This window comes from Paramormyrops kingsleyae, chromosome 21 (assembly GCF_048594095.1).
Source record: "Paramormyrops kingsleyae isolate MSU_618 chromosome 21, PKINGS_0.4, whole genome shotgun sequence".
In the NCBI taxonomy this organism is placed as follows: domain Eukaryota; kingdom Metazoa; phylum Chordata; class Actinopteri; order Osteoglossiformes; family Mormyridae; genus Paramormyrops; species Paramormyrops kingsleyae.
Genome location: NC_132817.1, coordinates 16,309,800 through 16,453,978, shown reverse-complemented (window position 1 = coordinate 16,453,978; position 144,179 = coordinate 16,309,800). Strand labels below are relative to the sequence as shown.

Sequence of the window (144,179 nt, the reverse complement as noted above, 5' to 3'; positions counted from 1 at the left end):
GCAGAAAAAGCAGTAGCCAGCTTGTCTGACAGTCAGGGCAGCCCAGTGGGTCGGCGCTGCTCTCCCAGACCTTAACGGAGTGTTTTCTGATCACAGACATTTATTTATTCTTTTGAGGACTAAACGGCAATCTGACCTGGGCCTGGATTTACAGACAGCTGTCGGGAATGAACCCCCCCATTAGTGAGGACGGGACATTGCGGGGGTGGGGGGGGGGGGGTGATGTTAAGCTGCTTGGGTTGCACATGTGCCTGGCCCCCACATGGAATGAGACAAGTGCCCCTCATGTCAATTAATCTGCCTGAACATCTTACCGTTAGCTGATGGGACAGAGGATTAAGCTAAGAGTGATAATATGGGCCAGAAGTGTCACATGGTCCCTCATTCAATGTCACAATCAGACTTTATTTTAGGGGATTGGGCAGCATTTTGGGTCCCGACTTGGGTCCAGTGCTTGATCTGCACTGCTGTCTCTGCAGTCCGCTGCAATGTGCACGTCAGCTCTCCTCTTCGATTATGCGAAGTCCGATACAATGTGGAATCGCGTTTGTATGTGATTTTCAGTTGGAGAAAAAAGCACCATGCAAACTACAACACAATATGGTCTTAGCGAGAAACACTATACTTGCATGCAAAAACAGCTCTCCAAGTGAATGATAGTGATATCTAATTCGTGAACTAATCATTGTTTTGAACCGGTTCCTCTCAGTGAATCGGTCAAACAGTTTTCAAATCAAAGTTTGTGTACATCCACGCATTTATTAATGTATTATTATTTATTATTTAAAGTGCATATAATTACATTATTGGCCACTAGTAGCACTGTTTTTGGTAACACTTTATTCAAGGCCATGTTTTTAGTAGTTTATAAACACATTCATAACAAATAATAATGCATTCATAAAGCATTATAAACATGGATATAAATATTTATCAAAAGCCATAACATATTATAGCCATGTTTATTACGCATTATGAATGCTCTATGACGCTCTCATCTATAATGCACTATAGATAACTTTATAATGCATTATACAGGTCTGTATAAGCATCAAAGGTGTTTTGTACTGCATTATGGAGGTATCTACAGTGCATTATAGATGAGAGCTTCATAGAGCATTCATAATGAATAATAAACATGGATATAATGTGTCGTGCCTTTTTATAAATGTGTATAGTCATGTTTTACAATGTTTTATGAATGCATTATAAGGCATTATGAATGTGTTTATAAATGACTAAAAACATGGCCTGTTTTTCTTATTTAATTCATTTTCTTTCCCGTTTTGGAGTCATATTCCCCAAACCCTATTTTTTCCCCTGGATATGTAGTGGATGTGAGGCTTTTCAGGCAGCCGTTAGTAGCGTTTGCAGTGGCACTGACTGTATGTTAAAGCACCTTGATTAGTGGCACAGCAGTGCTGAATATATGCCATTAATAATGGGCAAAAATTTGTAGACACGCAGAGAAGAGCGACGGCCTTAATCCTTAATGCCACAGATTGAGAACGACCTTTTTTCACATAGCGATTAAAATTAACTGCTTAAAAACCTGCTGTTCATCCACCCCCCCCCCCCATTTTATCCTTTTTAGGGTCATGGAGGGGCTGCAGCACATCCCAGAGGCTATGGGTGCAAGACAGGGAACAACCCAGGATGGGGTGCAAACCCATAACAGGGCACACTTATGCTACAATTCACTCACACATGGGCACCTATAGGCAATTTGGTAACTGCAATTAACCTCAGCATGTTTTAACTTGTGGCATAGCTTATTTTGTAAGGCTTTTCTGGATAGTGCCTCCATCATTGAAGACATGCCCACATAGATTCTGAGGGAGGATGATAGAATGAGTTCAGGATGGGTGCACAATCATTATTAAATAACCCTCCCCACTACGGTCACCCCCCAACCCTGGGCAATGGGGGGGTGAGGGCAGATTGATGTTTATGCCACTGGTGACCACTTTTGTCCATTCATGCTTTTCCAGCCAGAGGACACATTGCTGCCTGACTGGCGATGCCACATGTCACTATGGCAACCGTAAAGCTCCAATCCACCTCCTCTCATCACTTATCTGTGCCCCCCCCCCCCCTCCAATTGTTGCCACTGAGCACCTACACTTCAATGTTGTTTTAGCAATAGTCAGCAGGACTAATTCAGCAGATACCAGCATGCTTTGTTCCACATTGCATGTTAAATGTTGCAAATTAATATGCATGTTTGTGTATTTCTGTTAATAGTGAATGTCACGACCATGTAATGTTAGCCGTGGAATGTGTGTGTTTCGTTAGTGTGTAACCGTGAGCGTTGTGTGAGTTGTTAGCTTCCCAGCCTATGCTGCTGCTAGTATTAATCCGATTAGAGTCGTTAATAAGGAGAGCAACTTCCAATTTTAAAGAGCGCTGTTATCTCCTTTATAAAAGTGACTCACACACCCGGCATAATATGTTTATTTGCGCTCTCTATGTGGGTCTGCTACGTGGAAAACATTTTGCGCCTTCTAGGGTAGTGGCATGACACAGAACGAACAAAGCGGCGATGTCATTTTTAGCACGCGGCGGATTGCTCTCGCCAACGTTTAGAGTTTCGTTTTGTCCGGATGTCATTTGCAGTGTGTGGCACCTTTATGGGTGTTTTGCATCAGAGGATGAGTTTGAAGTGTAGCGGTTAATGGTGATCCACCCCCCCCCCCCCCCAGACTAATCTGAGCATTTTCTTTTAGATTTAAAAAATAAAGGAGCGGTTGGCTTGGAATGTTGGCAGCTGAGCCTGAAACCAACTGTTTCCTTCGGGGGACGACAGCTTATTGCATTCAGGGGCTGGCTTTTGTGGGTCAATCCCATTAAAGTGCTCTGTCCTTCTCGCTCTGAATTATGCCATGTGCAGGAGATCCCGGGGGGAGGGGGGGGGGGGTCCATGTACTGCGAGTGTTTCCCTTCCGGAGAAGGACACCTTGGTTTTACCCGGTTTGTACTCTGTTTTCAGTGGACTCATCGAGAATGAAAAGGCAAACCGGAAAGGCTTTCAAAATCATCCCTTTGCAGCTTAGGAAAGGACATTTTGGGTGAAAAAGTTTAAGAGGAAAGGACCCTTTAAAAGATTATTTCAGAACCAAATCTCTGGGGGGGGGGCGGTGACTACAATGAACATCCCTGCACAGTTATCATGCACCAGTGCTGGAACGTAAGGTTGGGGGACTGGCACCGGGCCAAAGACTGAGCATATTCTAATGAAAGGAGCCTTCATACCCCGCTGTGAAACGGTCATGCAGCAGGAGGGCTGGTTGGGAAATAAGAAGATGAATTTTCAGGAAGTCTCAGGGAACAGAGCTAGCTGTGACGAACGGGAAGCTGACAGGTGAATATCTGTGAATATCATCCCAGAGGTGTGAAGTTGTGCTGCTATGCGCTGAGTCACTGTTCTGTCCTTCTAATGAACCAGTGACTGTAATTAACGTAATGTAATGGAAAAAAAAGTCGTTCTAATTTTATATAAAGAAGGAGAAAATTATCCCTCCTGATGCCACATAAACGGTGAGATGGCAAGAATGAAAAGCAGAGCAGAGGACTGTGACCGTTGCCGGGCCAGAACCGGATCGGATCAGGCACTGAGCCGGTGTCATTTACGGCACTTTCACTGTCAGAAAGGGCCACAATCAGGTTTGTCAGAGAAACCCCAAAGCACAGTGCTGAGAATGCCCCCCCCTGATAGCAGCAATGCCAGGGTGGACTGAGCGGGGGCACTGTGGTGCCTTCTAACAGACAACCCAGGAAGGTGCTGCATGCAACCAACCAAATGAAAAAAAATATTTGCATGGGTCTTAAACCCATCTCAACCTGGATAAATGTTGCTTGACAGGAGATCTATAGCGTCCCTCGATGGTGAAAACAGATGAGGGGATTTAGTGTGTTTAGTGTTTCAGTACTGAATCTATAAGTAAGAGATCATGCCCCAAACCAGGATCCTATCTGGTATCATAATGTAAATGACATGATTATAATTATGATTATGATATTTTTTAGGTGCTGTCACGTTGATGCTGACTCCTGAGGTTCATTAAAGATATCCAGGCATTTCCTAAGCCACACTATTTCTGTTTTGCTGCTCTTTTCCTGCCAGACTGAAAGCGTTCTAGTCCGTGCTGTTTAAGTTCGCTAATGCTTAAGATTTTAACTCGTAAGACCTCAGTTTCCATCTTTACCACATCCAGCTTTCCTTGGTTCGTACTCAGTACATTCCAGTACATTCCATTCTTCCTTAGCAGTTTCGGATCTCCTTTTCCGGTAAAAACAGCCGTTTAAAAGTCTAAAAGGCTTTGATCCGACAATGTCAAAAAACACCAACCCTCAGCTCATCCTCTGTACTCTATTTAGTGAGCTATGGGGCCAATCTTCTAGTACCATATGGTTGTTCTTTCTGATGTATCTGTCCATGACGCTTACTTGGTAAGTTAAGGAACTGCTTTGCCATCACCTCCTACTGCACAGTTTGATATTTTGTCATTGCCATTGTCACCCCTGTAATCATCTGCCACCTACACAATCCTATGTCTCTGCTGCCCAGTATAGCTGCCCCTGCTATGACCAGTTTGCCATCGGTGATTCTGCCAGGCGCTGAAGACCCTAGGTGACAGGGTGCCCTCAGCTTCCTTGACACACAGAACCCTCTTTGCCTTTGCCCTTCCTTGTTCTTCCAACAGTTGCTCAATATATAGATAGGCACATCATAAATAATACTTATGTAATTCTGATAGAAAGCTATTGGAACACACGTACGAGACAGGATTCTGATTGATCTTATTGTGCTGACATAATAGAACTTTGAGCCTGACACTGACACTGAATGTATTTTTCCCACCAATCATTAATGGTTTATTGTTTTGGAACGGACATTTTATTTTTTGTATGTTATGTGAAACTGGAATCTCCAGAGGATACAGTAACCTGAAACAGCGACGCTGCTCACATTTCCCTTATGCACTTCCTATTACAAAATTTTAATAATATTTAATAAATGAATCAGATGCAGCTTTAAAACTGATAAAAAGAGGTTGGTATCATTCTTATTGGAGATCCTTGTTAGGAGCGCTAATCAGCAGCCAATGGGATTTGACCCCTACCCCTGGCAGAGTTGTTACGGTATGAATGCTGTCATAAAGTAAATAAACTCAAGGACTGTGTTAAAGTAAGCTTTAATAGCAGCTTATTTTAAGGGTTTAGGGCTGGCAAAATATTAGTTGACAGTGGTATTTAGAAGATTACCGCACTGCGCACGTGACATAAATTTATACAAGCTGCATTCGCCAACTTCCAGTGGTTTAATTACTCCTACTGGGGGTACATGTGTAAACCACAGAGAGAACTGGATTCATGGGACTGCAGTTGCATTGTTATTCACAGTACTTCTGCGCGTCACAGTGTGTTGGGTTGCACTGGGTCAAATGTCACGGCACGTGTGCAAGCTGGCTGGGAGCAGTGGTGCAGTGGTGCAGTGGTGCATGACTCTGTGATGCACATGGCAAATCTGCTCTTTAAGGGGCTGAGACCTCACAAATCCCCTCCCCATAAAAATAACTCCGTCCTGTGGCTTTTTAGCCAATCCTGTGCCCCCTTTCCGGATCCATCGCGACGATCTGCCCCAACGGTCTGCCTGCAAGTGGTGTGTAACAGTGACGGCCTGTTTCCTTTTGTTTGGACCTCTCTGCCCATCTGCCAGGGCATGTGCACATGCAGATAAGACGATTAAGGGCCCAGTGCGTCCACTGTAACCGTCCAAAATGGCACAGGTGGCCGGGACTGTATGCCGCAGCCAGAGATAGAGCTGTACCCGTGTGGCGATTTGAGGGCACCGTATGTTTCCTTTCAGACTTCAGTTCTGCCAACACATTTTTCCTGTCACTAATGTTTTTTTCTGAGATTTTTTTAGGCAGATGCTATTTGTACCCAGGTATCAGTAGCCAACAATGTATTATTATTATTATTATTATTATTATTATTAGGGATCCAAGCACGTAGTGCTGGAACCTTATTATTTTTACTATTATCATTGTTGTTGTTGTTATTATTATGATTACATCTTTTATATCTGTATCCCACTTTGGCACCTTCAGTTATCGGAGCGACATGTGACCATGCATGCATGCCGCACAGTGTTTACATTTTTGTGGAGCCAGGGGGCGTGGAGTGGGGGGGCCGGGTGTGACTTGCCAAATAGATGGCCAGATGCTATTTGCACCCGGGTGCAAAAAGACAGTCTGTGTGTTTTTTTTTTTAATCCTGTCCTGCACCTCTCAGTATTTCCACTGGAAACAGAGAATCTGTGAATACAAAACAGTCAAACCAGGAACCAGCAATTTCTTGTTATAAAAGTAAGGCAAAGGAGGGACTCATATGGAAACAATAAATCTGTGTTATTTGTTGTATAACTGCACAATGGGCAGTAATGCATCCTCATTTTGCTACATTGTGGAGTGTAAATGTTAAATAAATGTGAACAACACCCCAACTGTAATATACAGGCATATAGCAAATATCCAAATGAACCTTAAAAGAAATGCTTTTGAGGAATTCAGGCTGAACTACGCATGCATGTCTCAGAAGTTTGTAAGCAATTACACAAACTGTGTGGCCACCTGTGGTTTGTTTTTGTGATGCAGTGAAGATACTTCACACGTCGCATTCGCCCAGAAAATGTCTGGCACTCAGTTTTCCTAGGAGACCTCGAATCTGTCCCCTTTTTGACACATTTATCCTGAACCAGCTCTTTGCCAACTGGCCTTGGGATAAGTGATCTGGCCTGATACAGCTCTATTTATTACCTGGCCATACTGTCATATTTATCAGGGCAAAAGCATAACCATTGCATTATTGGAACTCTTCAAACCTCAAAAGGTTAGCTTGATGTTTTAGTTACGCAGGACAAAGATCACGTGTCATATTGGCACAGAAGCTGCACACCGCTACTGCGAGCTGGGAAGTGCTGAGGCAGCAACCAGCAGAAGCGTCACAGTCCACAGTCCCCCCCCCCCCACAGGCCCTGCTCAATGTTTTAAAACGGACAAATCAGCTTAACAAACTTAGCATAGAACCAAAATGGCTACCAGTGGAGCTAACTGGGAAGCTGGGCATTAACAAAAATCTATAGACAGCAATCTATGAAGACTAGAAAAGTGACGGCAGACCCCTTTTTTTTTTGGCATGGGAGGATCAGTCTGGATGGCATCAGAAAAGAGAGAAACAGGAAGCTGCCCTTTTGCACAACTTCTTCTTCTTAGTTGACCTTTGTTAGAGAAGACAATCACCTCTGTGGAGGCAGAGAAACAAACGATACATTTAAAGTTGGCAAAAGTCGACTCCATTTACAACTAACAAATTAGACCAGTTGACAAGTCTACTGGTTATTCAAAAATAATGCTTCAACAAATTAAAAATAAGCTTCAACAAATAAATTAATATTTCTTTCAGTAAATTTTACTTAGCCATTATACAATCTATTGAATTGAACCACAGATTAACATGCATCTCAAAACTTCTCTAGTTTGCCGTTTCAAACTGGAAGTTGGTTTTCGACTCAGGGAAAAAGGGAATCGTAGTTATCTCTTGTATCTGGAGATCAGAATGACAAGACTGTAATCAAATGACATACATTGTACAGCCTGAAGATTCCACCAAGTTGGATTTTAAGCCAAAAGATCTTCTACCATTACATGTAAGCATCTGTCTGTATCAGATTAAACCCATTCTCGCTGTTTTCCTCTCCTACATCCAAATAGTAGTGACATAGTACACATCATCCTTTGATTATTTGATAGCATCAACAAAATGTAGTCATGAATAAAAACGCTGTGCTATCTATGGCCTTAATGACTGCGTCAATGCGTCACGGAAAACTCTCGACTAATTTCCGTTAAGGCCGCTGGTATTGTGTTCCACTGCTTAATAAGCCTGTACAGTGCGGCATGGGTGCGTGTTGCCCGTGGCCTAATTCTTTGTTCCAATACATCCCAACAATTATTTTATTTATTTATTTATTTTGTGTGGCTGTGGTCAGGGCTCCGCTTTGACCACTTCACTGTGTCCTCGGCTAAATATATCGGCCAGTTTTTGTGGCTAGCTTCCTGCAAAATAATTGTGTACACCAAGCAAACGCGGGGAAGTAGACAGACTTCGTATTTGTGAATTGGCATGAGGAAACTGGAATATGTTGAGGCCATGCAAAGTCATACAGAAAAGGCCAGAATCAGACCCACAACCCTGAAGGGGCAAAGCCAACCACAGATCTTGACAATCACTGTACTAATGCAAGCCCACCTGTGTGAGCAGATCACGCTAAAAACATGGCTCATTTTGAGAAGGCCAATTATATAAAAATGGACTATCATATTTGTTGTTGCAAACAATGTGGGAATCCAGTAGGTTCATTCTTTTCGAGTATGGGGCTATTGTTATAATTTTCCGCATTTTTACGTGCCTGTGCTGAAAAAAAATTAAATACGGAAAACACTTAATTGAATCTTCTGAACAAACTCAATCTGAACGTCAAAAGCAGTCCAGTGACACAAATACATGCCTGTAGATATTACAGAACAGACTGCAGTCTATTTTTTTTTAACTGTATCCTCATTTAAACTCTGCTCGCTGAATAGATGCCTTTCAGGGGGAGAAATTGAAGGTTCCACATATTTGGTTACCTCTCTGTTGATGCTTAGAGATCCAATGCTCCAATGGACATTTCCAGTAGGTCTGAATAGACTGCTAAGAAGCTTTATTTTGTTTTATGTACCTTGGGTGGGTGGGTGGGGGGTTAGTCTGTGTTTTGTAGAGCTGAACAGCTGCACGTTAAGCTCAGAGAGTTTCTTTATCTTCGGGGGATTTCCAAGGCTATAAGAGACTTTGGCAGAGATTATGCGTGACATTTCTTCACTGACGGTCATGTTACTTTTTCAAGAAGACTAGAAGTCCCACCTATTTATATTTTTCTCCACCAATCCCAAAAAAGACGTGCCGGCCAAGGATGTTTGTGCTGAAGCTTGGCTCTGTTGGAAATCAATGAAAGCTGTGTTCTACTGTCACGGGACAAGTCCATCAAAGCATGTCATTAGCGTGCTAGAGCAGCCCTTTGAAATGCCATTGTGGAAAAGCTTATGGTGGGTAATATGCAGACCAGACAGACTATTGCAACACTGCATTATTGCATTTGGAAGCATCCATTCTGTCTTTTTTTGTGCTGGTTATTAGCAGCAACAGTCTACACTAATTGGCTGGCTAGAGGTTTGGTTTTGGCAAAGAGAATGCTAACATGCGTTTCCGTCTTGTGTTTCTTCCTAAGGCAGGATTTGCAGCCAACCTGACAATAGCTTAGCGTGGATGGTTACATCAATGACACACTTTACCTGAGGGTTGTCATAGATACATTTCTCAATATAGCACAATGCAGACATTATTCTTTGAAATATACTTCTGCACTAATGAGTATGTAACGTGCATTACTCCTTATAACTGTAGCACAATCACACAAAGAAATATCGCTAACATTTTACTTAAGGCCATGTTTTTAGTAATTTATAAACACATTCATAATGCATTAAAACACATTCATAAAGCATTATAAACATGGCTACAAATATTTATAAAAAGACACAACACATTATAGCCATGTTTATTATGCATTATGACTGCCTTATGAAACTCTCATCTATAATGCACTAAAGATACCTTTATAATGCAGCACCAAGCATCCTTACTGCTTATACTGACCATTATAATGCATTATACCTTGTGACATCACATCACAGAATGGAAATATGAAGTCTGACAATCTTTCCAGCTTGTTAATCCTCACTTAAGGAAGATTGTCAGATATTCCTGGAGTTAAAAGTTTGGTTTAAGAAGAGATATTAACATTATTGTCTATTCTATTCCACACATGGAGCACGGAGCAAGTGATAACCTTGGTTTATTGTGGCACATTTCATTTTATCTCACAGTGTTGAGTAAAGTGATTTCAAGTATAGATTACAATATCACAAAATAGCCCAAAGTGAATTACGAAGAAGGGTCCATGGCTGCCAGTTGTGTAGTTTTCGATTCTAAAGGGGTCCTGACTGCATTTTGTGTGGTCTTGGTTAATCCCCATTGGACTGTGCCACGATCCAGACCTCCAAAACCACTCAAGTATTACTGCAACTTTTTTGCCGCATTTCCAAATCCACTTGTTCACCTTCTGCCATGATAATATGATTATACTTCTCCATGACATCCCTGCCCTTCTCTGTGTTTAGCCTATTGGTCGTTCTTCTATTATTTCATGCATTTTATGCATAGTCTACTCTGATTGGCCCAGGGCTTTTGCTTAGTTTTTTTTTTTTTTTGGTTCTTTATTAGCCTATTGGTCGGTCTTCTATTATTTCATGTATAGTCTACTCTGATTGGCTTTTGCTTTGTGTTTTTTGAGATTGTGTTTTTTGGTTCTACCATTGTGAGACCATAGCCCCTCCCTCCTCCCATCGAATCAGAGAATGAACTTTATGTTGAAACCAGAGCAGATATTGACTGCCACTGGACTCGTAGGACACCCTACCTCTCGGGGATGAATCACATGTTGTTGAGGACATATGACGGTGTAAAGGTTTTCTTTGGGATGCCTTCTCACTCGGGAGCATGCTGTCACCCTAAAAACCCGATCAGCCCAGAACACTGTCTCTCGTCATCATGCCCAAGCCCGGCCAGTTTCTCCTGAAAGGTTCCTTAACTTCAGCACCTTGAAAATTTCCAAAATAAACTACATACGAAGAATAAGTGTTGAAAAGATTCCAGAACACAATTTGCACCGGAGGATAATTTTCACACATAAACCCACTTGATAAATATATATGTATATGTCATATTTATGGGGGGGGGGGGCTGTGTGTGGCTCAGAAGGCTAAGCCACAGTGATCAGAAGGTTGCTGGTTTGAGCCCTCCTTTGACAGAATAGTCACATCTCTGTGGGCCCTCAAACAAGGCCCTTAACCCCCCCCCCCCAGCTCCCTGAGTGCTCCATATTGACTATACCTTCATTGTAACTCCCACGATTGCTCTCACCTGCATGAAGGGCAAGATGGGACAAAGAGAATTTTCCCATGGGGATTAATAAAGTATCTCTATCCTAACCAGACCAAGTTGATTTTTTTCTATGGAACTTTTAGTCTGGAAACAATGACCCCTGCACACACACACAGGTTTGTAATTAAATCTTTGTGGGGACTCTCCATTCGTTTCTATGGGGAAAACTCCAATCCCAACATGATAACCTTAACCCCTACCCAGCCGTAACCTTAACCAAACAAAATACAAGACTTTTAGCATTTTTACTTTTTTAATTGAATTCACAGATCTTTGTGGGGACTTGAAAAATGGTCCCCACAACATCAAAACAACAGGTTTTTGTTACATTGTGGGGGACATTTGGTCCCTACAATGTAATATAAACCTCATCCACACACACGGGCGCACACACACACACACACACACACACACACAAACACACGCCTAATCTGGTGATTAATAGCACTGATGTGTTTGGCCTGCGATAAACAAAGAGATATGTGTACGTGTGTGTGTGTGAATTCAAGTAAAATATGCAATTTGGGACACTGGCAGAGTTTAACTCTAGTGACACTCAAGGTTGTCTTGCTCCTGGGTTGGAGAGAGTTGTATGAAAATTGCTTCTGCGAAATCTTTATCTCTTTCTTCCCGGTAAGGTCAGAGTCGGGTGCGCTGTAAAAACTCAATAGCCTCTGTGTGTGTTCTCATATAGATAAAGTATGACTTCAAACATTTTATTATTTTTGCTGTGGCAGTTTCTAATTCCACTGTTAGTAGGCGGGGTAATGCCTCTACATATTCTCTGCTGCTGTGCAGTCCTGCTTCAGTGATTGATAGGTGATTTGATGTTAAATGCAAATATAGAATTTTTTATAGGCATCACCGCAAAAGCAGAGCTATATTAATGCACCTGCATAGAAATATTGTAGCAAATCTATGATTGGTCAGTCTTTGGACTGGACACTGGTGCAACAAGTTGGGATTCATGTTTATAATGATAATTATGAGCAGACTGTGTAGCAGCAGCTTATCCCAGGGTGAGACAGACATACAGTATCTAAAACCCACTAGGGGGACACCTAGATAATCCACATTTTTGCTACCAAGAACTGGCAGGAAGCAAAAATGTGGATTGTTTGGCTGGGAGCTGGGAGGGAGCAAAAACATAGGCTGTCTGGGGGACCTGAGGGCCAGCTTGAGAGACACTGTCCAAACCTAACCAGATACAAGAGCTTATTGCTGGTCATTACAGGTTTAATCGGACTGCAGTTGTGAAAAAAGGAACTGAAGTCACACCAAGAAAAAGCAAGCTGACCTTGTTACACCTAACAGAACAAGCGCTTTATATGACCAGCAGCTTAATCAAAATCAGCCAGGTTTCTTTACCTGCCACCATGGGGGCGCGACTCATTGATTTAAGCCCACCCCCTCGCCATTGTTCTGCCTTCTGCAGGTTCAAAATTTCTTTGACTGTATTTACATCCGATGTAGCACCTGCATATATATACAAGTAAACATGTTGTTGTTTAGTTGTTGTTTCGTTTTTGGGATCTCAGCCTTCTCATCGTTGTGGAGCTGTGTTTATTTCCCGAACACCCTCTGTGTCACAAGAGAATATACCTTCAAATACATAAAAAAAGAGAAACTTTGATACTTCAATGAGAAACAAAATTGTCAAGACAAAAAAACAAAACTTTTATGTTATGCTCAGTGAATGGCAGCTATTATTTCCCAGCAGATCAAACTATGTGGCCTATTTCTGTATTGCAACAGCGCACAAACAAAATTGCCAGCTTTCTGGAGTATTGTTTAGAGTATGAAGACAAAAGTAGCGTTAGAGTTATTCCCAGTAGAATGAATCACAATACTGAGGAACTGAAAGCTTTGAAATCAGAATGATATATTTCAAATGCCCAACCAACACCCCCAGGGACACTCTAACACAATCTCTCTGACCTTTTTGACTCAAAAAAATGTGTTTTTGTTTACCAGACATTTACACATAACTCAGTAATATCACATTGTCCTGCAGCATTCCATAAGGGATTGAATGACATTTAAGATGTTTCCTGATTCAAATCAAACGCACTAGGGTCTTGGGTCAAAAGTCATATGCACTGCTATTGTACTGAAGGACATGACTGGAGTGTCAAAAAAACAATTAGGAGAATGTCTCAGAGAAATGTCTTTAAACATCCCATTAGAAACTCATGACAACTTCCGAAGTTGTCTAATGGTGTCCTATGATGGACGGACATCTGGTTCAAGATGTCCCCTATCTGATGTCCCATGCGTCCTTACATCCAGTCTCTTCATGGCCCTATATTGAATATTTGGTTATAGATAACTGACAGACGGTCACGTTTGTTGATTTGGTTTAGTATCTGGATTACACTGCCAGTAGCTGAAACCAAGTGACAAATTTGTTCAAGCAGTGCAGATTTGTTCATACCAGTTTGCGATCAAGTGACAAGGTCATGTGGATTCAACTGGATTTTCCACCAGGGAAATCAACAAAGAAGAGGACGTTTATTGCACGACAGCTTATCAAGTTACTAGTACTGTATGTAAACTGTGACACAAATAAACAGCCCTACTAAAGTTCTCTCCAGGAAGCAATTATCAATAAGGAACAATATTAAATATAAAACCTGAATCTTACCAAGAAATGTTATGAAGCCAGGTGCTAGGAAATTAGCTGAATTGTAACGAAGATTACTGTCATAGGGTGTGATGATTGTAATGAAATGGTAATAAACAGCAGATATCACCTTGAGGAATGTGGATTCTCTTCTCAGCCTTGGCTGCATGTGTGGAATGTGCGTTTTGGGACAAGCCCCAAGCTCGGCACAACTGTTTGGGGCAATGGGTTTGCAAAGGTAGGTGGATGAGTTGAGCAAATTATTAACACCTACACAAGCATTCCGTAGTACACAATGTTCCAAATCGCAAAATCTCACCTGTTTTCACACTTTCAGGGTCGCATTAAACTAGAGAAAATGTTTGCAGAATTAATTTTTGCTATGAAGTAACATGAAGCTGTCAGTCCATCTATTGAGATGCATTCTAACACTTTCCAATCACATTCTTGTTAAGATATGATCCATTGAAGCTTCTGTAGATGTGTTCAGTAGATATGCCACAAAACGGATTCGTGCTGTTCTGCTTTTGCTTAAACTTATTATGGGAATGTCTCACCGATGGAACATTTCTGCTTTTATACTTCCTTTCTTTTGTTTCATTTTTCCTTTTCCTCTGAAGCCCACTACCCATCCGTTCAGTTTGAGGAAGGCTGGTTTAATGAATATAGTTGATATTCATCTATTCAGCCAGGCAGCTACAAAGTGTTTTGCCTTTCACGATAGCAGGACAGCTGGCAGGTAAGACCACACCTCCCTCTCTCCCTGGACGCAGACTCTAGCTCTTCTGTAGGATTCCGAGGCATATAATCCTTTGAGATTAAAATAAACACACTAAACACAGGAGTTATTAATTTTTGATTCTGGAGCACAATTCTGAATTCAAGCATGTTTTTCTGCATCCTGAATTTACCTTTTCTGAAATTGTTTAACCTCCTGAGACCCAAGGAAAAAAGTGTCCCTCAATTTAGGTTATTTGTCTTTGGAGGAAATAAGACATCTTACAATTTAGATTTTTTCAAATTTATTTTTCTTTTTAATTTCACAGCATGCCCTCTTTAGTGTACAACAGGAATAAATACGTTTCCTTACATCAGTGAAACGATAGATGCAAAAACAAAATATCCACTACAATGGACATAAATGAATGGGTGGGGTCTCAGGAGGTTAAAATTATTTTCTCAAGGCGTTGGACTGAAGTCATTTATGCCCTGGGGGTTTTATTGATGTGAATCTTGCTGCTGCTCTTTTCAGCTCTCTGAATGGCAACTGCGCAAACACGCCCCTTATTCTAATCGAGCCTGAGCGCAACGTGGACTCTGAATGTCTGAGAAATCACCATGGGCAGTTGCAGATTCCTCCATGCACACGCTCCTTCCAAATTGCGTAGCGCCTCATCAAGGCCTTTCAAGTCCGTTCTGCATGGATACACGGGCAGTCTCTTGAGTTACTGTGTTGCTGTGCCATGGCAACAGTTAGCATTAGCATGCATGCGTTTTTCGCAGCCTCCCTGGGGGTGCCCGGTATGCCGCATTTCTCTAGCCTCGCATATTTATGAGTGGCTTGCATTTTTAGCTTGGTGGCATTAAAGAGCTTCGCTCTCTCTGGGGGCGTCTGGCAGCAATGAACACAAAGAAGACAATCAGAAGAGGCTCCGCTTGTGGGTTTCTTTTGTGCCGTTGACTTGCATAGGTAGAGGTTGAGGGGGAAACAGGTTTGCAGCGCATGCGGCTAATGAGCAGCGTGGGAAATATGCTAATTCCTTTAAAGGTCTCCTCTCACTGTGCATGCAGATAAGCTGCCTCTTCCAGAAGTCCAGGATCACGACCCAGAACAATAGCTTTGAAAGGGGGTGCAAAGAACTTGCTTGCATCTCGCCGCATGTTAAGTGGGCAGAGAGAGGGAGCGAGATCCACCACTGAGATTCACCACCATTTCTTTGCTTCGTGAGGTGAAACGGAAGGTCCGTCTTCGAAGGTTAAAACAGATCTCTGCAGGGGAGAAAAAGCAAACATAAAAACCTTGCAATGCTTTCTTTATACAAGACATAAACATAGGCTGTGAAGTTCACATTAGTATGTGCAGCGTGTCTGGCTCCAAACGAAAAAAGTTCCTGGGTGTTGTACAATGGTCTGGGGTCTATACAACTATCCGAAACAGGCAGGCAGCCCCTGAGTTAAGAACGTCCAACTCACGGACAGCCCACGCTTACGAATGGACTGCCATAAAGCCTTTTATATTAAAGATTTGGGTTAAATTCAAGTTTGTAACAACAAATGCTCACACAACTTTAAGACGTTTATGAAAACATTGCAAGACTTCAGCAGTTCGTCGGCTCGAGGTACAGTGCAGTACTGTATGTGACTACTTTTATTATCATCGTATAATTATTGCTATTATTATGTACTGTATTATCATTATGCTTCCATTTACCTGCAAATTCGACTCATTCGTAACCTGGAGAATCCCTGTAGCTATGAGCTTCTGCCATTAGCTATCATCAGCGCGACAGAACGTGACCCTAAGGCCCATGTCTTACAGGAAAATCTCGACTAATCTAATCCTTCCGCTGATTTTATTTGTATAGCTTTTCAGATGTTGAGTTCCAAATAATGTTTGTATGGCTCTTGGCTTCTCAATTGTCTTGAACTTGCACTTCTCCTAGCAACACTGACTCCAAAAGCTGCCTGCAAGACAGCCGCGTGTTTGTTTTTTATTATATGCCTCACTTGGCAAGTAAATAAACAAACAAATAAAGAAAGAAATATGATCTGATGGTTAAAGACACTGTAATCTGAGTGTAATTTGTCATCTGGAGCTCTGTTTTGATTTGCTTTGTCAGGATACTTGACCTAGCGTGCTTCATTAAGCACAAAGTTTAAATAAAGAAGGAGCTGGTTTAAATGGCTATGTCACGTAAACAAAAAAATAAGGTTGTCCTTCACTGTTGGAGACACATAAGCTTTGGCGAATCACAAAACTCCTATTAGTTGCTCAACTGGTAGTTTGAAAAGATGAAGAATATAGATGCATATTACCCAAGATAGATAGAAAGAGAGAGGGAGAGAGAGAGAGAGAGAGAGAGAGAGAGGGAGGGAGAAAGATACTTTATTGATCACAAAGTAAATTTAGGCATCCAGTAGCTCAAATAAGAACAAAAACACACAATAGCACACATACTGTAGTAACACGCACGCAATAATAGAAAAATGCTCATGATTGCATCGGTGGCGACTATATCTTTGGATAACGTTGTTAGAAACAGATGTGACTTCCTCAGAGATCCGAGTGAAGGAGATGTACGAATGACTGAGCAGCTGAGGTTCAGGAAAGTCCATTTGCTCCCAAATTAATGATCTAAGAAACCTTTGGTGTGTGCTCCCATGTGAAACGTCTGTGCAATCTGACTCAATCCTTATCCAGCTTTCACACTGTTGTAAAACAGATTTAATATTTCATTTGTTACACCTGGTGTGCATTTTGCAGTTTTATGTTGTTTGCGGGAATCTTCAGTCTTTTTGAACTGCAGTTGAATGTAGATGTTTCAGATGATCTGTTTTGGATGCAAGTCCTTTGAAGTTTAAATTTGAGTAGGAGCCTGCAAAAGGAGATGAAAATACCCAAGAAGGGAAATAATGAGTCAAGCCAAGAGGGATTCAGTCTCACCAGGCTTTTCTGATGCAATTCAGCATCCTTTCTAAGCTTTTAAAGTTGCCCTTGCATTCCTTCTCCAAGAAGTGCACTATGGCTACATTTTAATGCTGCTATGTCTATTTCTCTTTTTTGTTTATTGAATATGTACTTTGATCTCTGTCTTTTTGCCATTTTCCATACTTCGTTCATTAGGATATTAACATTTGAACAAGGAATGTTTGGTTTTTTTAGTTAGAATGCAATAATCGCTCTGCTGTAGTCACATGACACATGTGCTGTGGCCTTGAACCATTAATGAGACGCGCGCCCTTCTCATTGGCTTTGCCGTACCACGGCCTTGAACCATTAATGAGATGCGCGCCCTTCTCATTGGCTTTGCCGTACCGCGGCCTTGAACCATTAATGAGATGTGTGCCTTTCTCATTGGCTCTGCCGTACCGCGGCCTTGAACCATTAATGAGACGCGCGCCTTTCTCATTGGCTTTGCCGTACCGCGGCCTTGAACCATTAATGAGATGTGTGCCTTTCCCATTGGCTCTGCCGTACCGCGGCCTTGAACCATTAATGAGATGTGTGCCTTTCTCATTGGCTCTGCCGTACCGCGGCCTTGAACCATTAATGAGATGTGTGCCTTTCTCATTGGCTCTGCCGTACCGCGGCCTTGAACGATTAATGAGATGTGTGCCTTTCTCATTGGCCGTACCGCAGCCTTGAACCATTAATGAGACGCGCGCCCTTCTCATTGGCTTTGCCTTACCGCGGCCTTGAACCATTAATGAGATGTGTGCCTTTCTCATTGGCTCTGCCGTACCGCGACCTTGCTGATCTGATCAGGAGAGAGGACATGACGTCATTTCATTGTTTCGGGGCGTTGTTCCTGAGAGCTCACACTGTGGTCACATGATTTCAGCTTCTCCACCAACCCATATCTCTAGCAACTGCTCTTTAGCAGCGATCCCCCCCCCCCCTCTCTCTCATATATGATATTTCATAAGCATCCAGAGGCTGTTTTGAGACACTTGTACTAGTACATTCAGTCCCCAGATCATAAAACCTGTTACATAAAACATCCGGGCTACATACAATGGTTCATAATAACAAACGCACTCACTACTTTGTGACGTTCATGAAAAGATCGCGCGGTTTCAGCAGGGCTCCGGGTACAGTACAGTACAGTACCACGTGTAGTTACTTTTATTATTACTTTAAAATAATAATTATTATTATGTTCTGCATTATTATTTTTCCGACTTACCTACAAATTTGACCTAAAGCGGATCTGGTTCGTAACTCATACTCTACTAGGGTTACATGCACGGTGTGACTTAGGTAATGGTTAAGTGTGAGTATTTAAATTTGTTTTCTTAGGTTTTAGGTTAGATTAGATAAGATTAAATTACATTCAACATTTTTGCCTTCGTGCTTAAGTACAGGTACAGAGCCAATGAAATGCAGTCAGCATCTAAGCAGGTGCAAATAAAATATTTACAAATACAGGTAATGTTTTACGTGAAGGTGCACAAGTGGTTTAGTAACTCAGTTACTATTCAAATACAAATACATGTATTTATGATTGAATAATGATGAACGATCATGGGATCAGTATGAAAATTATTTAATACACTAAGTATAAGAGTGTACTAATATTTATGTCCCCCTCAAGTGAATTGTTACTCAAAGAGGAATAGATACCATAACTTAAATATAAATATAAATTATGGTCATGTGCAATATCAGGCCTATTCATTGTTTATGGTGTAGATCCACAACAGGAACATTAGCACCTGACCTGAGCTGTACCCAGATGAGCTCAGTGTCCAATAGTCACACACCTATGTGGTTTCAAAATTGGGGAGGGATTAAAGAGGGTGGATAGGCACCATCTCCTGCTATTACCACCCCTCCCACCACAGCCCTTTGGTCCAGATGCCATATGATTGAAGTTTGCCTCTGATCTGTGAGACAATCAGGTGTAATAGACAGAGTGTTACTTCAAACTCCATGGCAATCAGATCTAAACCCTGAAGACTGGTATTTGCTGCAGCATTTAAATTGGACATTCCGAGGAGAATTTTTTTAAGCGAGACTCTACGCAAATCAAACACTGTCCTGGTCCCTATGCAAACCCAAATATTTATTATTTAATTCTTTTAAAGCTTTGAATTCAGAACATTGCATGCTCTTCAAATATTAAATTACTCCAACTGGCAATCTTTTTCGCCAGACAACTGAATCATCTTAATGCTCATTATAGAATAAAAAGTACATTATATTCCACTTTGTCCCTTAAAGGAAGTTTCTGTTCCAATAAGCATTGTGAGGGCATGACTTCTCATGAGATTTTAGCCCATTTCTGCTTACAGTCATCAAGTGTTGGATTATATGAAGCTCTCAGTTAAATTCTTGAGTAAATCACTTAAATCTTCCCTAACAAAGATAGTGAATTGGATTGAAGAGACCATATAAAAATTATTCTTTTATTTTTCTAAATTACATTTTGGCCATTTTTCACGATCTATTCTTCTCAGGCATTTTATAACCACAAATAAACATAAATATAATTTTTCTTCCCTTGGTTTTTGTGCCACGACCCCATGCAGAAACTTCCTTGAATGTGAAATATGGCTAACATTGCTGTCATATTTGCAGTTGATTGCAACAGAGTGCTGCATCTAACCATATAGTTTGTAATGGGACTATATTTGAATTGCACAACCTCTGGTTAACATAACATCGATTCCCGAATGTTCAAATTGTCAGTGGTTTCTTTTCCCTATTTTTTATTTTAAGATTAATGATTACTTGAGCCTTGTTATGATCAGAAAATGCGTAAAAATGTTCTCTCTTTGTCCATATTACCATATTACTGCTTTTGTATATTTATTGTTTAGCAGGAAAGAGTTGAAGGAAAACAGATCAGTGGAGATCTGTTTAAGTAAGACTATTAATATAGGATTGATAGGGGTGTCCAGTCACAGAGTGGCGTGTTCTTTTATAAAGCTTTATAAGCGATGTCCCGAATTCTCTTTACATTTATTGATTTAGCAGACACTTTTATCCAAGTTATGTACAGTTGAAAAGCCGCATCAGCCAGTCCCTGTAGTAATTGGGGTTAAGCTCAAGGGCCCAAAGGTGAAATCACTCCAGAAGCCACAGAATGCAAAGCAGTGACCTTTTGATCGCTGACACAGAGACCTAACCTGCAAAACTACACATCTCCTTGGCCTACAGTCAGTGGGCCACCCTGAATACCCACTAGTGTTCAGCACCTGGCCTAGTTCTGCAAAGGTCAGCTTCATTTGATTGAGTCATCAAAACCAGAGTAGAAACCAGACCTCCACTCTCTCCCTCTGTACGTCACGATCAGATGTTTTCCTTTCCAAGGGAGGTCAAACAGGCCCCCGGGGACTGACAGGCACAGGTCCCAGATTTTCATTTTTGCTTCGCCAGTGCTGTGCTGAGCCAAACCAAGATAAAAAAAGCGGAGACAAACGAAACAGATTTTATTAACTCCGAGGCCCTGTTCCATAATGTCAGTGGTAATCCGTAGCAACTAGGAGTGATGCCTCACTTGGGGGGAGTCTGGTAAAATGAACATGTGTTACAATGAGTCAGAGCAGGAGCACAACTGCATGAGTGTGAAAACAAATCGATCGGAGTGTTAAACTTCATGTTCCTCCTCATACGGTATTACGGTTTTAGCACAGGACACCGAATACAGTTGAAATGCGTGGCATTTTGCACACAGTATATGTATTTTCTCTTCTTTTGCATATTTAATCAATATCAATACAGAAGCTTCACAGCTGCATTTTCAGTGATGTTTCCTTTTGCATCATATCTGTCTCGGACCCGGGACTCTATATTTTGGTTGATCTTGCCCTTCTGTTGACCATCTTTCCTCTCTTGCCAACGTTCTATTGAGCAAGCTGGGAAGATTTTACACCTGCTCTAGCGATATCAGCAGTTTCCAATATCCGTTATATTTTATCAGCTGATCTCTCAGTGCTAGTGAATCAGCCAACCTCATGATATGTATGCGTATATGATTCATTACTGTAGTTCATTCACCGAATAACAAGCTTACATCACTTTCTTGCCTTATTTCAAACTTTTCTTCCAGCTTTTTAATAGCAAAAAATTCAGTCTTAGGTATAATGTTTACAAAAACAGCAACTTTTTGCATTCTATTGACAAAGAATGTACAATAATTACACCATTTACCACAATGCTGATCTAGTCACGGTGAGGCTGGATACTGTACTATGAAACACAAGGCACACGGTCACACTCTATGTAAACTTACAAACACCATTTGAAAACCAAATGCTTTTTAACCCAGAGTACCTGGAGGAACCCTGTAACAAACAAGGTTTCTCCAAAGTCCTACACCTACCATCAGTCTTAGTTCATTTCCTTATGCTGATAATTTGATAATTTGAAATTCAAGCCTGTTATTCAAGAAACTGTCTCAAGGCAGTATAGAGAGACCAAGCCACCTAACACCGTGTCTTTGCAGTATGGGAGGAAAATTGCAAACTGTACGCACATAAATATGGAGCCAGCAATTAAACTCCCAGGCCTGGAGGTGTGATGCTTCTGAGCTACCGAATGAGCCTCCATGCTGCTCAGATATAACAATAAATCGCTTAGTACACAGTTTTTTTTTTTTTTTTTGGGACAGAGGTCACGTCTGCTCTTAAAATGAGTTTTTGTTCTCCAAACAACTCTGTATTGCTGTGCCAGTTTTCATGCCACTGTATGCTGTGGATTGTATATAGATCGTATGACAGTAAAGCCCTAGTTGATAATGGGAGTGTTCTGTGTTCATATTATTCCCAGAAGCTGTTTGAGAAGCAGCCCCACAAAGTCATGCCATCTCTCCGCTACTGCTCTTCTTGGAATTCAGGAAGTTAAAACAATACGTTGACCTTTGAACTCTACCGACAGAGTGCTTATATTCAAAAGTGGCAGTATTGGAGCATTTTAAATCTAGAACTTATATTTGATTTGTCATATTTGGGATTAAATGCGTGTATGTGTGAAATCTTACTGGTACCGTAACCTGTTTACTGAAAGGAAAATACATAATAATAATTTTTCAGCACCTTTGGCGGTTTAAACTAAATCATCTATTTTATGACTTATTTAACATGTCTTAGCCTATTACTCTAACTTTATTGCTGAAAAGAAGCTGGACCAACAATGTCCGATCTTTCCCATCTTTTGAGAAATTCTCCTCAGTCTGCCTTTCGCATGGCCAGTCCTGACAGCCGTTGGTTGCTCGTGCTTGATCTCAGCCACGTCTGAAGTCCTTACATTGTAGAGAAGAACCTCACACAAGCACAGGTTGTGACAGGCGAAGTCAAAAATAGCTTGAGCATGCACCTCATGTCTGTCTGCAGAAGAGTGTCACTGGCTGCCATTGTAAGCGTCTGTCCAGGAGCCTGCATTTCCTTCCCAGGTTTCTTCTCCACCTGGCTTGCTAGCCAGCCCAGATTCTGAGCAAAACTCAGTGGTCTGAGTAGCTCGAAGTAGCACTTTCTACAAAAAAGAAACTCTACTTGTGAACACAGTTTTACCCAGAATGCTCTTATACATTATAAAAAGAGGGACTAACACTGTCTGTAAAGTTTATCATCAAATTATCATCAGTTACATTAGCTACACTTAACTCAATAACAGGATCAACAACACCCGAACCCCGGACAAGCGGCAGATAATGGATGGATGGATGGATGGATGTAAATGTTTGATACAATTCAAACTAACACATGGGTTCAAATATATTGCACAATATCTTCTGGGTACTTGCTGTTGAGGCCAATAAAAGCTGAATGTTTTGCAATTTTTGGGTTTGGTTTATGTTTTTGGAGAGTATATCAGGAAGCCCAGCGCATGAAGCAGGGCACCCTGGGCAGGATGCCAGTCTGTCACAGAACAATGCACCTAACCACATGCCTTTGGACCTGAGATACTCACAGAGCAAAAACCTGCAAACTCCAGAGAGGCAGCAGCAAAAACCAAATGTCTCACAGATACATTGCTTTGGAGCAAGGGTCCTGTTATAAATAAGTTACGTAAATATTAATGCCTCAGTACTAAGCACTAGGCCATCATAATGTCCTGACTCTTCATCAAGTTTAATTAATTTCTGCACGCTGGTGTTTTGTTCTGTGTGAGATGCAAGCCTCTTATTTGAGAAATGAAATGAGAGTGATTGAGAAACACTTGAGATAATGAGATCGAAGAAGGGCAACAGGATATGTTTGACTAATAAAGCAGGATGCTTCCTTCAGTGAGTGAGGAAGAAGTGTGAATAAAAGTTGAATATATCAAAAATACATTCATGTCTTCCTGTTTTGATATTTTCTGCCCACGGATGATTTGCTTTTCTTCCGTTTTCTCTGCGGAAATAAGTTACCGGCTTGGACATTGAAGAGGTGCGGGGCAGAAGGACTTTTCTCAGAAGTTCTTTCTAAACACGTGCCAATTATCTGGTAAGTGGGTTCACCATTTCTGTCACAATCACTCTCATCGTGTTCCTCGCAGGGGGTGTGTATGAAATCACGTAATTATATCCACATGGACTCCATTACCATACGTGAGCTTTTGTACATCTGGGTATTGGCAGAACCTTCTATTTCCCCACTGCACAGTAGCTCCCTCATCCAAAATAGCATAATTGCCAGTGATTTGTCTTATTATTCGGGCATGTTTTGGAGTTGATCACCCCCCCCCCCCCCAACATCACCCCTGCCTGAAAAGCGTCACACACATAAATCCATCACCCTCAGCGCTATGAAAAGCAGGAGGAATGACTCGCATGTGATGCGGGTAATCAGGATCTGAGCACGCTCCCGGGACAGAGAGCAGCATGTCGTTCGGCACGGCGGACACGTGGTGTTCCTGTAAACCTTCCGTTTGCGCTGTTTATTTCAGAAACTATAATAAAGCCTTTCATCTGAAACACATCTGCAGTCGATGTGGCCCTTCTCCATCCAATTTAACTCACAGCTCCTGGAAATATTGCTTAATACGTCAACTTCAGTCAGAAGCCAGGCGATAGCCATCGGCGTAATTAATGGGCTAAATTGACCCGTTCGCCCTCATTAGCCATCAGCCGTGAAAACTTTCCAAGCTAATTGACTCTGTGGTTGCCTCCCTTTGAAATGCCCCAGACCACGCCAGTTTATTATGCAACCTGTAACTGGAACATTGTGTTGCGGCGAAGGATCATACATGTGTTGAAATCCGTATCATGATACCGACTTTAATGGGCCATTAAACTGAAAGAGATCTGTATCTGAAAGACCAGCGTCTGTTGGGGTGGTGATTGGTCCCATGTGACATGGAAACTGTCTCACTCCGGGAACCACCCCCCATACGCAAACACACAGTATCCAATGGAAATCTAATCAATGTGGTATGACATCTGATCTATCTGTCCATTTGCTTATAAATATATGAACCACAAGATATGTGTAGAAATGTGTTTCCCCACCTGATAACGTTCCAACGTAACCTAGAACATCAGTCCATGTATGGCTTTGCTACTTCACTCTGTACTGTGTGCTCCACATCTCACTGTGGCTTGTGGCTGCTGTGTTTCTACCTCAGTTAGGGATTAGTGGCTGAGTGAGTCCACATGTCACTGAAACGGTCCCCCTCTGTCTTTTGCAGGTTGTCCCAGAATTACCCGATAACCCCACCCGTAGCACTGATCATTGGCCAAGGGTGGGCTTGTGCACTGGAAGGTACGGTTACACATTATATCACCATGGTGACAGCCAGCGGACTCAGCTACCATGGAAAGTATACACGCTGGTCACAGCGTTTCATAAGAAGCACACCAATTAGTGAGGAAAAAAAATCACACAGGTTGTGTAACTATTATGAAATATAGGTCTTTTTCATGAAAATATAACTTTAGTGCCATGTATACAGTACAGCTACTGTTTCAACTTTGCTTTACATTTTTGTTCTGTATTGCATAGAAAAGAAAAGACTTTTGACACTTTATCCATCTTTGTATCTCTACAAATCTCGTCTTTTTTGTCCCTGCTGTCCTCCGTAAAACAGCGTTTCTTGACATTCTGCACAGCAATGAAAGCCCTGCTGTAGATTGTTTTAGACATTTCATGGAGGACAGAGGAAGGGCACAAACTTGACCTGAATAAGAGTCACTGCGGTCATTATCTCTGCACGTGGAGCGTGGGGAGACACAGTGGTACCTGGCATGTGACACAGTTTGAAGTACTGATTTTGTCCAAGCATTGCGCTGGTCTGGTATCTCAAGTTCTTCTTGGGGCAGGTGCCACACTCTGCAATTCAGTGTCAATATCTCAGCACGGAAATGGAAGGCTCTTCAAGGACTTGTGAGGCGGATAGTTCAGGACCAGGAAGTAAAAAACCCAGACCAAGACTTTGTTTCAACCAACCGGTTGAGCCACAACTAAGTCACAGTCACTCAACTGGTTGGTTGAAACAAAATCTTGGTCTGGATTTCTGTTTTCTGGGCCTGATCTATCCAGTTCTGCTGATTACCTCCACTATTTCCCTTTGCTCATAAAGCCTTGATTCAAACAGAAGGTTGTCTTGATTCCATACATGAACAGGTTCCACAGATATAATAAAAAATGAACCTCATTAACATCCAAGGCTTATAATTATGTAACAACACAAATGTGTTTGCATAAACGCCCAACCTCAACGAACAGATGTGTGTTGGTATCATTTATCTGTCACCAAATTAAATGTATATTTTTATGCAAGTGTTGCTGTGCATTTTCTTGAGCTCAGTGGTTATGGTTAGGTGGCCGACTCTGATGGCAAATTAATCACCTCTCACTGCAAAAGCATCGTCCTTGCTGTGTAAATCTTGTTTTCTTAATTGCTTTTGACTTTTCGCATGGGTATCACGCTCGCCGTGTCCCGGAAAAGGATCAGGTGCACCTTTGCAGCTTGACTTGAATTGCACTGAAATGTTCCTGGAGGACTGATGTTAATTTACAGTCCTGTCATCAGGCATTATCACCTCTACGTGAAGCCCAGGGTGGAAAGGCTGGATCCCAGCTGCTTGAACTGACTCGCTCTCCTCCCTCAGCTTCCTGTTGTACTTAACTCGAGTGTCTCGAATTTCTCGGTTCTGTCATCTCACGGTCTCCTGATACTCCCACGCTTGTTTCCGTGACTTCTCCTGCCACTAAAAGAGAACATGTGTTCGAACGCCTTCATCTGCAAGAGAACATTCGCAGTTAAGGAGCCCGATTAACCTTGGTGGTGGATGGCTTATTCGAGCACCTAGACCCCTAACATTCCTGTCTTGTTGATTATTCAGTCCCCAAACAGGAAGTTAGTGGCACACTTCTTTATCTGTAACACCTTTGTGTGACTTACCACGTGTTTCTGTTCAAGATCCTTGAAAAATAATGTGGCTCTTCTATGCTGCCTCTATTTTTTTAGTCTTGGGAGCCATTGTATGTAGTGAGGAAATGTTCTTTTTCACCAGATCAGCGTGCTTCCTGTGAGCTAGGTGCTGTATTAAAAATAGAAAGGTGAGTCAGGAGGGAAGGCTTCCTGTGACCTAGGTGCTGTATTAAAAATAGAAAGGAGAGTCAGGAGGGAAGGCTACCTGTGAGCTAGGTGCTGTATTAAAAATAGAAAGGAGAGTCAGGAGAGAAGGCTTCCTGTGAGCTAGGTGCTGTATTAAAAATAGAAAGGAGAGTCAGGAGGGAAGGCTACCTGTGAGCTAGGTGCTGTATTAAAAATAGAAAGGAGAGTCAGGAGAGAAGGCTTCCTGTGAGCTAGGTGCTGTATTAAAAATAGAAAGGAGAGTCAGGAGGGAAGGCTACCTGTGAGCTAGGTGCTGTATTAAAAATAGAAAGGAGAGTCAGGAGGAAAGGCTACCTGTGAGCTAGGTGCTGTATTAAAAATAGAAAGGAGAGTCAGGAGGGAAGGCTACCTGTGAGCTAGGTGCTGCATTAAAAATAGAAAGGAGAGTCAGGAGAGAAGGCTACCTGTGAGCTAGGTGCTGTGTATTAAAAATAGAAAGGAGAGTCAGGAGGGAAGATCCTTCCTGGTGCAAGAATGGAATTATGTTTTCATCCAGGATTAGTATATAAACACAGTAATACTGCTGCTTTTCTGCCATCATGCAAGTGTGGAGTTCTCCTTTCACTTTTAATGAATGTTCAAAATGCTTGAGGGCCTTGAAAGGCTGAGTGTCTGAACTCGGGGCACTTTGAGGTTTAACTCCATCTGCCAGGACAGAAAGAAAATGAGACAGATCATATGTCGCCTAGCTACAATTCCATAACTGTACCCCCATATTTCCCGAGAACATAAAAAATTTGCATTTAACCAGCGGCAATCTTTAATTACAGTAGCACCCAATTAAGGAGCACTAAGTGAAAGCTGATCTGTGTCAGACAAATTTCTCTGTAGTCTTCACATAGAATCACTGTCAGTGATTTTCAATGGAAACACCTGGTAGAGGGATATGAAACAAGCTGAGCCACAAACCTTGGATTTACTAGATTCACTAGACAGATAAAACCATCATAAAACCACTCACCCATCCATCCACCTGTTTTCAATAAGCACTTAACACCATCCTGGAGTCTATCCCAGTAATCATTGGGCACAAGGTACCAGGGAGGGGGATGCCTGTCCATCGCCCAGTCGCACAGTCAACCACTAGGAGCAAGTCAAAGCCTCGCATCCTCCAAACCACATGTCAAATCACACGGACCGAGTGACCCCTCTCTCTCCCTATTGCAATTTTCCTAACATCCTGTGTTTTCTTAGCCTTGTCGCAGTGCTGTACTCCCAAGCAGATAGCAACACCATAAACAACTAAACATACCATGCAAATACATCAGTCATATCACAAAAGGAGGAAATAACAAGCATACAAAGAACTGTGCAAAAGTCAAAGGAAATCTTTAAGGCTAACTTGGCAGTAAGTGTATATTAGCTCAGAATTTATCATAAAAATATGCAAATTTACTGTAACACAATAAAAACAAACAAAAATTTCTTCTGTTCTCCAGAAAGATATGGTAAAACTTTACTTGAGGGGACACAAATAATGTAATATTATGCTATTTCTTATGTATTAATGAACCACAAACTAAGTATTAGTTACAAACTGATGTCATGTTTGTTTGTCATTAAGGAATTGTTACACATCTTTCATCCCAAGCAGTTACTATATTTGTTACTATATCTGTTAATTTTGCAAGCCTTTGTGAACGACTGAAGGAATCACTGAAGGAACAAGCCATGAATAACACAAGCAAAATACTGACGTCATGGTTGTTCATCCTTAATGAATCATGACAAACCTTTCATCTTAAGCAGTGACAAAATTTGTACATCAGTAGTAATGAAGTTACTATGAACCATTTGTCCCCTCAAGTAAAATGTTACTAAAGTTACTCATATCTTGATTATTGGATGGCTAGAAGAAAACTGTTTTAGTTGCCAAACCACTCATCAGGGGCACCTCAGTCATTCCTTGTAATTGTTTAATTTCACCACCAGCTCAATGAATTTGAGCTCAATATGGCATTGATCAGCCAAACTTGGTCTGGTAGTGGTCGAGTCAAAAATGCATGGGTGAACTGAGTGGTTGCTGCAAATACTGTGGGGACTTCAGGGGAGGTTTTAAAATGGCTAAGTTGACATACTTTGACAGACACAATATCATAGTTTTACACCAATATGTACATCATTTGAACCTAATTTTCTGCCTAAGGCACACTACCGTACATCTGAGCTGAAACGTGAAGCTGAAAAAGATTGTAACAGAATGTTACAGTTTTAAAGACTTTAAAGTCTAGAATCTTAAAACTGTTTTCTCGTCAGAAAGAGTCTTTTAATTCCTCTAAGGCCTCAACTGGGAATGTTGTCCAAGCAAAACCTTGTCAGGAGTTCTACGGTTTGAGTCTATATTTACTCTTAAAGGAGAAATTCAAAGAATAACTCTGAGGTAACTAATATAGCAAACTAAGTTGGAGCTTCTAAAGTTTTACCATTTCAGCAAACTAAAACTGGACGCTAACAGTTAGCCTAGCGTGCTGTACTCAAGGGCCACTGTACCAGGTCATGTGACAGTTAATAAGGGGAATATTAATGTGTCTGTCAGTGTTGGGCCGACTATGATGCCACCATAGATTCCAATTGTTCTTCAGTTGAATGTGCATGTTGGAAACAAACTTTTCCTGTGGTGGGATGGGGGGGATCCCCACAATTACTACTTAGTACAAACATTACATTTCCATTTTTCTGAGTCATGCTTTGAAATCTGAAGGCGCTCACAGGGTTTGAATAGAGAGTCAGACAGAACAATTACTCATTCTTATAAGGTCTCTCCTATTGTGCAACACATGGCACAGGATTCGTCTACAGCAATGTTTCCTAACCCAGACCTCGGGGACCCTCAGCCAGTTCATGTTTTTCCACGTTTTAGCAAAAATGTAGACTGTCTGGCAGGGAGCCTGGAAGGAGCAAAAACTTGGATCGTCTGGAAGTCCCTGAGGACCGGGATGGGAAACACTGATCTGCAGACTAATAAACAGATTAGCAGCAGCGTCGCACAGGGTTTGTACTCTACACCTTATATGGATTATGAAATTTTCTTTGACAGCCAAAAGGATAGGCAGAGTTTAATGTTTGCACCTGGCGGGGGGGAGGGAGGGGGTGGATGCATGATGAAAATAATTGCAGTTTCAACTCAGGCAACTGGGGTGGACGGGTGCTACCCCCCCCCAAACTGCACCTCCACCACAGCCCCTCATGCACGTTTACCTAAGCTGTTTGGTCAGTACATGGCTCTAACTTGGATGCCACTGACGGTACAGTGAGAGAGTTAACCAGACAACCTCACCATAAACAAACACTTACTAGGCGGAATTAAGAGGAGATATGTTCCCGGTTCAACTTGGGACATACGCTCTTGCATCTCCCAGCGTAAAGCATTTTGTTTACACTTCTTATTTCACCAGAGAAACAAATGTTCCAAGAGAATCACAACATTCCAGACCATTTCAGGGAAAAAAATGGTTTTCCATCATTCCTATCCATCCATCCGTAAACACCTGAAAAAGTAATCTTAGGGACTCACCCAGCTGTTTTTCAGAGGAGGCTGCCAATGACCTAAAGTCAGACTTCCTCGTCATACAGTATGTTACAGTTTTGGGAACCAAAAATTTACTTAGTCCTCATGTATTCCGACAAAGAACTATCATTAAATTTCCAAAGCTCATTAAGTTCACAGAAATTTTCTCAATGATGAATCCCATGGACCGAGTGATATCTGCAAATTACGAGTTAGCATGCACAGATCACCTTGCAGCCAATCTAGCCAAGTGGAAGCTTTTTTTTTTTTAATGATTTTCCCCCCCAAATTGTGGTGCCACATGGTGTGAGCGCCATCATCCTCTCTGCTATAAATACACATTTTCCATAACGTGCCAGGCAGTAGTAAATAAACTTCTATTGTCTGTAAACAGGCCTTCCTGATACGCACAGCAGTAGCACACTGTGCACATGCAGCCATGCCCTTAATCCCACATAACGAGGAAGGGATTCTCCCCAGGGATGTCAGCTGGTTCCGGTCACTCAGCCAAAAATAGAAGGGGGGCCGGCACGTGTGTCCCCGAGGTCTCTGTCACTCGCCTGATGCAGGGGTGGAACAGGGTTTCCATGATGACGCACCAGGAGGAGAGAGGAGCTGGCCGTGAAGCAGCAGGCCATGCTCTGAGATGGGAGCGGGAGTGCGTCATGGGAGTGTGTCATGGGAGTGCGTTATATGTGTGCGTTATGGGAGTGCGTTATGGGAGTGCGTTATGGGTGTGCGTTATGGGTGTGCGTTATGGGAGTGCATTATGGGTGTGCGTTATGGGAGTGCGTTATGGGTGTGTGTTATGGGAGTGCGTTATGGGTGTGTGTTATGGGTGTGCGTTATGGGACTAGTTAAAAAGCCAGTTCTTGATATCAGGAATTCAATTTTAACCCTCACCCAGCCCTAACTTAAACCATAAGTAACCAAAAAAATTAAGGTTAATATTGTGGAGACCTGAAAAATATCCCCAAAAGCTAACAGGTAACAGGTTTTATGACATTGTGGGAACATTTGGTCCCCACAATGTGGTAAATACAAACCACAACACGCAGAGTTCATGAGTATCTGAAGAGCAAAGCTGTTCAAATTAACATTATAGGGACAAGCATGCTGGTGCCCAGGAAAGCTGCCGTTTCCTACAATGTCAGTGTGTTATGGCCTTTTAGCTTTAATCTATTTCTAGAGAATATCATAACACAGGATATCATAACACAGGATATCACAAATTCAGTTCTACCTAGTCAGAATGCAAATTCTCGATAACAGAAATTCTTTTGTAACTAGACATAATGCCAATTCTTCATATTGGAAATTCTAGTTTAACTAGTGAGATTCAAAATGCTTTCTCATTCATTTCAAAGGGAGCTGGAATGTGAACTAACCAAAATACCAATTTATGATATCAGGAAGTCAATTATCTGTGATAAAAACTGTATTATGACTGTTTACAACTGAATTCCTGGTATCAGAATTTGGATTTGCAACTAGTTACATTTTTATTTCTGATATCAACGATTGGCATTTTGACTAGTTAGGGTGATCATAGCTGGGATTATAGAAATGAATGGAGAGACCACACAATGATAGAAATATAGGAACTGTGTTTATGTATGTATAAGTTTTACTAACCTTGAAGTGATGTTTTTGGAGGAAAGGTCTACAGGGATATGTTATGTGTTTGTGCTTGTGGTGGAGAGACTTTAACTACTGCTAATTAGGGTACAAAATATACGTACTGTAGCTCACCTATAAACTTCTTTTAATGTTGGTGTAGTGCTGTAGTACATATATAGGTATACAAGTCAAAAGATATGCAAAAATATGTTGTTACCTAAATCAGCCCCCTGCAATATAATTAAATAGTATTTTAGATTAAAATGACTAGTAATTAAATAAATGTGTAGATTTCTCACTTAAAAAGTAAGGGCTTTACCTTTAACACAAATAAAATGCTGGGTAAGGTAACAGGTAACAGAAATGTCATGCGGCTTTTAGGTAACTGACCGTATTTATGTAAGGAATGTTATGCGGGGTTACGGTTGTTATTTTTTTGGAATTCCTGTTTTTGTGTGAAGAAGATCCATCAAAAACTCTGAGGAAACCACAACTCCCGTTTCAGCGTGCTTTTTGTGTTCTGCTGCTTTTTCACTGAAGAAAAATGAGGTTGAACTTATGTCAGTGAACAAAGGGTTTTGCTTGAAGCTGTTGCAGGTATTACTTATGGTTGCAGGTATTACTTATGGTTGCATAACAACACGAGGGTCATTAATCACATTTCCAAGCTCCTTGTTGAATTTGGGGCTTGAGAAAGGGGTCAAATCTGCTCCTGCTTATATTAAACTGATTCTTGGGGTTTATAAGATGCGGTATGTCAACTGATTAGTCGGGGAAAGGTGACACTAATTGCCAATTTCCGGGATGATACCCCCACGCTTATATTAACAGATGTGTTATCTTTTTCTGCCCAAAAATATCTGAAAATTACCACAGACATACAAGCTCTTCTTTCTTCTTTACTTCCCTCAGTCAGACACAGCATAACTCAGATATGTGCATTATGAGTGGCGTATGGTCTATGTTTTTCACAGTTTTGTCCATTCCCACCTGGAGACAATGTATCAATACATAACTTTAAAGCTGATCATCTTTGTTTACCCATTTTATCCCTTGGATTCTTCAAATATATGTTTACAAAGGCGCTGTTTAACATTGTCACTGCCACATATTTGCATGATATGACTTTACCGTTCTTTGTTCTTTCCGCAGCAGTAGCAAGGAAACAGGTTTAATAGGCATATAAATTGTGTTAAATCCTGCATCCCTTCCTTGTGCTTATTTTTGCTTTATTGTGTTTTATTGCCTCAGTATTCCATTACAGGTCATAACCAGCTTAGGTGATACAATGTTCTTGGATCATTTACTCATTACCTTTCCCAAGAATTATGAAAACTTTTTTATTTGAAATTAATAGTTAAACTATGCGATTCACATCCAGAAGGGTATTCATTAAAGGGTGCAAGTCATTAGTAAACCTCTTGCTATGTTTTCCTACATATCCGGTATAATGGCTCATTGCTCTCAGCTGGTCTGAGAATATTGTCTTAATGGCTATTTCAACCTTTAAAATACCTGATTTTTTTTAAATATAGAGATATTCCTTTACAGTAATTTGTTACTTTACAGCAATTTTATACTAAAAAAAAACACTTAAACTTAAACCTAAATTTACAATTTGAAGTAATTGCTTAATTTAATTTTATGTCTAAATAATTTTAGAGCTTGTATTATACTACATGATTTAATTGCTTATGAGTTGAACATGAATGAACCAGGGAAATAATACAATGTTACATATTTTTTTTTTCAAATTAAGATCTGCATGGTCTTCATGGAAAATAACTCAGTCTTTGAAACCAGCAAATGCGTATCTTTGTAGTTCCTCTGAGTATCTACTGAATGCTGTCTGCGCTGCATCGGCCTTTTCCACCTGTCACTTAATGAAGGCCTGTGCTGTTGGTAGATGTCACAGTGATCGATACGTTCCAATTTCTCAGCCTTGCGTTCTGGTCTCTGTTGAACGTGGAGGAATTCAGTCCGGGAAAACACACCTAACAGGAGAATTACATTAGCGCGAGGAATGCCTGGGCGTTTTTTTTTTTTTTTTTCGTAGCTCCAACGAGTTGACCACTAAGGGAGGGGCTTCCCAAGGGCACCTGTGACGGAGAACGAGAAGCAAAGTGATACGTGGCAGAACGTGACTGGAAAGCGTGCGTCCGCGAAGCGATGCGGCCAGAAGATCACGGTCATTGTCATATCTTTCATCTGCTCGGCTAAAGTTAATTCTCCTATACTGAATATAAATCAAAATATTAAAAATATAAACAAAGTACATTAAAATGTCATAAAACAGTTGAGCCACAGGAGTTAGAGCTCCCATAAAATGCTATTAACCTCCGGCGAACACGGCCATAAATTCTTCTGTAGTAGTTCGGCCGTCACAACGCTCAATCTCTTTGTTTTATTATGTTTACCCTTCCGAATGCCACAGGACGTGCTCTGCAAAAAGGAGATAAAGGCAAAGGTGTTTCAGACATTTCTCCAAGCTGATAATGAATTTGTATACCAATGTCACCTTTTTACTGGCATAGATGCGGATAACCAGCAAAATAATACGTAAAGAATACAAATAATAATAAAAAAACACTAGTTTCAAAAACTGGTAGACATATATCAGAAAATGCCAAGAAATTATATGTATGCACCTAAACCGGAGGTTCACAACACACACACAGACACAGACACACAGACACACACGGGATTGTAATTATATCTTTGTGGGGACTCTCCATTCATGTATATGGGGAGAACTCTATTACCAACCTTATCCCTTACCCAGCCCTAACCTTAACCATAAGTAGCCAAACAAATTAAATTTTTAATTTTCTGATTGCGTTCACAGAGCTTTGTGGGGACCTGAAAAATGATCCACTTGGCGTCAAAATAACAGGTTTTTATTACACTTTGGGGAATATTTGTTCCAATAAAGCCTTGTATTTTTGACTATACCATTAGCATATCATGTTTGGCTAATCAATAACGTTTTTTTATCTAATTAATTCATTGAACTGGTTAAATGTAACGAATGCATGGAAGGGCTGAGGTGTCCCTAAGGAGAGGACTGGGACCTGAATCGATGCTTTTCTTTCCATCCAGCAAGATATCAGTAACTTTTTGGACAGCAGTAGAAATGCTTGTTAGTTTTTTATTGTTATATTCTCAATTTTCATACGTTGCAATGATAAATTGTGTTTCTTTTCTGAGCAAATACTCGGTACACTTACAACTCAGATAAATAGCCTTAAGCGTTTTCTTTGACTGCGTAAGACTATGTGTGTTATAATGCGTCGTGAGGGTTAATAAGGCTACTGTGACCAGACAGCCGGATGGCTGGTTATGTCATGGAAAGTAGCTACAGCAGCGTACTGTGCATCAGGCCAACAAAAGCAAGGTGACCTGGCATACAGATCATCCACCACACCTACAGAGTGGGCAGATGGGAGAGGAGCAACAGGTAATGTTTACGGGTCCTGGCATAAGTCATTGCCCCCCCCCAGAGCGAGTCACAGGGGAGCGGATATGCATGGAATCCCAAACATGCATTTTTGGGCACACAGAGTGACACTTTTTCACCGTGTGACTACGTAATGTGAAATGCAGAAATATTTCTACCATAAGAAAACACTCTCTTTCCATTTACTGACCACAGCCGTGCTTGTCATGGGGCGTGAAGATGGTTTCTAGTCCACTAAGAATTACTGTTGCAAAGAGATGTCAGCTGTTTTAATTAGTTTTTTGCAGTCTGTTCCCTTTAATCACTGTTCTACGTTTAACTGGCATCAGGAGCAGTAAGCATGAACGCCATGTTCAGGGTTTCGCAGTACTGGGTCATCATCAGCCAGACTGGCAGTTCTTAACTGCCACCAAAAACATACAGAGAACTAACAGTTTTCCGTTATGAAGTATGTGAGCCGTAACCGAGCCGTACCCGAATCGTAACCGAGCCGTACCCGAATCGTAACCGAGCCGTACCCGAATCGTAACCGAGCCGTAGCCGATCCATATCCGAGCTGTAACCGACCTGTACCCAAGCCATACCCATGTTGACATGGCCCTCCATATACGGAAAGTGTGACCAAACTGAGCTGGTTGCGTCACCACCATCTGATTGGTCGAAATGCATGGAAATACAAGCTGGAACCGTGCTATAACTGCACTGTAACTAGTGTCTCTCTGCGGCTCAGTTCATGTCTGCCACAAACCCCAGCTGTTGTCAAGTTAATATACGCTGGTGATGGGACTGGTGGCTCAGTGAGGTTTTGTTGTCTTTTAACATGTTTCGTGTCACCTGCAGGAACCCGCTGTTTGGTAACTGCCAGCAGTAACTTGTTCTGTCCAGTTCTGGCCATGATTTGTTTACTTGCTGTAATAGAAGCTTCTGAGTTCATTCGTTACTGCCAAGGGTGTGTGGTTTGATGGAGAAATATTGATTTTTTCCATATTGAATGTTTCATTTTGAGGAAACGATTGTAATGTTGATATTGATTTTTTTTTTCTGCCAGGTAGCTTAAATAGTTTGTATTATTTTAGGGAGAAGGACATGAACTGGTACCAGGCAGGGACCAAATATCGGGCTCAAGATCGGTATGGAAAAGAAATCAGTAGTATCCCCCCTCCCTCTGCCACAGAGTGAATATAACTTTCTCTCTCATTTTTAGTAGTGACACCATGACATTGACAGGACTTCCTTAGCAAATGCAGCTGGATGGTAGAAAACCGTATGTCATAAACAAGGTCAAAGCCCGTGGAAAAACAAACCGGCCACAGATGTGCGTGTGTGTCTGCATGAATGTGCCTTTCTCTGTCATCCATGCTTATTAGAATCAGTTTCCCTTGAGGGTTTGTGGGTCTCTGTACATGTATGTGACTGTGTGTCCGTGTGTGTGTGTCTTATGTGTGACAGTCTTGCTTGTCACATTTCCTTCTGCATGTATGTGTATCTGTCTAGTTTTCTCTATATATTTAGTTCTATGTTTGTGTGTCTACGTTTCTGAATGTGCACAGGTTTGTGTGTGTATGGGTCTGTGTATAAATCTCTGTGCTGTGTATGTATGTGGATGCATCTGTCCATTGTAACCGTGTATGCGTGGATGTTTGTGTGTCTGTCTGTGCGATTATCCGTTTGTGACTCTGCACGCCTGTGTGTTTGTGTTTATGTCGGTCCATCTGTCTGAATTTCTCGTATACCTGTCTGTTTGTCTGTCAGACCGTATGTGTGCTTCTCTGCCCGTGTCATGCTGGCCAGCTCTGCATAGTACCAGGGGACGGACACAAAGAAGCGGAAGGGAGGGTGGGGGGTGGTGGCGGGTCAGTTTTTCACACGCCCCAGCCTTCTCCCTCTTGCTCACTTACTCGCTGTTTTGAGGTCTGCTGGACACACATTCCAGTTTGTTTTGTATGTCGCGTTTCTGTTCTGAGCGACACACACACTATGTGTTGAACACACACATAAAAACACAAGGAAGCGCTTTTAGCCGTGACAGTTTCCACACAGAAAAAAAAGAAAATATTTACCTCGCACCCTCACTGTTACAGGAAATGGAAAATATTCACGAGGGTACTCCAGAAAAAAAGGCTTTCAAAACAGTCTGTACAACCACTTGTCATGTTGCAACGTAAAATAAATGCCAAGGTTGCATCGTGCATTTGAACAAATATCTATTGCTCAACTAATGCGTAAAAATTTTTGTCACCACTATTTCCCACAGATACTTGCTTGGTCTTTTGGACTAAAATATGCAAATTACCTGCATGCACATCAAACCAGCAGCTGTCTGGGTGCTTCACTGAGCGAGTAGTGTGAGTAGTGTGAGTAGTGTGCTCCGTGCATGTGAGCGCATCATGTGACGCAAAATGATGTCTCTGCTCAGGTCTGTTCTATTATTTGATACTGGTGACCTGTAATGCTTTCCACTGGGAAATCACGCAGAACTGCAGCCAGAAGTTTAGCACCATCTGTGCTGGATTGGGGCAGTACACATGGTAACTGCTGCCGGCCAACAGCGACATAAGAGGCCATCGACGGGCTCCGCGAGACACTAAGAGGGGCTTTTGGATTGGAGCTTGTCATTTTGGATGTGTGCTAAGGATTAGGCCTGTTTGGGTGTGGATGGGGGGGCAGCATTTCTTATGGGGACCAAGCTACAGTAGCAGCCTACAGCAGATTAGCTGAATTGCTCCCCCGTGAGTTATGGAAGGAAGGCACGTAGCAATATTTGACTTCCTGCCACCCCCCCCACAAAATAAATAAATAAATAAATCTCCATCACCGATTAGGCATGTACCCATGTAATTAAAATACAGATTTGAACCCCCCCTCAAATTTTGCTTCAGACCCCCAGTCGCTAAAATCTAAGCCTGCCCCCCCCCCAACCGCACACACACACACACACACACACACACAAACACACTTTCCTCCTTAGCCCCATAATATAAGATAACGCTTTATATTAAGTGCACCTTCATAGTGCATTCCTAATGCATTCATAATGCATTCATAGAACATTCATAAGCAGCATGCAAGTACACCTTAACATCCTAACATCCCTTAACAGCTTTAATATACATTAATAACAAGCATTACATGATTATACAATTATAATGTTTGTTATTGTTATATAATGTTTGTTATTAATGTATATTACAGCTGTTAAGGGATGTTAGGATGTTAAGGTGTACATGCATGATGTTCATGAATGTTTTAAGAATACTTAATGAATACATTTTGATGGTGTGCTGAACGTTTTATGAATGCAATATAAAAGCATTATGAAGGTGCAGTTAATTAGGTAATCGTTACCTAATATAATATAATAAATAATAATTGTATTCATTTATTATAAATATATAATATATATTTTTATATTGAAAAGAAATCTTCAATGGCCAGTATTCGTGTACTCAGAACAAACAAGGAAATCAAAGCACTCATTAGTCTGACCTTATGGCACATAATCTTCTTGAGGAACCAGTCATGACTCTCAACAGCAAGAGCAGTTCATTGCGATGGTAAAATAGTACGCCCTGATTGCAAAATTACAGCCCATAACGAGACGCCGGCCAGAAATAGTTCTGCGGAAATAGTCACTCTCTGTAGCCAAATCTTTTTCGCAATAAACTCCTCCTCTCTGCCGCTCCATCTCGTAGGTTCATGTGATCATGTAGCGTGTATGTCATCATTGCTGGGCTGCTGCAGGACACGCTAAGCCTGCCTATCTGCATGTGCTTCATAGGAAATCATTCATTGTTTTCATTGGCTTCCGCAGTCACAGGCAGACGCGCAAATGCTTTGATTGTGACTCGCACATAATTCAGGGGACGGTAAATAGATGAATGCCCTGTATATGGTATCGATGTATAATGAACATGAGGTTATATGCAGTAGTGATGCATTAACATAGAGATATTTAGGGTACTTTCAAAAAATGCTTAATTATTGCCATCCTTTAAGGCCATGGAAAGAAACTGCAGAAATGTTCAAGGAAATTCAAATATATGATATGGTTTGTATTTTAATGTTATTTGGTTACCAAGATTTACCCCCAAATCCCATCCCGCGTGTGGCTGCCAGTGGTTAGCCAATCAGATTATTTTGAGCTATGACGTAGACCAAGAAGAGAGTGTAGGTCTCTCCTACAGTCTGCGTGTTGCACTTTAAAGGGGTGCATGTGAAATCGCCTCGTGTCCGAATGCCTTGCGTGACATTTCAAGCCTGGTCCGCCTCACGCCGGCAGTCATTTTTCAGCGTCGTTACAACTCTCTGCAGTGTAATTACACAGGATGGCAGACGGAGGGCGTAGCCATGCTGTGATGGACAAGTGTTCCAGCGGACTTATTCCACCTACAAAGCAACTTCTCCTTCATTTTAGTGCTGGAGGCGGGGGGGGGGTGGATCATTTAAAATAATTGCCCTGTTTACAGCAGAAGTCCATCCTGTGGTTTCCATCTCAGTTATAGACAGGCTGCAAATATAGTAAAGTTTTGTGAAGCAGGTGTAGGTGTATCTTCTGTAGCAGTTACCGTCCATGAATCGGAGTGTGGAACCTGAATTACCGATGCCACCCTCTCCCTTTCTGTTCCATGCTGCTACAGACAAGGCCACATATAAGACCTTAGTGTCACGTCTGAATCACTAAGCTAGTTAGGGACATAGGCAACATTGCTGGGCTTTCTGCTTGGGGTGAAGGTTAGCAGGAACAGCCTTAGCACCAGTCAAACTGTGCAATCAGACTCCATCACTGACCACAGTGTTCATGCATGGCTGCATTATTGCAAATCGCTTGTCTCCTAGTAGCCCGAAAACCCTGAGGGCAGCTGCAGAGGCTGACGCCCTCTGATTGGTCAGTGGCATGTATGAAGTTTCCGGAACATGTCTGCCACTGCAAACTTGCTAAGTTCAAAAATGTTTTGAGCTGCAGCAAATTGACCACAGGTGAATAAACGCATTCTTGCCTGAAGGTTTATTCTCACAAGCTAGGGGATAAATACATTTTTTTTTTATCTTTTCAACTTTTGAAACTCTGAATTAAAAAATAATGCTTCTTTCTTGAATAAATATTTACTTGCCCTCAAACACTGAAAAAATAAATTTGCTTCTGTTTCCTCACAGTAGTAGAGCAACATGACAACTGCATACGGCAATATTGCAAATCATAACTGGCCTCTTTAATATCACAGTTCATTATGGGTACAAAAAAAATCTAAATATGGAAAGTCCACAGGAAATGAAGAATGCCACATAATTTACTAACAGGAAAAAGTTCTTTAGAATTGTAAAAGATTATTTTATTTTTTTTATTTGTCATTGGTCCAGAGAAAACATACACTTTATATAAAAAAACAAACATTTTATCATACATACAATCAATTAATATGTACATAATAATACTTTAGCGTATTTCCTTTTGCACAGCAAAGATAAAACATTTATTTTTGGAAAGAACATTTACCATGCCACGATGTGTTTAACGACGCAACACTCAAAGACAAAGTTCCACAACGGTACAGAAAGGGAAAACTCACAACAGTGAGTGATGCAGACGTCAATTTCTCACGGGTAAAGGTTGCAAATTAAAAATACAGTTATAAGTTAGGTTCTTCGGGGAAACGGTTTAACCCAGCATATCTTTAAGCGCAACAGGTCAAGGTAAACAGTGTTAAATTCCACTTTTTGGGCCGCCACTGCTTCGTGGCAGTAGTAGATTTTGCCAAAAACTGTAGTGCCATTGTGTATTAAAAAATAATAATAATTTAAAAGTCATCGTAACATAAGTTATTGTCTTTAGAGTTCATGTTTTCAAGTGATTTTTTTGTGGAGGCACGTAAAGGACTTTAAAATGGACAGTACAGATATCAGCGTGAGAGGAAAGACACGGTTTGCACGTAATCACGATGTGCGATTGCAGACCGAATGTTAAGCACAGTCAGCCAATTTCCTGCAATTTTCCTTCAACGTGGCCATTAGATAAAGGGATGGACTCCTGGCCGCTGTCTATGGACGACTCGCTGCCGGTGCTCTCCCCCGAGAGCAGCCGCGTAACCCGCAGGTCCGCTTTCAGCGTCCGCACGTCATTCCCGATGCACATCTCCCCGAGGTCGCTGATGATCTGCGACAGTTCTTGCTTCCCGTTGGTCAAGCAATCGCTGTCAAAAATGTCCTCGCATTCATAGTGCATGGCCTTTTCCTCTTCCTCTTCCCCAACTAAGTCCTCGGTGATGGAGCCAAGTTTTGGCGCGCTGCGACTGCGCTCCACGGGCGGCTTGTAATAACACTGGCCGTTGAGGAGCTTCCGAATAGGAACCAGAGGGATGGTTTGCTCTCCGATTAGCTGCTGCTGCTGATGCCTTGCATCGTCCCTTCGTTTTAACCTTTTAAACTCGGCCAAAGCGTTCGACGACGTCTGGTAGAGAAGCAGTGCCATGGCTTTTGCTTTCTCCGGCTTAGACACAAGCACCGCATGACACCTTAGCATTACGGCTTTATGCTTCATCTCATGCCTGTAGATCCAAGCGAAGATCTTGGGAAACCTCGGGTCGGCGACGCAGTAGGTTATCCGGTGCAGTAAATACAAATGTCCTGGTCTCCTCGCCTTGTCGTCGAGGTGCACCATCCGGATGCCCTGCGCGCTTATAGTCAGCCGCATCTTCGTGCCGTTCTTTCCCATTTCGCTTTTCTTCCATATCTTGCTGACAGCTACATCCGTGCAGCCGTCTCCTTTCGACTGAATGGTAGTGGCATTGCCCAAGTAAAGGACCGTATAAGTGGGGTCCTCGTTGGTGATCTTGACCTTTTTTCTCCTGGATTTGAACATACTTCCTACCCGGTTCAGTGCGCTCTCCGGGCAGGACTTGGCGAAGGAGGTCAGCGCAGAGTAGTTCAAACTCACGGCATATCCCTTCTGTTTAGCCTGTTTGTCTTCCTCTATAAGCTCGAATTTGTTCTTCTTCCACGGCAGCATTATCTAGTGTTCTGTAAACTATTATGCAAAAACACAACTTTCAGAGGATTTTCGTGCACTCCTCTTATTGTGTAATGCAGGAATATTATCTATAAAGTATCTAAAGTATTTCCGTATGAACTCTTGTTCCCCATTTCTTCCTTCTGTCTTGCACACTTCTCTACTGACAGTTCACGTTTATTCCAGGCAAACCCTCCTCAGCTCAAGATATATGCTGGGCTGAACCATTTCATCCAGACTGTAGGGGGACACGGTAAGCAGCAAGAGCGCTAATAGAAATCTAGTAGTTTAAGATTTTTTTTTTTCTCCAGAATTCACCGACTGTACTTGAATTTAATATTTATTTATTTTTTCTCTTAAACAATTTATATTTACACAATTTGTTGATCTGTTGATCAGTCGATCCTAGTTTTTTTTCGGAGTTTGGGTTTCCTTGTTTACAGCGGCATGTGTTTTTTTTAAGTGAAATCTATAAGGTGTAAAGAAAACCATTTTTATGAATTGATTTGAAATGTTTAATGAAAAAGCGACCTTTAAAGTGATGGAGAATATTGTGGGTTTACGCGTGATACAAATATTACAACGGCTGCTACTCATGTAGACATGCGATGTGTTAGTAACGAGCGACTTTTTGTACCAGCAGCGAAAGGTGTTTGATGTTGAAGACCTGTTCATTTCAGTTTTCAATTAGGCTGTATTGTCTTTTTGAAGAGTTTTTCCGCCATCTGTTGGTAAATAATGGGTACTGCATGAGAATTTGTATTTACAGTAGGACGCCTTTGTCCGTAGTGACGTACAAGCGAGGAAGGCGTGGGGTCAGATGGCCTTGGCGAAGGGTCTGAAGCCAATCCTGCTGACTACGGGATTCGAACATAGGACTTTCGAGGTTTTGGGGATGTGCCCTAATTAACTCAGATAGCTACACAGCGCCCTGCTACATGTTCTAAAATTAATCTAAAAAGTAAAGATTTATTGACATAATAAGGACGTATTATTCCTTTTCTCCTTTCGTACTCCTTACTCATACTGTATGTGACTAATATCACTCGAATTGCATTTTTTAGCTCGCTTGTTTGTCTCATGCCTGTTTAGACTGTTGAGTAAAGTTTATTACAAAAGAATTGACTGCAAAACAGGACGGTCCTCTTTGTTGCGATAATTGAGAAATGTTCTGTAGAACTATTTAAGGCCTAAATCTGTAGGTATATATTATCATTGTTGGCGTTGTTAACATAAAATTCTCTGACAGAGTGAAAAAGTTCAAATGTTGCCATCAGGTATTTACTATATCGGAGGACACAAGAATTCGACTGATCTGAACAACTGACTTTCAGACCTTTCGGCAAAATGTCAATGTCCGGAGACCGGAGCGCTGCTCAAAATGAAAGTTTGCACGATTTGTATCTTAATGTATTTGTGTTTATTTCGTAATTTTTGTAACAAAATTCTTCGACGCCATTGCCAAAAGCTTCTAAGTAACATTGCAAAAGAATAAATTGTGGTATCAATTCCGATCGTCTCCTATTACTTAGAATAACCTGAATAATCTATATTTGACACATAGAAAGTTAGTTATTTTGATACACTTCCTTACAGGCTTTGTTAAAGCCTTTCATCTATTTTAACCTGCTATGAAGATGAACGATTTATTTGATTTACGTATTTCATAGACGTAAATAAAGACGACACGCCTTTTATTCCCCAAACTAAAAGGGGTAAGATCATCAGGGAGTAAAATGTACAAAATCACTGAACGTTCCATTTATTTTCATCAGAAATATTTGTTTCTTCCTAGAAAGACGTACTTTGTGTTTCACACATGTTTTCCGTGATAGTTCAGTCCGTAAACAACTCTAACAAGATAATCGGGGGAGTACGGCGCGCACATTCGCACTGATAAGACAATGACGTAAGGGAGCTGAAGACAGGCTGTGATCAGATCACACACTGAGGGTTCATCTGCACAAAACACCAACAGAATAATGTTTTCACTTGTAGCAGTTAACAGAACATTAGTACATTTATTTATTGTGTTTGAACCATTGTATTAAGGAATTACTGTTTTTTTTCTACTTTGAAAACTATAGAATGTCTTTATTAGCCAATCTACAACAGTGTAGGGGAACCGTCCACTGGCCCAGTGGCGGAATCCAATTGGACAGCCGAAGGCTTGGAATGCGTGTGGATCCTTCCGAGCGCTCCTGTAAAGTTACCCATTTTAGGTAAAGACCGAATTATATCTGACTCCAATTTGATTAAAGATCTTTATGGCGATTTTAGTCATGACATTTCTGTTAATTAGATTACTCCAGGGCTGTGCCTTCTATTGCTGAACCCCCACTAATCCCGGACAGTGGGGCACACTGTAATACAGTGCCAGCCTAGATGCCCGTCAGGACCCGGCGACCCATAACGCCTCAGAGGCTCAGCTGACACTTGCCGAGTCTGAGATAATGAGGGCCACAGAGGTTAAGCAGATGTCTGCCGTAACCCAGCGTGTGCACGCCTCAGAGGCTGGGCCGGACTTTGCCGTAACCCAGCGTGTGCACGCCTCAGAGGCTGGGCCGGACTTTGCCGTAACCCAGCGTGTGCACGCCTCAGAGGCTGGGCCGGACTTTGCCGTAACCCAGCGTGTGCACGCCTCAGAGGCTGGGCCGGACTTTGCCGTAACCCAGCGTGTGCACGCCTCAGAGGCTGGGCCGGACTTTGCCGTAACCCAGCGTGTGCACGCCTCAGAGGCTGGGCCGGACTTTGCCGTAACCCAGCGTGTGCACGCCTCAGAGGCTGGGCCGGACTTTGCCGTAACCCAGCGTGTGCACGCCTCAGAGGCTGGGCCGGACTTTGCCGTAACCCAGCGTGTGCACGCCTCAGAGGCTGGGCCGGACTTTGCCGTAACCCAGCGTGTGCACGCCTCAGAGGCTGGGCCGGACTTTGCCGTAACCCAGCGTGTGCACGCCTCAGAGGCTGAGCCGGTATTCACCGTAACTCAACTTGGGCAGTCGCAACTGTTGATCTTATCAATTCTCAGACCCTCAGCCAATCAAATTGCTTTAGGAGGAATGTGACAGTTCCTTCGTTCTACTGTACCAGGTGATAAGATCCTCCACTTGGGTTTAGTCTTACATTCTATATTTCTCTTATGTGAAAACATACTGCTTTAAGGTTGAGAGTACTGTGCCCGTCATACTGTGACCATTCAAACGAGACCAAACATGGGTGTATGTGTCCCTGATGTTAGTCTGAGGTAATACCTCCTGTATTGGTGTGAGTTAGCGAGTGTAGGGTGTATCTGTATCTTGACGTAATCAGGTCTTGTTACTGGAATTTGGCTGCAGGGTTCTGGCTGCCCAGTGGGGGTGAGGTGTCCTTTTTGATGTGGTGATCAGGTGATTTGGGTCCAGTTTTGTCGGAGCCGGTGGATCTTTGCTTCAGGACACTGGGTGGAGCATCACAGGCTTGCCAGAGCTCAGACTAACCACTAACCATAAAAATAACAATAAAAATTAACATTTGTAAAGTTTTGAGTAAAGGGAAGAAGACTGCTACCCTGGTTGTGCTGGCAGAAGGTATCCAAGATAGCAGTAAACTAGAAGAAGGTGAAGCAGGAGACACTGGGAACAACCAAAAACCAGTTAAGCACAAGGCAGAAGTGGCTTTATAATGTAAGGGAGGACAACCAACTCATCCAGCAATGCCTCATGAATCGAAGGATGACATCAAGTGACCTTCAAAGAGATTGAGAAACTGTAAGTGGTGTGAAGTGCACAGTCAGGATGATTTAAAATAGGCTCCTAGAAGCAGGACTGAAGTCTCACAAAGCAAGGCAGAAGTTCTTCATCAATGAGAAGCAGACAGGAGCCGTGCTGGAGCTTGCAGAAGACCATTTTCTCTGATGAGTTTCAGCTCTGCCCAGCTCCTGAATTTTTGATGACTAGACAAAGACCTGGAGAAGCTACAAATGTATGGCAACTACTGTAAAATTTGGTGGAGTATTGCTGATGATCTAGAAGGGCTTCAGCACGGCTGGGATTTGGCAGGTCTCTGTAAAGGGCATATGATTCAAGCAATATTTAAGGTTGTCTTGAAAGAATACTTGTTTACATCTGCTCAGACCATGATCCCCAACAGGATATTCCAGCAGGACAATGCTCCATGCCAAACATCCTGGTCAGAGGTGAACAGTTCAAGTCCAGAAAGTAAAAATCCAGACCAAGATTTTGTTTCAACCAACCAGCTGAGAATAAATAGTCACAGTACTCAACTGGTTGGCTGAAATAAAATTTTGGTCTGGATTTTTACTTTCTGGACCTGAATCACCCACCTCTGAGCCTGGTCAATAAAGGTGTGAATGGAGGAACACCAAATCATGGCCCTGACACAGCGTGCCCACTCTCCAGACCTGAACTCCATCCTAAACCTGTAATATTATACAGTGGAAGATGGATAGTTATAAGCCATCAATCAAAATTGCAGTGCAAAGCTGGTGCAAAGTCAATGTGAAGGACTGTGAAAGATCAAAGTCAATGTGAAGGACTGTGAAAGATCAAAGTCAATGTGAAGGACTGTAGTGTGGCAGCATGTGAACTGCGATGTATATCCAGGGTCATGCCACCAAATTTTTATTGTTGAACTCTTCATAAGTAAAAAATATTATTTAATATGGGTAAAAACTTGTTCAGTTTGCATCAATCACTGTACAACAACATTGTATTTTTGGTACTCTGGTATTCTGCAAATAAATGACAACATTTTTGTTTGGATTGGAATTTGGAATGAAATGTGCTCAAAAATTTATAAACAAATATAAAAATGTATAAATTGTAAAAACAGTGAAACTGTGGTGTCTTCATTTTTTCCAGAGCTGCATTGCATATGACTATAACTTGCATTTTGTTTCTAATTTTTGTACGATGAGCTACGTTTGTTGTTATTCACAAACATTCAAAGTTCCCTACGTTTGATTAGTTAAAGGAAAGATGGGAATGAAAAATGAAAGCCATTAGAACAAAGACAAAAACAATAAATTTGGAGGGAAACCATGAGTAGTTACAATCAGTAATCAAGCACTTTGCAGTAAAGTTAAAACTATGGCTTATAGAAGACACTCTTCAAACTACTTAATAAACTCACTTAATTAAAGGCATCGGAGTAGAAATAGCCCACTATCCACTTCTGAAGTGTGGAAAAAGCCTGCTTTGTCGCCATCAGTGGCCGGCTGACACCATTCAGGATGTAGGTTTAAATTAAACCACTAGGTGGAGATATTCCACAATGACGACGACTTAGGTACAGATGCCGTGTCGATTTCCATATTTGTAGTATGAAAACTCTCATTGTAATTGTATATGCTAAATTTGTATTTAAAGCTAATAAGGTATGCGCCGTGGGTGGTTGATTTACCGGATTTTGCTGCTTTGGGCAATAGCTGGGCAAAAAAGTTACAGAGAATTATTAAAGGCATAGGCTATATAAACTACTTCCATAATCCATCAAGGTGTTGGATTGGTCAGGTCTACCTGACCACATTCTGTTTAATGACACTAAAAACAATATTCTTGAGTGTCTATTTTGTTACTCGTACTAGTAAATACCAGGATATCGAACAAATGAAAATTTCTATATGCACTAAGCGAAGACGCGTTAAAAGCGAATTTTGCATTTGCTTAAGAATTTGAAATAGCCTAGTTCCGTAGGTTTCATCCGAAAACCCAAGTAAACTGCAGATTGCCCTATTCGTTTCGTGTCGCTTATATCAAACTGCGTAATCCCATATGTGTATGAATCGTATGCACGAAGAGCTGTTACAATTATGAAAAATATAAAATAACCACATGCATTGTAAATTGATTCATGTGTGGGTGCATCAAAGCATTAATACATACATAGTAAGAATGAAGAGAGAACATTATTATGGAGTGTAAGCTAAAATCATATTTATGAGCAAAAAGACACATTATACATAACAAGTGCAATTTTTGCCTCTCGGGGTGCTTAAGTGACCTCACATCCTGCCTCTTACTTCCTCCAACTATGGTTGGCAAGCCAGTTTGAGGCAGTCTCCGGCTCGCAGCACACTTTCTTCACTCGCTGATTGACAGCGTTGCACACGCACCTTCGCTTTGTGTTGCGTGTTAGTGCATCGCTCACACCACGAAATGCGACTGGTTTAAAAAACACTTCTTTTCTTTTATTTTTTAAGCTTCTCGGACACAGAATGCTTCGCAGGTGATATTTGACGTGTTCGGTGGTCCCGGGTGAGTTTTTTCCCCTAAGTTTATCCTCTGCCTAAGGACAATGCGCTTAGGGGGTGGAAGAGTCCGGTGGGCGCCGGCGTGCATGAGAATGTGTGCGCGCTTCTGTCACTGAAATAACGGGATCAGATGTTTCTATGTTCCTGCCGTGCTAGACAGTTGTGTAAAATTTAACCGAGAGTTTAGTTAAAAGTCTTGATTTCTTCTCAGTCCCGGATATTTTTGTTTAGAAATGTAAATGTTATGATTTGTGTGAAAGCCCGCAAACTTGTTCCAGGATGGAAACTTCGTAGCTGTTAAGTGTTGGCAAGAATGTTTTGCACACCTGTGTTGAAAAGTTCCGATCAGTGATCGTCTTAAGAAAGCACGACGAGACGTCGTAGACGTTTGAAAATGCCGTCGGGGTTTCGGCGTAAGAAATAACACGTATTTGTGACATTTTGGAATTCAGTTCAAAACCACGTTTAAGATCACTTTTGCATATTTCTGTAATAGTCATATAAACATTTGTATTACACTATGAACGGCTGCTGATATTGCTCTTTAGTTATTGGTCTTAAATACTATAACAAAACTTAAAAAATGTCAAAGCACTTGCTTATGCTTACTACAAAGTTATTGCATACAGCATTTCAGCAAACACCAGTGTTCAGTGTTGCTTCACGTTAAGGTACAGAGTTTAAACCAGGCTTGACTTGACTTGCTCTGAATTTACTTCATTCCTGTCACCTACATTCCTGATGCAACGCATTTTTTTTGTGCACACATACTGACGGGTATCTACTGTATGTTGTACTAATGACAGGGCTGAATGAAAAAGCACTGCAGAGTATTACTGAAATGTAATATTATTATAAATCAATCCATCGACTACGTATCCAGTACAGTGTTGCAGGGGAAGCTGGAGAATAGGGAAGAAGACGGGGGACCCCCTAGATGGGATGCCAGCCCATCACAGGTCACACACCCCTGGAAATTCATATTATTATTATCACTGTGTACTAAGGGTGCACTAACATTCTGAAGGTTTTAGCGTTAAGTGAAAGTAAGCTACTTTTAAAGGGTATAGTTAAATTATGAATTATTATTATGGGATGTCAAGTAGCATGAACTCATGGCTCATAAATCCAAACTGCCGGTCCAAACTATACATATGTAGATTTTTTTTATGTACTTATAAAACAAACTTTTGAAGACCTGAATTGTGTGAAGCCTAATGACTCCAAAGAAAATGATGCTTAAAGGTATTTATGTGAGTGTTTTATCTGTGGCTTTGCTCAGATAACCCCTAACATTTAAATATGTACAAATAAGCAGTAATATAACAGACAGTAACAAGAATTTCTTCTGCTCTCCAAAAAGCTACTGATACCTGGTTTGTTGGCCACCACCCCAGCCATGCAATGTACAGTATTTGTTAAATTTCACCACCAGCTCATTAAATTAATGAACGTAATTAGTTTATTTACTTCGAGAGGTGTTTTTTTATCCAGACAGGTTGGGCGAGGTCAGGAAATACTTATTAGGGTGACTTGAGAAGAGGTTTTGAAATGGCTTTGCTGACAAACCTTGACAGATATAGTAAAACTAAGGATACATAAATATAATTTAAACACAGTCTCATTCTGCAGCTGAAGAGTTTTGCATGGTACTGTAAACAAACTGTGTTCCCGAATATCGAGTCTTTTATATTGTAATGTTTGAAAGAACTTAGATAATGTGTCTTATAAGAATATAAAATAGAGGCAAAAGCCATGTGATCACTGCAAAGTATTTGGGGTCTCTACATGTTCTTGTGAGAATTATTGCTAATTTGGTTTGGCTAAGTTGCCTTGGATGACTTCCTCTTTTTCCTTTGTAGCATATTTAACATGTACGATAAATCTCTGACAATTAGAGTGGATGTTACACAGGGAAGCTTTTAAAGAATGATGGCCAAAATGGCACAGACTATAGGCATGGCAAGGTTCACAGTCATACAGCAGATTTGGCTTTTTCTTGCATTCGCTTTTCTGTTTCCTTCACAGCAAAGTCTCTGGAAGTCATCTTCCATCGTCCTTTCCGCCTCAGTTCAATGGGCATCATGTGGCACAGTTTGGTTTCAAGTTTAAATGCTTATCAGCACCAAGTCTGGTTCATTTCTTATCAGAGTATGAGTGAAGCTAAGGGGAACCTCGTCCCTGAACCTTAACAACAAGGCTGCTGAGTTTAGATACTAGGAAACTGCTGAATGGAGATTGAAGCGCATAGCAGAACACTGGTATGAGATATAATGAAAATGAAACTCGAATGTTCTACATCGGTTTCGCCATAGACTTTTTTGGCACATCTTGTACACGTCAGTCCCCACTTTTCAGCGTGCTGTCTGGCTCATAGAGGAGGCGATACCGATTTTGTTTGCCTTTTAGGCTGAATGTACAGGAATCCGGAGGCAGGCTGCTGTCACTGTGTTGTGAAAGAACAGTCCGGTAATCTTACGCCAGAGAGGAGCCGTCTTGCTCTGCAATGATAGTTGGACCAGTCAGCTATTCACAGACAGACCCAGATTAGTTTTACTAAACTACTGTAGAAGATGTTCCTTTCTGTAAGTTATTCACTCAGTCAGTTACTTTGTCTCCAGTCATTTTACCTCAGAAGACGCGGTCTTCCATCCCTAACACGAAGCACACTCCCGCTGAACCGTTGTCTCACCAGAACAACTTTCACAAGCGTACTGGGGGTTGAGAATCAGCGGACTGGAATCACTGGGGCAATTCTGTCGTGAGCCAACTTGTGACGGGCAGCGCAGACGCAGAGGTGGCAAAGCCTGTCGTTAAAATACCTCCGAAATCATAAAACGTGTCAGGAAGCCGCATCATCTGTGGTGCTGCCAGGAGTTAATGAGGAGGGCAGCGATAGCACTGGAGGTGAGCAGCGTGTTCCGGCATTTTCCTTCATCAGCTCTGACTCTGCCAGGCTTTATGAGTTCTCTGCCGATATCCACTCCGAACTGGGTGAGAGAGTAACACCGGTTCACCCTGGGGGCTGAAACTGATCCTCGCACAGAGATAACAGTCTCATTTATGGAAATTCATCCTGCCAAAATGACATTGCTCAGCCCTAGATACTGCTCAGGTTGGACAATGATTTGCACAATCCCCTTGGACAACATAGTAAGGAATCCAATTGGATTTAAGAATAAGTGATATACATATATGTCTAGTATGTCCAGCTCCATGGTGTTGACCGGCCCGCTGTCAATATAGCTCTATCTGTCAAAACATTTAAATGTGGAATAAAAGAAGTGAAAAGGTTTGTTGAGGTAGAGATCATGCAATGGAATAGTATAGATCTTTATTTGGGTTGCCAGGGTTCCATGTGTGTGGAGTCTGCATGTTCTCCCCGTGTGGTCGTGGGGTCCCCCCCCCCGCCCAAACACATGCTGAGGTTAATTGGAGTTACCAAATTGCCCATAGATGTGCATGTGTGATGAATAGTGTGTGAGTGAATGGTTTGTGAGTGTGTGAGTGAATGGTTTGTGAGTGTGTGAGTGTGCCCTGTGATGGATTGGCACCCCATCCTGGGCTGTTCCCTGCCTTGTGCCAGTGTCCTCCAACACACCCCCCCCCCCCCCCCCCACCCTCCCGACTCTGAAAAATACAAGCGGTTACAGAAAACAGATGGATAAGATCTTCATTGTTACTGTTCATAGAGCAGCAAAAATTCATATAGCAGCAGTCCAGTCAAGTAAAAACATATGCAGAGCTGCAAACGCCACATAAAGAACAGGCTTACAGGGATATGCACACGGTGTAGATGTAAACATGCACACATCGATTGTACAAGAAATAGAAGTAAATGTCTTGGGTTGTTCCCTGACCTTTGCCCGCAGATACGCTCCAGGCCAGCAGCCATCCGGCATTGGGCAAGCGGGTACAGAACATGGATCGATTAGATGGTGGATATAAGTCAAAAATGTAGAGCAAATTACATACATTATCCAGTATACAGAAGTAATGTTTTAATTAGTGCGAAATCGACACCAAAATGATTCCGGCATGGTGAAGTGTCCCAAGTCAGTGCTCACTGAACTGCAGGATGGAACCCTGACAGCTGTGGGCAGAAAGATGTTTTTCAGTCTGGTTGTGTGGGCATGAATAGACCAGTAGGGTTTCGCAAATGGCAGGAGTCTGAACAGGTTGTATCCAGGGTGACGTGTGTCTCCCATGACCCTGAGAGCTCTAAGGTAGCGGTGCTTGGTGTTGATTTTGTCCGGGTCAGGAGGTCTTATGCCTCTGATGCTACTGCCGACTTCACCTTCACTGCTGAAGGCGAAAAGCGATGTGGCGGATTCTGAGGGATTTCTGACTGCAAATCTCTGTCTGTGTCGGTCATGTTTAGTGTCACCAGTCTAAGTCATTTTTTTTTCCCTCCCAGTTTTGTGTATATTTTGCTCCACTCTGTAAGCTTCCAGTTTACAGGAAACAGGTGTCATTCATTCTTGTTAAGGTGGACTCGCAGTCCGAAATTTTTTTGCGCTTATAAATAAATTATCCAGCCCAAGTTGCATGTATCTGACTTTTAAAATGTCAGCACAAAGCGATAGCACAATGAACGAATTTCATTGATTTATACATAGTGACTGAGACATAAACCTTTGAACCGGCTTGTAAGGTCCTTCCTTAGCTTGCGGTGGAGAATCTGAAGTTTCTAAGGCAGGCATTTCGCACTGCGCACATCCACTGATTCACCCTTATGCCTTTTGAGTACTTCGCTTGCATGCGTACGTGTGTCATGCAGTAATTCAGGCACTCGTGTGCTTATATGACACCTATGATGTAATAATGTGCTAAATGCCATTTATCCTTTGTTTTATTGTAGTAGAAAAGCTATGATATCCTGTCAAACTAATAACTTAATTTTTTATTTATACGTCTCTCTTTAAGTCAGCCAAACAGAATGTCCCTGTTTGTGATTGTCGCACACAATCACAAACAATCACAGGTAAGGCATGCAGGTGGATGCGTAATGAGGTATCAGCTATTACTCATAAGGTGATCATTTGTTCATTATTTACTAATTGATGTGAAGCTGCATGTTGCTCAATCAGGCTTGGCTTGGACAGGCTTATAAAGGTTTTGTTTCAGGGATTAGTGTGCGAATAAAGAGGATTAGCGGCGATGGGGCGTGAGCTTTTGCGAGTCTCCGGTACGCACGCACTGGACAGTGCGCAGCAGTAATTTTCCATTAGGGCTGTGGGTTCCCAGCCTGAATTTTTGTGGGGTGGGTTATTTAGTTACACTTTGCCGGTGCTTTCTCACCTCATCTGCTTGCGTGTGAATATTCCCTGAGGTAGTCAGGCCTCTTGGTAATCATATCGGATAGACTGGGCACCGTCTCGTATAACTTGCTAATCTTGTCAGCAAATCAGAGATGAGACTTCATTGCACTAACAGTTGGATAATTATATACTATAAACATAAGTAACATAATGACAGAACCTGGCTGGGATATTCTTTGAGATAGATTCTGCCCTTATTGATATTCCCCGGGCACTAGTCTGGAATATCAGTTGAGATTTACTTGTGCATCTGATTCACAGATAATAGGGCTGAATTTGAGTTCTGAGGGAAAAGTGCTGAGTGTGAGTCAAATTTCATCCGTCTATCCGTCCATCCATCCATTTTCTGTACCCACTTGTCCAGTGGAGGGGCATGGGTACCCTGGCAGACTAAGGCAGCCCAGCAGTTTACTGGGGCCCTTGAATATGTAAAATTCTAAGTAAAATCGGGCGGGGGTGACATTTTTTCGAGGGCCCCAGAAGTTCTAGGTACATTCCTGCCCCTAAACAGAGTTGCGGGGGTCCAGAGCTTCTCAGGAGCAACAGGAGCAAGGCAGGGAATAACCATCAACGGACTCGTAACGTAAACTGTTCTCTGTTCCCTTGTGACATTGTGGGCCATCGGATGCATTTTTAGGTCGTGTCTCGTTGACAGACTTGCTGATGCACTGCTGCATGGTCTAAGCTGAAGGAAGCCGTTTTGTTGACCTGCAGGCCACTTTTTCTGGTGTTTTCCTTCCCCCAGGAGACTCCTGCTTGACGCGCAGAGAGACGGCACTGTTGCAGCTGTAGAGCCTCGGGCTGTGGGCGGGGCGGTAAGCACAATCGCCGCACTCTGATTCGCCGGCCAGCGGCTGTCAAAATCCTGTCCGTCCTCCCGGAAAGGTGCTTACGTGGGCACAAGAGATAAAACAGGCCAGCGTGGTGGACTGGGTAGCCTGGAATGTATCCCAAAGAAGCCCAAAAGCACCATTTGTACAACTTCAATAAAGATAGATATTTAACTATGTGTGGTGAACTTTATTTAGTGGAGTTTGCGGTGTTTATTTTGTGTTAGTGGAGTTTTCCTCAGGGTCCAAAGACAAGCAGTTGAACAAATAGGTGTCTCTAAATCTCCTGCAGTGTGTGATTGTGTGTTTGTGCAAGTATCTCCCTGGCAATAGACTGGCATCCAGTCCAAGGTTTCTCCTACCTCAGGGTTTCTCAACCTGGTTTTCTGGGACAGCCAGACGGTCCACATTTTTGCTCCACCATGACGCTGAACTGGATAAGCGGTGGGAGCAGAGGAGGATAGTTCAGGTCCAGAAAGTAAAAATCCAGGCCAAGATTTTCAACCAGTTGAGTACTCTGCCTGTGACTCTTCATGCTGAACTAGCTGGTTGAAACTAAACCTTGGTCTGAATTTTTACTTTCTGGACCTGAACTACCCACTTCCGGATGGGAGGGTATAACATGGTACGTGACGGAGGAGGCTTGGTCTACGCCTGTGTTAGCTGGGTGATAGAGAAGCCCGGGTTTCCCTCTACGAAATGTGGGATTGGCACCCCCTGGGTCCACTGGTCGGTTGAAGCAAAATCTTGGTCTGGATTTTTACTTTCTGGACCTGAAATTTCCACCTTTGTGCTGAGGAGGCACACGGTCAGGCCAGCCTGGGAGAGCAAGGCCCGGGAAAGTGGCTGACTTACATCTGTGCTCTCTCTCTCTCCACATCCATTTTCCAGCCTAAGGGCAGATACGCTGTGTCTCTCCTGCCCAGCTATGTTCATGTTCCGTTCTTTCAGTGGAGAATTTTGATTAAAATGGATGTTATAATGTCCTCGCCATGGAGCTGGGGGGTTAAGGGCCCACAGACGTGGCTCTTCTACTGAGGCTGAGCTCAAACTGACCACCTTCCGCTCACAGCCACAGGGGCAGTGCCCGCTGTGCCACGCGCTGCTATGCCGTTATGACGGCTTTGCTGACAAGCTGAATTGCCGCCCCGAGCTGGACTGTCGTCACGTCCATGGTGCCTCCCTCTCCCTGTGCTGCATGGGATTGGCTCCAGGCTTATTTGTGACTCTGTACTGGATAAATGATTGGAGGAGCAAGTAAACCGTGTTGCCCCAGGGGCTTTTGATGCATTGGGGGTCAGAGTTTAGGCACATTGACCCTGGCTCCCGGTACTAGGGAGACTGACCAGGAGTTTTATATCGTTAAGAACGCAGTGATGAGCGATCACAAAAAAAAAAACAAATCACCTACAAATAACTTAATGCAAACAGGTGAAACTATTAATAAAAGCCAGAAGTACACCCATGTTTTTTTTTAAAAAAAGCAAAAGGCTATATCAGAGTTTTTCAAAAGCAAACAGGCAAGTGGATTTATTGCCCCTGCCCCCGGTGTGGCGTGTTCCACGGCCCATGTGATTCACCGGCGTAATGCAGCCGGAAGCGCCTGCTAGTAGGAGAAGAGTGAGAGCGTGTTGTTACTGGAGAGGGGGTCCAGAGCGTGGGCTCCGTGAGCTGCCCCCCCCCCCCAGCTGTGTGACTCTCCCCCAGAGCGCTTGACACGGTCACCAAGTCCTGTTCACGCCGGCATGCTTGGACTGTCGCCTGTTCCCTTTTTAATTAGAACCCCCCTCCCACTGCGCCAGTAAGCGCTGATTCATGGGGACGGGGGCATGCGCTCCATGCTGCGTGGCCCCCGCCAAGCGTGCTGCCCTGCTGGGTCTGTGCCTGATAGTGAGCTGGCACAGGTTTATAGGTGTGTGTGTGTGTGTGTGTGTGTGTGTGCGCGCATGGGCTTCAGCGCGTGAGTTTGTGGTCTGAGTGAGTCTGGGGATGATCGAGGGGCTCGTGTGTATTAGAGGGCAAATAAAAACATCCACCCATTTTCCGGCACCTCTTGTCCTACTGTATCCCACAGGCTATGGGTACGAGGCAGGGAATAACCCAGGATGGGGCGCCAACCCATCACAGGGCACAAGGCAGGGAACAACCCAGGATGGGGCGCCAACCCATCACAGGGCACAAGGCAGGGAACAACCCGGGATGGGGCGCCAACCCATCACAGGGCACAAGGCAGGGAACAACCCGGGATGGGGCGCCAACCCATCACAGGGCACAAGGCAGGGAATAACCCAGGATGGGGCGCCAACCCATCACAGGGCACAAGGCAGGGAATAACCCAGGATGGGGCGCCAACCCATCACAGGGCACAAGGCAGGGAATAACCCAGGATGGGGCGCCAACCCATCACAGGGCACAAGGCAGGGAATAACCCAGGATGGGGCGCCAACCCATCACAGGGCACAAGGCAGGGAATAACCCAGGATGGGGCGCCAACCCATCACAGGGCACAAGGCAGGGAACAACCCGGGATGGGGCGCCAACCCATCACAGGGCACAAGGCAGGGAACAACCCGGGATGGGGCGCCAACCCATCACAGGGCACAAGGCAGGGAACAACCCAGGATGGGGCGCCAACCCATCACAGGGCACAAGGCAGGGAACAACCCGGGATGGGGCGCCAACCCATCACAGGGCACAAGGCAGGGAACAACCCAGGATGGGGCGCCAACCCATCACAGGGCACAAGGCAGGGAACAACCCAGGATGGGGCGCCAACCCATCACAGGGCACAAGGCAGGGAACAACCCAGGATGGGGTGCCAACCCATCACAGGGCACATACACACCATTCACACCTACGGGCAATCTGATAACGCACATCAGCCTTAGTGTGTTTTTGGACTGTGTGTGTGGGGAGGGGGGAACCTAAGTATCCAGAAGGTGCCCCATGACATCATAGGGAGAACATGCAAACTCCACACGCATGTAATCCCAGCAGGTTTCAGAGGCATGAGGCGACAGTGTTAACCACCGTGCCACCCCTCATTGGGGGGGGGGGGGGGGCGTCCCACAACACAGTTTTTGTATTAAACTAATTTATAGCTCTCATTATTCAAATTTATTGTTTAGTTGCCCAAGAAAGTGTCTGAAAAACATCAGAGTGCAAATGCATGCATGTTTAAGTTTGAACCAGTAGTAGTCATGTTTTTGTCCAAAGTACATTTTTTTGAGGAGGGTCAGTTAGGCATTAAGGACCACGGTGGAGAGGCCACTCCTCTCACCGTGGGATTCAAACCAGCAACCTTCTGATCATAAGTATGCCATCCGACCTGCTGAGCTGCGCTCTGTACTGGGAGGGTGATGTCTTTGCAGTCTCTAAGGATGACATTTTGAGAGCAGGCGTTTCAGGTTTGCCTCCTCTGTGAGGCCCTTCTTGGGGGACATGTCACCTGACTGGTTATGCTTCCCTTCCGGGCGTTCCCCTGCCCCATACCTCCAGGGCTGGGTGTTTTATTCCCGCCCCCAGTTTTGTGTGTAGAGTTTGCATGTTTGCTCCTGTATGGATGTAACAGACAAGCCTGATTTAAGATGATGGCTGCCTCGTTGTGGAGGGACTCAGAGAATGCATCGCAAAGCAGCCAAAGAAACATTTGGCCAGCTTGTAACATTTCATGTGATACAGCTTAATAAAAGTAGATCTTTAACCGTGCATGATGACCTTTATTTAGCTCCATTATATAAGATGTTATGCTTCTAGATCTATGGGGGTGGATATGAAATGGCATCCTGTCCAAGGTGCTCCTGGCCTTGTGAACTGTGATTTCTGATATGGGGCTTCAAGCTTAAGCGGTTAAGGGTATGTATAGATGTATAAGGACGTTGTGAGATGAAGTGTGACTTTGAGGCCGGAAAACAGCATCAAAATGTGTGTGGCTGATCTGGTATTTTTATATCTACGTTCAATTATTTGCCTGATGCCTCTATAGTGGAGATGAGATTAATATTAAACTGCTTTGGCTCAGGCGCATGTTCAGCAGAAGGGGTGAGCCCCATGCCCCATTTATGAATGGTTCCCACCAGGATCTGACCGTTCCATTCCGAGCAGTGGGGGACTTTGGAGTCCTTGGGTTTTCTGCTCCTACTGTTGGCTGCTATTCTGGATGTGATTACAGGAAAAAGGAAACATTCTTTTCGACCTGGCAGGGATGGGATAGGACTGGGAGGGTAATTGGGATGAACATAATTATGTCAACTTGAACCCCTCCCCCCCCCACCACGCCTCACCTCTGTCCCAACATTGATAATTGAACCCCTGTGGGTTGCTCTCCCGAAAGTTGGGGGCCTCCCGCGGAATGTGATCCAGTAGAAGCAGGACCTGTCGACGACTCCTTAAGCGCTCTCCTGATTGGCCAGCGCCGGCGGCTGGCGGGTAGGGATGGGCTCTTCCTGCGTCATCCCCCCCCCCCTCCCCCACGAGAATTTCCTGAGGCGCGGGAGCCACGAGAGGCGTTTCCGTGTGCCGATCGGCCCCGCCAACCTGTTCCGTCATGCGCACCTCCAGGTCCACTGAGGACGGGCAAATATTTTGTGCTTGGAGCTCGGTTGGAAAATAGATTAATGACCTCCCGCCGTGTTTAATATATATCGCGGCGGTTTAATATCTTCGGCATTTCTCGGGTCGGATGAATAATGACATGCTTTGCCCCGGAAATCCTCTAAAATGGCTTCCAGTCACTACCTGCTGTGTTTATTTATGTTTTATGATCTATATATAATCAGAGAGGACGCCTTTCCTCATAAATACTGCAGTGTCTGCTTTTGCTCTGTCATAACAGAACTTATCTGGTCTCACTCAGAGTGTAGTGATGGATACCCTACTATGCCACCCAAACAATCGGCTTTTTTCAAAGCTTTTTAAAAAGGAATAGAAATGTTGTTTCTGTGTGCTTGGCTACAGCGTCTTGAAAATGCCGCTTCAACATACTTCATAACTCACATCCATTCTTGGGTTCATGACAAATCCTGGATGTTCATGCAGTAACTGACGTGGAATTCTGCTCAGTAAATTTCTCGAAGAAGTAGATCATCTTTTATGTAACGGCCCCATTTCAACAGAGGGATGGAGAATGTCCGATTTTTCTTGACGACCGTGTCGTTCCTGGACCCGCACTGTGTTCCTGTTGAACACGTTTGAGAGGATCAGATATTAAGGAGTAGTGTTACTGTATACCGTGGTACCCCACTTTTCAAAGCTGTTCGTTATTACCTTTCTTTAGTATAAGTACTAATTGCACTACTACAGACATCACTAACGTTATATTTGCAAGCAAATTCAACTATGTTATGCTACGCTAACATCATCAAACTAGTATCTGTGCCTACAGGTTATTATGCTACACTGTGTTTCAAGCAACTAGATAATCAAGTATAATATGCTTTTTTAATGTGTATATTGAGCAGATGAATGGAAGAACGTAGCAGAAACTGCTGTTACCTTTATGGGCATGTAACTCTCCTTTGTTATGGTAATGAGTTTGATTGCGGCAATAAGTTTTACAATTCTGCATGCTCGTCTTTTTTTTTTCTCATTTGTCAGCACGACATCCTTCAAAATCCATATAACCAATCACATCCATACTGACCCCCCTCCCCTGTAGCCCCCAGTGCTCTCTTATCTGTTACAGTTGGCTCTTATTTGCTGTTTGTTTAACCTTTAAATCTTGTGATTTCTATGCTTAGTCCTTAACGTTACTTAATCACTAGAAGAGTTCGATCTTAACTGTTTTAATTTCAGTGATATGACTCGGTGACATAAGTGCAGAATTTACCATGAACAACACTTAACGTTTTTTTCTGTATTGGTATCGTTGTAGTAACAGTATCGTGCTACTTAAAGGGGTATCAGTATCAAGGCAATCATTTTGGTGATGCGACAGCTCTATTCAGGACCATCTTCTATGAATTCCGTTTCTTCTGCTCAGGAGTGCACAGTGTCATCAGGAAGGCCCACTATGATGGAGGAGGACCACAAGGTCATCAACCAAGGCCAAGAAGATGAGATGGTGAGTCTGACTTCTCTCAGCTGCTCAGTGCACCCCAATAGAACAGTGTTTCCCAATCTGGTCCTCGGGGACCCACAGTCGGTCCATGTTTTTGCACCCTCCCAACTCCCTGCCAGACGGTCCACATTTTTGCTTCCCAATCCGAGGACCGGATTGGGAAACACTGCTATATCCAATTTAAAACATGTATTTAAGGAGCTATATGAAAAGATGAGTTTGCCTTTGGACAAAATTGTGAGCTGAAGAATGAGTCGATAATTGGGTTGAATTTGAACTGAAGTGATTCTTCATGGGCCTTTTGCGCGAGCATGTTGGAATGCTGCTTTTCCCATCTTACTCTCCTTTGAGACACACACATATACACATATGGGTTGAGTACAGGGTCAGGCTATTTATCCAGCCTTGCTTAAGGGCCTTAGGTAAATATGACCATTCTGCTGAGGGTAGGACTCGACCTTGTGACCTTTTGATGACACACATACACAGAGGCTTAACTTGCTGAGCCACACACAGTGTGACTGACCCCGTCTGAACACCGACTTACTGACGACACAGCGGTAAACTTCTTATTGAACTAGAACTCTTGTTGTGAGGTAAAAATTTAGGGTTATTATAAAATGGGTAGGTTTCGTCCCAAGGGCAAACAGGATGGGATGCCAGTCTATCGACGGGCCCATAGCCAATCATGCACTGCAAGCAATTTTCAGACCCTGCTTAGCTTTATCTGCATGTCTTTAGACTGGGGGAGGAACGCCACTGAGAGAACAAGCAAACTCCACACACAGAGCAGGGGGCCTGTATCACGAAGCGGGGTTTGTTGCTTAACTGGATAACTCGCCGGGTTTAAGGTGGTCGGGGCTAAACGTAGGTGAGCGAAGGTGAAGTCAAATGTGGGATTTGAATCTCCAGTGCAAGATAACGATGAAAAAGTGCTTCCCATTGAGTCATTTGCCTACACAGTTAAGCAACAATTATGTTAGTAGCATACAGCTCTGGAATAAAATTTATGGGTATGCGGCTGTGTAGAATGTTTCAAATCCTGTTTCCATGCTTCTCCTTGATGAAGGGCTTCTTCTTGTGTTATGGGTCTTCAGTCCTGCTTCTAGGAGCCTGTTATGAGCTGTCCTAGCAGTGCACTTCACACCTGCGTTTAATGTTTCACATTATTTTTGAATGTCATTCGAGGTCATCCTCCGATTTATGAGGCACTGCGAGATAAGTTGATGGGCATCTCTGGCATCTCTGGCATTAGAATGTTGCTTCTGCCCTCCACCCGGCTGGTTTATGGTCGTACCCAGTTTCTCTTGCTTCACCTTGTTCTTGTGTCATGCTGTCTTAGAAACTTTAAGCCAGGATGCAGCCTCTCTGGCAACGTAGCCTTCAGCCAGATGAGTCAGGGTTAAACCAGGATTTAAAAATACAGATTTTTTTAAAAATGTCGAGTGGTCTCTTAATTTTTTTCCAGAGCTGTATAATTATAGCTGCCTGCATAATTCCAGACCTTTTCATTCATAAAATCCATTATTTCGGAGAGTTCCTGAGACTCACACGCTGTGCGGCGTCTCCCTGGTTCCCCCAGGAGATCTCAGGCTACCGGATGTGCCGCTGGAAGCTGTTCTTGGTGGGCCTGGGTGCCGTCGGCACGGGCGGCTTCCTGCTGCTTCCGCTCTACTGGATGCCTCATTGGCTCCTCCGGGCCACATGCTCTCGGGCCACCATTGGGGACGCTGATATGGTGCTGCTCAGGACCACGGTATGTGTGACTTCTGTAGAGACGGAGCATACCACTCAGTGTGGTGGGGGGAGCGTGCGGCATGAACTAGATCTGCACAGCAGGTGGCGCAGTGGTTAAGGATCTGAAATCACGCCAAAATCGTGAATTAATTGACCTATTTAATTCTATAAAATGATTGTTCGAGTAACTGAAGTATGAAATTGTTCGTTTCATTACATGACATGTTGTTGAGGCTTCTAAATTAAATCCCATGAACCGGTCTGTCCCAGGACGAGTTTAAGAGATGGTTCCGAGCTCGGGTTCAGTGGATGCTGGCTCCGGGGAAGAAGCCTTTCAACAAGCTTGACTCTCAGACAGCTGTCACAAATGGCCATTCCAAGCACGACCCCATTGGGATGCAACCCAGTCAGCATCTGGTAGAGGTAGAAAATGTCCCAACATCAAAAGTGGGGGCCACATTGCCAGTCTCGACCCCCATTTTAGCACACCAGCCTGATGGTGACCATCTCACTCCCACCATACAGCAAAATGCACTATATCTCCATGTCAGCATTTGTTGCTTGCTGAAATTGTCTTATGTCTTTTCCTCTCAGATACGCTACTTCACACTGCACAGTACAACTTATTTCTGGAATGATATGATCCAGAATTTTGAAGTGTTGAAGTAAGATTTAAGATGACTTACCTTCTGTGTGTGCATGCGTGTATATTTGTGTGTGTATATAATAATATACATATGTGTGTGTGTGTGTGTGTGTGTGTGAGAGTGTATAATATACATATACAGTATATATATGTGTGTGTGTGTGTGTGAGTGTATGTCTTTGTGTGTGTGTGTGTGTGTGTATTTATATAATTCTTCATGTGATTTTTGAAATTACAATTTTACGTTCATTTATAAATCATTGTTCTTGGGATCTCCGATTTTCACCCCAAATGTTTGGTCTTTCGTTAACCGCTGGTAATCATGATCTGTACATACTGTTAGGGTTGCTGGTGTCTGGTAAGGAAGCAGCACACACTGAGCCTGTAATAATGGCGTGTGCGTGTTACAGAGGCCTGGAGGACCTGAATGTGACCTGCTCGGCTATTCACTCTGAGCACAGTGCGGGGCTGACCAAGCACATGCAGGACTACAGGTCTGTGGGCGGCCTACAGCTCTGCAAGTTCCCTTGGTGTTATGTCACTGCTGAACTGACGTTACACTCTTATTATTCCATCCATCCATTCATCCATCCATCTGTCCATCCATCACCAATATTATTATAATCATTATTATTGTAATTGTCATCATCATTGCTATTATTATTACTTCTATTAAGAACAACAGAACAACAACAATAATAATGATAATTATGATAATCTAACCATACATAACGGCTTTTTCAGTGCAGGGTCTTGTCACATTATTATTATTATTATTATTATTATTATTATTATTATTATTATCATCTTCTAACATCATGCCCACTCATTGCTGGGCACAAACATACACATACTATGGTTTCCTCCCACAAGGAAATAAAATACATTTAGTTGGGCAATTTATCGTCTTTAAATTGCCCGATGTGCGTATGAGCCCATGTCTGTCACTGGCCCCCAGGGGACCGCAGACAGGTGCCAGCTTTGCTCTCATGCTAGACTGTGTAGTTGGTTGTGCCAGATGGATGGATGGATACATTTAAATGCTCACGGTTATTAGCATATTAAGCTACAATGTCAGCCTCAGGTACACTTAGCTCTGTTGGATGAGTGAATTCAAATTAAATGTACATACAGTAACATTTATTGTGTGTGTGTGTTTGGACAGGAGGTTGTTTTTTGGGGTGAATGAAATTGATGTGAAAGTACCCTCAGTTTTTAAACTTCTCATTAAAGAGGTAGGTAACATTATGATGGCAAAGATGAGAACGTTGATTAGCAAACTGTTCTTCTTCTGGAAATAAACTTTAAGGAAGTAAAGTGATGCATATGTTCCAGTATGTTGCAATATCAGAGATTTCCTGTTTAATAATTAAAGATTAATGATCCCAACATGAATATAATATGAAAATATACTCTTACAAACATTTTGACTAAAAGCGTAAAGTATGTTGCCTGTTTGCCTCATTAACCGTCCTTGTCTCTCCCAGGTGCTGAATCCGTTCTACATATTCCAGTTCTTCAGTGTAATCCTTTGGGGCTTTGAGGAATATTACTACTATGCTGCAGCCATAGTTTTTATGTCTCTTGTTTCAATAGCTACCTCCCTCTACACTATCAAAAAGGTTAGCATTAGCAAATGCATCGCGTTAGCAGTGTTTTCGGAAGGGGGTGGGGTTGTTTTGCAGTTATTTAACTAGGTGCATGGTGTTGTGAGTTCTACCTATTACAAACAGGACTAAAATAGATCTATGGTTGTTCGGCAGCGGTCGATATCTTTCTTCTGAAACACTGCATTGTGTTGTTTCAGCAATATGTCATGCTGCACGACATGGTTGCCTCTCACAGTGTGGTCCGAGTCTCTGTGGTCAGAGCTAATAATGGTAAGTGTGAAATCCGCCTCTCACATTAAATATGTATGAGACACCAAAAACATATCAGGAACTGTAGGCGGTTACAAGAACTTTTCATTAATGTTCAGTAGAGAAGTCTGAAGACTGTTTAAGCAGTCTGATTTGGGTATAGCTCACCCATGAAAGTAAGACTCATGATGTTGTTGAAATTAGTTTGAATACTGAGCCGTGAACAGTACTGTGCAGAAGCCTCTTGCAGTGAAAGAAAATGATTTTTAAATTTAAACGATTTATGTCTGTCAAAATATGTCAGCTATTTCAAAACCTATGTATTTGTTGACTGAACCGCTGTCTCTTATTTAGCTACTCAATACCTCATTGAGTTCACTAATTAAATTGGAGGTGGAGTTGGAGGTGAAATTTAACGAATACATGAAATGGCTGAGGTGCCCGTGAGGAGAGGTTTGCCAACCAACGCAGTGTTCTTCTAGCTGTCCAACAAGATACCAGTTACTTTATGGAGAACAGGAGCAATTCGTTTTAGTTTTTATTGTGATAGCCTCAATTTGCATATTTTCTAATGATGTCTTTTTTGCTGAGAAAATATGGACTTACTTACCCTGATAAATAGCTTTAAGCATTTTCTTTGACTGCCCCAGACGTTTGCACAGTACTGTATTTGTGAAGACGATGATCTGCAGGAGTTTACAGAGCACCATCTGGGGCGTTCTGTGTCCACAGAGATTGAGGAGATGATGTCCACGGATCTTGTGCCTGGGGATGTGATGATCATCCCTAACAATGGGGCAATCATGCCGTGCGATGCGGTGCTGGTCAGTGGCACCTGCATTGTCAATGAGAGCATGCTCACAGGTGATTGGGACGGCAACAACCTCACACATACTCATCGCATTCATTTATTTTTTTTTCCGAGACTAAATATGTCTTGTGGTGATGACTCATGTTCGAAAATAAGTGTTTCTCTGGTTCCGTGGTTTGAAATATTTCCGCAAATTTCAGATAAACAACAAGGTCCATTGTTCTAACGTTCCTAAAATGTATTCAAATGTTTCGTTCTCATAACCAGAAAAGGAAAATCTCCTATGTCCCAGGACTGCTCCAAATTACCCACTCAATGATTGGTTCAGGTTGTTGAGAAATAAAACAGAACATGTTGCTATACACAAAATAGAGAATAAGAGAAAGCTAGAACATATCAGTATGGATAATTGCAATCACCTCTCTTTCCTCCTTTGGCTCTGTTCCCAACCACTCTCCATCCTCGACCAATAAGAGATACTGAAGGTCATGTTACGTGTTTTAAGTGTCCTTCCTGTTTCTGGTGCTAGGTGAGAGTGTTCCCGTTACCAAGACCAATTTGCCGAACCCTGGGCAGGGCCTGATGGGGCTGGAGGTGGACGCTGTCTACAGCACAGAAGAGCAGAAGAGGCACACATTGTTCTGTGGCACTTTGGTCATTCAGACTCGATTCTACTCTGGAGAGCTGGTCAAGGCTGTGGTGGTCAGGACTGGTTAGTGTTCCTTGATGATGATGATGATGATGAAGTTGTGTATGTGGATAATGTTGTTAATGATGATGACGATGATGATGGTTTATGTGCTGTTGATGGTGGTGATGTTGATGATGAAGGTGGCGATGTGTGTTAAAGATTGTGATGCTAATGGAGTATGTGTTGATCGTGATGGTGGTGATGGTGCGATTAAGATGATCACGATTAAGAAGGTGTTGGTGATGATGGCGATAGTGTGTATGTGGATGACGTTGAAGGTGATGATGATGATGAGGGTGTTTGTGCTGTTGACGTTGATGGTGGTGATGATGTTATAAAGATTATGATGATGAATATGTGCTGATCCTCAGGTGGTGATGGTGAAGATGAACACGATGAAGGTATTGATGATGGTGATGCTTCGTGTCTCTCTCCTAGGCTTCAGTACTGCTAAGGGCCAGCTTGTCCGCTCCATTCTGTACCCCAAGCCCACTGATTTCAAGCTGTACCATGATGCCTACCTCTTCTTGCTGTGCCTGGTGGGTGTGGCTGCGATCGGCTTCATCTACTCCATCGTTCTCAGCATCCTGAACAAGGTATCCTATATTATTATCGGGGAGTTTGGAAAATAAGATGTCAACCTTCCCCATCGATGGGACGTCACTCAAACACAGCCCAAACTCCCCAGGTGCCAGCTAGAACCATCATCACTGAATCGCTGGACATAATCACTATCACGGTGCCCCCTGCGCTGCCAGCTGCCATGACGGCCGGCATCGTGTATGCCCAGCGGCGTCTGAAGCATATTGGCATCTTCTGCATCAGTCCCCAGAGGATCAACATCTGTGGGCAACTGAACCTGGTTTGCTTTGACAAGGTAAGGCCAGGAGGAAGGCTGCTTGTCCTCTAACTAAACCCAAATGCAACCCACCTGTCATCATAATCTCTGTGGAGGAAACTCTTTCTGCTTTATCTAATTGTACAAAATCACTAAGCTGTAGCAGTAGAAGATTATCGTGATCAGATTAAGATATGGTGTTCTGACAGATGTGTTCGGTTCTGATGTCATTTTCTGGCAAGAATTCTTGATTTATGAAACACAGTAAGCAGCAATCAAGAGATTATAGCATAGCTCAAGTGGATTGGCTGGGCTGTAAAAGCCAATGGCCTCAGGGTAACATGGCCTTGGTTGGGTTTGGTCACAGACAGGTACACTTACGGAAGATGGCCTGGACTTGTGGGGGATCCAGCGGGCTGAGTCAGGCAGGTAAGACCACAAAGTCTGTCGAAGTACAACCTTCCTGGTTTCTCTTTAGCGCTCTTGTTTGTCTGTTAATTTAGCTACTTATCCGATATTTTCTATTCAAAGCCACTTGCTTATAGTTAACAATGTAGGTACCAATTCTTTTTACTGATGCTCTTCACGTTAAGTTTCTTGCACAGCGGAACAACATAATTCTCGTTTATGGCAACATGAGACAATGAGCCTATGTCAACCCAAGTCCTTGAGTGCTTACCGTCCTTATTGGTCCCTGCAGTTTCTGCCTGTCAGAGGTCAATGTCTGCCAGGAGACCCTGGTGACATCCCCCTTTGTGGTTTGCATGGCCACCTGTCACTCTCTGACTAACATCAATGGACAACTCTCAGGAGACCCCCTGGATCTCAAGATGTTTGAGGCCACAGGCTGGGTAGGCCCATGTTCTGCTTCCTCTATGAAGCAATGACGTGAATTCTGGTTAGGTTGTCATTGTTCTGTCCAAATACCAGAGGTGGATAGCCCAGGTCCAGAAAGTAAAAATCCAGACCAAGATTTTGTTTCAACCAACCAGCTAAGTACTCTGTGACTATGACTCTTTATACGCAAGTAGTTGGTTGAAACAAAATTTTGGTCTGGATTTCACTTTCTGGACCTGAACGATCTACCTCTGCCAAATACTATATATGATACTATCTATAAATAAACATGACCACTGGCTAATTTTATTCCATTATTGCTTCCTTTTTCCGGAGAAAGTAGAGATGGAATTTTGAGGTTTTGTTTTTGTAGGAAATTCCTCTGCGGAATGTGTTATTGCCCCCCTGCCCAGTGCTGTGGCACCTGTACAGGAAGAGCTGGGTGCAGTGGAAAGTTAGAGGAGAGGGGTCTTCTAGTCTACCTAAAAGCTTTTGTCTGTGGCTCTCAGCTCCTTCAGGAAGCCACAGAGGAAGAGACGTCTCTCCACAACCAAATCACACCCACGGTGGTTCGGCCGCCCAGGCAGGTGCTTCCCCAGCCAGCTACACCCCCGGAGCATGAAATGGTAACGCTTGGAAAGTCTTCCACCTTCTGTGTAACTGATTGGTGCCCCTGCGTTCCCCAATCCCCCTACCTGCACATGCAATGGTCTGGTCCACTAGAATTCACATCTACTGTACGTTTCATGTTATATAGTTACTGTAGTGGAATGCTGTATGTTACTCAGTAGTCTAAAGTGTTTTAACTTTAACCAGACCATGTAAATAAGTAAATAAGGGCCGATCTAATCTATATTATCTAAAAGCATAGCAACGTATGGGTTTGAAGACACTTATGTAAGATAGCTCTTCAGCAAGGGATCATTTTTTGCTCATCTGAATTGGTATCATGGTCTTTTGAAAATGGGTGATTATGATTTATGAGATGCAGTATCACGTCAGTTGCTTGTCTCCAGAGAGTGTCGAAATGACCTCCATGTTGGTGTAAAACTATGATTTTATGTCTGTCAAAGTGTGTCTGCTTAGCCGTTTAAAAACCTCTGCCAAAATCACCCCAGTATGTTTTGTGTCGACCATCCAATACACCATGTAGTCCTTTTTTTGCTCAATTGCTACCCCATTTTCTGTGGCTACGCAATACCTCCTTGAGTTATTTAACAAATTAAGTTAAATAATTAATTGAGCTGATGGGGAAATTTAGCAAATACATGGAATGAGAACCAAAATCCAGCCCTCCAGCGAGATATCAGGAACTTTTTGGAGAACAGAAGAAATTCTTGTTTGTTTGTTTGTTTTGTTACTGTTAATATGCATATATTATAATGTTAAATTGTGCCCTTTTCTGGGCAAATATACATTTACTACGAAGATAAATAGCTTTAAACATTTTGATTGACAGCCTAAGACCTTTGCGCAGTGCTGTATGTTTGATATGTGGATTTCCAGTATGGCTGTCTTGACATACTTTTGCTTGTCTGGGCTCTTCTGTTTTTCAGGAGCTGAATGAGCTGTCTGTGAGTATGCCCACTTAGATTGCATCTATCATGCATTATTTTCTGTTTGCGTGAGCACTGACACTGTTGCCCAACGCTTCGCCAGCTGTCCTACGAGATCGGAATCTTGCGCCAGTTCCCTTTCTCGTCGGCGCTGCAGCGGATGAGCGTGGTGGCCCGGCGGCTGGGCGAGAAGCATATGGATGCCTACCTGAAGGGGGCGCCAGAAGTGGTGGCCAGCCTCTGCAGACGAGAAACAGGTCAGGCTTTGTTCTGGTGCCTCTGGCAGGGATACATTGCAAGACATGCTTCTGCTATCTTAGCCTCTCCCAACTTGCCTGTTCAATAGCTGTTTGTCCGCATGAACATGTATATTTCAAAATGACTATATTTAAAAGGTCAGCACGTGGCTCTTGCCTTTGTTCTGTTCCTGTCAACATAACAATAACATTTTTTGCCTTGCTTTGCCTTTCTGGATTTTCAGATTTCCTGTCCGTTCGCATTCCTCATGTCATCATCAGTGAAGCCATTTTCGTGTTTTTTTTTTTCCTTCTGCCGTTGCAGTACCTGGGAACTTCTCTCAGGTTCTGGAGAATTACACCAAGCTGGGCTTCCGGGTCATTGCCCTGGCCCACAGACACCTGGAGTCCAGACTCACCTGGCACAAAATGCAGAACATCAGCAGGTGCTGTCCACACCGCCTCCCCAGCCCCACCAAAAGGCCCCTTTGGGGAAGTCATTCCTGTTCAGGACCCCATGGTCCCACGATCCCTTAGCTGCCCTCTCCTTTCATGAGCTGGCTGTTGTGGCCACTGTGAGTTCTTTGTTCTTTTACTTCCCATTAGTTGCTGCGTAAATCCATATTTTTTTTAATTCATTCCCATCTATGTCCTTTTCTGTTCCACAGGGACCTGGTTGAGAACAACATGGAGTTCCTTGGCTTAATCATCATGCAGAACAAGCTGAAGGCGGAGACACCGATGGTGCTGGAGCAGCTCAGGCACGCCAACATTCGATCTGTGATGGTGACAGGTCGGTAAATCTCAGCTAATCCCGTGTGTCTAATACTGTCATTGGCTGCACAGTAAACTTTTGAGGTTGTTATCCTGGTCTGGTGACTCTGGGGGGGAAAAAACACCCTAACTTGCACACAACCCTTACCACGCCCTTCAGGTGACAACATACTGACCGCAGTATCAGTAGCACGGGACTGTGGTATGATACCGCCGCAGGACAGAGTGATCATCGCAGAGGCGCTGCCCCCGGCGGACGGCCAGCCCGCCAGAATCGAGTGGCACTACATGGATGAGCCCGGCCTGCATGACTCTGACGCCGCTCCGTTCGAGGTTAGCCAGCCCCCGGCTCCCCATGTGACCTCGCTCCTGTCCACCTCAGTCCACACGATGACTGGACTGAACACGGGCAGCCGGCGCGTAACAGAAGCAGCACGGGGGATAAACTGAGTGTCTTTGTCTCCGGGCTGAAGAATGTTGCATGCTGGAGAACAAGAGAGTACTGTACTGACACACAGTGACCTCAATCACACTGATGAATTGAGCAGCAACGCTGGAAATAACCCTCTGTAAAGAATCATGGAATTTAACCACCGTGGTTAAAACGTCATTTAAATGCTGTGAATTCCTGGTTAATAAAATATAAATATAGTAAGGGAGTCATGTTTTTTGGCCCCGAACCCCACCCCCCTCCAACCCCTGGGAATATAAATCTATAACCTTTTATCCTTTACATAAAGTGTAGTTGATTATATGCCACATCTAGGCTATGATATTTATTTTTTTATTGACAGGACAGGCAGAATGATGCAATCATATTTGTTATCCATTTAAATCACAGTTAATTAAGACTGAGCTAGACCTTTGATTAATGACGTACCCCTCTCAGGTGGTCCAGATCGGCATGGGTGAGGAAGACCCCGACCCCGATGAAGACCTCAAACCACTGGAGCATTACCATTTCGCCATGAGTGGAAAGTCATTCACCGTGGTCACCGAGCATTTTCAGGACTTGGTCTACAAGGTCAGAGCCCGACACAATTAATGTGAAACAGTAATGATTCTGTCCGCTTTGCTGCCTTTCTGATGCTCCTGTCAGGAGCCAAAATGGCTGCAGTACCTGTCAGGCATGTATATAGCAACAGCTACGATTAGCAGTCACGCGTGGCACCGATTTAAAAAAAAAAAAAAAAAAAAAGGAGAAATTGCCAAATCCATGATCTCTACGTCTGTGTCGTCTTATTAAGTGACTTCATCACAGTGAAGGAAATGAAGGGTAAATTGACAAAACACACTCGGCTCAGAGGGTATGCAGATGGGATAAGTTTGGGTGTCAGTGCCACGTCTGTGGACATGGTGAGCTTTGCAAATGTGCAGTTGAGGAAGAAGTTCTCAGTTTTCATACTTGACTAAAAATATAGGCACCACACCTATTACTCAAGTAAAAGTAAAAGTTATACAGCAAAATACTACTTAAGTAGAAAGTAAAAAAAAAAAATCTGGTTTTAAAAGTTTATAAGTATCAAAAGTAAAAAAGTGCTCTACATTAAAACCTTGTAAAAGAGAACCTCTCCTTTTAAATTCACTCAAGCCAGATTTGCATACAGCACTTCAGGTTACAGTGCATCACAATAAGGGAAGCTGAGTCGCAGGAGGAAAAGCAGATACTCTCTTTGTGTTCAGAAAACGCGGTGAAGCTTGGCCAATTTGCCGGTGCAGGCCAGCAAAATGCAGGTTTCTGCCGTGAAAAGGAAAGATCCGTCTGCGGGGCCAGATTTAATAATGTATTATAAACATTTCATGTGCTGGGACTTCGATACCTCTTATACTGTAAGTGGTGAAGCAGCCGACTCGTCCTCTTCTATGGAAAATGGCTGATCGTACCTTTGTAATCATCTCCGTTATTTTAGTACTACCTCTAGTGCTGCTAACTTTAAATATTAATAAAGATTAAATATCTGAAATATCTGTCAGTATTTTAACTATAATAGTGCATCACTCCTGTTTGTTCAATCTTCATAAAGACAATATGTAATGAAAAAGAGTATTAAAGAAAGAAATCGCTCACGAACCGTGAGAGAAAATCGCCATCTCGATTCTGAGTGGAAAAAACTTGTGATTTCTTTGTTACCCAGTATCACACAGCCTAACTGAGGCAGTGCATGCATCAGTATATATTGTTTTAGCTGAGTGAATATTGATAGTTGTGCACAATGTATCAAAGTAAAAAGTTGTAATTTAGCTCAGAAATGTAGCTAAGAGAAAGTATAAGTTGCCAAAACTTAAAATACTCAAGTAAAGTTCAAATCCAGAAAATAAGCTACTGTACTTAAGTACAGTGCCAAAGTATTTTTACTCTTGCTACATCTCCAGAGGTGTAAAGTACCAAAGTGTTTGTACTCAGAAGATCCTATTTGTCATTGTTAGTGCTGGCCTACTTGACTATAAAGGACTCAGACTCAAAGGAAGTTTTTATTAACATTGAAACAGTTAAAACTCCCTAGAACAGTCTCTGATAAGAACTGAGTGAGTTTTGGTTCTCAGTACTATGAAATATGATGAGGAAGCCTGACTTGAGGTCGTTGGTGGTCTCATCCAAAAAACAACAATGAACTGAATGATTTTTGGAAATTTACTCTTCAAATGGACATAATCCAGGTATATAAGATTCTAACGGGTCTGGATGCTATTCAGCCAAATAGCTATTTCAATATTAGTTTAAATACTGGAACTCGTGGCCATAAGTGGAAATTTTTAAAAGTGGAACATTTTAAAACGAATTTGAGGAAGCATTTCTTTACACAGCGTGTAGTTAGAGTATGGAATAGTCTTCCTGCTAGTGTAGCTCAAGCTAAAACCCTTGGTTCCTTTAAATCAGAGCTAGATAAGAGTTTAACAACTCCGAGCTATTACTTAAGTTCTCCCCAAACGAGCTTGATGGGCCGAATGGCCTCCTCTCGTTTGTAAATTTCTTATGTTCCTAAATGGGAACGCGGTAAAGCTTCTCTAGAATATTTGCTCCATCGAGAATATAATAATAATTTGATAATATATTTGGCATAGATCGTAATTCAGTGATTTGTTATAGCAATATTAGGCTCTGATGTAAGCGCAGTAATACGGAAGTAGCCCCTGCTTTGGTACAGTGTATCACTGATGCTCCTTCCCTCTTCTCTCTGGAGAAGTTGTTGCTACGAGGTACGGTGTTCGCCCGCATGACTCCTGACCAGAAGACCCAGCTGGTGGAGCTACTACAGAGTGTGGAGTGAGTAGCCCAGATCCCTGCTGAGGGCAGGAGAAACACCTGGGGCAGTGTTTCCCAACCCGCTCCTCGGTGACCCACAGACCGTCCACATTTTTGCTCCCTCCCAGCTCCTGGTATGGAGGGAGCAAAAATGTGGACTGTCAGTGGGTCTCCCAGGACCGGACCGGGTAACACCGGCCTAGAGAGCTGTGATGCCCAACTTTAGTTTTCTTATGAAAGTCTGTCTCATATTCTGTCTGTGTCCCATTGGAAACTATAACTGTCCCTAACGGTCATTTTTTAAAAATAATGTTTTTCAGAATCCTTTAATATTAGAAGATACCTCTCTGTTCCACAGTGCAAAATTCCATAGGTAACATTGTCCGTCTCTCTGCTCCCCCTACAGCTACTTTGTGGGAATGTGCGGAGATGGAGCAAACGACTGTGGTGTAAGCATTCCCCTCACATTTTGTGGAGTTTTTATGGACTTTGAGTTTGATAGCCAAAGACCCAGGAACGTCGTTAAATGTGTATAGCCATAAGTGGCTTTAATAAAAGCACCAGCTCAGTACGGATGATCAAAGACCTTCATTCTGAAAGTTATTAAACTTTCATAGTTCCATGTTTCCATTATAAAGGAAAGCGCTCGTAGCTTCATTCATTTTAATTGGCCTGTGCTGGGTTGCTATGACATTGACATCACTGGCACGCGGTTGGCTGTGATTGGTCAATTCACCCACCCCGTACCACATCCCCCCAGGCACTGAAGAGAGCTCACAGTGGGATCTCTCTTTCTGAGCTCGAAGCCTCTGTGGCCTCCCCCTTCACCTCCAAGATCCCCAACATCTCCTGCGTGCCAAACCTCATCAGGTGAGACCATGCTGTCCAGCAGGGGGCGACGTTAGCCAGCATGCGGCGACATTCCTTTTGGCATGTCTTCAGACTTAATATCTTAATATAGTAGTGGGCTCCTCACCAAAGATGCCATTTCACATCCATATATAACCCCGTTTCCAAAAAAGTTGGGACGCTGTGTAAAATGTAAATAACAACAGAATGCAATGATTTGCATATTTGCAAACAAAACAATAAAATTTCTCAGTTTCAACATTTGATATGTCGTATTTGCTCTGTTTTCAATTAAATATGGGTTTATGTGATTTGTAAATCATTGCATTCTGTTTTTATTTACATTTTACACAGCGTCCCAACTTTTTTGGAAACGAGGTTGTATATAACTTCTAGTGTTTACCTTCAAGAATCTATAGTAGCATATACCCTAATAGCACAATGTATGCCTGTTTAGTATAAATGGACTAGAAAGTGTTTAGTCAATCTACACACGTAAGCAATGGAAAAATAGCTTTATCGAAGAAGTGTCATCTACCCACGCGCGTAATGAGGCGATGTGGATCTCAGGAGGCATCGCCAGTCCATCCCAGATGATTCCCCCTAACTCTCGTGACGTCTAACTAACAAACAGCATTTGGTGTTTCCCGACAGGGAGGGACGGGCCGCCCTGATCACCTCCTTCTGCGTCTTTAAGTTCATGGCTCTCTACAGCATGATCCAGTACATTAGTGTCACGCTGCTCTACTCTGTGAGTACTGATAATGTCTGCATGGGTACTTCCTGCCCTCCTCCCCGCCCCCAAAAACAAGGTCACTGATGAACCAGAAAGATAAGTGAGAGTGAGTGGTGGGCGACCACTAACCAGAATTGCTTTCCATATTAGACTCTGTGTAATGCTAACCGGCGTTCGAATCCGGATCTTGCGTTGTGATGACTTAGCGTATGTGATATAACAGGCTATGCCCAGTGTCTTTGGCTTCCTACCTGCATTATGGTAGCCCAACCAAGTGCTGTGTCAGTCTCAGGCTCCATGTAATGCAGACTCACCTTAGGCTCTGTCTCAATTTCACCTCCCCCCCCCCCCCCACTGGTGTTTTCAGATGCTCAGCAACCTGGGAGACTTCCAGTTCCTCTTCATTGACGTCGCCATCATCCTGCTCATCGTCTTCACCAGTGAGTTCCTGGGGCCCCAGGAGTTGTATCGTGTAGCATGCCGTGTGAATCCACTTCTTCGCTTTAGCTTGGCTGAGTGACTACATCAGTCCTTCCCAATCCGTTCCTCGGAGACCTTCAGATAGTCCACGTTTTTGCTCGTATCAAAAATGTGGACTGTCTGGCAGGGAGCAAAAATGTGGACTGTCTGGCAGGGAGCTGGGAGGGAGCAAAAATGTGCACAGTCTGATTGGGAGCTGGGAAGGAGCAAAAATATGGACTGTCTGTAAGTCCCCGAGGACCAGGATGTGAAACACTGGACTTGATTTATATGACTTTTTTTTCAGTGTTAATAAAAACTTCCTTTGAGTCTGATTATATACAACATATTTTTGAGCACTATAAAAATCCCTCATTATATGGTTATGGTGGTTTGGTTTGGAGATGTGTGTGTATATTGATGGGCCCACTCACCCCGTATGTGTTTGTATGCATGCCTGTGTGTCTCTGCGTCTGTCTGCGTCTGCATGCGCCTCGCAGTGAGCCTGAACCCAGCCTGGAAGGAGCTTGTGTCACGGCGACCACCCTCAGGCCTCATCTCCGGCCCACTGCTCTTCTCTGTGCTGACCCAGATTCTCGTCTCCCTGGGCTTCCAAATGCTTGTCTTTCTCTGGGTGCGACACCAGAGCTGGTATGAGAAGTGGACACCCAGCTCCAAGTGAGTGCCCCCCCTCCCCCCCCCCCCCGATTTACCCGCTTGAAACCCGAGGGCATGAGCCGCCGCTTTTCTCCTCGATGTGAGAGGTACGCTCATGGCTAAGTCGACAACATTACATTTACCTCATTTAGGTAGCTACAGAGCATTTGATACGTTTCCCTTAGATCTAAGCTGACGTTTCTGGATGCCGCATGCGAGGTCCCTCCTGCCACGTTTTCAAACAGCACGCTGCCGCGTTGATGGTGATCTCTGGTCGTTTTAATTATTTCCCTCTCTGCGATACTCAGATGCTGCTTGCTTTATGATGGGTCCACTTACGATATTTTGACTTTACAATGGTGCGACGTTGACGCGCGTTCAGTAGTCACCACGCTTTGAATTTCGAATTTGTTCTTGGGCTGCCGATGTACACTGTTAAACCACAAATCATACTGTGTTTTCTTCTGTGTTTAACGAAATTTCCCCAAGCCTATTATGTCCACAAAATAAGTAATATAATGTGATATTCATATTTAACTTACGGTATTTTCAGTCTGCATGTAAAATGGAACGACACGTCCTGGAGCTTAATCTACGCAAATGTGAAGGATGTAAACAGGCGTGTTGCTCTTCCTTCCCTTGGCCAGTGGTACCACAGTGGTGTAGATTTGGTCACGAGGCAGCGCTCTAGCTGTGGATTCTGTGAGAGTGTGATCACACGACGCAAAAGAAGCTCTTCAGAGCTGCTTGGATGGGATGAGCTACGACGTTTTTCTTTGACCTGGTGAGGTCATCAGTGGGATCTCGCATTACATCTTTGATTACATCAGCTTCTATTCAGATGTATAGTTAATTTTTCAAAAAAGCTTTGGGTAACAAAGTACATGAAAACACTTCTCTGGAAGAAGAAGATGGCTTTCCTGCCGGCGTATGAAGAGGAAGTCGAGAGCAATAGACCTGAAAAGGAAGATCTGGGTGGGGTAGAGGAAATAACAATAATGGTATGAAGGGAGTATGGAAAGGGGTGGGGGGTAGAGCATTGTTTAGGTTAAACTTAATAGCCCCAGTGAAGTCAAGAACCATGGGGGGCACATGTGTTAACCCTGGTCTTTAACAGGTACGACATTAGTCACAGATCGTGTAGTTCCTGTGCACAGGCAGCAATGTTTAATGCCCCAGTATCTACAAACCAGATTCTCGGATCACTCATGAGGGATTTCCTACCTCAGGTACCGTTTGACGCAGAGGTCTTACATTGGTACGGAGGACACTATTTTGTGCATGTTTGACAGAGCGGAATCCCCCCCTGGACAAACCATGCAACATCATGAGGAGTTGATGTTAACATCATCCAGCCTTCCCTGCTGAAGGAGAACATGAACCGGTCTTTCATGACACCCTGGGTGCCTGGATCACATATGACTTCATCACCTGGCCAAGTTCATCCCCATCAGTAATTGCGGATGTAATTTAAGTGATTTCTGATGTGGTGATGAGGAACATAAGGACACCACAGGAGACAATGCCGTTCCTGTTTACTCTTTTCACCCCAGAGTTCATTTCCAACTCTGATGATTTTGAGGTTTATCAGTGAAGGAAGACAAGATGAGTACAGGAGAGTTTTCTTCTAAGAAGAACCACTTGCAACATGCAAGCAAACAAAACCACTTACAACCTGCAAACAGGCAGAGCAGGAAGTGGCTGACCACTGTCACCATTCAAGGAAGTAGCATAGAAATGCTACAATGCTGCAAGTCTGCATCACTGAAAGGCACAACTGGTATGACAAGATGGATTGAGTCTCCAAGAAAGTGCAAAATAATATGCTGTTTTTCTTGTGGTCCTTACTTGTGCTGAGCCAACGACTACAGCATTTGCCAGTTCCTCATAGCCAAGCCATGTTCTTCAATCTTTGATATCAAGAGGCGGGTAGACTGAACAGTCCTAACTATGTCAAAGGACTGAGACTGGACTGAGACTGCACTTAGAAGAGGTAGTGGAAGGAAGAATGGTCTCCTATAACTGTACTCTCAACAAACAGCTGGTATGACTGGAGTCTCCTCAGTGACAGGCCCTTTTCCCTCTTTACCCATCTCTTCCCCAATCCAGCTTGAAAGACATGAACTCACCTCTTTGACTTATCGCTGTACTCATGTTAAGCACTTTTGATGTTTACAAAGCCTTTTTATTTCACCACGTGCACTGTACTATGCAATTTCATTTATGTGTATATATTATATCTTCAGAGGGGGTTTATTGATTTTTCTAATACTGATACACTACAAAATCCTCCCCCCCCCCCACCGGGAGATCTATGAAGTTCTGTCTTATACCAGTCTCATCATTTGTTTTTATGGCATTCTATGTACAGTGTGAGTGGCTAATCAACAAATATCTCCCAGGTGTTTTACCCCGCTCTGCGCATTAGCTCTTATCATTCACTTTAATTTGGCTGTTTCGGAATTCGCCATTTCCGTGAACCTTTTATTTCTGACTTCTCCTGCAAATGATCATTATTGTTTCTCTCCAGTGCCTGCAATTCCTCCAGCATTGCTTCCTTATCCGTCCACAACACGAACGTGACCTACGACCCCTACGACAAAAACATCAGAAACTATGAGAACACCAGCGTGTTCTTCGTCTCCTGCTTCCAGTATCTCATTGTCGCCATTGTGTTCTCTAAGGGAAAACCTTTCAGGCAGCCTAGTTACAAGAACTGTGAGTTTCTCTGCATGGAATGTCCTACAACATACACATGAGTCCAGGGGTGGAACTTAAGAATGTTCTACTAGCCGACTGAGCTAGCTCAGTTAAATATCTACCCCCATGTACATTTTTTTCACTAGCCAGCGAGCGAGTGTTCAGTTTTCTGTACTTGAGACGGAAAGCTTAATTTCTATCCCTGGATGAGTCTGTTTTTTTGTATGTCTCCATCACGTGAAAATGTAGCACACATGTTGAAATCGTAGTTATCAGAGTGCTTAGGCTTCAGATTTGACCTTGTCCCATTGAACACTGACCAATCGAATCCTAGCAGAATTTATAAAGTAACCAGTAGGGAGAAAGTTACACCAGTCAGCAAATGACAGCATACGATTGCTCCGCCCACCATGGGTTTAAAAGCCCATTTTGTTCTTAGGTTGGTTGTTGATGTTGCTTTCTTTAGCTACATTCTGGATTGTATTTATGAATGAGTTATTTACTGGTTCTTCGATTATGTGTAAAGGAGTAAAGAGTCACCCATTTGCCACACAAAACAGGTTCTTAAAAAAGTTATTTGCTGACTTTTCTTGCTTTACCATTTTTTGTAGGGCTTTTCCTCCTGTCTGCATGCATGTTATACATCTTCCTGCTCTTCATCATGTTGAATCCAGTCCCCGCTATCGATAAGTTCCTGGACGTAAGTGTCCCACTTGCTATGAGTATCAGCAGAATTTTGGAGGAGCCTGCGGCGATCGCTCACCTGAGGGTCTGGGGTTTTGTCTTCTTCAGATCGTTTGTATTCCATTCCAGTGGCGCATGACCTTGCTAGTTATCATCCTGCTCAACACAGGGATGTCTGTCCTGATCGAGGTAAGGATACTTACCAGCATTTCCTCTCAACACTTGACAACTCTGGAAGTTACCCTTAGAAAAAACCGGACACGAGGATGCTAGCAAGAATAAAGGTCAACAAATGAAGACTATTTAAAATGGCTATTTTTATGTGTCTGGTGATGGTTGGATGTTTGAGCCATACATACAGAAGGTATTTGATGGACCAAACTCACGTCGCATTTTTTGTCCCTATGGTGTTTTCCACAGGCCAATGAAAACAGGCCTCAATACTTGGAATGTCATCGCTGCACATCTGCTTAATATCATACGTTTATATTTAATTTGTTTAGCAGACGCTTTTATGCAAAGCATCGTACATTTTTAAGAATGCAGGGGTCAGACAGTCCCTGAAGAGACTGGGATTATGGGCCTTGTGCAAAGGGGCCGACGGTGAAATCACTCTGCTGACAGTGGGATTTAACCAGCGACCTTCCGATCACTGGCAAATGCGAAGTCCACATAAACCGATCAGAGGTGGGATTCAAACCCCCAGCCTCAGCGGTTCATGGTATATGGCAACAGTGCTACCTAATAACAAGCCACCATAGTTCCCCCGTGGGGGGGGGATTCATGGTGATGCCTGTGGGGCTTTTCCTTTGACCTTTTCCTTTATGCTCTTTGGCTTCTCATACTTTCAGATAATTGATCTATTCAGTCCTGGGGGGGGGGTATGTGCCATATCAGTTGGCGCCATCTGCTGTTGATATGTGCATCAACACTTCAATGGCTGATAGGTGATTCTGATCCTGTTAAAAATCGGCTTCTCCCCTGTAAAAGTAACCTGCCAAAAACACAGAAGGGCCCAGATCACAGCATTTTATCTAGATTTCTCACAACTTCTCTACAACAGCTTCCTTTAAATCAAATTTTTCAATGCACAATCTTTCTGATGAGTTATTTTTAGATGATCTGCTACTAACTTCTTCAATATCTCCTTATTAATACTATGAAACACAATCAGTCCAAGATGAGTGATTCGGACTAATAGTGTTGAATCAACAGTTGCCTTTAATTCTTTCCTGCTGGCTGCCGCATCCCATAGACCTTCGTCCTCGATGCCATCTTATGGAGGCTGGTGTTCAGCCGAGGAAAACAAGGCAGCAGTGACATCACAGCTGCCGCCCGCACACCTCAGGTTGGGAATCTGATGCTCTTCTCTGCCGCTTTGACTCCTGCCTTCAACCCCCCGCCCCACCACTTCCACCTTACTCCCTGCCCTTGCAATGGTGATCGTCACTACTGTCTGCGCTGTCTGCTGCCCTCTAGTGGTTCTTATGTTGTTCATGCACATTTAAACTGGGTTCACCCTGCAGTTGCTACAGTACCTGTTGGAGTAGAGTGGCCTTGTTACATTGTTTAATAATACTGTACCATGTAATAACTCGACAAAATGTAACAAGTATTGACTTCATTATGTAATAGCAGCCGCATTTTGTAATAATCTTCCGCATTTTGTAATAATCTTCCGCATTTTGTAATAGACAGCTTAAACACAATATGTAATACAATTCCCTGAATTCTGTTATTATTATTATTGTTACAAATGGAAATGGTTATTCCAAAATGCAGGAGTTGCACTTCTAAATTATGAAAGTGTAATACTGTGCATTATGTAATAATCAACCAAGATGGATGTCTACATTGACATTTTGCCATGGTATTACATAAATGCGCCATTATTACATGATGCGTTGCAACAGGTCTTCACCGGGTACTTTACGTTACGTAGCATCATCAATAACTTCCGTTAGGTAAGCATTTGGAAAAACAGACAGGTCTTTAATATCCTTTAAGTAGGGCTGGCCAGGTCTAGTAGATTGTCTATTAGGTGAAAAAAGGTGATGATTTACCCGATAACAAACCAGGTAAAAAAGGTGTATTGCAGTAGGCGGTGAGAAGTGTTGGTGACTCGCCTCTGTGCCTCGCCTCTGTGCCTCGCCGGGCCTCATCCTTGGTGCGTCTTGTTACAGTCAGCCATCGACCACTGGGGCTCCAGGTGCCTGGCGGCACTGCTCCGCTGGGGTGGCAAGACCCCCCGGGCACGCTACATGTGCCTGGCCCAGGAGCTGCGGGTGGACCCAGACTGGCCCCCCAAGCCCAAGACCACCACCGAGGCCAAGACCCCGTCCTAGCTTGCCAAATGACGTCTGCGTCCTAGTGTTCAGTGATCAAGTGAATGTGACCAGGAAAGGCCGACTCCGAATGGAAAGATGGAAAAAAAAAAAGACATTTTTCTTTCATTCTTGGTACCGGCAGCCATAGAGTCTTTTGGCATCTCTCTGTTTTTGCTGTTCTGATTCTTCACACTGTTTTGTCTTGGGTGAAAAGTTTACAGGCTGGAAACCGAGTTTGTCAAATGTACTTCCAGCAGTGATCACTGCAGTGGCTCCGGCAAGGATTACTGCAGTGATTGCTTTTTCATTCTGTAAATATGTAATTAAGCAGTGGCCTACTTTAGTTTTTAACAGGAGATGATTCTACAGTGCACTGCTGTTTCAATAATCCCAACCTAAGAACAATGTGGTTACATTATTCACGCACAAAACTTTACAGTTCTGGGGGCATTTCTCACAACAGCTGTGGAGAGGCTGATCTGATCCGCAGGGCACTTTGACAGCCAACGTAGCACAAAAGCTGGAAATATGATCATTAAATGGATTTACAAATGGGAAACTTACCTTATTGCTCACCAGTGCCTCATGTTGTCACATGACCTGATTTGCACCACTCACTGTCACCCTCTGTATGGGTATTTCTTCCTGTGGAAGAACAGTCTAGGTCTGATAATCATGAAAGTTGAAGCCATCTTGGAATTCTTTTTGCATATTAACATTTTCTGTTTGTTGCCTTGATTGTAAACTATGGATAAATCTTCACTTCTTGTGATTGCTGTGCACATACGCATATTTGACTTTTTCTTCTTCCTTAAAGTTAGGGCACCTCTCTCCTGCCAACAGTTTTTCATCTAGAAACTCTATTCCTCCTCTCAAATGTTCCACCCATTAAGTCTCCTTAGTGTTTTTTTCTTGATATTCCACCCACATCCATCTTTTTCATCCCTCTTTCTGTCAAATTTTTCCTATAGACTTGTATGGGGAAATTTCTCAAACTGCTCCCATTCAGTCCCATTTACCTCCCATTTAGGTTTGAGGGTTACCTTCATGGATCCAGTAACCACATTCATTTAATCCACTGAAGGTAAATGTTAAACAGAACCAACAGAATCATTTTCTTGTTCAGTTGTAGATATTAATTTCTCCATGGCCAATAAGTGATGTTCCAGCTACGAATCTGCTACATTTTTAACTGAAGCTGCTTTTATTGCAGATATGGAGATTTTTCCTCTGTTGCTGCAGGTGATGTTTGGCACACCTGCACAGTTTAAAGCAGGGGTGCCCAACTCCAGTCCTGGGGGGCCGGAGCCCTGCACATTTTTGGGTTTCCCCTCATTTATCACACCTGATTCGACTCCTTGTGCTAATTACCACACAGCTCTTGAGCTGAATCATTTATGGTGGAACAGGGAAAGAACTAAGCTACACAGGGCTCCGACCCCCCTGGACTGGAGTTGGGCACCTCTGGTTTAAATTAAGCAGGAGACTGGATACCTCAAAATATCACTTTAGCAGCTGAGGCTACAGTCTCTGTTTAAACTTACGAAACCACTTGTACGCATATCGCAGTGACGGTGATTGATTTAATATAACCATCAACCCAACCTGTACTCACAGTCCACTGTGGAATGAAGGAGTTAGACTTCACAAACACTCTAATAGTAAAACTAGCCATGGGCGTAAGTAATTATGTTTGAATAAGAAAAGGAATAGGAAAAAAATTACGGGTGTCTTTAAATCTTTAATTCTCAGAATCAAAACTTGCCTAAATTGTATCCTTATAGAAGAATGTGCTACGTGGTGCATTACTCTTGGGTACTGTATCATCTTTCTGTGTCACAGAACTGCCCTGTTTAAGCATCTAAAGTACATCTAACGACATTTATTCAGTCCAGTGTCATAAATGACTTTAAATCACTGCATTTTATATTATAACTGCAAAGTAATATTTGCAGGAGCTAATTTTAATCCAAGCCATTGTGCATTATGTTAATGACAGCCAATTTAGTGTAAAATACTGATGTGATGTAAATATTTTAGATAGATATATAAATTAACATTTAAACACCATTTGATTCTCTAATTACGTGTCAAACGATGTGCCTTTGCAATTCCCTGCTCAATCAGAAGAAATCAAAACTGATCATTTTTGGTTATTTTACAATACAAGTAAAAGTGATCACAATGTATGACAAAAATGTATTTATTTCAGGAGTAAAAGACTAGACCATAAAGTTATCAGCTTTGTTCTGATTTTAGGGACAAATAAGACACTTTTGTCATAAGGAAATGAAGTGAATATGATCGTCACATGTCATAGTTATTTTTATGATTGTTTTTGGGTGTAAATCTTAATATGTGTATTTACAACTGAATAGAATGTTTGTGTATTTCTCATAATCCCACTAGTTTGCACATTGGTTTTATAAAGGTTCCTTTGAAACTATTGCATAATGTTTTACCTCATTGATTACTATGTTTGTATGTGTTGTACATATATTGTAGCATTCGTGTATGTAAAGTCAAGTATTAACATTGAGCAATTCTGTATTTTGAACAGGGTGTGTAGATTTTGGTTTTAATGGCAATTAAATGAATTTAAGTGTCTGGACTGTCTCAGACTATCCATGTTGAAAGTTTTTCGTCCTTGGCTTACAATAACAGGTCATAACTAATTGCTTTAAAGAATCACCTTCACCTTTTTATTATCTCTGATTTTTCATGTAAATAGAATGTACAGGGAAGATAGATAGAGGGGGCTTGGAACCGATATATTGAATTTTAAATCTGAAGTCTGTGCTTCAGAATATTTAGCATTAACTGAAATAAGCTTTCTGAAAAACCTGTATTTCAGTATTTTGTATGAAACACAAAATTTAACAGAAAACATTACCTAGGATATTTTGATATTTGGATTTTTGTGTAATAAAGTACCTAGCCTGTGACGGTCTGGCATCCTATCCAGGGTCTATGCATGCCTTCCGCACAATGCTGTTAAGGACAGACTCCAGTCCCTTATCACCTAGAACTGGATAACCAGTTGAAGGGTGATGAATGGTATAAAAAAAAACTAATTCTTAAAAAATCGCTAAAATATGAATGACTTTCTTTACAGAAAAACGCAGGTCAACAATACACATACTATGAAGTTATACATTTTTTTAAGTGGAAAAAACTTTAAATCTTTAGGTTGTAATAAAATATAACATGTATTTTCATGTACATGCTTTTAAAAAAAAAATTGGGTTATATATATATTGGGTTATATAATAACTGACGGAACAGATTAAGATTATATTATATTTTTGAATAAAGTAATGCATTTGATAGTGCCGAGTTTGCAAGAAATAGTAGTGGAATGTTATATTACTAGAAAGTTTCTAGTCGGATAGTTATTGCGTTCGGACTGGCAACCCGGAAGTGGCTGATTAGACCTGTCATTTGGGTTTTCTTTTTGTGCCCTTGTTTGCTCTAATATGACCGGTTTTCAAATGGAGTGAATTTTCAAAGAGGAACAATTATAGTATTACTCAGTATGACTGTATTGCGACCCGGGAACGCTGTGGTCTGGTGAGTATATTTTTATATCGTATACTAAAATGAGCTGGGAAAGATGATTAGCTGGCTGTTTGACTACCATGCCAGTCAGGTAACACTCTACAGTTCTTATAAATGAATGTTTTTTATCGCCCTAGTTTATATTTTCTGAATATGGACTAACACACAAAACGAATTATGTGACCATGACGCTGTTAAATAAAATAGAAAAGACTATTTGCTACAATTATGGTTAACATTTCAGAATGTTACCTGCACAGTGTTTACAGTTAAGACTCACGTTAATAAAACTGCAAATTGCGTCGTAGTTAATGTATACAGTAGCATACTTTTTAATACACTGATAGAATTATAAATTCATGGACAATTTTTCACTTGTTTTAAATTAAACAAGCATAAAACTACACACAGAGCACAGAGATAACTAGTATTTTGGATTTAAAAGCTTAAAAAGAATTCCGTTTATGAATTTGTACGAATGACTATAGTTGCTTTCATAATTATGTCGTATTCGTGATTTCATGCGGCCGAATGTCTTTAAAATCGAATTTGCATGTCGGTAAATGCTGTTCCCCTCCGCTGCAGTATGGCCTGTCGGGTCCTGCTTCCAGCCCACGGCGGGGTGAGGTGCAGGCTGCCCTTGCAGAAGCTGCCCTCTCTGTCGCGCCCCATCCACCACCGCTACTCTTCGAGCGGCACCCCGAGCCGCGTCCCATGCCGGTCAGCGGCTCGAAGCTACAGCTCCCTGACGCGGCCCACATACCGCTTCCCGCGGCCGCCGCCAGGGGGCCCCGCATACCAGCAGCGCCGCTCTTTCTGGGTGGCCCGTCTGGCCGCGAGGTTCCTGAAGCTGCGTTACCTCCTTCTCGGATCTGCCGTAGGAGGCGGGTACACGGCCAAAAAGGTTCGTGTTGTGGATCTGAGGATGAGAACAACATAGGCCTACATTCATACTACACAACATAGTAAAGACGATTCCATGGGGCCCGGAGCCGCAGGGGCCCTAAAAAAAAATCCGAACATAACTGGATTGTTCTGAGTTGGGGGGCTAATATAATATGCTTTCATGGTGCCCAAAATCTCTAACAACACCCCAGGGCCTACACATCTATTCTGGGGACAGGGAAATGACACGTACTCTTCCCGAATTTTAACTTGCCCGTACATTACTTTGGTGGTGATTATTGCTCAGTTTAATCTATTTTCTTTGCATTACTTTGGAAATGGCTAGCTCTTCCTTTGGGAACTTAGAAACGTGATATCAAGGCATTAATTCAATTAATGATGCCATTCAGTGTTGATGGATTTATATATGTGCTTCAAGGAACACTGATTGGAAACATTTAGCGTTCTGAATGCTGCCCATTTAAATTAAGTGTGTGCACCAGAATACGTGGTTCTGAAATATCAGTGGTAATGTGACAGAATAGGTATGATAATGCAATTTTATTAGTGATTGTGTTTCTAGGTGTTTTGATGATGTACATATTGTTTATTTTGTGGGAATTATTTGTATCTGCCAAATATCACCTCATCGGTGTCATTGGACGGGGATTCCGTAAGTCGGAGTTGCTCATGATGTGTATCTCAGGGATACAAGGCTGGAGACCTTGTTGTCCAATACTGTGATACTGTCTTGGACTTGACCTGGTTTCAAACTGGCATGTGCTGACGGCTGTTTCAGACACAATGGTGCTGTTACTCCATTGTGAATTTCAAAGCCCCCCCCCCCTGCCTGCATCACTGCCAGTCACATGACTCAAGCCAGGGTCCCAAATGCTAAACAGATGGCTGCCTTTTATGCCACGCGTGTGCCCCCCCCCCCCCTCCACCCCCAGTCTATTTAACAAAATCTTCACTCCATGTCTCTCTCCTGAAGGCGGCTCACTTGCAAATTGGCTTCTTGCACCGTGGGATGGTGTTTGTCACAGTCGAGATTTTAAATATGAGAGGAGGTGATGGTATGGGAAGGAGATCAAGCTGAACTTCCCACCTATGGCTTGATCTTTCAGTTGCTTTCAGGAAGAACATGGCCTGGTTTACTGATGCTCACCTTGTTTCATCTGAGCTGAACTGATCTCCTGTATCTTTAAATGTTTCTGTGTTGTATATGGCTGTAAATAAACTTGTTCATGTAGAAACCAGTGTCTCATCCCTCAAATTAATGTTTAGTTCAGTGAAACAGCCCATTAAATAGTGTTGATTAATCAGCACACGTTGCTTTGTTTCAGACTTTTGAGGAATGGAAGGACATGATTCCGGATTTTAGCGAGTACAAGTGGATGGTGCCTGATTTCATCTGGGATCTTAATGAACATATCGACTTAGGTACTTCTGACTTTAAAAAAAAATCCAATAAGTTCATTATGCACTGAAATTGTTCTGCATGTAGTACTATAATGTGGTTTCTATGATGTTACCAATAGGCTTGTTAATACTGTAACTTAAAGTTAATTGTGTTTCATGCTGTGGAAAGTGTCTGTTGAACTGTGTATTTGTGACACACATAAATATGGTGTTTTTTTTTCTTTTTTTGTTTTTTTTTATTAGAGAAGATCGCCAATGCCTTGCCAGACCTAGAGGAACTGTCCAAGCTCCTTCCAGACTTGACAAAGATGGGCGAAAACCTCTCCTTTTTCAAAAGCCTGGTCTCAAACGGTGGGTTTGAGATCACTGCCCCTTCACTGCCTTCCCCTCATGTGTCTTTGTAAACGCGTGACATGCAAAGTGTCGTGTGTGAATAAGGTTAAACCGCTAACAAGGATAAGTCCATTATATTAGTTCATTTTCTGTTTTGTTAATCCTTCGCAAGTTTGATTGTCTATGGAGCTTCTGGTCACCATCTGTTGTTAGGTGTGTAAATGCAGTGGGGTAACGCCAAGCCCACTGCTCGCCTCTGAGTTTCTGACATTGGGTTGTCCTGTTCAGACTTTCGTTGGGTTGCATCCACTCCTGCTGCCGTGCTTCCCTGCAATATGTTCACTGCGAAAATATCTGAACAGATCTGTCCTGTAGAACCACCATGGAATTAAGTTAATTCCTCCACAAGTGTATCTGCTACCTCTCAGCTGTCGATAAACAGCCCCAGAAAATGAGTCACTGGAAAATTTCCTTCTTTGATGTGGCCGACCTTAATTGAATCTGTGAAACTTTTGTTGAGTTATGGCTGCTGCAGTGAGGGGGAGAAGATCTGGTGGTAATCGTCCCCAAATCAAGGTCACTGAATATGCATTTAGATTTTGCTGCAGTTTTAACTAAATTCAAGATGTGCAGTGTTCCTTTTTGCACCACTTATGCAGTGCATCTGCTGTGCACGGCCATACCAGCATGTCTGCTAACCCGTGGCAGCTGAGAGATCCACTGCAGTGCTGCTTTCCTGTAGAGGAGAGGGCCTGTTGCTGTGGCTACCTGAGAGTGACCATTACTGGATGGCACTGGATGCAGCTTAAATGGATTCATTTGGGTTCAATAAGGAATATGCAGTTAACCTCGTGAGGACTCTGAATTGCTTACACAGATCATGTGCAAAGAATGGCCACACCTTGTCACTTCTGGCGCTGTGAATGATTTATTGATAGGGTTTCCAGTGGATGGGTCATATTTACCTGCAAAGTCTACTTGACGTTACTTTAATCAGTAACTTAAGTTAATTATTTTCATAGTGGGGCTCATACCCACGGACTTAACATCCTATGCAAACATCCTACTGTTAACTGGTATGGACTACAGCTAACGACAGAAAACACCTGATTTTGTTTCTTTTTTGGGTGGGGTGAAGACTACTGTACCTGTGTCCCTTTCGTCTTATTCTGGTCCTCCACCTGAACCGGCTTTTTCAGTCTGAGAGCAGGTTCTGACACCCCCTTCAAAAGTATGGAAAATGCCCGCCGAGGTCTGAACAAAGATTAAGTAACATGTGACCAGAGGCTTCAGTGCCTTGTGCTGGTTGGTGGCACAATGCCATTACTTGCAGGGTGGTAAATACTAAAGACATAATGCTCGTACCTTGGTTCAGTGTTTCCCTACCGGGTACTTGTGGATCCCCATACAGTCCACATTTTTGTTCCTTCCCAGCTCACAGCCAATCAAGAGCCCTGAATACCTAGTAAGACCTGCTGGGTACTGGAAAGAGAGCTGTGGACTGTCTGTGGTTCCCTGAGGACTGGGCTGGGAACCACTGCCTTAGTTCACTTGTGAGCATTCCCATTACTTGTGTAGCACATGCTGGTATGAACAGATGAACCTGTTTTCCATTTAAATAACTTAATACTTTTTGTCGGGCTGGTCTCAATGCTTTGGGAAAATGTTGCTTGTGGGCTCCCTGAAACGAGATTGCTAGCCATCGTGACCCCAGCATGACAAAGCCTGAACCCCTGGTCGCCACTTCTTCCGGGTCGTGATGATGTCGCCGGTGGATTGCTAGCACGAGGCGGCCTTGTAGCCTGTGAGCTCGCTTCTCAGCGTGGAGAGAACCCCATTAAAGGGATGGAGAGGGAATGTGAAGTAATTCTGCTGAGCTTGTTACCATGTGATCGATCAGCCTCATTCTGAGTATCAGACTAACTAGCAAACTCGGGTCTTCATCCGGACCGAAATACAATTGAATCCAGACCGTGAGATCGATTTCCCCGTGTCCCATACCATTATATTTGGGGATCACAGTGGACCTTGGCTTTTGTGTTGCTGATAGAATTTTGCCCGCGGGGAGCCATAGTCGGGAACTGGTGAATTCGGTACAGCTCTGAACCAGTTTGGAGGAAAATAAGTATTTTCCAAACTTTTGAATTATTTTCGGTTTTCTGTAAATGAACAAACGTAGAAACTGAATGAATGCAGTTCTAGTCAAAAGTCTGGATGCACCTGTTTTTAATACATTAGCCAGTATTTTATCTATGTTATTCCCCTTATAGTGACAGGCCTTGAGGCAGTAACTAATATTGCAACAACCAAGAGAAGTGTTCATCTCAAAATTATGTCAGATTTTAGACTATTCAAAATAGCCCCCTTTTGCTTCAATGACAGCATTGCAGACTCTTAGTGTTCATTAAATCAGCTTCCAGATGCCTCTGGAATGCCTCTCCAACTCCTCCTCTGAAGGAGTTTCCACATGATCTGGGCACAAGTTGTCCTCCTTGCTCTTACTCTTCAATCCAACTCATCCCAAACCAGCTGTATAGGGTTTAGGTCCGGGGGGGGGGGGATTGTGGGAGCCAGGTCATCTGTCACAGCACTCCATCTCTTATTCAGAAGATAATACTTATAAAAATAACCTTAACCTTATTCAAAAAGAAATAATTTTAAGTAGATGTGTCCAGACTTTTTGACTGGTATTGTATCTGAACCTTCTTGGTGAAATCGATAGATAAATACTAGATGTCTGATACTTTTGTCATACTCATGTGTAGCTACTGCTGATTTATTTCTGTATTTTTGGTGTCAGCCACATTGATGGGTGAATATAGGGCTACATGCGAGGTATTTTCCCGATGTACGGCAGTCTGAAATGGGCTTTTATCGCAAATGCAAAGTTTTGTTTTTTTTTCTTCTGACAATCGTGGTTATGTTGCTGTCCTCTTTCAGACACTTCTGGGGAAGCTTCGCTGAAATCAGCGGACGACACTGGATCTGAAACCAGCGACAGGCAGCACAAAAAGGTAAGTCATCGCCCAGCTTGGCTACCCTGCCTCTCCCTCGCTGGTTTCAGAATTGCCCATCAAGCTTTCAGCAGATTCCTAAGTCTGATACAGCGTAGGCACCCAGTTTGGTTTTGCGCTGTAAATTCCTGCATCATCAGCATCCTCATCGTCTTCTCAGTCTGTTTTCTCTCCGTTAGTCGTAGTTCTAGTGTGTCACGACCTTCTGTAACAGCTTGTCCTGGACCCTCACTGGTAACCTGGGGCCTATTCTAGGATGCACAGGCCACAAGCTGGGGACACCAGTGCAACACAGGGCTCAAAGTAAGGGACACCAGTCTGGCAGCACTGGGCACAGATTCACACGCAATTGCAAAATTACAGGCAAAGCAGGGACACCATACCACACAACTGCATTCCTTGTAACTTGAGTCCATGCAGTCATGGAGAAAACATGAAAACTCCACACTCAAAGCCTCGGGGTGGATTTCAGACAGGTATGTAGACAGGTAGTCAAATTACAGGTTTGGAACCCCCCCGTATGGAAGGGGACCTACCAATACTTCATGAAATTTTGGGCCTGGCTTCAAAGCCCCAAGCACTGAAGGCCTGAGGCTACAGAGCTACTGACCGTAGCCTTTGTGACTTTTGTTCTACATCTGTGATATATTCTGTGATATATTCACCATGTACATGTTCAGCAGCTGGCAGTTCAGCATATTTTTTTTACTAGCGAGCTGCTGCTAATTTAAAGTGGACCCCCACCTGCAGCACTGGATTTGGCTGCACTAACCCAGTTACCCGCAGTCACGCTTGATCATGCAGAATATTTCAGGCTGCATCTTGTCATGCTCTACATTCGGAAATAAAGCGTCATGCAAGATCTGGGTCGCAATGGTTTCAGGTGGTGAAGCGGACTGGCAACCAGACGGATGTACGGGCCCTGATGACGGCGTCTGACCTGTCGCTGATCAGTCAGGCGGCCCCCTTTAATCCCGCCCTGATTTTTCTCGCTATCCTTTCTGTAATTGCTTTAGCTGTACAGCGCTAACTTTCTGTAGATTAATGTTAGGCTACGGTAGTTAGCATGGGTAGGGTTTGCATGGGTTGGGTTAGCATGGGTAGGGTTAGCATGTCTGTATACCTTCTCCTGTCTAGTGTTTGTCTCGCCTATTTGCATCTGAACCTCCTCCTCTTTCTCCTGCTGCACGTGGCATGATGCCCTCAAAGCGTCTCTTGGGAGAACTCATACTCATTCAGTGCCAGTTCGTCAGCAAGATGAGGACGCTGACCGCAGCCCCCAATCTGAGTGCCCGTGAGCGTAACGCGAAAGCCTGCGCACTCCCCACCCACCCCAACGGCGTAACCGCTCCTGGCGCAGGCCAGTGACATCATCATGACACTGACTTTGGGCTCTTGCTTGTCTGAGAAAGTGATGGCCATCAAATGGAAGCCTTTCCTTTCCCTCTCATGACCGTCACTCGGAAACAGCTTCCACCTGTAGGCCGTAAAAGCAGCCGTAGTTGCGGGAACATTCAGGAGGAGCTCAAAGCAGAGCTGTTTCTCCTCTGAGTTGAAAGGAGCCAGATGAGGTGGTTCAGGTGTCTGTGAAGGAAGTCTCCTAGATGGCTCCCTGGGGAGGTGGCTGGTGAGATCTGGACATCCCTACTTAGACTGCTACCCGGCGCAAGCTGACCCTGGATAAGCGGCAGATGGACAGACGGATGGATGGATGGATGGATGTTACTACAACATATACAAACACTCCTCTACTTATGAACTTTCATCTTACGAACTTTCAGACATACGAACGAAGAGGACAGTAAGTCCAAATTGTGTTCCTTGGGCTCCCGTTTCCTGTCCGCAACAAATTTTTTTCCCTGTGCGGCATTTCCGCCTAGTATGACTTCTGGCCACTACTCCCGGCACGCAGCAGCGGAGCATTCCGTGCTCCCAGCATCCCAGTTCTTTGTACTTGCGCATACCCTTAAAATGATGTTGAATAACGACTTAGGAACATTTCAAGTTCGGAACGGCCATTCATAAGTGGAGGAGCGTCTGTATTTAGAAATGGGTCAATAATGTTCATTTTAAATAATAATTATAATAATTATTATTATTATTGGAGTGGATGTGAAAGTGAATTAATCCATTGCCACACTTTTGGGGGGATTATTTTCTTTGTGGAATTTGGTCTCCCTGAAGATAAATTTGGGGACCCCTGATGTTTACTGATAGTAGCTATAATATATCAGTTTTCTGTGTAGTTGTGCTTATGCACGGTTATAATAATTGTAACCCTTTTGGCTGTATCTCACCCTGACCCTGCTCTGCAAAAAAAAGCCGAAGGCGTGAGAGGGGCCCAGGTCCAGCATCACACACACGTCCCACACACAGCCGCGCTGTGCCGCTTAAACGGTCTCCAACCGCGTCCACGTGCCGTCACGCTCTGGCGTGACTTGCTTTTCACACGGCGCACCCCCACGGCGAGAGGCACGCAGCGTGTCGGTGTGAACGAGGCGAGGGAGCCTTCAGAGGCGGGCTCACACCAGGCCTGAGTCACACGCGATCATTGGCGGGAGAGTGACGCCGGCTGCGCGGGGGGGGGGGGCAGAGGGGGCCGCCGCCCCCCCTGTGCTTCATAAACCCCCTGACCCCTCTGCCCCTGCTGTCTTCCCTCACATGGGCTTTAAACATGCACACCAGCCTGTTTGTCTTAATATGTCTCTGTGACCCCCTCCACCCAGTTCCCCATGTCCTATCCAATTTAATCCCATTTTTTCTGATGTGCGAAGTAGGCTTGGTGGTATTACGGTAATACGGTATACCTTGGTGTATTTGGGTATGCCGCCGTTATTTCATGGCCAATATTACTGGAAAAGTGTTGCTTTTTAAAATACTGTAAAGTACAGTATACCGTGTTGTACTGTCTGGAAGGTATGAACAAATTAAAAATGAGATACCGCCCACGCCTAGTGTTTGTGTCTGGAATGCACTGCCCTATTGGTGGTTCATTTTACAGAAGATGCTCTTCAAGGCTTGATTGATTACAATCAAACATTTTTAAGCATTCTTATAATGAATGGCAATCTCCCGTGATTGATTGGGACACCCTAGCAATGACCGCTTGTGTAGTTTGCATGTGACAAAGCACTTTGTGTATCTGATCTCAGAAGCGTGCCACAGGTGGACTGTAACGATCCAGACCCACTAGAGCAGCTCTATTTCTGTGTTTACAGACCACGGATAAAGAGAAGGTGGACCAGCTACAAGAGGAGCTCCTGCGAACTCAGGTACCACATTGGGTGGATGGATGGATGGATGGATGGATATTTTGACTGCTTTCTGAGATTTCAAAGTATGTTAGCAGTCAGTCAACAGATGTTCACGGTGCTCACCTTAGCTTATAAAACCTGTGGTGATGAGTGGTGTGTATTGATGGCTGGATCTAAGTGGGATCTGCGGGGGACTTTGTCAGACCTGCTGTGCGTCTCCTGATGGTGCTGCCCCTTCCCCCCACAGTTGAAATACCAGCGCATGCTGGAACGCCTGGAGAAAGAAAACAAGGACCTCAGGAAGGTGGTTCTCCTGAAGGACGACAAAGGCATCCACCAGCGTAAGGTTAAGGTGTGGCCCATTTCTGCTTAGCTCTTTAGTAAGATCCACTCTACCTGCTTTGGAAATTGTTTTCTGTACCAGACTATATTCTCTGGATCTCTGTATTAAAAGGTAGGGTTTGCGGTTTTAATCCAATACACTGTGAGGAGATATTTGCTGAATTTTAGGTGCATTGGATTAATATCACATCCCCTGAAAGCTGCTACATCAAAGCTGTCCCTCTGTTTCCCTCCAGAAGTCTCTCATCGAGATGTATTCTGAAGTCTTGGACATTCTCTCTGACTATGACTCCAACTACAATACCCAGGATCATCTGCCAAGGGTACGTCAGTGTCATGTATCGAACTGCAGGGGGCGCACACTGCTATGTATGTAACAGGGACTGCAAGTAATTTTGTGGTGAAAGAACAGGATTTATGAACCAAAGACTGAAAGTTTAAATCTGAGCAGGAAAGCAATTCTGCCCATCAACAAGGTAAAATGCCCCCTATCCCTTAATACAATGTGTTGGCTGTCTGCTTTTCTCTCATCTTTTGGGTCTATAGGTGGTTGTGGTGGGGGACCAGAGCGCTGGAAAGACCAGTGTCCTGGAGATGATCGCACAAGCTAGGATCTTCCCCCGGGGGTCTGGCGAAATGATGACCAGGTCTCCGGTCAAGGTGAGTAGATGCCTAACGCCGTTTTCTGGTGTTTGCCGAGAAACCAACCCTGATCAGAGTCAAATCTCAGAACTTAGGGTCCTTTATTTTCTATTCGTTGAACATACAAGAAGTGGGTATAGATTGGTGTAGGTCAAGAAGTTGGGATAGTAAGACCATATAAATGTAATATACCAATACTGACAAATATAGAATTTACAATATAAACAAATACAGAATTCTTACCAGGCAATGTTACAATACAACCTAGTGGAAAAACAACAAATGCACAATGCAAAATTGTGCAAACAGAAACAATTATACTAGTGTAGCACAATACATTGCAACAACCAGTAAGAACAACATCAGTGTACAAAACAGAAGAACTGTAACACGGGGAATGACTGAATGGATGTGTTGTGATTGGGCACGGAATTTCTAAGTGGGGGCGGGGTTACGCCTTGGTGAGTTTGTTGAGGAGCAGGATATTGTCAAAAGCGAAGCTATGGAGATGGTGTGCAGTCTGAGTGTTGATAGACATGTACCGCCTCTCTGATGGTAGCAACATCTGTCGTTCTACCAGGTAACACTAAGCGAGGGACCTCACCACGTGGCCCGGTTCAAAGACAGCACCCGGGAGTTTGACTTGGGGAAGGAGGAAGATGTAAGTCGTCTGCCATGATACCGGCAGAGGGGTAAACGGATTCTGCTGAAGAAGCAGTTTGGCATCTCCTAAGCTTCTGGTTTCTCTGTGCACTTCACAGCTTGCCGCCTTACGGCGCGAGGTCGAGATTCGAATGCGCAAGAGTGTGAAGGATGGACAGACGGTCAGCCCTGAGGTAAAGATTGGCCCTGTGTATCATGGCATAGACACTTACTGAAAGTTGGTTACATTGGGGGCATTGACCTGAAGGAGTTTGAGAACATTGTTCAAAGAGCTTGATTCCTCCTCAATTTTAGACCATCTCCCTGACTGTGATGGGCCCTGGTATCCAGAGGATGGTTCTGGTGGACTTGCCAGGAGTCATCAGCGTAAGTGTTAAGGCTGTAAGCCTTTGTTTTCCATCAGTTCGAGGTAGTGAAATTTCGGATGAATTTTTGAATCCTGCTCCTACGTCTTGGACACTAATCTGGGTGTCTGTTCCTAGACTGTGACCACTGGCATGGCAGCTGACACGAAGGAGAGCATCTTCACCATGAGCAGGGCCTACATGCAGAACCCAAATGCCATCATCCTTTGCATTCAAGGTGAGACTTGGTGAAAAGGCACAATGCCTCTGCAGAAAGAGAGAGAGGAAGCAATTCTAATCAACAAATGCTGCAGGTTCAACTCCTGTTAGATTAAAGGGCCAGTTTACCCCCCCCCCCCCCCCCCCCCAAAAAAAGAAATATAAAAATGATGTGTTTCAGATATGCTGTGGGACTATTTATCCATCTACATCGTTGGGGTGGGAGTTGCCTAGTTTTGGAGATATCGGCTGTACAAATGTTGTGTTCTCTTGAATATAATGGCACTCTTTTTGCGGTGATTGAAGTGCCAGAAAATAAATTTGACCAGCAATGTCTCTTATCAAAAATCATGGCCCGGTTACTCAAGATGATCCACGGACCTTGTAGTGAGCAGTGTGATGCATGAACCTCTTTCTACTGAACTCCACACACCACTCCACACATCACTGTGCCAAAGTTCTCCGCGTTTTCCCCAGATGGCTCCGTGGATGCAGAGCGTAGCATCGTCACAGACCTGGTCAGTCAGATGGACCCTCAGGGCAAGAGGACCATCTTTGTGCTGACCAAAGTGGATCTCGCAGAGAAGAACATGGCTAGCCCCAGCAGGGTATCGTGCCTTCCGTGTTCAAAATGTCCGGCCGCATGTGTGATCACACACAGATTCCAAATGTACACACCTTTGTCCACAGGATTTCAGGCAGCGGTGATGCTGTACTCCACCAGCCAATAATAAAGTAGTGCTTCTCAACCACTGCTTTATTATTGGCTGGCTGAGAGTTCATCCCAAAAGCCTGCACTGACACCAGTTCCCCACCCCTGCACTAAACTGTACTCCAACCAAAACAGCATAACTCTTTCAACCCACGTGAAGTTTTGTAATTCACCCAGATGTCCTTCTGTAATGTTCTTTTTGTAGATTCAGCAGATTGTTGAAGGAAGGCTGTTTCCCATGAAAGCTTTGGGCTACTTTGCTGTGGTAACAGGCAAAGGTAAAGCGAAAAGTCCCAACAAAACGGCAGGAGACTGTATAGCCCATCAATAGCCCATTAAACTGGACTAGATCACTGTCAAATGTTTTATCTCCAGTGGATCGACGAAACTCCACTTTTCTCATCTAGGAAGCAGCAACGAGAACATCGACGCCATCAAAGACTATGAGGAGGAGTTTTTCCAGAATTCAAAATTGCTCAAGTAGGTCTGGGGTGTTTGTTTTACCACCGCCGGCCTCATAGGATATTTTTGGCTGTTCCAAATGCCCCCTTGAATTTTTTCCCCAGGAATGGCATGCTGATGGCTCATCAGGTGACCACAAAGAACCTCAGTCTGGCCGTGTCCGATTGCTTCTGGAAGATGGTGAGCGAGTCTGTGGAACAGCAAGCAGATGCTTTCAAAGGTATTAAGGTGTTCTGTTCTGTTCGGTTCTGCACTGTTCTGTTTGTATTCGTTGTATCGCAGGGGTGGCCAATCTTATCCGCAAAGGGCCGTTGTGTATGCTGGTTGTCGTTGCAACTCCCTAATTAGATTACTAATCAAAGGACTGATCGGCTGAAGAGTCCTCACACCTGGGTTTGAACAGCTGACCTACAGGTTATCCCACAAACCTGCATACGCAGCGGCCCTTTGCGGATACGATTGGCCGCCCCTGTTGTATCGTGTCACCGCAGTAGTTGCGCTTCTAGTCGCCATCTGGTCTCACTCACTCCCAGTTACTTTGCTAACTCTCGTTGGTCACATGCCCCTTGTTTGGCCAAGACGCGGTTCCCTCCCAGGCAGCTGGTAATCATGAGACGTCTGAACTCCAGGTGATCTCCGAATTGATTTACAGTCCACCACCTCAGCCGCCTTATTCCCCACTTGTCCTCCTATTGATTTTTTTGAGGGAAACCTGCTGGAGACAGAAGATAAATAAGTAATTAGCGGGTTAGGGCGCCCGTCTGGCGACGCTTCCCCTCAGAGCGGAGCCACATGGGGGGTGGGGGGGTGCAGTCAGGTTAAAGCGTCGGGGGGATTAAGTAGCGTCTAACTTGGCCTGTTATGAAACAGGCCCTGCCTAACCCTGCTTTACATGCACGTACATCACGTATATCTCACGCCTGTCAGATGTCACATGGTCGGTTGCCATGGCAATGTGTAGTATGGTATTGCTGTTATTACTACACCTTAACGATGGTCAGCTGTAGTCCTTGAGTAAGGCCGGCGGGTATTCGTTCCCCATCCATTGTTAGCCTACTGAAATTGTTTTGGGTAATCAGAATCGTAATCTTTATTGCCACACAATCAAGGTCTGTGGAAGTCTTTGTTGGCACATTTTGCTACTGTTGGAGACACCATGACAATAGACCAGTGTTTCTCAACCCAATGCACGGGGAACCCCGGACAGTCCACGTTTTTGCTCCCTCCCAGCTCCCAGCCAATCAGGAACACTGGATACCTGGTACAGGTGCACTGAGAGCTGGGAGGGACCGAAAATGTGGACTGTCCGGGGTTCCCCCGAGGACTGGGTTGGGAAACACTGCAATTGACAGTTAAAAATGATGGTATAACATAGACAGAGTATAAGACACGAGATTAATTATTTATTACTTAACCAGGGAAGCCATTAAGAACAATTTCTTATTTACAATGGCGGCCTGGGAAAAGGCAACAAGAAACAAAAGATACTAAACGGAGAGGAGTGCATGACATGTGTGGGATAAATGCAGAGGTTCAGTGCACCGCTGAAAGTTGACATGGGTACAATACAGCAATCAGTGTTAATGTTGTAGAATGTGAATTGCACATGATGAGCCCTGAATATTTGGTATGGCATTTTAATTTATAACAGATGGAGTTTGAACTTGCAAACAGCCAGTGCATGCATATTTAAAATCATCTTTAGTCTGTGCATATCCACAGCAGAATGAAATAATAAACGGCATGAAAAAATTCCGGTGGGTCTTCCTTTATGGGATCACCAGGGGCTCGATGATGAAATCTGCGTTGCAAACGAGGGCGGTGGGCTTAAGGTGACCCTAAGGTGACCCTGTCCCCCACTTTCAGAGGGGCAGTGAATAACCACCATGCATCTCCGAGCTGATGATGTCATCCTGGCATACCGATTTACGATTGGACCAGGAGGCACGGTATTGATCCATATGCTGAACGTGTGGGTGTTTGTCTTCTCATGGTTTTCATTTTTTTTTTTTTTTTTTAGCATCCCGGTTCAACCTGGAGACAGAATGGAAGAATAATTACTCTCGTTTGCGAGAGTTGGATCGGGTAAGAGAAAGGGGAGGCTGGTTGGATGCTTGCTTTCTGCATTGTAGTGTGTTAAAATCAGACTTACCGCCTGCAAATGATACCACGGAAAGTAATTTGATTTGTGAGCCAAATCTTAATAAAATCCTGTATGTTATGCAGTAATTAGGCTGAAAAAATATGTTATTGCAATAAGACGTACTAAAATTTGCAAATGTATGATTTGGAGCAGGTTTTAAACTTTTCAATGTGTAAACTGAAAAATTACATTTGCTTTCACAGAATGAGCTCTTTGAAAAGGCCAAGAATGAAATCCTGGACGAAGTCGTCAGCTTAAGCCAGGTGACGCCCAAACACTGGTAAGCAGCCTGTTCTGTCCTCCGTGTCGGACTCTCTAAAGGTGTGTCCGCTCGTTCGTTATCGTAATGAATTGCTCCCAGTTCCGTGATTTAACAATACCACCCAGTGATGTGTAATTTCCTGGTTTAATCATCTGTTACACATCATTTGGGTTAGGCAGGTGTCCAGGTTATCTCACGAATGCTGTTGGATACAATGGATAAGACACTATTTATATGCCTGTGGAAGAAAACGATTTTGCAGAGAGTGTACTGGTAATGGGAGTGGATCTGGAATGGATTGGGGTGGGGGGGCTCTTGTGAAATCCATTAATGCAGCCCAATCGATGGGATGATGGATGACCTTGGGGTGGGCTGGGCCTCGCTGCGCTTCTGCACTGGGTTGGACTGGCCCTAATTGAGACGTGCATATTGATAAGTTGGTCCAGTCGGTGCTTGAGGACAAAGAAACATGAGCAGCCCTTTATGATAAATGAGCAGGAGATGTGAAAGAAACAGCAGAGTGCTGGTAACGTTACGGTGGCTCTGCGTTGGCCGGGTCATTTCTGTGGCTCCCGTCAGCTACGGCTTCCTTACTGTAGCTTCAAGGAATGTAACATGGCCGTTACTTTATCACTGCTATTTATAACCTCCTTGTTTAATCTCCGTGTAAAGTGTGTGGAGAGGATATCCTGTATAATATTTCTTATCACAGTCATTCACTCTGTGCACACAACCATAATGTATCATTTTTTGTGTATTTATTTTCTCCTGGTTAGGTACTAACTGTATTTCATATGACAATTAAGTCTCATCTAATCTAATCTAGTCTAATCTAATCTAATCTCATCTCTTTCTGCACGGCTGATTGAGCATTAGTGTGTAATACTACTGTTGATGTGTATTACTGTTCTATTAATTAATCACTGAGATTACTGATCCTTTGATCACAGGACCGTATCCTTAATTAGTACGCCACCTGCTGCTCAAAGTGAATACTGTGCGCTTATTGTTAATCCCTCCCCTCACTTCCAGGGAGGCAATCCTGCAGAAGAAACTGTGGGAGCGAGTGTCCACGCATTTCCTGGAGAACATCTACCTCCCAGCCGCCCAGTCCATGAACTCTGGGACCTTCAACACCACAGTGGATATCAAGCTGAAGCAGTGGGCCGACAAGCAGCTGCCGCATAAGACCCTGGAGGTGAGGATGCGGCGTGGCGTGACGATTGCGCCCCCTGTGGGTCAGGCGCCAGCCTGGGCCTTCAGCTCCCTGTGCGTGTGCCGCGTGCAGGTTGCCTGGGAGACGCTGCAGGGGGAGTTTGGCCGTTTCATGTCGCATCGCCAGGGCAGGGACCAGGACGACATCTTCGACAGGTTGAAGGAGGCTGTGCGGGACGAGAGCATCCAGAGGCACCGCTGGAGCGAGAGCGCAGAGGACAGCTTGGTGAAGGCCGTCGCCACCATGGCATCCTCCGCCGGGCCGTGAAGAGCGAGTGGGTGGGGAGTGACGGGGTCTCCTGCGGTCTGCTGCCTTTCAGAGGGTGATCCAGCAGAACACCCTGGAGGACCGCTCCATCACGGACAGGCAGGAGTGGGACGCGGCCGCCCGCTTCATGGAGGAGACCCTGCGGGCACGCCTGAACGATAGTATGGCGAGGGGCACGCGCACACACACACACACGCGCACACACACACGCGCACACACGCACGCACACACACACACACACACACACACACACACACACACGCGCGCGCACGCACACACGCACACACACACACATACACACACACAGCCTTCAGGTCTGGGTCTCTGGCTGGATAACTTGATAAAGTAACGTGCGTGCGTGCGTGCGTGCGTGCGTGCGTGCGTGCGTGCGTGCGTGCGTGCGTGCGTGCGTGCGTGCGTGCGTGCGTGCGTGCGTGCGTGCGTGCGTGCGTGCGTGCGTGCGTGCGTGCGTGCGTGCGTGCGTGCGTGCGTGCGTGCGTGCGTGCGTGCGTGCGTGCGTGCGTGCGTGCGTGCGTGCGTGCGTGCGTGCGTGCGTGCGTGCGTGCGTGCGTGCGTGCGTGCGTGCGTGCGTGCGTGCGTGCGTGCGTGCGTGCGTGCGTGCGTGCGTGCGTGCGTGCGTGCGTGCGTGCGTGCGTGCGTGCGTGCGTGCGTGCGTGCGTGCGTGCGTGCGTGCGTGCGTGCGTGCGTGCGTGCGTGCGTGCGTGCGTGCGTGCGTGCGTGCGTGCGTGCGTGCGTGCGTGCGTGCGTGCGTGCGTGCGTGCGTGCGTGCGTGCGTGCGTGCGTGCGTGCGTGCGTGCGTGCGTGCGTTGCTAAGGGAAAGCTTACCCTTGTCTCTTGTACTCAGGGATCAGCTGGCCACTGTGGTCCTCTAGAAACAGCCGTATGTTGGTGTATATAACGTTCTTCTCATAGCTCTTTAACGGACAGTCGCCACACTCTTGCCTTTTGTGTGTGGAGTTCTGGGTTGGGCCTTTTCAGGACCAGCAGGTGGTGTCTTTTTTGCTTAATTCCACCCCAGCGGAGGCCATCATCCAAGACATGGTCGGCCCTGACTGGAAGCAGAGGTGGCTGTACTGGAGAAGTCGATCCCCAGATCAGGTAAGTCCTGACTGTGACCCCCTTCCCCATCCAGGCCTTTACCTTTAATTCCCAGACTGAACACACATAATGCAGAGAGACACAAACTGATAAGGCCTGTGCAGCCGGCATGTTCCGCCGCATATGTGTGCAGCCGGCATGTTCCGCCGCATATGTGTGCAGCCGGCATGTTCCGCCGCATATGTGTGCAGCCGGCATGTTCCGCCGCATATGTGTGCAGCCGGCATGTTCCGCCGCATATGTGTGCAGCCGGCATGTTCCGCCGCATATGTGTGCAGCCGGCATGTTCCGCCGCATATGTGTGCAGCCGGCATGTTCCGCCGCATATGTGTGCAGCCGGCATGTTCCGCCGCATATGTGTGCAGCCGGCATGTTCCGCCGCATATGTGTGCAGCCGGCATGTTCCGCCGCATATGTGTGCAGCCGGCATGTTCTTCCGCATATGTGTGCAGCCGGCATGTTCCGCTGCGTGTGTGCAGCCGGCATGTTCTGCCACATATGTGTGCAGCCGGCATGTTCTGCCGCATATGTGTGCAGCCGGCATGTTCTGCCGCATATGTGTGCAGCCGGCATGTTCCGCCGCATATGTGTGCAGCCGGCATGTTCTTCCGCATATGTGTGCAGCCGGCATGGTCCGCTGCGTGTGTGCAGCCGGCATGGTCCGCTGCGTTTGTGCAGCCGGCATGGTCCGCTGCGTGTGTGCAGCCGGCATGGTCCGCTGCGTGTGTGCAGCCGGCATGGTCCGCTGCGTGTGTGCAGCCGGCATGTTCCGCTGCGTGTGTGCAGCCGGCATGGTCCGCTGCGTGTGTGCAGCCGGCATGTTCCGCTGCGTGTGTGCAGCCGGCATGTTCCGCTGCGTGTGTGCAGCCGGCATGTTCCGCTGCGTGTGTGCAGCCGGCATGTTCCGCTGCGTGTGTGCAGCTCTTGAGGAGCGTGTGATACCACGGGTGCGTGATCGCGCTGTGTGTTTGGCCTGCAGAGTGTCTGCAGCGAGACCCGCAATGAGCTGGAGAAGCTGTTGAGGCTGCGTGAGAACCACACGGCGTACCTGGCCAGCGACGAGGTCACCACAGTGCGCAAGAACCTGGAGAGCCGGGGCGTGAACGTGGAGCCCAGCCTGGTCAGCCCCCCCCCCCCCCCCATGGGACCATGTGTCCTTCAGGGTGGCCTTCTGTGCTTTACACTGCCAGTGTAATTGATATATCACATTTCACCGAGAGACAAGGGACCTTTGTGTACCGTTTGCCATCCTTACTTTCTTCCCAGATAAAGGACACTTGGCACCAGCTGTACCGCCGTCACTTCCTGCAGAGGGCGCTGCTTCACTGCAGCCTGTGCAAGAGGGGCTTCTACTACTTCCAGCAGCGGTTTGAGGACGCTGAGGTGAGCCCAAAGGAGCTAATCTCTCACTGGACCCAGTTTCCGGCAGAGCCTGCAGGTACCAGCAGGTACCTGACGGGTAACCCGCAAGTTTTGGGGGTGTGATGGCTGAAAAATATCTATCTATGTAATTTTCAAAAGGCCTCGGGTATAGCGGGTTTAAATGGCAAAATACGCCATTTTTTTTTACATAGGCATAAGCCTATATTTCCCATTGAAAATAAATGTTTTTTTCTGTAATTATTTGGCTATGGGCCTGTGAGCCAATAAACATTTTTGTCCAGCTAATCTAGTAGACTGATTGTAATTCAGCTGTAGTTTGGGTTGTGGAATCTCTTTGAAGCAGGTTGGGCCAAGTACAGAATTACATAAGAGCTTCTGTCGGATAAGGGTTCGTATGCAGTTTTAAGCACTGTGAGTACAGGCGAGTGGACCCATGCAAGACTCTGGTTTCCAGTATCTACTGGCAAGTAGGATGAACATGAAGGCATTTCAGATTGCAGACTAAATGCTGTGAGTTGAAGTAAGCGTGATGTGATGTGATGCTGGTTGCAGATGGACTGCAATGACGTCGTGCTATTCTGGCGCATCCAGAAAATGCTGGGAATCACGGCCAACACGCTGAGGCAACAGCTGACCAACTCGGAGGGTAGGCAGCATGGAACCGTCCAATCTGGCCCAGATGTAGACCGTGCGAGAGCAGTCGGCACTCGGAGTTAGACACCCCCACCCCGCTTTGCTTTAACGCTAACTCCCAGAATCGCACGCACTGGGACTTGCGTAAGAAGTGAAGAAGCGTCGTCTCACATTGATCGGGAAGCAGGGTCTCTGTGCCAGCAGCTGATTAGTGCTGTCATGCCCCCCCCCCAGTGCGGCGCCTGGAGAAGAACGTCAAGGAGGTGCTGGAGGACTTCGCCGAGGATAGCGGGAAGAAGGCGGAGCTAATCACGGGCCGGCGAGTGCAGCTGGCTGAGGAGCTCAGTGAGTGTGATTCCTAAATATTGCTCTTTAACATGTTTATGAATTTTCTTAAACATTCTGGACCTATTGACTACAGTGGCCGCGTTGTACTTCGAATGACCAATAGAGGGCAGCATTGGTCATCTTATGGTACCGCTGCTTGGGTTTCAGATGAGTTTTAGGTGAAATTGTCATTATTTTGCAGACTTAGGAAACGCTGGCTAGGCGAGGTTACTTGAAGGCCAGCCAGGCTGTTGCTCACAGGTGCCTGTAATTGTCAGAGTCTCATAGACGTGCTGCAAATGGGCCCTGAAGACAAACAGAGCGTGCCTCGTGATGGCAGGCCCAGGCTGGCCCGCACGCGGCCCCTGCCATGCGGCCCCCGCCACACGGCCCCCGCCACGCCGTCTGTGTAAACACGGCCTGCCACCCAAGCTCCAGGCCGCACTCGGATACCAAACACAAGGCTGCCGCATAATCGCTTCTTCTCAGATCAGTGACTTTTCGTAAGTCACGCTGTTCCGCTTCAAAACCTGGGGTTAATGGCAGCCCTAGCCAGACACATCAGCCCCGTGGCGGAAAACCTCAGCCGATTGTTGTGGTTTGGAGCCGCTGGTGGGCCCCGGCAACCTCGCGCCGCGTGCTTTTGGAAGCTGGACGCGACAGGAAGTGGACCTGTTTGGAAACACGGCGCTTCCTGTCTGTGGGTGAGGGGAGGTGACTCAGCCACAGGGAGGGGTGCATTCGGGACACGACTTGCGGTCACGGATGACCTTCAGCAGTGGGGCGGGGTTATTGTCACTGGCCGGGAAAGCTTCTCCGTGGGGGACATACCTGCTTCCATTGTCCGCTTCGGGCCAGTAGGGGCAAGTCCGGGCACGTCCGTCGCCCCCGGGGCTATTGCTAACACACAGTGCCAATGGGGGCAGCCTCAACTGGGCACATAGCAACCCACTGTGTGTGTGTGTGGGTTTGTGCTTGTATATTGGGGGGGGGGGGGCTGACCTCTCCCACGCCAAAGCGTCCTTAGAGACCCTCACACGCAGAGACCATCTGAGGCTTCAAAATCCCTGCTACTGAAGTCATAGATCCTGGGAAAAGTTTGGAAATCTCTATCTATCCTTTGATGGTTTGGATATTTTACATCACATTTATTTACCTGATACATTTATTCAAAGCGATGTACATTTTGAGAAAGCAGTGTCAATCAGTGCCAGGAGCGAATGAGAGTTAGTCTTGCTCAAGGTCCTAAAAGTGAAATCGCTCTGCCAGCCCTGGGATTTGAACCAGCAACCTTCTGCCTATACCCTCTGAGCCACAAACAGCCTCGAAAAATGTCTTCATTTGTAATAAGTATTTAAGGGCTGCAGGGCCAATCCAACCTTGGTGACTCCGTGATCCATCGCTGGGGGGAGTTTCGGGGTTATGAAGCCAACGGCTGTCGTAAGAATAGTACCACGATGGTGTGCATCTCCAGTATTTAAGGCTCAAAGATGGGTCAGTCTACAGACATTTCTGGATTCCTTTCGTCAGTACCTCTTTAAATAAGCAGGGAAAGACGTTGACGCGGTGCACGACGGCGGTGTGACGGCAGCCACTTGGCTGTGCATTTCAGGCTGCTTTGATGTCTCTGTTCGGTCATGAGAGGGAAACCTGAGCTCGGCACTTTGGTCAGAATGAGCCTGGGGTGTCCTGAACCTTCCTGGAGCAGCGGTATCCCCTGGGGTGTCTCGCACCGCGACCTCTGCTTGACCACTCTGTTTACTCACGGCACACTTCCCGTTCGTCCACTGCCAGGCCGCAGTGTCCATTTGGACCGAACTGGGCGGGGTGTGGGGGGGGGGGGGGTCCGGTTTCACTTCTGGAGCGGCACCATGAGCACGGATCGCACCCGAGGTCCTCGGCGGTGGTCTGACAGGGCGAGTCTCGGTGATTAGGCCCGCTTGCCACGGCATGTCAGCCCAGGGTGCTGTCACAGGACACCCCCCCCCCAACCCCCCCACGGCTGCCCGCCAGCTGAACTGTGAGGAGCGCCCCCCTCCCCAGCCCCGCAAGCCCTGTCTCTTCCCTGTAATTAAATGCTTCTTGTAGATGGGTGGAGCTGAGTGAGGGGGGCGGGGGTTTGGGGGGGCGGGGGGGGAGTTCATTCCGTCACACTCCACTCCTTGCACACCTGGACCTTCCCGGGTTGGGCTGGAGCTCCCTGCAAGGGGCGTTATTAAGGCTAAAGTGAGCTGAGGTCAAGCCGCCCTTCTCCCATGAAGGCCCCATTGTGTGCCTGTCAAAGCAGGGCCCCGGGCCCCAGGGCACCAGACACCCCCGGCGTGATGCGCGTGGACTCAGACACGGACTCGCATTCCATACACTGATTCCTTAGGGGCGTGAGCATTTCCAGAGTGTGCTGCAGTGTGTGAATAACTAAGTTTAGCTTTTGATTATTTTAATGCCCCTTCTCAGGTGACTGAGACGACCTAACGCCTATTAAACTCGCCCAGTAGAAACCACACCATCTGCCAAAGGTCTCCATCTTTTCATCACTTCATGCCGAATTTGAGCTTCTTTATTTAGGGTGCTTTTCCACTGCACCAGGTACCGACAGTACAGTACTTCAAAGTGGTTGTTTTCCACTGGTATAAAAACTGATACTGGTGCCGAATGACATCACAACGCCAGGTGGGGTTTTTTTTACTGAATTTGAAAAATGGCTGTACTATATTATATGGCTGGACGATGTTCGATATTAATACCAGCATTACATGTCCTGCACATATAAAACTTGGATGTCTTCCTTTGTACGCGCATACATTATTTTTTTCATTTTTTAATTTCATTTATCGTTTTTTTCTGAGTTTGTAACTTTTTTCAAGATGGTGGTTGTATTATGTTTCAGAAGCAGGTGATTTGCTTAATCAAAGATCAAAGAACACATGTGCAAGTCCCACCCCAAATACCAAAGTACCACTAAAGTACCACAGCTGGTTTTTTACTTTGGCTACTGAAAATTTGGTACTGGTACTCAACCAGAAGTACGGAGTACTGAAAGTACGGTACCTGGTGCAGTGGAAAAGCCCTTAAACTTGAGGCTGTGTCTACACCTGTAAGTGCGTCTCTGTGGTGATTAGTGCGTCTCTGTGGTGATTAGTGCGTCCTCTGGCGCTGCTGTCTTGTCAGCATTGTTGTTCTGTCAATAATAAGCTTAAGTGCATGATAACTTTACCTTTTTATACCTTTTGGATTTGCCTTTTGCTGAGGGGTTAGTTCAGAAACGGGTCTTTAAATGTTCCAAAGATCAGTCCTGCTCCTCTCTCTGGTGCACAGTGCAGGTGAGCACTTTTAGGAATCCTCTCTCTTCTGATCGGCGGGTCTGGACCTGGTCCCTGTCTGCAGTATGAACCGGATCTCTGTGTTTCGCCTCACTGCGTCTCCTGGGTTCTGTTTTAACAAACGGCTCCTGTCTCGTGTGTTAAGTGGATTAGGCGTCGCACCCCCGCCCCTCAAGCCTCAGCCCCCAGGGCTCCAAGCCCTCTATCCTTGGTGCCTGGTAACCTGCCCCGCTGTGGGCGGGGCCTCCTCCTCTTACGGCCCAATCAGGCATCAGTTACGGGCTTTCCCAGCTTCTCCTTCTGCCAGGCACCCAGGAAGCTCACGGCCCAGGACAATGGGGACCAGAGATTTCATTTCACGGGGCTGCGGGGGGGTTGAATAGAGGGTGAGGGTAAGGCCCGATTTATACTCGACGCCCACAAAGCGTACACATATGCATCATGGCCGCCACGCATTTTCTGCGTCGGTTCCGCGCATTGTCTGTGCAGCTACGTGAGGAATTAATGCGACGTGTATGTAAGTTGCAGTACTTCCAGAAATCAGGGTGGCAGTGTGGTCACCTTTTGTCACAGGACAGTGTGTTTATACAGTTAGTAACTGTACAGTTATCATTAAAGTAACATCTGATTTTTTGAGAATGAATGGCTGGAAGTACTGTATATTTTCAGAGGCAAGAGAAAATATTGCGAGCCCTATTGTGTCCCTCAGTGTACGGCATCTGGCAGTTTGTTTCCCAGAAAGCAGTATCGTGTGCGAAGTACAATGAAATTCTAACTTGCCTACGTTCATAAGCAACGTTATTTTTTCAATACAGTTCCGGTATTTATAAATCTTGGTTATAAAATTCGCCGAGAGTGTTGGGTTTGCGTTTACTTTTATACTGTTATAGGAAGCAAAACTTAGCGAGCTGTGCAGTTTTGATGGCCGATCCTTTTTAGGATTATCTCGTTTATGTTTAACATTAGTTTAAAGTGTAAAGGCAGTGATTTGTACGTCACTTCATACAAAGTAATTGACACCAGAAACGAAGGAGCTGACCAAGATGGTGGACACGATGTTTAATGTAATTGCGTAAGTATAATCAGTATATTGCTTGCGTTGTGTACGCCTCTGTCGCTTACGCGTCACATGAGGTATATCGCCGTCCTGCACTGTCCGCTTGAAGGGGAAATCGGCAGTGCAGGGGATTATGGGAATATTCGCAGCCAGATAATGGAGAGTCTTGGATTAATGTATCTGGCAGCTTCTAACTGAGACCCTAAATATCAGCATGAACCATGACCATACCTGGCAACCCTTCCCATTTACCCCATATTATACCCCCCCTCAGAAAAATCTGCGAGTATACTTGTAGCACAATAACACACTCTGCTGATCACTTTTCATCATCTCTCACTAGTGTCTTTCTCTCCCCTTTATTTCCGGCACTTTCCGTCCTTTTGCGGCCTCTCGCGCCTTCGCCATTTCCAGATGGTGCCGCTCACCGCGCCCATATCCACTGTGCTTTGTTTGACTTAACTTGGATTATCTGCCCGCAAATGATTTTGAGAAATGATCTGAGCCCCCCGCCCCCCCCCCCCAGGGATCCTGTCCCGTGTCCAGGATTGGAAACACTTCCACCCGTTAATCACTGAAAGCAATGACCCAAATCCAAACAAACATTGCCGCATCAAAGGGAACTTGAGAAGAACCCTAACAACACCCAAATAACTGGGCTTTAGCACCCTCTCCCCCCCCCCCCACTTGCTGGAGGTTCCGCGGGTCACCGGCTGGGGTTTGTTGTCTTTGGTCGGGCCCTGCCGGTCAATGCTCTAGGTGCCGGTTCCGCTTAATTTCCCCCTTGCACCTGCAGGCCCTGGCCAGCCGCTGTGGGCCGATGCCTTCGTACCCCATCCCTGCCTCCGTGCCGCTACGTCGAGCGTGTCCTGCGCGCGTCGATGGTCTCCGAGCGCAGAAAAGGGGACACTCTCCCAACTCGCCCATGTCCATTTTCAAGGCTCCGAGGATACCTTCAGGTTTATCCTGCAAGACAGTGTTTCCCAGTTCGGTATTCGGGGTCCGATAGAAAGTCCACGTTTTTTGCAAAAATGTAGATTTTGTGGCAGGGAACTCGGAGAGAGCAGGAACACGGACCGACTGTGGGTCCCTGAGGGCCGGATTGACAAACACTGATATATAAGGAATAAAGCAAAAATCTTAATTGGATTAGAGGTTTTATTTTCCCCTGGACAGCAATGGGTGTTTAGCTGCGTTGCGAGATGTCACATCATGAACAGATACATAGATTCTTTATTAATCCCAAAGGAAATAACAGGTTTATAGTAGCTGAATACATTTACAGAGTAAAACAGACATTTAGATGTTAATAGATGGCGATTATAGACGGTAGCGATTAAAAATAGACATCAATACCAGGTACAGTGCAAGAAAGGTCAAGGAAATTATAATCCGGAATTCTGTAGTAAAGGTTCAGAAAGAATGAAGAATTTCGCACAGCGATCGAATGAAAGTTCTGTGAATGAGCATTTAGTGCAACCATGGCCAGTTGTGTTCATCTTACTAAGGGGATCAGGTTTCCCCAGAAACCTGTTTGTGCCATAAATCTTAAGAATGAGTTTGTTGCAGCATAGCACATTTCCATATGCAAGTCGGATATTGGCTCAGAGGGACCAGGGTGTGGAAGTAATCCAGAGTGGAGTGAATGACATGGTCCAGCTGATGCTGCATCTGACGTGTAATAAAAAAAGAACATCCTGTGTTTGGTCACTGTGCCATGCAATAAAAGTGTCTTCTGCTACACTCAAGATCTGTGGCCTTGGGGAACTGCGTGCGTTGGGCCAGGAAGCCTGCCTGTTTACATATGGGGCTCAAAGGCCGTCTCAGGACGCTTAGGCAGGAAGCACAGCTGTTTACAAACAGGAGCGAGAGGTCGTTTGCCAATGGAGCGTCTAGTGGGGAGGGCGGGGCCTGGAAGCGCAGCCTGCCAATAGAGCGTCTAGTGGGGAGGGCGGGGCCTGGAAGCGCAGCCTGCCAATAGAGCGTCTAGTGGGGAGGGCGGGGCCTGGGAGCACAGCCTGCCAATAGAGCGTCTAGTGGGGAGGGCGGGGCCTGGGAGCACAGCCTGCCAATAGAGCGTCTAGTGGGGAGGGCGGGGCCTGGGAGCACAGCCTGCCAATAGAGCGTCTAGTGGGGAGGGCGGGGCCTGGGAGCACAGCCTGCCAATAGAGCGTCTAGTGGGGAGGGCGGGGCCTGGGAGCACAGCCTGCCAATAGAGCGTCAATCATGCCAATCATGAGCCACATTCAAGAATTATTTGCAATTAAGAAATTCTTAATGTATAATGTTTCTTTTTTTTCCAGAGAAAGTGAGAGAAATTCAAGAGAAACTTGAAGCGTTCATTCAAGCACTTCAGCAGGAGAAATAGCTAAACCGGTAAATGTTTAAAATCTTCCATCAGCTATGAAACACCACTGAAATCACAATAAAATAAAAAACATCAATCACATCTCTCCCGTTCACAAGGGTCCCCCTGTAATGCCTTGGAAGGTAACATTAGCTTTGGATAAATGATAGTGACATAACATTTTGTCTTCAGAATGCCTAAAGGCTTTTATAGTTTGACTTCATTCACCTTAAAGTTGCATGGAGACTTATACGGTTGGTTACTGTTCTTAACTGAATATTCCTGTCCTCCAAAACAAATCTACCCAACTCTGTTTCAGAAACCCAGGATGCTAAATCGATCACTGAAAGGACACTGTTCTCAAATGACTGATATACATGTATGTTTTTTGTGAATTACTGTCTGCTGTTTTCTCTGTCTCGCATTGCATTTGGTGAAGATGGATCTTTACGCAGTGCCTGATGGGAAATCACGGATCGCGAGCGCTTAACCAGGGCCACGCTGCCTTCACGACCCAGCGCTAATGAACGCCGAAGGTTCCGTTCCTGGTCTTAGCACGTCTTTGCCAAACTGGCTTCATTTGCAAGCACTGTTTTCGTTTTGGGGGAGGCAGAAGATGGTGAGCTTCTGCTGAAGGAAGATCCACCCCCCCCCCCCCCAATCCATTTCAGGAGCCCAAACCTACTGCAGCTTTTGGCCCTTAAACCATGTCACACATGTTCTTGATTGGACTCGGGGTGAGGTTCTGCTGCCCTCACGGCTGTCAGGACGCTGGCAAACCCCTGAGCCGTCGTCCTCTGCCCTTAGATTTATATGACCTCCCTGGAGTGAGCTCTCCCCCGGCTCCTGTACGGCCCCTCGCCCGTCTGCCGGCTACAGGGAGGCTGGATCTGGAATCCTCATGGTCATAAATCCCCGTCTGTAGGCCGGACGTGTGACGGAGGGGGACTTGCGCCTCCTGGCTGCCATCGCTGGCCCGCGGAAGACATCCCTCATCCTGGCGAGATGCTTTTGCACTTCGTCAGGTCATGCGTAGACATCTTGCTCCATGTTCAGTATTTGTGTCACAATAATCCAGTTTTATCATATATTCTTAAAAGAAAAACACTGAGTTAAAGTCATGAATTGCACTAATGGTAGCTCTTGATTCAATAGCACTTGAGAAAGTGATGTAATTGTTGGAAGTAAAAATAAATTGAACAAAACAAATCTTCCTTTCTATCTTTCCGCTTTGCACATGCGTGTAACACAAACTGTGCAGAGGGTAACGTGGTGGATTTGACCAGGTGTTGTGCTCTTTGTGTATCAGTGTGGCCTTGTGGATTTGATACCCTGTGTCCATTTTTGGATTGGGAGACTCTTACACCTTTGACGTGGTTAAGACTGGACGTCTCTTCTGTACCTTCCAGCATCCCACCTGGTTCTCACAACCATACTAAGGCTTATAGGCACACCAGTCCGGCTTCAGTCACAGTGCCAGGACAGGCCTCGCGCTCTCTGAATCCCCTTCATCATTACAGCTGTTTCCACTACTGCCATCTAGGGCAGCGGAGGGGAATAGCGCCATGCAAGCCCTCAGCATTTTGTCTGTGTATGTGAGGTGAATATCGCGAACCCCGTCACTGCTAGGGCAGTCGTTGCGCTGCTCATTTCACGGTGTTCCATATTTTGACTCCTCTTTGATTGTCTTGCACGTTGCAGCAGTCGCCCTTATTTATTCCTTGTGATTGTGTCGCACAATGATAGTTAATAAAGTGATGCTTTTCTATCAGACTATTTTGCTTTCTCCAGCTGCCTGTTCGTTGTCCAACTGTTTTTCTTGTGAACAAACACCAAGAGCACTTTCATGACAGAGGACACTATTCTGTCCCTAGCGGGGGGTAACAGGTATGTAGTAATTAGCAGCCACACTGCAAACAGAGGAAAAGTAGCAAGATTACAAGTCCAGCCACTTCACAGGTGGATCTGAAAGGACGTGTGTGGTGCACATGATCAAGGAAGAGGTGAAGATGGATGGATGATGTTTCATTAAATCCAAAGGAAACTGAAGGTTTTCAGTAACTCAATATACATTTTTACATGTTAAGAAGACTTTTGTACCACAATATCCACAGAATATTACAGATATTATTCTTGATGCACCTAACCCTAACCCTAACCAATGTGCTATAATTTAGGAGGAAGAACATTTGAAATAAGATGTTGCGGTGAGACGTGAGGTTCTGGCAGTAGCAAATGGGACATGGGAGTCTGTTTGACCGCTGGATCCCGCGAGGAACCTTTAAGCTGCAGAGTCCTACCCCCCTCACTTTATGACTTTGTTCTGTTTTTTACATAGAAGATGTCACCCAGCTGCCTGCCCCCCCTCCCCCCCGACCATCTCTTTGTGTTAGCATATAGGCACCTTCATGGGTCTTCGATGGACCATTAGCATCTGCAAAGGTCGTCACGTTGACTAATAGTTCGGCCGCAGCATCGCAGTTGCTCAGTTGGTGTTTTGTCTATTATGTGGCCGACACAAAGCCGATGACTGGTAGAGGCCTGTCAGACCTGGTAAAAGGGGCCGAGGGCCACAAAGCCCGGGCCCCACCCTGCCTCGGGGGGCAGCCCTCCATTTTGTCAGGTCTTTGTCTCGTCTTTTTCTGGGGCTGGGGTACGTGAATGGGTTCTGGGGGGCAAGAGGATAAATCTAGTGATTCAGGGGGTGGACAGTTGGGGCCGTGTCGCCGTTTGTCGGCAACCTTGTCTGGGGGGTGGGACACCACCCTCGCCCATTGTTCTGTCCGGTTCCTGCACAGGTTAGCAGTTAATGGAGGCTTGTTGTGTACAGGCGACAGAGCACAGAGAGCCACCCGTCGCTTCCCATCGCCGCATTGCTTGTGAGGGAGCATTGAAAGTGCAACACTGGTGTGTAACGTATAAAAGTTTGCACCCCTGTCACCACATCGCCTCCCATTAGGCACGTTCCCTTCGGTGAAGCATGTCAACAGGTATAGATGATAAAAAAAAAAATAATACCCGTAGTTTTTAGACACTCCCTATAGTGTTAAAAAAAACAGAATAAAGGCATTCAGTGAGGTGAAGGACAGCAAAAACGCCTTTCTGTAACCTCACCTGATGTTGACCTGTGTTTTTATGTATTGGAACAGCAGGAACAGCAGGAGACTGTGACATCGTCACTGTCTTTGAATTTTTGTTTCTCGGGATCTTCTCTGAATCCATTTGCGTTTGGCGTTTTCAGCCAATAGAAAATTAACTGCAGATCTTCTGATATGTCAGCAAGGGAGTTTAATGCAGCTTATTTTACATGGTTAACCCAGTCAAAATTATTGGAAAAGTAACAAAGGTGGAAGCAACAAGCTCGGTCCTAGATACCGAGTGATACAGAGTAGCCAAATGTGTGTCAATGAGACCCATCAAAGGTGTCCTGGGTCATGCTCAAACTCTGTTTGGATAAGCCGTTATTGGATGGATGGATGGGTGGTTGGATGGATGGATGGATGGTTGGTTTTTCTCCCCTCGCAATCTGCTTTGTGGCCAGAACATTCTGTGTGGGCATGACAGAAAGTACAGTTTACTGCTGTGTTCGTCTCTGCTAGTCCCATCTTCCCATTATGTCCGTGGGTCTGTGCGGAAAGGGATTTAAGCCGGGTCAAAGGTCAGCACCCGCCTCCTCCACCCACCACCCATGTTCCTTACGAACGTAAATCAAAAGTAACAATGTATCATTAAAACCACATATTCGAAAAAGGCCGTGTGCTAGTTCTGTCACGGAGTGCTTTGTGAAACACTTTTTGACCAGGTGTTAAGTGAAACTTCTGCCTTTTTCCTGCTTGGTGGAACATGTTGGTTAAAACAGAGACCTGCTACTCGATGTTGGGGATTTAAGTGGCATTTACTGAAACCTCAAGTAGCAAAGAAAGGCAAATAAAGTGACACTACAGTCATCACGCCAAACACAAAGTTTATAATGAACTAGGCTTTGGAGGAAGTCGAGGTTTTTAATGAATTTATAATGGTGGATATTATACATTTTCAAGTATCCTCAGTTTTTTATGCCGCAAGGACAAAAATACGCCGTTGTTCTGTTGCGATTTCAGTCTTTAGACGTCAGTCCCCCCCCAGGGGTTGAAAGTAAAATCAATAGCGGCGTAGGGGAGGGAGGGGTTACAGGCGACATCCCGTCCCGTGACGCGGACCCACTTTCATGTGGAGATGAGAGTTGCCCTGGGCAGGGGAGAGCCTCGACAAAAGCATGTGTGGCGATGGGGGGGGGCAGAGGGGCTAGGATGTGGGGGTGTGCAGGTTCACTCGCATGATTCCTGGGGGGATTATCTACGTATTCATGGTATGAGGCCCGCAGGTACACGCACCCCACCCCTAGTGCACTCAGCTTATCCTTTAGGTAAACAGTTCCTTAAAGGGGCATCCGTAGCTGGGGGTGAAAGAAAATCCCCAGCACGAAGAATGCCCCTCCCCGCCCCCCAAGAAAAAAGTGCTCTGATCACTCAGCTCTAATTCTCGAGGGGGCAGACCCGGGGGGCACCTAAGTGCCTCGGTGCGGCCCGCCTAGACGACCTCTTGTGACGTTACTCGACTGGCAAGACTGTCAGCTGTACACGACCAGCAAGGCTCAGCACAAACAGAGTAATAAGCGCAGGTCCTGCCGGCGGCCCGGCCCGGCCCGGCCCCCTGTTTACACGGTGACCACAACTTCACAGTGACGCCTGACAAAAGGGAAGATGGAAAATGCGACTGTTCTGCCGCATCGGTGTGATGGCGTCACACTTTAAGTATCTGGTCAGGCTTCAGCTACTCGACTGAGATACTAACTGCTGATATACAGAACTGTGCAAATGTCTCAGCCGGTCAAACGTAATGTTTTAAGCTGTTTACCTTGGCTGTAACTATATATTTTATTAAAGAAAAACACAAGGAACAATAACAATTCTGTTCTCTAAAAAGTTATTGATAGCTTGTTGGAAAAACACTACACTACATATCCTCAGTAACACTTCACTTGAGGGGTCACAAATAATGTAGTAGTACACCCTTAGTTAATGTATTAATTAACCAGAAACTAAGTGTTAGTTACGTACTGATCCCATGCTTGTGTATCATTACTCAATCGTAACGGTTCATATATTTCAAGCAGTCACATTATTTGTGCATGATTTGTACTTGAGTAGTAACTGAGTTACTAAGTTACTTGTGCCCCCTTAGGTAAAGTGTTAGCATATGTTTTAGGTCAGAACAGCAAGCCATTTTATTATGGGATGGAGAGACTCCAACAAACTTTCCTAACCAGGCTGATTTGCTCTTCATATGAGTAGCTTTGAGATGAACATGTGAGCTTTCGAAATGTATTTTTACGAGAAATTTAATTTAATTTACATTTTAAATAGACCTCTGCATTTAAATTAAGTTCTGTCGTTGGTGGCACAAGTAACATAGTGACTCAGTTTCTACTCAAGTATACATCATAAACAAAAATAGTAACTGCATGGAATACATGAACAATTATGATTGATTAATGATGAATGAACTGAACATGGGATGAGTATGTAACTGTTGCATGATGTTGTGGGTCAGAATGAAAAGAAGTTTCTGCTCGCTGCTTTTTTGGGTTTAGCATAATGAATTTACTGCTGTGTAGCGTTCTTCATTGTATACACCATGATGATATATGGCTATTTTAATACCTGGAGCTTATATTTAGTTGTTACATTAATTTACCGTCAGTTCATCCTGGGATTATCTCCCTTCCAGGAATGTGAAGGTCACAGGACTTCCCTTCAGCTCTGGGAAGCGTCCTTCCGCAGTCGTGATCGTCTGAGTGGAGAGGCTGGCTCTGTGAGTCAGCATGTGTCAGCGCCGGAGGACTGCGTGCCGAGGCGGATGGGAGGGGCGGGCCCCCCGCCACGGCTCTCGGAAGGGCGGCCCACAGAGGGAAGCGGGGTTCTGCGTGTGAGAACGTCCCGTGCGGTAAGGAACACTGCAGGGTGCATAGTGAGTCCAGACATAACCAGGTAGTCACCAGTGCAGGACAAACTGAGGGCATTGCTGGGTTTTGGTCCACTAGAAATCCTTTAAAGATGCACTCTCCTGTGTATTGTACTTTAAAAGCTGCATGAACCTTCCCCCCAGGATGACCACCCAATCCATGCCACTTCCGGTTTTACAAACTGCTTTAAAACTGAAAGGCTCCTGCGCTCGGCTAAATAGTTCAGTTCTTCTTCTGCTTTGACTGGTTTGTTTCCTTGACTGAAAGACTCATCCAGCTGTTTCACATTAACATTAGTGACACATGCATGATTATAGGAGACTGACCAATCAGCACACGGCAAGAACTTAGTGCTTAAGTGAAATCCAGGTCCTTTTAATTCAAAAGTTAGTTTCCAAACCCAGTTCCAGCTCATATTTGCCCCCTCCCCCCGATATGGATTAGGCAGTCCCCCTGTCTGTGTGTTACACTGTGGTCCCGGGGTCTGTTATTTCATGCCACTCTATACCTGCATATGGATGGTATGACAATAAAGTACACTTGACTTGACTTGATCGACACGCTTTGTTGGTTATACCTAACCCCCCTCCTTACAATAACGGTTGGTTTGTGATATGGGCTTCTGTTTCTCACATGAATGGTGCTGGTTCCCAGTCTTCTTGCTCCCTTAACCCCCAGCAGTTAAGCCCTGAGACAACAGCAAACTTTATGGAGCACTATTGTCATTGTCAGTGATGTAGAGTCTATTGTTAGCCATGGAGAGCATGTCCTTATTTGACCGCGGGCGGCTGGCTGGGGCCAGGTTAGAGTGCTCACGCGGATGCTATTCAAGCTCGTCGCTGTTTGTTCAGCCACCTCCGACAAACTGTCACTCCCTCTCCAATCCCAAGTCAAACATCTCGCGCGGTCTAACAGGTTCTCGCTGCGGATACGGCCGTCCTCTTAGAGAGCTGGGCAAACAGTCCCTGGGGCTCTTGCAGGTGGGAAGGACAGTCCCACAACGCCCCATATCTCTGTGCTCACAAGCTAATCCATTGCCTCCTGGTCACACCTGTAGCACAATCCTGGTGAAAACTGTCTACATTGCCGGACACATTCTCCCCTGACCTTTAACCCCCAAGCACATAATTTCAGGGCTTCATTCCTTTATACCTTTATTCCGGCCCATTTGGCTTGGATGCCAAGAATGGCCAGGTCAATGATAGATTCTGTGGGAGTGATTCCAGCACAGAAACCTGATTCAGCAGCCATCATAAAAATACATTTGAAGGAGGAAAAGGTGGCATCGTACCTCGAGACGGACTTGAAGGAGGAATCTGTGTCACCGCCACAAAGGGGGTGGTGACCTAACCCAAAAAAATGTACACATGCTGCCCATAACTTTATGATTATTTAACAAATACATCATTACACCACATGGGCACGCACACACACACACGCACGCACACACTAACAGATCAAGAAAGCCCGGAAAACACGTACCATCCACACACCATTGCATGACAGCGACTCTCTCAGTTTGATTTCAACAGAGCCAGCAGTGTTTACCGACATAAAGCAGTTGCATATTTTGCCACACAACTCAACTCAACAAACGCACGCTACGTTAGTTAGCTCGCGCTCACCCAGACAACCAATCAAGTGGATTTGTGAGGATCTGAAGATGTAGGCTCAAACGTGACTTGGGTTTTAGCAAGTTATGCTGGGCTGAATTACGTATTAGTATTTTAAAATAAAAATTGCTTTTTAAAATAATTCAAAGTAGGCTTTTATCATCACTGAGGGGGTAGGACAAACACCCCCATACACCACACCCCCCACCCCTCGTCCCTGGCACTGGGCCATTTTGATTGTGTCACTATGTAACATTTAGCATAAGCATTTGTGTGAGAACATCATCTGAACATAGCTGAAGATGTGAGATGTGCTGTTTTACTCCAGTGTTTCCCAACCTTTCTCTGCCACGGCCCACTTCTCATAAGGTAATTATCCCAGGGCACACCATCGATTAGCATAATACTAAGTGGCTCTTACCGATAACTTGTGTCATATCGCTCTTAACCTGCTGCGGTTCAGGATCAGTAAGTTGTGTGATATTTTCGCTTTCAAAAATTACATGAACCGATATTTGATTACGTGACAAGTGCACTTAAAGCCTATTGCACAATTAAATGAATAAAAAGTTGCTTATGCACAAAGCTTTTTCGTTGTTTAAGCCACTTTCAGTACATTTATAATTTACTATTAATGCAAAAATTTATTTTGTTTAATTATATACATATATAGAATTAAATATATTTAATTATATAGAGGTATATGTATACACACAATGTATGTATATATATATATATATATATATATATACACACACACACACACACACACACACATACACACACACATACAGGGTATACATCACACCTGGGCAGTTCTAATGGCACAATAATATATGTCTGAAAAATGCTGTTTTAGTTTATGCCCGATGCACCAAGGTCTAACATACATTTCTACATACATGACTTAAGTCAGACACTGACTAGACCCATTAACCATTAGCAGTGTCCAGAGGGGGGTGCGTGGCTGATGATTTCACTTCCAGGAAGGCGGCCTTGTCATGCTTTACAGCTAATTGCACAGGAGGTAGTTATTTTTAACCAGTGACCCTGCTTCTGACTGCTGCGTTTCCAGCCGAGATGCCGGCCGTGTGGAGCTTTGATGTCAGTTGTCATGTTCCACCTTCCTCTTCCACCCTTGGTCCCCATCGCTGGGGCCCGAATGCATTCATTAACCCCTGCATGCAGGCCACTGTTTCCCAGTGCAAAACAAGGCTGCAGCTATCTGACAATCTGCGTGTTAGCATTAGCATTAAAGCTACAGATAGTATGGACACAAGACAGCTGGTAGTACAATATACAAAATGTAATCAACCGCAATAAAATTAGTCTCAGGCAAAGAATTGAAAAATGAAAACTCATAAAATGCTCGCTGCCACTGATTGCCAAGGTAGCATGACCTCTATGTGTCTTCTCTAGCCAGCCAAGTCTAGTTAAGTTCCCTGCGTAGAGTAATAGGCCAGTTTTGTTGCAAAACTTTGTTAATGGCCGCCACCCGTGGGGCCGTCCAAGTCACGGGGAGCAATTAAATTACGTTGGAGGCCTGGTTGGGGTGCAGCTGGTCCCCCACCCCCCTGAAAGGTCAGTCTCCCACTGCTGCTGATTAATGGAAAAGGGAAGTAAAATCTGTGGCCGGTCATTAATCTGGCATTTATGTGGGGGGGGGGGGGTTGGAGAGGGGGCAAATTCTATTCTTAATTAGCTGGTCTAGCTGCTCAACCAGTCAAGGCTTTGGATAAATTACGTGTGAGCTGATTTGCTGATCCATAACACTGTAATACCAAATTAATATGCAATTAGAAAGACATACAAAACAGTAACAGTATCTGATTTTTATGGCCACTCCCCCAACCAAGCATCACATGCTGATTGGTTAAGCAGCCCTTCAGTAACCTCCGAAGGCCTCCAATAGCGGATCACGAATGAGACACGAACACATGCTCATCTGTTCAGGTTTCTTCCTTAACTGTGGTTCTTTTGCTTCTGCTGAGAAAATGGCAGGTATTCATTTAAATGTAATAGAGTTACTGGGAGTATCAGACAGTGGAGCAGAAGAGGTAAATATAGAAGGTTCTATCTTGTAGGGATTGTGCCATATCTGACAGACTCCTGCAGGCAGACTCTGCTAACGGTAACACTAACAGTAACCAGCCTGTGAGCCATCGGGGAAGCAGGAAGTCGATATCCTGTCACTGGTCTGGAGCCATGCCAGCCAGCTTCACTCTGGGCCTCAGAGGATCAGCACCAGCAGCTGGGGGCTGTTCAGATGATCCTCTGTCTCCGGGGCAACTGGCACGATAAGTCAAGGATGCCCCCTGCAAACAGCTCGACAGGTGAGAGAGGCAGCGGCCTGTCCTGTGAAAAAGGTCGTCCCCCCCCCCCCCCGGGGCAACATCCCACCTACCAAGTCTGCATTTCAGCATCCAGTACAGGGTTGGACTTCCAGCAGAAGGGGTGAAAGGTCATGCCCCCTCCAGGGATATATCGCCGGCTCTAGGTGCATTAAGTTTCACAATATCTGTGTAAGCAAATTATTCAAACCCATCAGCAGTCACCAACACCTTCTCTATACAAATTTATGTGCTTAAAAATAATTGTTTAACACTCTTTGACATGACTTGGGAGATGTATGGAACGCCAACAGGAAACCATCTTTCTAAGTTTGCCACGAATGCAAATGGATCACATTAACATATTTAGCTGGACGACGTTTAATCCTGCGCATCGGAGTGAAGTGGAGGCAGCAAAGAGTTAATCCCGAACACATCCCAACCTGCGTAGATCCGAAACAGACCCACAGCCCTGAGGCTTTAAATAGAAAATGATTGTTGGCCGCGTGACACATGGAAGACAAGTAGGGATCACAGGGGGAGCGGGAATGTGATCCGGTAATACGGCCCAGATGGGGAAGCAGGCACACTCTGAGTAACAGCGAATCAGAGCACTTCAGGAATACGGAGCCCGCCTCCGGAGGAGCACGGCCGTAAAACGCACGGCAGACCCTCGGGGAGATATACAGCAGGCCGGCACGTCTCCGGGTCTGTGGCCCGCTGTTAGATCTGCTCGTCACGATAATCTCCCCAGATGTTCGGGAGGAGCCCAACCCCCGAGTTGATTCCTCGTCATTTGTGAGATCAGCATTGCGGCTGGCCCACATCTCTCCTGGCTTACTCTGTAAAGTCGTGGATGAGCGTTCGTCATAGCATCTCCTCAGGGTATGACCCACACCCCAAAGCCTAGAGTCAGGACTCCCCTCCAAATTGATATCTCACTTAAATACCCAGTAATATAACATTTTCCTGTCTAGCAAAACTTTGACGTTGAAATGCATAAGGTCCTGATTAAAAATAAGTATAACATTGTATCAGAAAATACCTAAATACTAAATGAATTCACTTAAGTGGCTGTTCTTTCCCACTGTGCTATGGCAGACACCTTTTCAGCGTGAAAGCGAGGCTCTTTCAGTATGAAAGGGGCATGTTTCCAGTTTGGCCCATGCATATTGAGTTCAGGTAGGGCAGCTGTTTTAGCTGAATGAATGGATGTGACTGTAGCAGTTGGCACCGCAGGCGGAGCACACCAAGACGACGAAGCGGGGGACAGGATGTTGGAGTTTTTTATTCGCAAGCATCTTTTGTGTGGGCGGAGGTGAGGGGAAGCGGACAGCCAAAGCGATGACCTTCTGGGTAACGAGACTGCTCTTGGCACGCAGCCTGAATCTCCGACTGCAGTCTCTCACCTTGGCCCCCACCCCCCCGGAGCCTAGTTGGAACAGCCCGTAGGACTTGGAATTTACAAAGCATGAGCAAGTTTCTGCAACCATCGGTGTCATTGCGGCGAACGTCGATGAGGTTCCAAATTCATGTTAAACTCTTTAGGGCCTATTTTAGCATCTTGTCGAAACAGTTACTGCTCTCTCTTGTAAGGAAACTCTTGCGGTTTTCCTCTAAACCACATGTCTCCACTTAGCATGTGGAAGCCCCGCTGGCCGCACTGCTGTGCCACCTTGGCCGAGTCACAGCGAAACTGCCACCACTGCCAGTGAGGGAGTCACGGGGGCCAGCTCCCTTTCCGGGAAAGGAGTCCTGCCCCCCCACCCACCTTCAGCGGGCTCCTGCCTGGAGCTCCTGTCATTAAGGGTGGCTATTGTTTGATGGCGGCCTTGCTGGCAGGCCTGGACTGGCCTGAATGGCGGCCTACCTTCTTAGGCCCCTGGAGTTGCCGGCCAGGTTCCCAGGATGCCCCCAGACATGTCTGAAAAACGAAGGGGGGGGGACCGGGAGACATAACAAAGTGGGCCGGGGCCATGCTGGGATCTCACGCACTGAAGGTCACAAGGGCCTTCAGCGGAGGCGTGGGGAGTCAACAGAGGCACTGTGAGAAGCCCCCCCCCCCATCTGCCTGTTAAAAAGGGAGCTCTAGTTACTTTCCCGTGCATTCAATACGCCCCTTCTTAAAACCTGGCAAGTGGGCAAGCTGGTGCTGGTTTTGTTGGGGGCACTGGTTTGTAAGTATTCTAGAACTTTCAGATTTGTAATAGACTCGGCCAAACATATGCCTGCATGGTTCTGTTTAACAGCATCGAGTCTCACTGCGCTCTTCTTGATTCGACTGCTTCGGTCTGATCTTAAAAAGTACATTAATTCTGTAGTAAATGGAAAAGGAGATTTAAATATCTGCAAAGCATTTTATTGTAGCTGATTCTAAATGTAAAACATGGGTCATTTCAGAAACATTTTATTTCACTACTCAAAGCTGTCATCTCTTAATCCAAATGTTTACTTTCCTATGAAATGTCAAAGACATGCTACTGTAGAAAGCATAGAGCTGAGAGTGCCTTTGTTAGCCTTTGACTATACGTACCAAGGAGTCTCTAAAACTGTAGGAGACAAAGGGGTCTGTACTCCAAGTGATTTGTTTTTATTTTGTCACGTCGGAAGACCGACACAATTGTACAAACACTTGACGGGGGGGGGACACTTCTCAGAAGCCTCTTGTATCTCGCAAACTGAGAATGTCACTTTGTTGACTAACTTCAGCCTGGGCCTACACTGAGTGCCCCTCTAATTCCCTGCGCAAACTCCCAGAAACTGAGCACATTATCTAGCTTGCACTGCTGCCCAAGCCGCTAATTGGTATACAGGAAGGAAGCATGAGACAAAGCCTCCAGAGACAGAGGACCGGCCTTTTGTTTTAGAGACTCTCTTATCTCTTATAAACAGCTCCAGTGACATGGATTTCCCATCCAGCCTCATAGCACAGGCGGCCATGTTTTCTGTTTAGCTTGTCGCCATGGTAACTGGTCCATTCCCATCTCTCCCCCCCCCCCCCCCCCAAAGGATTCTGCCCATTTTTTTTTTCCAGCATAAAACAAAACAAAACAAAAACGGGGGTGGGGGGGGGGGGGGGGGGCTGAATGGGCTTTGAGGTAGGTAAATGTATTCAGTGACACTGGCCGGATGACTCCATTCTCCCAAGGCCCTGTAACATTTGTTTCCAGTCTTGTCTAAGGGCTGCGACTCTGTGTTGGGCCCATTGTCCCGCATGCCGTCCATACAGGCTCACAGTTAATGGAGGCCTTGTCCCGGCCTGCTGGTGCAGAAACTTTCAGCAGGAAACACAAAGGGGGCAGCTTGGCCACCTCGGGGGCTGCTGTGGGAGGCTCCGTCTTGGCGGGACCTTCGAGTGCCGCGTCCCGCATCTGCTGTGCCAGCACCTCGTCCTCTTCATCGCTGGCCCCCTTCCCGAAGCGTAAGCGTCCCGTGCACCAGCCGATGTCGCAGTGGCTTTTCGGGACCCTCTGCACTGCGACGTGATGCTGAGGAGGAGCCGGAATCAGAATGTGCCCGGAACAGCCGCATCTACGGCGCCAGGTCATGGCTCCGTCATATCGGGTCTGTCTGGTGATGAGTGGTTTTCTCTGTCCATGGAAACGCAAGGCGGGGAGCGGTGGTTCAGTGGCTTAGGCCTTTGTGCGTGTGATCAGAAGATTGCTGGTTCGAGTCCCATCCCCAACAGAATAGTCACTTATCTATTGGGTCCCAGAGCAAGATATACTCTATGGACCAGAGTATTGGGACACATCCCTTAATCCCGCGGTGGCCAATCTTATCCGCAAAGGGCCGGTGTGTGTGCAGGTTTTTAGGATAACCTGTAGGTCAGCTGTTCAAACCCAGGTGTGAGGACTCTTCAGTCCTATAATTAGGGAGCTGCAGCGAAAACCCGCATACACACCGGCCACCCCTGCCTTAATCACAGAATATAAGTGTTTCATTTATAGACCATAAATATAGGCCATAAAATCAAGCACCTAGCTATGCAGTCAGGGTTACAAGCTTCATGGAACGGGCTTCCATGGCCGAGCAGCTGCATGCAGGCCTCACATCACCCAGTGCAGTGCCAAGTGTCGAATGGAGTGGTGTAATGCACACTGCCACTGGGCTCTGGAGCAGTGGAAACGTGTTCTGTGGAGTGAGGAATCACGCTTCTCTGTCTGGCAGTCTGATGGATGAGTCTGGGTTTGGCAGATGCCAGGAGAACGTTACCTGCCTGACTGCACTGTGCCAACTGTAAAGTTCGGTGGCAGAGGGATAATGGGGTGGGGTTGTTTTTCAGGGGTTGGGTGCCTTAGTTCCTGTGAAGGAAATCTCTTAATGCTTCAGCATACCAAGACATTTTGAACGATTCTATGCTTCCAACTTTGTGGGAACAGTTTGGGGAAGGCCCTTCTCTGTTCAAGCATGCCTGTGCCCCAGTACACAAAGAAATAGTTGGGTGAGTTTGGTGTGGAAGAACCTGACCAGTCCGCACAGATACCTGACCTCAACCCCAGCAAACACCTTTGGGATGAACTAGAAAGGAGATTGCGAGCCAGGCCTTCACATCCAACATCAGTGCCTGACCTCACAAATGCTCTTCTGGATGAATGGGCAAAGGATCCCACAGACACACTCCAATATCTTATGGAAATCCTTCCCAGAAGAGTGGCAGCTGTTATAGCTGCAAAGGGGGGGCCGACTCCACTTTGATGCCTATGGAATTAGAATGAGATGTCATAAAAGTTCCTGTAGGTGTAATGGCCAGGTGTCCATAGAGAGCATGAGGAGAATATTCTGGATAAATGAACAGCCCTGCACTCAGTGTGTGTGTCTCAATGGAGAGCAAGATGAGATACTGTATGGGGAAAGTAGTATTCCAATGTATTTATGCCAATGACCAATAAATCATCATTTCAAGGCCCCAAATCCACTCATTCCTTCTTTCGTTTTATCTGTGGTTGTTTCATTGTAACATATCGCATCGTCCGTGCTAAATTAACATAGGGACATACAACAAACATTAGTATTCATTTCTTACATTTTAAACATCCTACAAATGTGTAGAATTCATAAACTTTTTTTGCATAAAGGTTTTTTCATTCATATTACATATAACAGGTTATATTTATTACATTTAAAAAGTCTGTGTCCAGTGTCTAAACTTAAGAAATAAGGACAAGAAATCAACATTGTAGAAGCTGCAGAAGTTTAAGCTCAGATGGGTTAATGTCTTTACCTTTTTGAGGAGAAATGAGTGTTTCGATGGAAAATTCCACTGTCCTGACTTTGTCTTCCTGTCCCAAACTGCAGGATCCACTTTAACAAGCTTAAGTCTGACAAGTGATCGTATGTTATGCGCAGAGATCTGGCCCATTAAACATCAAACGGGAGGGGGGGGGGGACCTTTCTGCAGGCAGAAGGGGGAATCGCACATAAATCTGTTTGGTCGTCTCCCTTCTGGCAAGTCTGTAAAGACATCAGGGTGCAACCAAAGCAGAATGCCAGCAGGAAACAGGAACTGAGGTATTTCATTCTGGACAGGTGTGTGGGTTTGACCGGAGACCTGCAGAGGTGTGTTGACGTTGATCTCTTCTTCTCAACAGTGAGGTGGGTTGCTGTTCCGTTGAGGGACAGGGCAAATTGGTGAGGAAAGTGTGATGTTTTCTTCCTTACGCCGGCTGCAGGTTCCTGCGCACGGTGCTTTGCCTGCCCACACTGTTGTGAGTTTGTACCAACCAACACTAACAAGCCTGTCCTCTCCACAAGATACTGACTTTGCCCATTTTACTCCTGGATTGGAATCTGGCATCATCCTTCTGCAAGAAGCGAAGGCTTCTGGGAGACCTGTACTTTTTTTTTTTCTTCACCACGTTGCCAAGGTGCTTATTGCCTGGAAACAAACTTCGTTCTCGAGCGTGCGGCTCCATTGATGTAAGAGAGCACTGGGGTGGTTGATGAATGCATGGAGATGGTGAAATCCCCATAATCCTCTTATCTGATCCTGAAAATAAAACAAGTGGGTCCAACTCTTCCAAATGTGAAACTTTTTTCACAGAATTCTCCCTTCGCATATTGTCATGTCAACTTATGACCTCACGTGACTGTACGTGTATCTTGCAGGACTGTACTCTTGGGGGCATGAAATATGAAACGCTCATAATGGTGACTGGTCATTGGGAAAGGGGGGGGGGGGAGGGGATTTACCCAAAGCCACGGGACAGCCCTGCTAATTCACAGTTTCCGGGAGAAGACACAGCAGGGGCGAGGGAAACCCCCTCTCCTTCATCATCCCGATGACCAGAGGGTCGCATTCCTGGCCCGCCTCGTCACGCCGGGCGTTGTCTGTCTCAGGGCAGACGGCCTCGGATGCCGCCTCCCACGGATAATGCCTCGAGTTGCTCACGCCCGTCGGAGCAGAAATAGCAGCCCTCTGTCGACTGTGACTCAGCCGGGGGAAGGTGGGGGGGGGCGCATGCGACAGAGGCCGGGGGGGGGGTGGGGGGTGAGCCACGTGGCAGGTTTAACACGACGCCTAGACGAACAGCCAATGATCAAACCATAAAACAGCCACCAGTAATCAGCCAGAAATGCACTTGAGACGTAACTGGTACCATCTCCAAACTGGCTGTTGACGCTGCGCACATTTTTTACATTTTCACAAACGTGAAATCCTCGTTCCCTTCCGCGAGGCTGCAGTTCACACTGATTTAACTAGAAGTATTAAAATGGCATGTTTACAGAAGTGCGGCTCATGCTGTTCTGTCGGTGTCAGCTGCCGCCGGTTTGGCTGCCCTTGCCGAGCTGCTCTGGATCATTTGGCTTAGCGGATAAAATAATGTAAGATGCAGCTGAATTTTCTCCAGTCCTGTATAAAACCCAACACTCTTCAATGCCCCTACATACATTAATGCGTGTTCAGCTCAAAATCCATATATTCTCTTACCTATTGCCGTAGGTGGACATTTCAGGTCCAGAAAGTAAAAATCCAGACCAGGATTCTATTTCAACCAAGCAGTTGAGTATAAAGAGTCACATTAATAGAGTACTCAACTGCTTGGTTGCAACAAAATCTTGGTCTGGATTTTTACTTTCTGGACCTGGAATGTCCACCTCTGCACATCACGCACAAAGTGTCTGGGGGGGAGGTTGGTGGTGAGGAGCTTCTGGTGTGGACTCTCCGGTCGACCGTCTGCTCAGTCAGCGGATGATGTCACCCTGGCTTGGGGATTGTGTCACGTTGTCATTAGGGCCCACATGTGTGTCAAGGCGCACTGGGGAAATCTGCGGCATGTGACATAAAGCCATTGCCTAATGTGAGGTCGACATTAAAGAATGATATCACTGTAAGAACAGAGTCATCTGCAGAAGCATCGATTGCTGCAATTTAAGGCTGCAGCGGGTCATTTTCCACCATTTTTTACTTTTCATGATGTGCTCTCTCTGCTCTGTACAGGGCTTGACCCAGTGAATTAATTTTTAAAGGCCTTTATTTTTTAAGAGCTAGATCAACTTTCTGTTTTGTTGTTTTTACAGAGTTTACGGTTCTTGCTCTTTTGGAATACCGGGTTAAGCGTGTCATTGTGCCAAAGTGTCTGTTCTTTGTTTTGCGTGAGCAGAGATCCGTCATGACGACCGATCTCCGCGGCTGAGAACACGGCTGGAAATGAGGCGGCCGTTGTAAATACTGCAAAACACAGACTAATGGGTGGGAGACTCTTGGTCCCGTGGATGCGAAAGATTCCCACAAGGAGACCAGGAAGTGTGCAGCGATGCAGGAAGTCCTCAGCCCCTGCCTTCCACTGGCATCCCATTGGGGTGTTTCCTGGGATAAACTCCAGGCTCACAATGACTCTGCTCTGGATAAGCAGTTGGGAGCATGTAAACTGGATCTATTCCTGTTCAGCCTGTCCACGAACAGCTGTTACATGCATTGTCCACAAGAGGGAGATGTTGGCTCTTGATTAACACAGCATCCAGTTATGGTCATCAATCCAAAGGGGGATAACCCTGGTTGAAAAAAAAGGTCCATAGTTATATATACATACAGCACCTCAAAAAAACCTAGACCTTTTCCACCAAGCAAAACTGCTCACTGTCGTGCACCCAGATTTTAGCATGCCTTCTTTGCAGAGGAAATACTGGGTGTGCGCGTGAGTGTGTGTGTGTCCATGCACACGCCAGTAATTTACCTCAGCTGCAGGCAATTATGCCTGTCTGATTCCAGTGCAGCTGCAGGTCAAGTGGTTATCTCTCTGACTGGGTAGTTTTTTTTTTTCCGCTAAAAATAAACAAAAACATGAAGCATAGACACAATGTTAAACATGCATGCAGCTGACTGTTTTAGTAAAGGAGTTAAACTTCAGCTCCTTGTGCGAGGCGCTCGGTGCGGGACCTCTCAGGGAAACCAGTGACTGCGCTACCTACTTCCCTTCTGCATTTGTACACTGGCTTGACCTGCTTCCCATTTGTTAAATAGTTGCTTCCTCTTGGGTTAAGCCAGCCAGTGATGGACATTGTACTGTATCCAGTCCCACCATAACTTCTCAAGCCTCATTGCTACTCCGTTGGCTGTGGAGAACCTTTTCACGCCAGAAGTCTGTATTATTTTTTCTTGGACCTGTTCCAAAGAGACACACATGAGTGTAACAGTTATGCATACAGCTTCATTCCCGTTCCTTTCATTACGTTTAATTTTGCAGTGTTATAGAATACACCATGAACCACTGAAAGCACACGTCTGGATAATCCGCAGTCTATCCCACGGCAATGTTTTACAGGCGCGGCACAGGAAAGGAAAGATGGTTTCTGAAGAGGCCGGAAGTATTGTCGAACTGTGGATGAATTTTCCTCGTGGGGACTCGGGGAAGGTCCACAGGAGATGTGTGAGTCTCCTGCAGATGCTTTTGTGCTACATGAAGGCAACCTCCGCAAGCTCTGGGAGTCAGTGTCACAAGCAGATGGGGAATGTTCTAGATGTGCTGACTGCCCATAGCGTCCCAGTGGTGGTATAATCTAGCACACATGTCCCTCAATGAAAAAAAAAAATGTTCCTCTGAAAAATGCAATTAAACAGCTGAATCGTCTGCAGACTGAGAAGTCCTGCCACAATTAATATCCAAATGCGCGTGCTATTGCTGAGTCACGTGTCTGACTTAAAGTCTTTCTTACAGTGCAAAAATTGGGACCTGCTTTGAAGAAAATGACCAGAATAACAGATTTTTAAAAGTTGAATTGCGGAATAATACGGCTTATGAATATAGCACTTTTTGAAATCTGCTATTCAGCTCAAAATCAGGGTCAGACATCTACTCTAAGTCATAGGGACATTTTGAAGCAGTGGCTTCAAGTGACGAGAAAAGAGGGTCCAGGTGTCAGATCTGAAAATTATAAATAAAGGAAAAGGAGGAATTTATTAATACACCTGCCATGTAAAACCTACAGTACTTCCTGTTTCCCACCTGTGACACTTTTATAGAATGGCTTATATTTCCCATTGTTGGAGAAACAGGCCGGGGGAGGAACTGGACAGAGTCAACAAAGCCGTGTAGAATCTGCCTTCAAACACGCTGGGTCATAAAACGGTCGGGCCGGTGGCCGCCTGACCGTGCACATCCCGGGTCGCTCCTCTGCCCGCTGCCCTTCCGCCGCGTGGGATTCTGATGCATCCGTAGCCAAAGAACACCGGCCGATTGTTTCGATGTACTCCCCGGCGTCAAAAACCTCTCTGAAAACCACCCCTTGTGTTTCCACAGAGCCAAGTAACACAACTCCAGAGTGCAACACAAACGAACGAATGTATATTTAAAAAAAAAAAAGCATTTGAATGCCATACTGTTTGCTGGCTGCCTGATCCTCGGATACCGATATTATAATTGTAACTCGCCAGAGGGAAACATGGAAACTCTGTTTGTTATTATGGGATTTAAATCCATTACAAAAGGCTCTAAAGACTTTGATCATTACATGTTGCTGAATCCCCCCCCCCTGCCCCCCCACCCAACAAAGAGTTGTTTTTTTTTTCCCTTAGAAGCCAGATGTTAAGATATAAGTGGGAAGATGCGTTTACCTACTTCCATTTAATAAAAGTTCGGAGTAAAAAGCTGTCGCTGAGTTTGGTGTCGCCGTGACACACTACTTCCTATGGTGTCTGATCTGTTTTATCTCGTCAAGGCTGACTCAGTTGTGCAAGGTCTAACGGACAAAGCCGTCGCATTTCTGTGTTTGCCGAAGGGATTACTGCGACCCGATTAAAGAGGGAAGAGGAGGTGTTGGATGGGAGAAAGCCCGGGCCTCCCATCGGGGCACTCAGATGCTGCCGCAGGCAGGCTGGTTTACACTGAGCTTTTACAGGGTGCCGTTAAACCAGTACCAGACTCACAGGAGTTTGAAGTACATCAGTTATATGAATTGCTGATTACTTCAGTCAGAGCCGGTCAAACCAACAGGTGACAATGGTGGCTGCCTAGGGCGCCCCCTTCTGGGGGCCGCCGGCATAGCAAGCCGGCAGTGTAGCTTGCCTAAGATGCCACGCTGGGTTCTATTGGTATTGACTTTAGTGCTACGGTAGAACAAGAATCTGCATATGTGCTTACACCAGCAGGACCTGGATTCAAGAAGGACTTGGGTATTCCTACACATCCAGGATGCTCCAATATCCCAGCAGTACCAGGATGTTCTAGCAGGACCATTCCTGTTTCGAGACAATAGAGGGGTGGAGAGGAATCAAGCCTCTTGTTGTGATCTTTGTCCCTCCAGGGTTGCTGTTGACGCAGATGTGGAAACCACGCATCCTGGAGTGAGACCCACCAGGAACCCTTTCTCATGGAGCCTCAACTCAATGGATTAGGCAAATGCAGCTCCAGACTGGGGTGGGGATTAGTGGTCAGTGTCCTGACAAGACATGATTGATTAGACTTTTTCAGGGCACTGTATGCTAACGGAACGGGGCAGGGGGCCACGTTCGGGGTCCAGTCCGCCCACAGATCAAGGCCACGTCAGTGGGGAATGATCCCATTTGTCATGTCCTTCTGATGATGGACTCAGGTGCGGCTGGAGCTCCACCTATCTCCACCATCTGAGCCAGTCTTCTCTCTGTTTTGGTAATGATTGGAAGAGAGGACAATCTCTCCAATCAGCATCCCCCTAACCCTAACCCTAACCCTAACTTAATCCAGCACAAACTAATGAAAAAAGAATCATCAGACCTTGATATCCAGCTTTTTAGTTCATAATTACTATACATCCTGAACATATTTCATCAAACAAAACATTTCTTTTTTCAGTTATTGCCTACAGTGCTTGTATATACAGTATGTAACTATGCTGTTTAAATGTTTTTATGATACATGTATATTTAGGACTGGGGTGGGGGGGTGGGGGGCAAACTGCTGTCGCGGCAGCCTCTTGGGGACGTGTCACCCTGATGACAGCCGTCCCGGAAGCCCCCGTCCTCACCTCCTCCTGTTCCGCCACACGGCCCGCAGTGAGGTGTGGGCGGCCTCTCGTCACGTACACTTTTGCGCGGGCGCACCCTGGCAATCTCACCGTTTGGCGCGTTCCACGTGGCAGCCAAGTGGGAGTGCAGAGGCGGGGGGGGGAGGGGGAAGGGGCTGGCGGGCAGGCAGATCGTCAACCTGCACTTTGGCCCAGCTCTAAGCGTGATGTTTTGGCCGCGTGTACAGGACACAAGCAGGGCCGTCAAGCATATCAGCTGGCGAGCTGCTGCTCCAAGTCGTTAACAGGTCCAAGCATGCTTGGCTGTGACGCGGTGTCCTCTTTCAGAACCCCGGCGTTACCCAGAATGCTCTTCTACGTCAGTCCCATGCAGGCACCTCGGCTTAACGGCCCTTTCCCCCCACCCCTCCCGCTCATGCACTCCAGCGCCCCCTACACCTCGCCCTCTGCCGGGGTAGGCGGTGTCCTCCAGCGGTTTGTGCCGGGAAGGCGTGCCAGGCAATGGCAGGAACCGCGACGAGATGTTTTACAGCCGGCGGATTCCATGCTGCGAGCGAGAGGCCAGCTTGGTGGGGAGAGGCGTGTGACTGTCAGAGCTGCCGAGCTTAGCGTGTAAACATGCGTGCCACGCGCGTGTCTGCGTCTGTGTGTGTGTGTGCGCGTCTGTGTGTGCGTCTGTGTGTGTGTGTGTGTGCGTCTGTGTGTGTGTGTGTGTGTGTGCATGTGCGTGCGTGTGCCTGTCCCCGTATGGCCCTTCCTGTGTCACAGCTAACCTTGTGGCTGGATTGATTTCACATCCTTACTTCCTTTGCTTCCCACAATTTGTTAGTATTAAAATAAATGTTGTGACTTGTAGCCCCTCCTATCAGTGGCTAAATCTTATTCAGGATTGTTTTTAATGAAATATCTGTTAAAAGTGTGCTTTCGGCATTATTTTTAAACTTGTTTAAACAAAACTATTGCTGCTAACTAACTATCTAACTAACTAAGTAACTAACTTAGAGTTGAAATACACAGTTTTAGCTATTTTGGTGAGTGACCCAGAAGAGTCCCAGGGGACAGTCTCTGTTAACAGTGTCACTGCTTCCTGAGATTTCTGCATGCTAATGATGGTGTGTGGGCGTAAGGACTGGGGGGGGGGGGTACCGGAAATCCCCGAGTAGGTGGACAGTGAGCGACAGAAGGCAGTCTGGCAGACTGCTTACCCACTCCGCCCCCCTCTGTTGGTGTGGGTGGGCGGGGGGGGGGGGGCGCTATATGCAATTCAGTCCATCTAAGACTCCCCCGGCTGCCTCCACATTCTCAGGATGACTACCTGCCCTGGACCCCTCCCCTCGGCGCCCCATCTGTGCTCTCCGGGGCCCAGAACGAGAGGATCCAGCTGCGCTTGGAGCGAGGGCGCTTTCCTCACCCAGAATTCCCCTGGATGGGCTCCAGTTCAGACAAACCCCTCCCCGCGCCTCTGACGGTGGCCACAGTCAGCTCCTAAATCACCATCGGCCTCCCCGGACTAAATCACCGTCCTCCGCCGTCAAAGGGGAAACTCCTCAGCCGACTCTGGGAGCCCCGCCAGTGGCCCGTTGTGCGTGTGTGCGGTGTGTGGGCTAGTCTCTGCACTGGGGTGGGCGGTCGGGGGGGGGGGAGGGTTGCATGAGCTTTCAGGAATGTGGATAATTACATATTTCTGTGTTGGAAGAGCTTCTTCCATCGCCCACGGTTTTGGAAACGAGTCCGGCACTAATTATAAAAAAAGTGCTTATTTATTTATTGGTGCGTGCGTCACATTTACACGCTCCTCCAGTCGCGTTAATAACGGTGCCTTCTCCGCCGACTGGTCGAGGGTGTTTGCTGTGCTGACGAAGGGCTGCCATGGCTAATTAGGAGGGGTGGGCTCCGAGGGGGTGGCCTGCCCCCCCCGCCCCATTCCCTGAGGATGGCTTGTGGGAAGCAGGAATCGAAAAAACACGGGACCCACGCAGCCTTCCGGAGGCCTCCGGGCCCGTGGAATCGGAAGAGGCCTCTTCTTAGAAGCAGCTGCAGACTTCGTCCTGAATGGCAGCTCCATGGGCGTGTCCCGGAACATCTGGCAGCCCTTCCCATGATTCCCTGGGGTTTGGATCTTGCATACCGCAAGAGGAAGGAAATTGTGACCCCCCCCCCCTCCCCGCCAATCTGCCTGTGTCATTCATCAAAATCAACATTTATTACAAATGAATGGTGTGGTAACAGACAGAGGTTTCGTGTGATGATACCAACACGCGATCCTCTTGTTCGCAGAACAGTCTGCGCTGTTTCCATAGTCTGCCCCAAAAGCAGTGATTCATGAAGGACAGTGTGTAGCAGATATCCAGCCATTACAAACCCAGTCACTACGCAAACCTGGCAGCAGCGGGGGCCTAAAAAGACGCAGATTTCACAGGTGATGCTTTGATGTACATCAGTATGTCCTGCAGATCCACAGGCTTGTTGAGTGACAGCTGGTCTGACCACTCACAACCGTTCTCAGTCTCTCATCAATCACTCAAGAGGCCCGCCTCCCGAGGTCCTTCTCACCTGCCCCAGCTTGGACAGATGAGGCCTTTGACCCCCCAACCACTCTCCTTCCCTGGGTCCCATCACTCAAGCTGATGTGAGGGGGGAGGGGGGCAGATAGAGGTGGGGTCAAGGCATGAGTTTGTCACCTTTGTAACACCGCCGTGCCTCCTGTCAATAGGGAAGATGAGGACCTGTGGGTCTGTCATCAACAGTCACCAGACAGGTGACTCTATTTCACAGATTTTGTGTCATATGTGCTCAGTGGCAACTTTACTTGGTACACCTACTCATTTAAGTACCGAATACTGAATGCTGCATCGAGGACTGAATATATGCAACAGGCAGGCAGGGACAAGAGGTTCAGTTACTGTTTGGCTAAGTATTAAAAGGGCTACGACCGAAGCGATTATATGTGATATAATTGCCATTTATGAACGTGTTGGTTTCCGGGTCTAAGAAACAGTCACTCTCCTGAGATTTCCTTGGACTACATTGTCAAGAGTTTACAGAGAATGGTGCCGTGAACAAAGACGCAGGCGGCTAGTGGCAGCGCTGTGTGTGGAAACACCTTATTAATGAAAGAGTTCAGAGGAAAATGGCCAATAGGGAGGATACAAGTGCAAAAGTAAGGGCTCAGTACAACATGGGGTGCACGAAGACATCTTGGCGACCCGTAAAGTGGTTCTGGAGACAAAAGGGAGTGTCGTATGACCTGGTACTACAGAGGGGATTCTAATGAAATGGGCACTGAGTGTATATCAGTTTTACTCCAAACTTTAGGAGAGCAAAATCATGCATAGTTTTCTGATTTGATTTATGTAAATGGTAAAGCTGGTTTTGTGTGGATATTTACTTGTTTTTAAAAGAAAATTAAAAGTTTTACAACCTTTTGTTTGAGAACAAAACCCAGAAAAACACCTTTTGTTGCACTGGACTTAGGAACCATTTGTTGATGTAAAACAAAACTAAAAACAGCCAAAAGTCTCGTATTTTGTTTGGTTACTTATGGTTAGGTTTAGGGTTAGTTAGGGGTTAAGAGTGTCATTTTTGGGATTAGGATTTTTCCCATGGAAATGAATGGACGGTCCCCACAAAGATATAAATACAAACATATATAGCATACAGTACATGCACACAGTATATGTTATATAACATAATCATAACATATGTAACATAATTGTAATCATAATGGACTAAATCTTGTGTTTTATACTACCAGGAAATTGTCAAATCTCTGTACCAACACATACTCCAGTAACTTTGGTTATTTTTTTTTAGCCCAGTACGAATTTCCTGATAAAACCACAGGGATACTAACTTGCAGAAGCTGTTTTTTGCCTTGTTCTGGTCTGTCACACACTCAGATGATGTAGTCTCAGTTGATTTAGCGTGTCGGATCCGAGTTCAGTACAACAGAGTAAGGCAACCCCAAAGACACAACTTGTGTGCTTCTGGAGACAAAAAGGAAATGTGCTTCAACCCAGTCTTACGTACGGGATCCAAATTAAAGAACCACTGAGTATATATCGATTTTACTGAACTTTTTTGTGAAGGTTCTGTAAAGCAGCTGGTTCTGAAAAGCAGTAAGTGGTTGTCTGTGTCTCAAATGCATCGGGGCCGTTCTGGGTCCACTCCGACGCTGACGGGAAGATAAACGTAACCAGACTCGGGGATGGGATAGCCGACCTCAGCCCTGCCTCCATCTGCTCTACTGCTCAGCCCCAGGAGATCAGGAACCCCCCCCCCCTGGATAAACAGGTTCTGAATGACGTCACCTCGCAGGGAAACTCACCTACAGGAATGTGGCGTTCCCCGCGAAGCTGCTCCAGGCTTCACCGCATTGTCCTCACGAAACCTCCCTCCCCACCCCAACTCTAACCCCCACGTCTATCCAGCTCGACCGCATTGTCCGATGACACATTCCTGGTGGCCCTGCCCCCCCTCCCCCAGCCTGCCACCCTGTCAGCCCCATCACTCTTAAGCGTGACAGGCAGTGGGCGACTCCTCACTGGGCGCATTGACATCCACCGCTGGGAAAAAATTTGGCCCAACAATAGGTGACATGTGTCCATGATGGGGCAAGCCTCAACACGCCTGACCTTAAAGCTAACTGCAGTGCGCCGGCGGGACACTAGGGGGCGCTGGACTGGGTAACATGCACTACCTGGTACTGTCTAGGAGTTCAGCTTCTCTCATGGAAAATTATACGATTTCTTAATTTTTTTTCGACAATTTTTTCATTTTCACTTTCTTTGCATCACATTTGCATTTGCGTTGTCCATTAAAATGAAATGATCAATAAAATCTACTTTTATCGACTATAGAGCATGTTTCCAGTTTGTTGTCTTTGAGATGAGACCCACCAATGACCTGAAGTCAGGCTTCCTCATCATGCCATATGTTACAGTTTTGTGAAGCAAAACTCAGTCAGTCCCCATGGAATCCAACGAGGAACTTTTCCAAAACTCAAATGTATCTTATGGACTGAGCAAGTTATGGAAATTTGCCCTTCATTTGTCGTAGACACATTTGACATTAGACATTAGATTTTGCCCTTTCACAAGATTCCCTTTAACTTGCTGTTTAAAAGCAGGTGACTGGGGAAGCGGCTTCCCATTGGTTAACTGATAGAATCAGACTATTTCCCTTTAAAATGCTTTGATGTCTTTTGCTCAGAGCTGTGTAGTCATTGGTAACATTCCTTGATTTGGTGCCGTTGGTTTCAAAGTGCTCTTTTCGGGTGGAAGCGCTAACAGCTATTACCCTCACCATGGTAATGCTTCGGGGGCGACAATGTCCCTAATGAACTTCTGCCCTCAAGGGTGTAACCTGTCCAAGAATTCTTCTGCGGGCCTCCACAAGTTGTGGTACTCTTTTAGGTGGCATCAATACTGCGCTTTTGAAAAAAGATCTTTATTTAAAACACGCTCGAAAGACACTTCAAAACGTCAAACAAACGATTAGGTAAATAACCGCCATCTGATAAGTTTTTTACCCTGGATTTTAGCCAGTGTCTTCAGTTCCCTCTTTTTTTGCACTCAGCTCATGTGGTGAGAGTTTAGAGTCCTTTTTTTTCTGTAATGGAGTAAAAGGAAGCATTTCAGTCTTATTTGATTAGGTGTATTGGTTTTGCTCCATAGCTATTGAAATGAAAAGGAGTTTAGTCGTGGGTGCTGAGCGGATTGGGCTGCAGGAGGAAGAAGCCTCGGGGGGCCGGGGGCGGAGCTCAGGCTGGGCTCCCGATCCCCATCACAGACATCAAACGGGGGGCCCGGCCGTCCCAATCCAATTTTACTGTTGAGCGGGTTCCCTTTTTGTGTAGGGCACTGTGGTACATCTCCAGCCCCGTCTCCACCTCTGCTGAATGCCGGTCGACCGACTCTTAATGAAGTATGTTTACACTCGATTCTAGTGATGGCCAGTTGGCAGCTTACAGTATCAGGCAAAGGTCTGGACACACTTACCAACAAGGCAGCAAGATGATGACCGTGAGCACACCGCAAGGTTATGCAGTAAATATCATCTTGTGAATAAGGAAAGAGATGGAGTGCTGTGACAGATGACCTGCCCCCCGCCCCCCCGACCTGAACCCTATAGAGCTGGGTCCCAGAGTAAGAATAAGGAGACCAACTTGTGTTCAGAAGTTGTGGAAAATCCTTCAGGACCGCTGGAGAAGCTACATCTCGTCTGATGAGTCATGTTTTCTGTTACCTCATGTGGACATTGTTTACCTGGGGAAGTGTGTACAGCTGGAAGAAGGCAAGATGGCGGAGGCAGTTTGATGCTCTGAGCAATGTTCTGCTGGGAAACTCTGAGTCCTGGTATTCATGTGAATGTCATTTTGACACATATCTAAACAGTGTTGTAAACCAAGCACACCCCTTCATAGCAACGGTATTCCCCGATGGCAGTGGTATTCCCCGATGGCAGTGGTATTCCCCGATGGCAGTGGTATTCCCCGATGGCAGTGGCCTCTTTCAGTATGATAATGCACCCTGCCACACTGCAAAATTTGTTCAGGAATGATTTGCGGGACATGAGAAAGAGTTCAAGGTGTTGACTTGGCCTCCAGAATCCCCAGATCTCAATCCAATCGAACATCTCTGGGACGTGCTGGAAAAACAAGTCCAATCCATGGAAGCCCCTCCTCACAACTTACAGGACAACTTAAACACAACTTAAAGGATCTGCTGCTAATGTCTTGGTGCGAGATACCACAGGACACCTTGAGAGGTCTTGTGGAGTCTAGACTGCAGTCAGGAGAGGAACAGGACAGTCTAGTATCAACCCCAGCTGATACTGTGTGGATCTCGTTCCTAGACTGCCAGAACTCCCCTCTGTGCATGCAGTTTTACAGAATGTCCCAAGTTGACCTCTGACCTCACAGTCACCTTCTTATTAAAAAAATAGAAGAAAAAAAAACAATACACAAAGGCCATTTTCTGTTGCTTTAAATCATACATATAATTTCTGGAGTTGAAATATCATTTTATTAAGATGTTAAACAGTTCAGGTGTAATGCTGCTTAGTTATGTAATGCTGGATTTCTAGGCTATATCTGGGACTCCAAAAGAGTGGATCTCCCGCTTCCTGCTTGGGTACCAGCTGGGCACCCAAAGAAAGGCACTTGGGTGTGCCAACACCTCAGTGGGAGATCCCGCACGCCCAGCGCCGTGTAATGGGAGCCGCCCCGGCAGCCTAATGGACTTCAAACAGCCAGTCACTTCATTGCAGTTCAGGGGGAGAAAAGTTAATTTCAAGGTTTGTTAGTGATCCTGCGGTGAACCTAAAGGGATTTTCGCCTGGAAGGAATTCAGGCTGCAAATCCGGACTCACCCTGGGCGAGGAGACGCGGTTCGGTGGGGCGGGGGCATTAGCGGCCCGCGATCGGGGAGGGGGGGGGGGGTACAGAGATAGTAGTCAGCCCTCAGGGCCTTGGGGCTTCATTGTCTACCCACTCCTTCCTGTGGCCCCAGGCGCTCACCCCCCCCGAAAGCCAGACCTCATCAGCTCAGCCAAGGGACGTGGATCATCCATTAATATTGGTTTTGTGAAAAGGTTCTTACTTGGCCCACGAGCAGTAACAAAGGGAGGGCAACTGGGGGGGGGGGGGGGGGGATAACCAGGCACCCACACATGAGAGATTCTGTATGCTGAAAATCATTCATGCTCCTTCCCCGCTAATGAAATCTGCCTGCTTTTCCCCTTTGACGGTCTTAGTCACTATTATTTACTTAAATACTGAAGAACAATGTCCACCTAACCACACCTCCCCCTCATGTAAATGGTTTGTTAGCATAGATTGCTTCATTTTTGGAGCTAAAAGATTTCTTATTGCTGAGCATCTAATAAAGCATTTTGCAGCTAAATTTCTTTTGTGTGGATTAAGATCTTTCTAGTGATTTTCCAGCTAACTGGTCACTGGATCTTAGGTCAGACAAAGTGCATTGACTGCCTGAGGTCCTCAAACATTTAACTCCGACAATGGTCTCATCTGCAAACTTCGCAAGACTTGCAGCAAAACAACCAAAATGGACGCTCTCACACTGGAGGGTCGCAGTTAAGACCCAACATCCACTGATATGATTAGCAGGGAAAAGCTACTGGTTATTAAAGTCTTTCAATTATCGATTGATTCATTTTGTATGGCATGAATAACTGGAAAATCATAGTGTGTTTTAATCTGAACCTTCAACATATAATTTTTTTTTTTGAACTGGCAGTTACGTGGTTTTCTGTGGTTACACCATGGTATGGAACACAGTCATCCGGTGCATTGTGTCTCTCATGTGGCGTTTGCATGCTCTCCTTGTGTTCTGGGTGGCTGTCTTCCCGCCAAACATGGTTTAGATAGACTGAAGTCTCTAAAACACTGTTTATGTTACCCAGCTACCAAACTCCCCACATGGAAAGAACCTATATGAGGATATATGCGCATATATGAAACCTATATGCAGTATATATGCATATATATGCTGCATATATGCGTATATATGCCACATATAGGCAAAATTGAGGTGCATATATGTGCATATACAGGCCATATAGGTCTCCTGTATTTGTACGCTGCCTTCAATAGAGCTTCATAGGAAATGAAAATATGCATTCAGCTAATCTATATATATCTGCCTCACAAGAACAGGAGCACCATGTCTGACGTAGATATTTGACCACCATGCCCTCTGCTGGCCAGGCTGGACCGAGCGTCCTGTGGCTGCACTGTGGTCGCATCCTTTTTGGCTGCTGTGTTTCTGCACAGTGGAGGCCAGTCTGTTTATACGCTGTGTGGAGAGGTGAAGCACAGGCTGTATTTTTGGCTGGGGTTAGCTGTGCAGTGGTCTGTGGGTGTATACCGGTATAGGTGTGTGTGTGGCTCTGTTTGGGTGTAGTTCTGTGGTGTGTTTGCGTATGGGCAAAAAAGTGCAGGGGGTGGGGACAGGGGTGATTCTAGGATTTTTCCCTTGGCAGGGGGCTTAGCTTCCTGAAAAAAATACGGGATGCCACCCCCCCGCCCTGTCTCAGGTCTGCCATGATTGGCCATGTGGTAGTTGGGTGGGGGTAGGTGGTCCATGATAAAATTTGCCGAACTGGGGGGTGGGGGTACAAAATTAAAAGGGTGGGGTAAAGTGTAGGAGTTAGACTGTAAGTTAATTGACAGTGAATTGATTATCGTTAATTGACGATATGAAGTGTAAAGGATAGAAAACTTTAAATGGGATTCCCTGGTCATCCTTTATAAGTCGCGTCGATCAGCCATTTTGTACTCTTAGCTTTAACTTAACTTTTTAGCGTTTTTTTCCTCAGCATATATGCGCGGGGAGGTGAGGTCACAGCAGGGTTGGCTTCTGGACACTTTCTGTTAGGCCGTGTTGCAATTGGCAGGGAGCATCGTGGACACGTGGAGATGTGGGAAGCCCCAGGAGCACAATGGGCGGCCTGTTCGGCCCTGCTCACCACCAAGGGCTGATAAGGCGCGCGAGGCCGGGGGCCTGGGGGCTGACAGCGGCCCTTTGTGCACCTGGGGGGGGGTTAGCCTGCCGCCCAGCCGGCTGCCGATGCTATCAGGCCACGTGTCTGCTTGCCTTCCCCCACGTCTTGAGTGGCGTAAGATGGGGCGGTGGGTCTGTTGTGGAGGGGGGGTGGGCACTCGTCGAGTGGTGGGCTATCATCAGGGTACAATTTCCCAACGTCGTCAGACGGAACACCAAAGATGTGCATCCTTTTGCAGCTTGAGTGGCGACAGATTTCGGAGAATGTTCTAGATCCTCTGGTCGGAGGCCTTTTCCTAATAGGGACACACCTCTGAAATATTAGACCTCAGGCTCACAGAGGGTCAGACTTCCTGTCCGGATTTGTATGGCGCAGTCTGTCTGTAAAATCCATCATGCTTCCAAGAAACAAGCATGACTACTTTTTTCAAACGACATGTTTTTCATCTGAAGTTAATATATGCGCCCATGACAAATCTATTATTTTCAGATACTGGATAACCATCGGTATTAGATTTTAGGCTCCTTGCTGGGACTGTGATCAGCTGAAGGGGAGAAACCCAAATGTTACATGAAATCACATTGTTTCTCTCCACGGCCATTCAGAGCCAAGGCGTTCTCTATTCAGACTTTTCCCATCAAAGTTAATAACGCGCAG

At 45.0% G+C, this 144,179-nt stretch overlaps 3 protein-coding genes and 1 long non-coding RNA gene across 9 annotated transcripts; 3 read left to right on the top strand and 1 right to left on the bottom strand.

Annotated features, from left to right (window-relative positions):
* The first annotated feature begins 14,308 nt into the window (after positions 1-14,308).
* On the top strand, positions 14,309-26,145 carry LOC111836696 (uncharacterized). Its single transcript, XR_002836474.2, has 3 exons — positions 14,309-14,468; positions 23,802-23,881; positions 25,065-26,145. It is a non-coding gene; the product is annotated as an uncharacterized lncRNA (long non-coding RNA).
* A 14,761-nt stretch (positions 26,146-40,906) lies between these two features.
* Positions 40,907-42,754, bottom strand: LOC111836535 (protein FAM43A-like). The gene has a single exon (XM_023797894.2). It carries the CDS (start codon positions 42,582-42,584, stop codon positions 41,550-41,552), a length of 1,035 nt encoding a protein of 344 aa, XP_023653662.1. The 5' UTR covers positions 42,585-42,754; the 3' UTR covers positions 40,907-41,549.
* A 5,871-nt stretch (positions 42,755-48,625) lies between these two features.
* LOC111836632 (polyamine-transporting ATPase 13A3-like) lies at positions 48,626-85,291 on the top strand. 6 transcript variants are annotated; one of them, XM_023798086.2, is made up of 34 exons: positions 48,626-48,838; positions 54,901-54,970; positions 60,966-61,046; positions 62,626-62,799; positions 63,051-63,203; positions 63,375-63,445; positions 63,837-63,920; positions 64,592-64,661; positions 64,914-65,048; positions 65,234-65,306; positions 66,018-66,149; positions 66,626-66,808; positions 67,226-67,383; positions 67,476-67,664; positions 67,993-68,054; positions 68,326-68,476; positions 68,972-69,088; positions 70,019-70,036; positions 70,122-70,275; positions 70,580-70,700; positions 70,923-71,047; positions 71,189-71,361; positions 71,918-72,052; positions 74,214-74,293; positions 74,679-74,721; positions 75,033-75,142; positions 75,776-75,872; positions 76,225-76,297; positions 76,817-76,994; positions 79,504-79,691; positions 80,285-80,373; positions 80,466-80,546; positions 81,613-81,705; positions 82,541-85,291. In XM_023798086.2, the coding sequence occupies exons 3-34, from the start codon at positions 60,996-60,998 to the stop codon at positions 82,700-82,702; spliced, it is 3,723 nt and encodes a 1,240-aa protein (XP_023653854.1). In that variant the 5' UTR covers positions 48,626-48,838; positions 54,901-54,970; positions 60,966-60,995; the 3' UTR covers positions 82,703-85,291. The 6 variants fall into 6 exon arrangements, with proteins under 6 accessions (XP_023653854.1, XP_023653855.1, XP_023653853.2 ...); XM_023798087.2 differs by lacking the exon at positions 81,613-81,705; XM_023798085.2 differs by lacking the exon at positions 82,541-85,291 and having other exon boundaries at positions 81,613-82,416.
* A 790-nt stretch (positions 85,292-86,081) lies between these two features.
* Positions 86,082-114,381, top strand: LOC111836691 (dynamin-like GTPase OPA1, mitochondrial). Its single transcript, XM_023798203.2, has 29 exons — positions 86,082-86,254; positions 86,828-87,146; positions 88,474-88,570; positions 88,793-88,900; positions 91,823-91,896; positions 95,115-95,168; positions 95,398-95,502; positions 95,729-95,815; positions 96,039-96,152; positions 96,715-96,795; positions 96,896-96,970; positions 97,092-97,163; positions 97,280-97,379; positions 97,838-97,968; positions 98,278-98,350; positions 98,480-98,552; positions 98,639-98,754; positions 100,555-100,619; positions 100,881-100,957; positions 101,972-102,137; positions 102,228-102,380; positions 102,475-102,583; positions 103,462-103,541; positions 104,521-104,661; positions 104,808-104,924; positions 105,477-105,570; positions 105,792-105,902; positions 112,565-112,637; positions 113,048-114,381. Exons 1-28 carry the CDS (start codon positions 86,220-86,222, stop codon positions 112,627-112,629), a joined length of 2,892 nt encoding a protein of 963 aa, XP_023653971.2. The 5' UTR covers positions 86,082-86,219; the 3' UTR covers positions 112,630-112,637; positions 113,048-114,381.
* Positions 114,382-144,179: the final 29,798 nt, after the last annotated feature.

Bases quoted from the DNA above. Each gene is read 5' to 3' on its own strand.
- LOC111836535 (XM_023797894.2), bottom strand. From the start codon at position 42,584: ATGCTGCCGTGGAAGAAGAACAAATTCGAGCTTATAGAGGAAGACAAA.
- LOC111836632 (XM_023798085.2), top strand. From the start codon at position 60,996: ATGATGGAGGAGGACCACAAGGTCATCAACCAAGGCCAAGAAGATGAG. The intron at 66,150-66,625 runs GTGATTGGGACG...TTCTGGTGCTAG, and splicing joins CAATGAGAGCATGCTCACAG to GTGAGAGTGTTCCCGTTACC. The intron at 67,384-67,475 runs GTATCCTATATT...CAAACTCCCCAG, and splicing joins TTCTCAGCATCCTGAACAAG to GTGCCAGCTAGAACCATCAT.
- LOC111836691 (XM_023798203.2), top strand. From the start codon at position 86,220: ATGACTGTATTGCGACCCGGGAACGCTGTGGTCTG. The intron at 96,153-96,714 runs GTGAGTAGATGC...TCGTTCTACCAG, and splicing joins TGACCAGGTCTCCGGTCAAG to GTAACACTAAGCGAGGGACC. The intron at 104,925-105,476 runs GTGAGCCCAAAG...TGCTGGTTGCAG, and splicing joins AGCGGTTTGAGGACGCTGAG to ATGGACTGCAATGACGTCGT.